Genomic DNA, 116,925 nt, shown 5'->3' on the forward strand with positions numbered 1-116,925 from the left:
TGCCCTAAAAACTGTCATAGTATAATAAGGCATCAAAATGCCCTAAAAACGGTCATAGTATAATAAGGCATCAAAATGCCCTAAAAATTGTCATAGTATAATAAGGCATCAAAACCTGATAAAAATGGTCATAGTATAGTAAGGCATCAAAACCTGATAAAAATGGTCATAGTATAATAAGGCATCAAAATGCCCTAAAAACTGTCATAGTATAATAAGGCATCAAAATGCCCTAAAAACTGTCATAGTATAATAAGGCATGAAAATGCCCTAAAAACAGTCATAGTATAATAAGGCATCAAAATGCCCTAAAAATTGTCATAGTATAATAAGGAATCAAAACCTGATAAAAACAGTCATAGTATAGTAAGGCATCAAAATGCCCTAAAAACGGTCATAGTATAATAAGGCATCAAAATGCCCTAAAAACAGTCATAGTATAATAAGGCATCAAAATGCCCTAAAAACGGTCATAGTATAATAAGGCATCAAAATGCCCTAAAAACGGTCATAGTATAATAAGGCATCAAAATGCCCTAAAAACTGTCATAGTATAATAAGGCATCAAAATGCCCTAAAAAACGGTCATAGTATAATAAGGCATCAAAATGCCCTAAAAACTGTCATAGTATAGTAAGGCATCAAAACCTGATAAAAATGGTCATAGTATAATAAGGCATCAAAACCTGATAAAAATGGTCATAGTATAATAAGGCATCAAAACCTGATAAAAATGGTCATACTATAGTAAGGCATCAAAACCTGATAAAAATGGTCATAGTATAATAAGGCATCAACATGCCCTAAAAACGGTCATAGTATAGTAAGGCATCAAAATGCCCTAAAAACGGTCATAGTATAGTAAGGCATCAAAATGCCCTAAAAACGGTCATAGTATAGTAAGGCATCAAAACCTGATAAAAATGGTCATAGTATAATAAGGCATCAAAATGCCCTAAAAACGGTCATAGTATAGTAAGGCATCAAAACCTGATAAAAATGGTCATAGTATAATAAGGCATCAAAATGCCCTAAAAACAGTCATAGTATAATAAGGCATCAACATGCCCTAAAAACGGTCATAGTATAATAAGGCATCAAAATACCCTAAAAACAGTCATAGTATAATAAGGCATGAAAATGCCCTAAAAACTGTCATAGTATAATAAGGCATCAACATGCCCTAAAAACGGTCATAGTATAATAAGGCATCAAAACCTGATAAAAATGGTCATAGTATAATAAGGCATCAAAATGCCCTAAAAACTGTCATAGTATAATAAGGCATCAAAACCTGATAAAAATGGTCATAGAATAATAAGGCATCAAAACCTGATAAAAATGGTCATAGTATAATAAGGCATCAAAATGCCCTAAAAACTGTCATAGTATAGTAAGGCATCAAAATGCCCTAAAAATGGTCATGGTATAATAAGGCATCAAAATGCCCTAAAAACGGTCATAGTATAGTAAGGCATCAAAATGCCCTAAAAACGGTCATAGTATAGTAAGGCATCAAAACCTGATAAAAATGGTCATAGTATAATAAGGCATCAAAATGCCCTAAAAACAGTCATAGTATAATAAGGCATCAACATGCCCTAAAAACGGTCATAGTATAATAAGGCATCAAAATACCCTAAAAACAGTCATAGTATAATAAGGCATGAAAATGCCCTAAAAACTGTCATAGTATAATAAGGCATGAAAATGCCCTAAAAACAGTCATAGTATAATAAGGCATGAAAATGCCCTAAAAACTGTCATAGAATAATAAGGCATCAACATGCCCTAAAAACGGTCATAGTATAATAAGGCATGAAAATACCCTAAAAACAGTCATAGTATAATAAGGCATGAAAATGCCCTAAAAACAGTCATAGTATAATAAGGCATGAAAATGCCCTAAAAACCATCATAGTATAATAAGGCATGAAAATGGTGTAAAAACTGTCATAGTATAATAAGGCATGAAAATGCCCTAAAAACTGTCATAGTATAATAAGGCATCAAAATGCCAAAAAACTGTCATAGTATAATAAGGCATGAAAATGCCCTAAAAACAGTCATAGTATAATAAGGCATCAAAACCTGATAAAAATGGTCATAGTATAATAAGGCATCAAAACCTGATAAAAATGGTCATAGTGTAATAAGGCATCAAAACCTGATAAAAATGGTCATAGTATAATAAGGCATCAAAACCTGATAAAAATGGTTATAGTATAATAAGGCATCAAAACCTGATAAAAATGGTCATAGTATAATAAGGCATCAAAACCTGATAAAAACAGTCATAGTATAGTAAGGCATCAAAACCTGATAAAAATGGTCATAGTATAATAAGGCATCAAAATGCCCTAAAAACTGTCATAGTATAATAAGGCATCAAAACCTGATAAAAATGGTCATAGAATAATAAGGCATCAAAACCTGATAAAAATGGTCATAGTATAATAAGGCATCAAAACCTGATAAAAACAGTCATAGTATAGTAAGGCATCAAAACCTGATAAAAATGGTCATAGTGTAATAAGGCATCAAAACCTGATAAAAATGGTCATAGTATAATAAGGCATCAAAACCTGATAAAAATGGTCATAGTGTAATAAGGCATCAAAACCTGATAAAAATGGTCATAGTATAATAAGGCATCAACATGCCCTAAAAACGGTCATAGTATAATAAGGCATCAAAATACCCTAAAAACAGTCATAGTATAATAAGGCATGAAAATGCCCTAAAAACTGTCATAGTATAATAAGGCATGAAAATGCCCTAAAAACAGTCCATAGTATAATAAGGCATCAAAATACCCTAAAAACAGTCATAGTATAATAAGGCATGAAAATGCCCTAAAAACTGTCATAGTATAATAAGGCATGAAAATGCCCTAAAAACGGTCATAGTATAGTAAGGCATCAAAACCTGATAAAAATGGTCATAGTATAATAAGGCATGAAAATGGTGTAAAAACTGTCATAGTATAATAAGGCATGAAAATGCCCTAAAAACTGTCATAGTATAATAAGGCATCAAAATGCCCTAAAAACGGTCATAGTATAATAAGGCATCAAAATGCCCTAAAAACAGTCATAGTATAATAAGGCATGAAAATGCCCCAAAAACAGTCATAGTATAATAAGGCATGAAAATGCCCTAAAAACAGTCATAGTATAATAAGGCATCAAAATGCCCTAAAAACTGTCATAGTATAATAAGGCATGAAAATGCCCTAAAAACAGTCATAGTATAATAAGGCATGAAAATGCCCTAAAAACAGTCATAGTATAGTAAGGCATCAAAATGCCCTAAAAACGGTCATAGTATAGTAAGGCATGAAAATGGTGTAAAAACTGTCATAGTATAATAAGGCATGAAAATGCCCTAAAAACAGTCATAGTATAGTAAGGCATCAAAATGCCCTAAAAACAGTCATAGTATAGTAAGGCATCAAAACCTGATAAAAATGGTCATACTATAGTAAGGCATCAAAACCTGATAAAAATGGTCATAGTATAATAAGGCATGAAAATGCCCTAAAAACTGTCATAGTATAATAAGGCATCAAAATGCCCTAAAAACGGTCATAGTATAATAAGGCATCAAAACCTGATAAAAATGGTCATAGTATAATAAGGCATCAAAACCTGATAAAAATGGTCATAGTATAATAAGGCATGAAAATGCCCTAAAAACTGTCATAGTATAATAAGGCATGAAAATGCCCTAAAAACTGTCATAGTATAATAAGGCATCAAAATGCCCTAAAAACAGTCATAGTATAATAAGGCATGAAAATGCCCCAAAAACAGTCATAGTATAATAAGGCATGAAAATGCCCTAAAAACTGTCATAGTATAATAAGGCATGAAAATGCCCTAAAAACTGTCATAGTATAATAAGGCATCAAAATGCCCTAAAAACAGTCATAGTATAATAAGGCATCAAAATGCCCTAAAAACAGTCATAGTATAATAAGGCATGAAAATGCCCCAAAAACAGTCATAGTATAATAAGGCATGAAAATGCCCTAAAAACAGTCATAGTATAATAAGGCATCAAAACCTGATAAAAATGGTCATAGTATAATAAGGCATCAAAACCTGATAAAAATGGTCATAGTATAATAAGGCATCAAAACCTGATAAAAACGGTCATAGTATAATAAGGCATGAAAATGGTGTAAAAACTGTCATAGTATAATAAGGCATCAAAATGCCCTAAAAACAGTCATAGTATAATAAGGCATCAAAATGCCCTAAAAAACAGTCATAGTATAATAAGGCATGAAAATGCCCCAAAAACAGTCATAGTATAATAAGGCATGAAAATGCCCTAAAAACTGTCATAGTATAATAAGGCATCAAAATGCCCTAAAAACAGTCATAGTATAATAAGGCATCAAAATGCCCTAAAAACAGTCATAGTATAATAAGGCATGAAAATGCCCCAAAAACAGTCATAGTATAATAAGGCATGAAAATGCCCTAAAAACAGTCATAGTATAATAAGGCATCAAAACCTGATAAAAATGGTCATAGTATAATAAGGCATCAAAACCTGATAAAAATGGTCATAGTATAATAAGGCATCAAAACCTGATAAAAACGGTCATAGTATAATAAGGCATGAAAATGGTTGTAAAAACTGTCATAGTATAATAAGGCATGAAAATGCCCTAAAAACAGTCATAGTATAGTAAGGCATCAAAATGCCCTAAAAACTGTCATAGTATAATAAGGCATGAAAATGCCCTAAAAACAGTCATAGTATAGTAAGGCATCAAAATGCCCTAAAAACGGTCATAGTATAGTAAGGCATGAAAATGGTGTAAAAACTGTCATAGTATAATAAGGCATGAAAATGCCCTAAAAACAGTCATAGTATAGTAAGGCATCAAAATGCCCTAAAAACAGTCATAGTATAGTAAGGCATCAAAATGCCCTAAAAACAGTCATAGTATAGTAAGGCATCAAAACCTGATAAAAATGGTCATACTATAGTAAGGCATCAAAACCTGATAAAAATGGTCATAGTATAATAAGGCATGAAAATGCCCTAAAAACTGTCATAGTATAATAAGGCATCAAAATGCCCTAAAAACGGTCATAGTATAATAAGGCATCAAAACCTGATAAAAATGGTCATAGTATAATAAGGCATGAAAATGCCCTAAAAACTGTCATAGTATAATAAGGCATGAAAATGCCCTAAAAACTGTCATAGTATAATAAGGCATCAAAATGCCCTAAAAACAGTCATAGTATAATAAGGCATCAAAATGCCCTAAAAAACAGTCATAGTATAATAAGGCATGAAAATGCCCCAAAAACAGTCATAGTATAATAAGGCATGAAAATGCCCTAAAAACAGTCATAGTATAATAAGGCATCAAAACCTGATAAAAATGGTCATAGTATAATAAGGCATCAAAACCTGATAAAAACGGTCATAGTATAATAAGGCATGAAAATGGTGTAAAAACTGTCATAGTATAATAAGGCATGAAAATGCCCTAAAAACAGTCATAGTATAGTAAGGCATCAAAATGCCCTAAAAACAGTCATAGTATAATAAGGCATGAAAATGCCCTAAAAACAGTCATAGTATAGTAAGGCATCAAAATGCCCTAAAAACAGTCATAGTATAATAAGGCATGAAAATGCCCTAAAAACAGTCATAGTATAGTAAGGCATCAAAACCTGATAAAATGGTCATACTATAGTAAGGCATCAAAACCTGATAAAAATGGTCATAGTATAATAAGGCATCAAAACCTGATAAAAATGGTCATAGTATAATAAGGCATCAAAATGCCCTAAAAACAGTCATAGTATAGTAAGGCATCAAAACCTGATAAAAATGGTCATACTATAGTAAGGCATCAAAACCTGATAAAAATGGTCATAGTATAATAAGGCATCAAAACCTGATAAAAATGGTCATAGTATAATAAGGCATCAAAATGCCCTAAAAACGGTCATAGTATAATAAGGCATCAAAATGCCCTAAAAACGGTCATAGTATAATAAGGCATCAAAATGCCCTAAAAACTGTCATAGTATAATAAGGCATCAAAATGCCCTAAAAACGGTCATAGTATAATAAGGCATCAAAATGCCCTAAAAATTGTCATAGTATAATAAGGCATCAAAACCTGATAAAAATGGTCATAGTATAGTAAGGCATCAAAACCTGATAAAAATGGTCATAGTATAATAAGGCATCAAAATGCCCTAAAAACTGTCATAGTATAATAAGGCATCAAATGCCCTAAAAACTGTCATAGTATAATAAGGCATGAAAATGCCCTAAAAACAGTCATAGTATAATAAGGCATCAAAATGCCCTAAAAATTGTCATAGTATAATAAGGAATCAAAACCTGATAAAAACAGTCATAGTATAGTAAGGCATCAAAATGCCCTAAAAACGGTCATAGTATAATAAGGCATCAAAATGCCCTAAAAACAGTCATAGTATAATAAGGCATCAAAATGCCCTAAAAACGGTCATAGTATAATAAGGCATCAAAATGCCCTAAAAACGGTCATAGTATAATAAGGCATCAAAATGCCCTAAAAACTGTCATAGTATAATAAGGCATCAAAACCTGATAAAAATGGTCATAGTATAATAAGGCATCAAAACCTGATAAAAATGGTCATAGTATAATAAGGCATCAAAACCTGATAAAAATGGTCATACTATAGTAAGGCATCAAAACCTGATAAAAATGGTCATAGTATAGTAAGGCATCAAAATGCCCTAAAAACTGTCATAGTATAATAAGGCATCAAAATGCCCTAAAAACGGTCATAGTATAATAAGGCATCAAAATGCCCTAAAAACTGTCATAGTATAGTAAGGCATCAAAACCTGATAAAAATGGTCATAGTATAATAAGGCATCAAAACCTGATAAAAATGGTCATAGTATAATAAGGCATCAAAACCTGATAAAAATGGTCATAGTATAGTAAGGCATCAAAACCTGATAAAAATGGTCATAGTATAATAAGGCATCAAAACCTGATAAAAATGGTCATACTATAGTAAGGCATCAAAACCTGATAAAAATGGTCATAGTATAGTAAGGCATCAAAATGCCCTAAAAACGGTCATAGTATAATAAGGCATCAAAATGCCCTAAAAATGGTCATAGTATAATAAGGCATGAAAATGCCCTAAAAACAGTCATAGTATAATAAGGCATCAAAATGCCCTAAAAATTGTCATAGTATAATAAGGAATCAAAACCTGATAAAAACAGTCATAGTATAGTAAGGCATCAAAATGCCCTAAAAACGGTCATAGTATAATAAGGCATCAAAATGCCCTAAAAACAGTCATAGTATAATAAGGCATCAAAATGCCCTAAAAACGGTCATAGTATAATAAGGCATCAAAACCTGATAAAAATGGTCATAGTATAATAAGGCATCAAAATGCCCTAAAAACGGTCATAGTATAATAAGGCATCAAAATGCCCTAAAAACTGTCATAGTATAATAAGGCATCAAAATGCCCTAAAAACGGTCATAGTATAATAAGGCATCAAAACCTGATAAAAATGGTCATAGTATAGTAAGGCATCAAAACCTGATAAAAATGGTCATACTATAGTAAGGCATCAAAACCTGATAAAAATGGTCATAGTATAGTAAGGCATCAAAACCTGATAAAAATGGTCATAGTATAATAAGGCATGAAAATGCCCTAAAAATTGTCATAGTATAATAAGGCATCAAAACCTGATAAAAATGGTCATAGTATAATAAGGCATCAAAATGCCCTAAAAACAGTCATAGTATAATAAGGCATGAAAATGCCCTAAAAACTGTCATAGTATAATAAGGCATCAAAATGCCCTAAAAACAGTCATAGTATAATAAGGCATCAAAATGCCCCAAAAGCAGTCATAGTATAGTAAGGCATGAAAATGCCCTAAAAACTGTCATAGTATAATAAGGCATCAAAATGCCCTAAAAACTGTCATAGTATAATAAGGCATGAAAATGCCCTAAAAACTGTCATACTATAGTAAGGCATCAAAATGCCCTAAAAATGGTCATAGTATAATAAGGCATCAAAACCTGATAAAAATGGTCATAGTGTAATAAGGCATCAAAACCTGATAAAAATGGTCATAGTATAATAAGGCATCAAAATGCCCTAAAAACGGTCATAGTATAATAAGGCATCAAAACCTGATAAAAATGGTCATAGTGTAATAAGGCATCAAAACCTGATAAAAACTGTCATAGTATAATAAGGCATCAAAATGCCCTAAAAACAGTCATAGTATAATAAGGCATCAAAATGCCCAAAAAACTGTCATAGTATAATAAGGCATGAAAATGGTGTAAAAACTGTCATAGTATAATAAGGCATCAAAATGCCCTAAAAACGGTCATAGTATAATAAGGCATGAAAATGGTGTAAAAACTGTCATAGTATAATAAGGCATCAAAATGCCCTAAAAACAGTCATAGTATAATAAGGCATGAAAATGCCGTAAAAACAGTCATAGTATAATAAGGCATCAAAATGCCCTAAAACAGTCATAGTATAATAAGGCATCAAAATGCCCAAAAAACTGTCATAGTATAATAAGGCATCAAAATGCCCTAAAAACAGTCATAGTATAGTAAGGCATGAAAATGCCCTAAAAACAGTCATAGTATAATAAGGCATGAAAATGCCGTAAAAACAGTCATAGTATAATAAGGCATGAAAATGGTGTAAAAACTGTCATAGTATAATAAGGCATCAAAATGCCCAAAAAACTGTCATAGTATAATAAGGCATGAAAATGCCCTAAAAACAGTCATAGTATAATAAGGCATGAAAATGCCCTAAAAACAGTCATAGTATAATAAGGCATGAAAATGCCGTAAAAACAGTCATAGTATAATAAGGCATCAAAATGCCCTAAAAACAGTCATAGTATAATAAGGCATCAAAATGCCCAAAAAACTGTCATAGTATAATAAGGCATCAAAATGCCCTAAAAACCAGTCATAGTATAATAAGGCATGAAAATGCCCTAAAAACTGTCATAGTATAATAAGGCATCAAAATGCCCAAAAAACTGTCATAGTATAATAAGGCATGAAAATGCCCTAAAAACAGTCATAGTATAATAAGGCATGAAAATGCCCTAAAAACTGTCATAGTATAATAAGGCATGAAAATGCCCTAAAAACAGTCATAGTATAATAAGGCATCAACATGCCCAAAAAACTGTCATAGTATAATAAGGCATGAAAAATGGTGTAAAAACTGTCATAGTATAATAAGGCATGAAAATGGTGTAAAAACTGTCATAGTATAATAAGGCATGAAAATGCCCTAAAAACTGTCATAGTATAATAAGGCATCAAAATGCCCTAAAAACAGTCATAGTATAATAAGGCATCAAAATACCCTAAAAACAGTCATAGTATAATAAGGCATGAACAATGCCCTAAAAACAGTCATAGTATAATAAGGCATGAAAATGGTGTAAAAACTGTCATAGTATAATAAGGCATGAAAATGCCCTAAAAACTGTCATAGTATAATAAGGCATCAAAATGCCCTAAAAACAGTCATAGTATAATAAGGCATCAAAATGCCCTAAAAACAGTCATAGTATAATAAGGCATGAAAAATGCCTAAAAACAGTCATAGTATAATAAGGCATGAAAATGCCCTAAAAACAGTCATAGTATAATAAGGCATCAAAACCTGATAAAAATGGTCATAGTATAATAAGGCATCAAAACCTGATAAAAATGGTCATAGTATAATAAGGCATCAAAACCTGATAAAAATGGCCATAGTATAATAAGGCATCAAAATGCCCTAAAAATGGTCATAGTATAGTAAGGCATCAAAATGCCCTAAAAACAGTCATAGTATAATAAGGCATGAAAATGGTGTAAAAACTGTCATAGTATAGTAAGGCATGAAAATGGTGTAAAAACTGTCATAGTATAATAAGGCATCAAAATGCCCTAAAAACGGTCATAGTATAGTAAGGCATCAAAACCTGATAAAAATGGTCATAGTATAATAAGGCATCAAAACCTGATAAAAATGGTCATAGTATAATAAGGCATCAAAACCTGATAAAAATGGTCATAGTATAGTAAGGCATCAAAATGCCCTAAAAACGGTCATAGTATAATAAGGCATGAAAATGGTGTAAAAACTGTCATAGTATAATAAGGCATCAAAATGCCCTAAAAACTGTCATAGTATAATAAGGCATGAAAATGCCCTAAAAACGGTCATAGTATAATAAGGCATCAAAATGCCCTAAAAACTGTCATAGTATAATAAGGCATGAAAGTGCCCTAAAAACAGTCATAGTATAATAAGGCATCAAAATGCCCTAAAAACTGTCATAGTATAATAAGGCATGAAAATGCCCCAAAAACAGTCATAGTATAATAAGGCATGAAAATGCCCTAAAAACAGTCATAGTATAATAAGGCATGAAAATGGTGTAAAAACAGTCATAGTATAATAAGGCATGAAAATGCCCCAAAAACAGTCATAGTATAATAAGGCATCAAAATGCCCTAAAAACAGTCATAGTATAATAAGGCATGAAAATGGTGTAAAAACAGTCATAGTATAATAAGGCATCAAAATGCCCTAAAAACAGTCATAGTATAATAAGGCATGAAAATGCCCCAAAAACAGTCATAGTATAATAAGGCATGAAAATGGTGTAAAAACTGTCATAGTATAATAAGGCATGAAAATGGTGTAAAAACTGTCATAGTATAATAAGGCATGAAAATGCCCCAAAAACAGTCATAGTATAATAAGGCATCAAAATGCCCTAAAAATGGTCATAGTATAATAAGGCATCAAAACCTGATAAAAATGGTCATAGTATAATAAGGCATCAACATGCCCTAAAAACGGTCATAGAATAATAAGGCATCAAAATGGTGTAAAAACTGTCATAGTATAATAAGGCATGAAAATGCCCTAAAAACAGTCATAGTATAATAAGGCATGAAAATGCCCCAAAAACAGTCATAGTATAATAAGGCATGAAAATGCCCTAAAAACGGTCATAGTATAATAAGGCATGAAAATGCCCCAAAAACAGTCATAGTATAATAAGGCATCAAAATGCCCTAAAAACGGTCATAGTATAATAAGGCATGAAAATGCCCTAAAAACTGTCATAGTATAATAAGGCATGAAAATGCCCTAAAAACTGTCATAGTATAATAAGGCATGAAAATGCCCTAAAAACTGTCATAGTATAATAAGGCATCAAAATGCCCTAAAAACGGTCATAGTATAATAAGGCATGAAAATGCCCTAAAAACTGTCATAGTATAATAAGGCATGAAAATGCCCTAAAAACTGTCATAGTATAATAAGGCATCAAAACCTGATAAAAATGGTCATAGTATAATAAGGCATCAAAATGCCCTAAAAACGGTCATAGTATAATAAGGCATCAAAATCTGTAATTCTTCATTGCCATTGCAAAGAGCGCACATGGTTTTACTCTCATTGGTCTGCGGGTCCTCAACCTTAGGTTTAATGCAAACAACAGCGCTGTGCAAACGTTTTATACGTATTTATATTTAACACTGAATCATAACAGGGCACTTTTCATATAGAGCAGGTCTGGACCATCGTTTTTATAATAATATTTACAGAGAGCCAACATTTCAACCATGAGCAGCGCTTTGCAGTGGCGGAGAGGAAAACAGGTCAGAGACCTTGAACCTGAAACCGGATTCATGGTGGACATCCACCATGAATCCGGTTCATGGTGAGCGGTCCTCTGCCTGGACTGTTGGTAGCATGTATTAATGAGATATGAATGAGTACAGATGGAAAGGGACAGGAGCTTGGTGCATCATGGGAGGTCCCCCACCTGCAGTCTAGGCCCATAGCAGCATTACAAGCATGAGCCAGCCATAAGTAAGAGCTATGAGCTACATCAGCTACAGCTACACTTTCAGCTAAGATCTATGCTAAATTTGATACCTGTTAACATTTAAATACCATTTTTATATTTTTATTCATAACTATTTTGTTAAAAGTTTAGATCACTGCTACTTTTTACTTAAAGCAAATCTCCAAACTCCCTTTATAGATGCTAGTGCTTAAAGGTTTATGCCTCTTTAGGCCTATACCTGTCCCATGTTACACTACAAAATAATCTACTGATGGGCACCTTATTGTTGAACCCTTTTCTCCAAAGCATATTATCAGTTTTATATTCATTTCCTTCTTTCCCCATAGACATTAGTTTCAGACCATTTTAGTTCGTAATAAAAACCAAATTTGAATTTGAAAGTTGTGGATTGTTTCTCTGTTAGAGTGAAGTGAACATTTCAGCACCTTTGTGTCAGCGGAATCTGTGTAGCTGCAAATGTTAATTTGAATTTGTTTAAACAGAGAAAAGGCTAAAGCTGTGTTCACATTATCTAATGGATCTTTAATCCAGAGTTGGAGGGAAACAAAGTTTTTCTGATTCCTGAAATGCTTTTGTAAGACAGTCTATTGATCTACTGAACTATTTGTCTAACCAATTTCATAGTATCCATGGTGCTGTATTGTATTGTATTATTTTCAGCAGTAATGTGAACACAGCTTAAGACTTGAACAGTTATAACAGTAGAAAAAGACGATAAAATGAAACCAGTACAAATCAGATCATTTGGCATAAATCACACATTTTATTCGATAATTCTTAAACATATATCAGGTTTGTCCCCTCATTGTAACATTGTGTACCAGTGTCCCATCAAGAATTTCAACGCAGCTTAGAGAGATAAGAACAAAGTGTGGTGTTTGTGGGGAAAAATGTGATTAAACAAAAGAATGCAGGCAGTTTCCTGAACAATTCAGTGATGTTATTACTTATATATCAAAGCAAAAAAAAAAAAAAAACCCTGAACACAAATCATCTGTGACTACATCTTTAAGTCTCCCAATTCAAACATTTCAGAAAATCCTAATCTAAAGTGTTTTAATATAAACCTGCACGTGATGCCGACAATCCCCTGTCCCTTAACTAAACAGTGACTCTACATTAACATAATTACAGTAACATGTTAATAACCATAGGAGAATGGTGATTTGACTGTGTTGTAATTTTGGCCAAAAATCTGATTTGTAATTACAAAACCATACGTTTCATTCTGAATTTGTTGTTCGTGTCCGTGTGAACATCGTGATTCTGCGTTAGTCCTGTCCAGTGTAAAACGACGACTACACAAGTTGAACATACTGTCCAGGTAAAGTGAAGGAATAATGGAATCACTGATGATGGTTAAAGGAAATCAGTAATAATGAGACGTGAAGGGACAAGCATCAATATCACAATATAAAAAGTAAACCCCCCAAAAAATAGAACAAATGATAAAATTCACATAATTAGCTCCTTACTGTATGAAAATAATGATTTAACTGGAAAGAGTCACAGAATGGCCTTTAAGAATAACATGTATCTCTGTTTACATTCTATCATTACAGACTCTTCTCGGATGCTGCTCTGTGATGACAGATGCTCAGACAGACAAAATAAAAAGGTAAGTTTCCACTGATTTTTTTTTTTTTTTTTTTGTCCCTTTTAAACGTGTAGTTAAAATTCCTAGTAAACATACTTAGTGCCAACGGCAAAACCAGAAAACAGATTAAAAAAAAAAAAAAAAAAAAAATTAGCTAACTCAGATCATGTGGATACTGCTAAAGGTTAAGCCAAGAGAGAGAGAGAGCAATTTACGTCAATTACCAAAACCTATACACCACCGAAACAAAGCAAGCATGGGTCTGAGCTTCAATAGATGGCAAGTCCCAAGAGATACGTAAGTAAAAAGCAGATATGTGATATACTGGTCATCGTGCCAAAAGGCGAAAACATCACAACAGCTCATGAGTCCTCAATATGTGCAATATTCAAATGGGAAAAAAAAAACCTCTCACTATATGATAACTGGAAGTTTCACATATTTGACCAGCCCATTAAAAACAAATCAACTGGAACGACTGGCTCCTCTGAAAGCCACTTCTATTTAAAACATACGGATCTAAAAAAAAAAAAAAAAAAAAACAAAAAAAAAACCTCAGTAATAAAACATGCTCCGTGATGAACATCACACACTCGCACTACAAAATAATATTGTCAAACCTGTGGTCTGTTTTTTTTTTTTTTGTCCCCTCCCCCCCCTAACATGTACAATAATCTTCAGTCCAGCAGCGACAATATGTAAACAACACACTGAGAGGGCGGCGCTCTAGCTATTATGGGCAGGGATTGGCTGAGGGACTGGATGGACACTTGGTAGGCGGGGTCTTGTCAGCTGACTGTTGTAGGCTGGAAGGTGTTGGTAGTCAAAGATCGTCTTCTCAGCTGTAAACACAGGTTACATGAGGTTGCTGTAGTACTTCCACTGTAGTTTACTGGTAACATGTAATGAAATGAAGGTGTCTGATGGTGTGTTTGTGTGTTTGCAGGTTTACTTGGTGGGCACGGTGGGCGAGCCGGAGCGGTGGAAGTGGATGTTCTGCCACTTGCTGTCGCGGCGGTGCCAGATGCGGGTCTCCTCCGACTGCATGGTGCGAGGCATGCCGTTGCCGTCGATGTACTGGGTGAGGCGGATGTAGGCGATGCAGGCGGCCTCGTCCCCGATCAGGTGGACGTGGGGGTTGAGCAGGATGGTGTGGATCGGCTGCTTCCCCTTCGACAGAGCTGCAGAGGGAGGAAGAGAGGAGACACGGAGGATGATGGCCTGTAATGACTTCATGTGACCAATGAAGATCACACAGTTAATATTACATGGTGATTCCATTCTGTGCAGCCCTGTAAAGATGTAATTCATATGTCTGCAAAATACACAGTGAAATAAAACAATACATTTCCAACTTTCTGTGACCCTGTGGCAACTGCTCTGTTCTCTCCTGCTTTCTATTTCCATAACTGTTATTTCTTTCTCTTCTCTTCCTGTCAAACATAGAGGTGTGAAGCTAAAACTTCTCAAACTGCAACTTTTGTTGGGTGTTTAAAGGATCAATTCACCCAAATTACGAAATAAAAGCAATCACCAGCACCAAGTGCTATCTAACTATGCAGCTAGATTTAGTTGGTCTTTTTGAATGTCAAAGTTTAGACACTGAGGACAACAAATGAAACTCCATTTCCCTCACTGCTTTGTTAAACTGTAAACTTTAAACTATACAGCTTCATCACAGCATCTGAGACAGAGTTCGTTCTTTACCGTTCTCGAAGTAGAAGCGGTGGAAGTCGGTTCCCTCCACCAAGTTGCCCAAGGCCTCAGGCTCAAAGGACGTGAGGCCAGGATCGCATATCTTCCTGAAAAAAAGTGAAACCAGAGAGCAGGTTTAAAGTATCTGGTATCACATGTTGAAGTCTGTCAGATATCTGAGGTGTGAGTAAAAGCAAAGCAGTCGAACTCACGTGTAGGCCTCAAAGTCTCCGTTGTTGATGGCTTCAATCAGCTGCTCGGTGACTTTAATGATCTCCTGCTTCCGAGCTGAGAGACACAGACGGCATGAGATTAGATTTGCGAACAATAAAACCCAGATAAATGTGAAAAGAAGCACAAAGTTAAGATTAAAAAAAAAAAAGAATGGACCAAAGTGGAACATGAAGACGACAACGACCCAACATCACAACATCAGGACGTTCAGGGACTGAGTCACATCATTTTCAAAAGCACAAATAAAACACGGCCGCATAAATACAAATGAAGACTGAGGAGGAAGTTAGTCAGCATGGTTCAACATAGGACGACATCAACGACATTACCTTTCATGCTAAGGAGGTAAGCTAGGAGACAACGAATGGAAAGAATAAGTGCTGTTGTTGTAGCTTGCTCAAAGTACACCCACTACTGACAGTGACACACACACACACACACACAGCAAACTAAACACTTTTTTTTTTTTTTTACCTCGCACAGCTTCAGGTCCACTGTTGTTCCCAGCGACCTGAACACTTACAGTCTGCTCCTGTCTGAGCTGTGCACTGATCCCCTCAACTGACACCAAAAGCAGAAAACTAACTGCTGAAAGGCAAAACATCTTTGTTCAGCAGCTCCAGCAGACTGTGGGTTGTACAGGAGCAGAAGAAGACGCTGTTCACATATACCCCAGAATACCCTTGCTCTGATTGGCTGGTTTTTGTAGAACAACACTGTTCATCTCCTGCACTCATGGTGGACTTTACTTTGCAAACAGCAGACAGACAGCAGAGATAAGTTTGTTTATATATACGCTATGGAGCATTCAGATGGTTTCGTTACTTCCACTGGATGCTAAGCCAGAAAACACGACGACAATCATTGGCTGACAAGTTACTCTAAATTTCCAGCTGGATCAATGTTATTTTTTTTTTAAAGGACGCAAAATAGGTGTTTGGCTGAAGAGACAGTTTGTAATGATCAGAGTCTCTTAAAGTGGACAGCTCTGCCAGCTGAACACTGTACTGCTGTCAGTGCCTGTGGAGTGGAAACAACACTCTCTTCCTCTTGAGATCTCTAATTAGAGCACGGACAGAAAGAGTGAGGCCCTGGCATACTTACACTCTAATGCATAGAAACATACACACACAAACACACACGCACGCACAGCAGATGGTGATAAGCACAAAGAAACTAAGCAGATAAAGTGATCCTTGGCAGTGGCAGAGCTGTCAGGCTAAAAAGACACAAAGCACAAAAGCAGTTACTGTAACTGCAGGAAGACGTGATGGGTCAGGTGAGGACACACACACACACACAATAATGATTATAAAATATATGTCTCATGTATTGTGCTGAGTTTCTGCACCAAAAAACTAAAACAATTCCTTCCATACTTCATGCTACAGCTCCCAGCTGTTCTGTGTTGTCTGAACGCAAGTAACCGTACGAGAACGTTGCCTCCATCAAAGTCAAAAACCGAACAGCAACACAAATATGGCCTCACATCCAATGTCAGCGCTCAGTGCCTGACACTTTTTCACACTGTGTGTTAGAGCGCTCCTTCTTTCCTTTCTGAACTTGAAAGAAATTCAAAATGTTACTCAACAAATCTCAAAAACGCTGCTCAATTAAATCACAAATCCCACAACGAAAAGAATAAACACGAGTAAATTCTAAAGCACAAAATACCCACAAGTCAGTGTAACAACTCGCCCCTCTTCGGGTCGCTTAAAATCCTTCACAGGAGACAATCTGAGACGGAAAAAAATCACTCCCATATCTAAACTAAGACCATAACCTGTGAGGAGGGCGAACAAAGACACACCACCTTCTGATAGTTTTGGTCACAAACCCAAAAAAAAGGTTGGAAAACCACGGACTTCATTCCACTGGAGAGAAGTCAGGGTGTCATGACAGCTTCTGACCAGTGAGGGGTGCTATCAGACAGCAGCTAGGGCAGACGGACATAGTTTGGATGAGGTGTGGTTCAGTTGATCTTTGATATCCTAGTCTCACTTAAAAAAAGTCTGTGTACTTTTGTAAAGAATTTACAATCTACTTCTTGTGAATATTGTTTGTATTTCAGAAGGAGCTGAAAGCTCTCAGCTTCCGCCTGGGAAATGGAACTTACACTGGGAGTCGATGGGGCCCATGCTGGGCAGGGGCACCCCATGCTGGGGGCCGGGCCCCTGCGTGGGGGTGTGATGGGGGCCGCAGTAGCATATGGAGGGATGGTCAGAGAAAAAAACCAGAAAGGAAGATGTGAAGAAGAGGAGCAGGTAGGCAGCCACCAGTGCCCACAGGATGTACTGGCAGCACTCCTCACCACTGGGCCAAATGCTTGGAGAGTACCAGCAGGACGAGGAGGTGGAGGAGGAAGAGGAGGAGGAGGAGGAGGAGGAGGAGTGGCAGTGAGGGGTGAAGTGGTCTAAGTGCTTCAGGTGGTAGATTTGGGGAATGGAGGAGGTAGAGTGTGCTGAGATGGAAGGATTGGAGGATGGAAGGAAATGTAGATCGGTAAACGGACAACAACAGGAATGACAGGAAGAACGAAATGGAGAAAAGGAAAACGTGAAATGAATGAACACATGAAAACAAGCAGGAAATGACAGTCATCGATTCTCTTCACCGGCTGAGAACAAATGAGTTTTAACAGAGTGAAAATGTTGAGGTGAACAGAGCGAACAGTGATGGGAGATGGTCCCTTTTCTCAGGTGACATCTGATGATGCATGAGCCTCATGGTTAAGAATTAAAGGAGCAGTGCAACATTTTAGGAAACAATAATTAAAAGATCCTTCTACCAATTTCAACCAAGTTCCCACAGAGAAGAAGCTGGCCACTACACCTAATCCATTTACCGTGCAGGGAAATCAGACACTCTAAACACATTGTCACCAACCGTCAATCATCAGATGTACAAATGAACCATCATTCAAGAAACAGGAAATAGTATTCGCCCCCATTGTAACTCCTGCACTTTTATCTTCCCACTTCCTGCCACAGATAGCTCCTCCACAAAGGGACCACTGTGAAAATCACAAAGGAAGTCATGATTAAAAAAAAAAAAACCTTCTCCTCTAATTTCATACAGATTTCTGAGCCTTGCCGAAGGCTGAGCGTCTGATTCATGAATAGCTGTGTTACAGTATGTTGTGTAAGTAATAATAGTGGGAAGAAATGATGAAGGGCAAATTGTCTCCTTCTGAAAAAAAAAAAAAAAAAAAAAAAAAAAAACACATGCTACTGAACACTATCACAAGTAGAGCAATTTCAGAGCTTCATTGAATAAGGTTACTGGAGCATTGAGGAATGACGACTCCATCTCACATGAATAACAATGGAGGCCATTGTAAAGGGCAGCGGCATGTCCCTTAATGGGCCTGTGTATGTACTGGAAGTATGGACACGCATACGCTGGCATGCACGCACACACTGCAGGAAATGCTATGAAAATGCTAAAATGACAAACAGCTTTTGTAAGTTGTTTTTTTTTTTTTTTTTTTTTTTCCGACGGAAAAATTCAAATCTAATCCGACTGACAAGATTCTCTGTTCTATCAAAGGTCACTGCTGTCGAAAGACACAATCACAAATCAATTACACGATCAGAACAGATGCTGAAAAGGTTCACTTCACTGACTTTGAAGTGGAAATGTCCGTCCCCCTCATTCTTTTCCACAGCCTGTGAGTCCAGGCTGTGGTTCAGCTCACACTTCTTCTTTCATTCTACATCATTCTTCCACTTTTTGTGGACATTTCCTGTAGGTCACTGAGACTCCAGCCGGCACAGGAGTCCTATAAACTCTGCCTGAAGTCAATCTGGGTGCATGTTTTAATGCCTTGCCATCAACCAAATGACCACAAACAGAGGGGCCGACAGGGGCCCACAGCAAGGGGCCCCAGGAGGTCAGTCCAGTCGAGGTGTAAGTTCATGGTACTTGCCATGACACGCAAAATGCAGCAATGTGGAAATGAAACATATTGAAACTTAAAGACGATAATACAACATGCAACACATTCATGCAATAAACACAACCAAAGGGTGGATGTCAAAATCATTAGACCAAACCTATTAAAAAATATGAGCCAGTCACCCAGAGGAAAGTGAGCTTCAAAGGTTTTAGAGGAAAGATTTTTAATGAGGTGCGTGGTCCTGCAAACAGAAGAGTGGTTTGTACTGGTTAGTCTGAGCCTCCCTACCTCTCACGTCCTCGTCCTCGATGGTAGTGTTGGCGCTCTCGCTGGACTCCTGCGAAAAACGACAAACACGAGGAGCTGTGATTAAAAAACCAGCCTGACGTGAAAGCCCAAACAAGCTGAGGAACACGGCGGACGTTTGAGTTCCACTGAGGTGAGCGTGCTCCGCGTTCATTCACTCATCTGCTTCAGCACCTCTGACACGCTAACTTGGGTTTAGACAGTCTTGGGTTTAGGTAATAATTTTGCCGTTTGACTGCTCAGACACCGCCATGTTCTCAGATGAACAGCATCTTTCTCAGGTACGTGATGAAGAGCCAATTAGGGTTTGAAACACTCTACTTTTACTCAATGTAATTAAGTTTAAAATGTTTAAAGGGAGCTTTTTATAGTGTTGACTGTCATTTCATCATTTTAAGGCATAAAAAAAAATATCTTATGGTGCAGGACACATTACTTGTACAATGGTCCTTGTAGATGAACAAATATCTGATTTAACAAACACAAAAAAAAAAAGTAGAACACTGCATCGGTACAAGTGATGGATCAAGCAAAACAGCTGCACACTCTCTTCATGTATGATTCTACAACACTCTACACTACGCTATGCACATAAACACCGTGTACTAGCTACAACACCATCATGTCACTGCACAAAGCAAAAAAAAATACAAGCATGCACGTATGTTTCTTCTTATGGATTTCACATTACGATGTAGATCCATACATTCGCACACAGCAGATGGACTCCAGGCTATTCTGTGAAGGATTTGGCTTGGAACAGCTTTAGTATCCATGGCATTGCATGGTCTTTCTTGTGTTCCAACAGCATGCATAATCCCTCTGTCACACCACGGTAAAGCGGACTGTGATGTTGGACTGACAATGACAAACACATGTTTGCCAAAGGTCTCAAACTCTGACACGTGAGATAACACAAACTCATTTGATGTTCTGAAATATCTGAAGATCTCACATGGCACTCGCGGAAATATCCAGAGCAGTAAGCACTACACAAAAACGGTAAACACAGATGACTGTTAAGTTCAAAATGACATGCAACAGTTAATGACATGCATGCAGTGTTTTTACAGAATCCATAGCCCCTTGCTTTCTCATGTAGAGTCAAGAACATCCACTGGCACGCAAACATTTTAGCAGCAACATGAAGGCTCTACTGTAAATGGCGCACACAGCAGCAGCAAACTACAGCCTCAGACTAGCATCTGATCCGCTGTATACCTTGTTTCCATCAGCTGGGTTGTGGATAACAGTGGTTTGAGGCTCCTGATTTGAGAGGACCAACGGTGGGAAGAGAGGTCGGTGCAGAACAAAACAAGTGAGTTAGGCAGAAAGTTTGACAGAGAAGTGTTTTTGCAAGAAAGAAAAAGGAGAAAAAAAAAAAAAAAGTGGTGAAGGAAGTACGGGAATGAGGTCAGTACTGAAAACACAATCACTACAGCATAACTGCAGCGCTCTTATACACAGACGGGATGTTATGGCAGTGGAAGATGCGACAAACCCCCCCCCCCGAAAGTCTTTCACCACAGATGATCGACTTTTACCGAGCACTGACGACAAGATGACAATAACTGACCCAGGAAAGGTTCAGGTGTAAGGCAGACACTTCACCAGTTACGCACAACCTCACACTTACATCAAACAGAAACCTGTATTATTCCAAAGAGGTTAAAGGAATCCAAAAGGGAACAGAAGTACACTGTCAGGATGCATGTCCCACTCACAAGTACAGTACATGCTATTGCAAAACGGTTTGCTGTACACTGGAGCTTTTTCACTGTGTCCCGGCGGACATGTCTAACATGACTGTGGTGGCTGTGACTTTTGCAGATGAACTCTCTTAGTGACGGGTCATGTTTTTTTGACAGACGTGCACGGTCCCTGGAGCAGGCATCCACAAGTAAAAGTCTTGTTTCAAGGTTTAGACGGGTCTGAAACTCTCTTGGTTGAATCAGCGCTACAGACCTAAAGGAGAAAACTGATATCAACCTCATGTCTTTATGTTAAGTCCAGAGCTGGAGTTTGGGATATGGTCTGTCCGTTCCAAAGTTCAAAAACACACCTGCCAACATCTGCTTTAACCTAATCTGTACACAAACAGAAATATATAAATAGCAATTTATAACATTAGGGGCAGTTGTCAGATGATGTTATGTCTTGACAAACAACAGTTCTATCTATTTATCAGCCCACCACAGATATTATATTTCCATTCGTGTACAGACTAAGCAAACAAAATATGTCAATTACTGAGCTGTAAAGATGTCAGTAGGCATTTTTTTTTTTTAAACTCTGAACAGAGCATGTCAGTTCTCCCCTTGCTTCCAGTCTTTATGCTAAGCTAGGCTAATTACTTCCAGTGACAAGCCTGTGTTGATTCCAGTTTGGCTGACAACAAAGGCTTTGACCCCTGGTAACAGTGCATTAGCCACAGCTAACGTGCAATGTGCCCCCCCCCAATATTGCCATTACCGGCATCATCAACAACAAAGGAGAATGTAACCCACGTACAGCAATGTGGCAATGCAACAAAGCGATCCAGAAGTGCGTGTGGACAGCTCATGTTACACAACCACTAAAGACATTTGTGGTTCTTAAGCTTTATGGGGGGGGTGGGGGGGGGGGGGGGGGGGGAGAAAAAAAAAAAACAACCACCATCAACAATAAAGTGAGAAAGGCGTGGAATTCATCAGGACAGATGTCACTGAAAATATGGACAGATGGATAGTTAAGACAGAGACGGACAGTCATGCAAACACACAGGCAGCAAGGCAGGCAGACAGTGTACCAGAGAAGGAGTGGGGACAGGCTCTTTGGGGCTGGTGACCACATTGGCCTTGTTGTTGATCTGGAGGGACAGAGTGGACAGACAGGTAGACAGACGGGACAGGGCAGAGGTGACAAGGCTTAGTGTCCAAAGGCTAATACAAGCAGCTGCTGTGGAGGGAAAAGAGGAACATTGTGCTCGAGAATTCCTGTCAGGGAGTCAAATCTGTGGCATCCATCCATCCATCCATCCATCCATCCATCCATCCATCCAGCACAGAACACTTGAGCTTTTAGTCCGAACAAAGAAAATCAACCACCACACTGTTATCAGAGGCCTGTTTACTGACAGAGCTGGACAATAAGAAAAAGACAGACATATCCATATATTAACCGTAGGCCTTTAACAGCAACAAATGCACCAAGAGTTCTAGCGCTTTAAGTTAAGTTTTAAACTTCCTTGCCTTTGCGTCATCGCAACATCCGGTTTCGGCCATGTTGTTTCGGTGATAAAAAGTCTTTAAATTTTCGGCGGCCGAAAATTTGGTGCATCCCTACTAAATACGCTGTGTAAACTCTCACTCTGGTTTCACAAACTTACAACATGCAAACTGTGCACTTGGATAGAAATGAAAAAAAAGTGGCAACACAATAAGAAAAGCACTGTGGCCGAATCCCGAATCCGGGAATATGAATAAGCAAATGAATATTTGTTCCATGATATCCAGTGATGAACACCAGGATAAGACTCACACCCTGTGCACAGAAACACAGTCAGTGACAAATACACGTCAGGTAAAAGACTCAACAGAGGAAAAGGAAATGAATCATTGGCTTCAAAACAACATGTTGGACTACTGGTCTGCTAAGACTCTACTCTGAATCTGCTATGACTGTAAAGTTTTAGTGCTATTTTACCTGTATTACTATAACAAGATAACAACTATAGCTCTGTTTTACAAGGAGATGGGGCAGATTTTGTTCTTCTCTATTTTGCACTATGTTGAAAAAAAAGGGGTCAATCCTGACTGAACAAAACTAGAACCTGAAGTTTCTCTAACAGTTTCTCAGGCTGGGGACACACTGTATGACTGTTAGACTGAGAAACAGTTTAATCCTAACAACTGACTTTCCAGATGAAAGTGTGAAAAGAGTGTGAGTTCTGGTTCTCCCACTTTTCACATCAATAAGCACCTGACTATGGCAAAAGTTGAATTTTAAACTGAGTACAGAACAGTCAGTTTAAAGGTTGTCCTGTCTCACTGATGTAACGGAGACACACGGCCCAAAAACATGTCCACACCTCCATCAGAAAATGTGGACCTGACACTTATTATTAATAGTTATCTGTTTCCAAAATAAAGCTCCAAACTCTTGCTTCCTTTCTTTTATTCTTTTGGTGTAAAAGCTGTGAAATTGAAATACATATTTGAAATATACTGAGTTTCAAAATCCTGGTATCAGCCCGTAAAATACTCAGCGTGTGATGTTTTCACTGTCTGCTCAGTCATGCAGTGCCTCCCCCCAGCCTTTATAACATGGTGCGGCACTGTGGTGGAATTTAAATACAAGGGGTTTTCTACTGCTAACTACCCACTGCAGGTGTCAGTCGGGCTAACAAGCAGGCAGCGAGCTCAGGCCTACCCTCAGAGGCTCTGTACCGTCCGTCTTCCTTTTCTGCATCGGGCAGCCACAACACAGTAAGACAGAAAATGAACCTTTGTCTCACTGTACAACCTCACAACAACTCACACAGGCACACACTCACCAAAACCTTCTCATGCATAATTCCATTCTTTCAAATAAGGTTTTATTGTGCAACAGCCGCAAGTGCGTTCACGCACTTTATGTCCAATAAATGTGCAGATGATGAGTCCGTAAGTCACGTGATCAGATTTTCTACATTTCAACTATTTTTTCTACAGCGCAAAGAGTCCCACTAAAAACTGTCCTCGCTGAGGACAGTGGATTATCTATTTCAACCAGGTAATTGTTTCTGGAAACTCATGTAGCTGCTGAGTGTGAACATGCTAAACAAGGGGGAAAGAGGAGAAGCACACAAACACACGCTCAAGCACACATCTATACACACACACACACTCCTTGGTGGTGTCAATTGAGGATTTTCATCTTCTGACAGCCAAGTGTGTAGAATGGCAGAGAGATGAAGCCTGTCTCCCACCCTCGAATCACGATTTAATCATCACTTATTAGTTTCCTACAGTTTCCTCAGCTCAGACAGCAGACGCTCCTCCTCCTCCTCCTCTCACACAGATTAACGACGAGAGGGGGATCATCATTGGGAAATACACTTTAAACACTGAGGCCGAACCTGCTGAGGTGCAGTGGGATACACTGAACCATAGCACAGTGTATAAAACAACAATACAGGTGAGTGAGTGAAATGGAAGCTGAACTTACTTTGACACCATCTGGCTTTTTGTTCAGCAGGCTCTTGGCTGCTGTTGAGAAAAAAAAAAGATAACAATGGAAGGAAATCAGTGGCCAGCTGGAATTAACACACACACACACACACACGTACACATGAACACACATGCATGCATTATGTCTATTCAAGGCTGGCCAATTACTAGCAACCTCAAAGTGGGCCCTGCTAGAATTGGAAGCAGAAGAGAGAAATGCAAATTAAGTCAGGAGATGAAATAAAACTAAATAAAATAAAAAATAAAAGAATCATTAGTCTGGAACATGGAGTTAGATTCATCTGACAAGACTATAGGAGACACTGGTAGCAGAGCTGAGCAGTCAGCACAGCAGTGTCCAGGAAACTGAGCTCTTTAGCTTCTCCTTATCCTTCTCTGCCCACTTTCCCCTCAGGAACTTGTGGGGTTTTTTTTTTAAATCTCAAACACACTTATGAAAACACCTTTGATTTATAAGGAGCGAGCTGAAATCACGTGAGAGGTGATCGTTTCCTCGGGTTTGTTGGCCGATGAATAACCACCAACTCTTCAGTCAACATGCAAGGACAGTCAGAGACACAGAGAAGATGACTGGTAGTTGCGGGTGGGGGGGGGGGGGGGGGGGGGGGGCAGAACGGAGGGGGGTGTCAGGGTTTTGTGCATCCTCTATGACAGTGAGGGGTTTTATTGGCAGGAGTGATTTGTCAGAGCGTCATGTGCATGTTTATTAACTGATAGCGGCTTTTCTGTGACATGGAATATCTTTTAGCAGCCATACTGGAGGAGAATGTTAAAAGGCACAGGTACAGTAATATGGTACTGTAACATCCACTCAGTCCAGCTCAAACTAAATGATCTGATCAGGTGGAGATGTTTCTAAACTGTGTTTCACTTCTAAAAAGAAACTACTTATATAGAGCTATTATATACGTAACTAACTCAACTGAAATATGTAAATCTAGGGTCTAAAATACATAGATATGAGAAATTACTATCCTAATATGATATAACACAGATTATATAGATAAATACCTGCATCTATAAACATAAAACAAATCATTTTACACATTACCAAGTATTAAAAAGCAAGATGTGATGTCTGTAGGTTGAAATATGTAAATGTCTGTCCTCTATTCAGAAACTGTATGGACTTGGATTTACAGTATCTTCATAAAAGCCATTGCAAAGGTTCATGTAGCAGCAGTGGCTGATTATGTCGCAGTAGTTTGAGTGCAAACAACACTTACTGATCATTTGCATTTCAGAAATGTTGGGAGTTTGACGAGAAATGAGAAATGTTCTCAGTTCTTGGTGCCTGAAGCCGTTTTTTTTTCCCCTCCAATATGGCCACCAACAGACGCACTGTGTCAGCTGAAAGCCCTATGCTGGTGCTTTAGTAGACACGACATGCCTCAGAACCAAACCTGACAAGTGTAGTTTGACACGGCGGAGAAGTGTCAGCTACACCAAGGACTCTTACCTTACACATGAGTTACCACCCAAGACGGGGAAGGAAGAAAAACAAAAGTAAACACGAAGGGCATGTTTACACTGATGACTAAGCACTGATATTTCTTTAAGACTGACAACTGATAGTTTAGAGATTACTATAAAGAAAATGAACATGAATGAAAAACGGAAACTTGCCTGTCGTTTGCCATTAAAACAAACAATCAATAACGTTAGACTCAGTTTGAATGTTTTGCCCTTTAAAGGGACCTGAGGATGGAACTTTATCGATCTACACAGTCACTCAGTGTCTGCTGAAAAGGGAGGACAGATGGAGCTTAATGGGCTCTAAAGGCCAGCACACTTGAAAAAACAGCTACACTCAAAAGAGCCGCCTCTAAAACAACAAGCAAATATATAATAAAGACGGAGTTAAGAAGGCGTCAAGGAAAAAAAAACAAAACTGGCATCAGTAATGGTATTTTTGTCAAGAAAGACAAAACATATGCAGCTGTCTATTAAGAGATCGATATTTGAGGCAGGACTGGGAAGAACTGTGACCATTAGCTGTCACTTGTCATTAGAACTGGTTCAGTCCTACCTGAGAAGTTGCGAGTGGCAAGCATAGTAGTCAGGATAGCACCCTACGGAGAGAGAGAGAAACGGACACAGAGACACAGACCACCGTGTTTACACAAGCTGAAAGGTTAATGATTAGACATTCTGGTGCCTGTAAATGGGTTTGACTGATTTTTGGAGCCTTTATCAGCTAAAAGGCTGAGTGCACCAGTGTTTAAGAAAACAAAAAAAAAACGTTCATCTCTTACTGCAGGAATTGAACAATAAAACAGGGGTTGCCCAGTCCTGTAAAGCAGCACCTGCTGTCACTTACCTTGAGTTTCCTTCTGGCATTGAACTTCTTCAGGCACTCCACAGTCTCCTGTCTGTGCATCATGGACGCCACAGTGGAGCGTTGCTGTAAACACAGAGATAAGTGTGTGGTGTTAGCTGAACTCATGAGTAAAATACATGTGAGCTGCATCAAAAAATACTGAGTAAAAGGTGTGTTCACAGGTAGACTTTACGTCCTCAGCTCTGTGTGTGTGTGTGTCTGAGACGTACACAGATCCAGGGGTGTTTGAGTGCGTCTGTGGCAGTCACTCTCTTGGCCGGATTAATGGTCAGCATCTTGTTGATCAGGTCTTTGGCCTCTGGAGTCACTGTGTCCCACTCTGGAGAAGGGAACTGTTCGAAGACACACGTCACAGAAACGACCGACCATCTACCGTATTATAATACATGCATATAATTCCTGTGTTTTGTCTATATATGACTTAGCAAGATTAATGGATATTAAATAGGTTTTTTGACCATCATACACACTGTTCCATCTCATGCTGAAAACTGAAAACAAGATGGATGAGAGAGAGAGAGAGAGAGAGAGAGAGAGAGAGAGAGAGAGAGAGAGAGAGAGAGAGAGAGAGAGAGAGAGAGTGTCACTGGAAAACTCACGTCATAAGCTCCAGCTTTAATCTGCTGGTAGAGTCTGTGCTGGTCCTCATCCCAGAACGGAGGATATCCCACCAGGAGAATGTAGAGGATCACACCTACACATACACACACACACACATTACAGTAATCAAAGTTAATCTTGACAGATAGCTCACTTCCTGATCAACACATACATCTTAAAGCAGACACTCCATCAATGATCCAATTATCAAAACCATAACTTTGCACCATAAAGACAGAGATAAAAAAACAGATATATGACGTCTAAATAAAGAACAGTGCGGCGACAGACAGAAACAAAGCGCCTGAGTTTGCTGGTGTGACCAGGGGATAGTCGGTTTTGATTGGCTGGGTAGGGTTCCAGGAAAAGATGAAAGGCCCTCTATCTGACAACGAGGCAGTCCGACCACAAACACAACACCGGCTATTGTTTCTGTGGACTCGGTGAGTCAGCACAGGTGTGTGTGTGTGTGTGTGGAAAGGAGTGCGAGAGCGTGTGTTTTTGAGACAGCGTCTCAGTGTCTTTGACATCTCAGGCCCAGGTGGCCTGGCCCATCACAAGTGTGTGTAATGAGCATCAGCAATGATTAATTCAAGAGGCTGGAGCCCTCTGTACTCCTCTGTGGTACATGAAGTAGAGAGCGCACGCACGCGCACACGCACACGCACACGCACGTGCCCAGTTGTCTTTTCTATTACAGCACTTGGCTGCAGGACAACAATGTTGATGAAGCATGAAAATAACTGACATTTCTCTATGTGACATTCAAAGTACTGTTGGAATGTGGAATAAAAAATATATGTATCTATATGCACATGCAACTTGTGATGATCTGTCCAAACGCAAAATTCAAAATCCTTGGCTCTGATACTGGGGATTCAAATGGCAATTCCTAACTGTGTTCCCATTGTTTTAGACTCTGGCCTGATTTGGATTCATCTATCACACACAGCAATGCCTCACTGGGCTTGATTTCCTGTTTACGTGAGATGTCACATGACGCCAATCACCTCGATCAGGCGGATGAAAAACTCGGATTGGATCGTTACAGCACTGACTTGGATTTCTTTGCTCTCTGCCGCATGTTAACCAGCATGTTTCTTTCAGCACCTCTAAAGAAATAAATAATCATGCTCCTTTCTGCAAAGTTAGAGTGAAAGTTATGTTATATATAAGTTGAAAAGTAATCTTGATTTGGGAATGCAACCACGAATGAGCTGCCAGCACTGTAAAATAGTCTAACGTGCTAAAATCTGTGCTAAATTTGGCTAAATACTGACATAAACAAGATACTACAGAACAACGAAATATAAAAAAAAAACACATCAAATAAGCTGTTATAGTTTTCTTTATGCAGAGCAGCACGGAGCAGTTCTGGTTCTGTGATTTAGAAATCTGACTTGGTATCAGCAGGTATGAAAGAACAGAGGAAAATGGAGAGAAAACATGATTTCACCAGTATCTCTGCCCTTGGTGCAGTGCGTTCTTTTGAAGTGGGGGGGGGAGGGGGGGCACTCCCTGTCAAACTCCCAAGGGAAAGGCCTCTGATTGGCTGTTTCAGACCATAGCATTTGTGTGCCGCTAATAATAAGCACCTGCTCCACTGGGCTTCCTTTGAAATGAAACTCTGGTGAGCAGAAAATCTTACCGCAGGCCCACATGTCCACCGGCTTGCCGTAGGGATCTTTCCTCAGCACCTCTGGAGACAGGTACCCTGGTGTCCCGGCAAAACCTGAAACACACACACACACACATAAACATTAAACCGGACCATCTCCTCTAAGTTGAGGTCTATCAAAAGCTTGTTAGGATCGTGCCCTATACGCCAAACACTTCACAGCAGCTAACTATCAGCAGTCTCATAAAGTAAAGTTTATGAGCTGAGGTTAACAAGCTCCACCAAAGGAAAACACCCCTCTGTGGGTCTGTAGTTTGACTCACCACCAGCAACACGCAGCCTACTTTTTAAAAAAAAAAACACCTCAAAGTACCAGCAGACCCTTTGGGCAATGAGACGTAGTACGAGTAGTAGTAAAGACAGAACACGATGTGAACTGGTTCCAGATGGAGGCCGGAGCTGGGGGAATAGACCAATTATTTCTCAGCTCTACTGGGAGCAGGGAGAGAGAAATAGGCCTGATATCCATCCAATCCAGACTTGATACAAGAGCCAAGAGCGGTGGCACACCTAGTCCCTTTAGGTGTGATGTAACGAGGGAGTTACTTGGGCTCTGAATGATAAAATGACACAATTGTAGATCTTCATTTGATTCTAGTGTTTAAAGAAATACAAAAGTGGGACAAAAATGTAATTGTTCCATTTCATATTTCTTTCATCAGCTCAGTGAGACGTTTCCTGAGAAGCGAGTGTGAGCAGAAAATGAGTGCGCAAGTGTTCCTTTGTCATCGGAGAGAAAAATGAAACATTTAGAGATGTTGCTGGATTCACGCATTCAGCAAGAGAGGATGCAAGGACACAATTCGAGGCACATTTTCATCACTGTACATTCTACAAAATGATGAATACTGTGAGTGTAAGTGGCACATTTGTGACTTTCCATAACTATACAATCACCCCTCGCATCGAAGTATAAATGGAGGAAAATCTGTCTGCATTTTGATTTTCTCGACATCTGCGGGTGCGTAGCTGAGGACTCAAGGAAGCGCATCAAGTGTATGTTAGACCTCACCTACTTTGTACAGAACTTGCCATGTTCTATGAGGTCAAACTTAATTCAGATCCTGAATTAAAATGAGAAAAAAAAAAGTTACTGATAACTGAATATCAAGAGGAAAAACCTACTTGGGAAAGTTGTGTATACTCACCGAACCATGCCTGCTGGTCTCCCTGCACTTCAATGGCCAGGCCAAAATCTGCCAGTTTAACCGCCGCCCCCTTCAACTTGCTGGCTAGGAGCAGATTCTCAGGCTTGGAGTAAAGGGACACAGAGGAAAATCTTTCAGTACCTTGCACTGATAAAACGATATCATTTTACAATGAAAATAAACATGACTGAGGTAAAGACTTAAAGATGTTCTAGTGTTTTGGTTACAGGCGGCTTAAGAGGCTTTAAAAACAGGGAGGGTTATTGTAGCTCACGGGGTAATAACATTAAAGGACTGATGTCATACAGTGTGTTTCAGCGTTTGGCAGTTTGGACTAATGGATGAGCTGGAGGCCAACTGGAGCAGCTGTCCAGTCTAACAGATAAGTGTGTAGTGGAGGAAGCCATGTCAGAGTCAGAGTCCAGCCTCTACACACACACACACAAAGTCACCACTGACTCAGACCCAGAGGCACAGGTTTGATGTCACTCAACAAGATTCCGGCGGGCTGCGGTCAAATTGGCCGTGCGAGCCCGGGCCGGTAGAGGAGGACTGGGTGAGAGAGGCCGGACGGTGACTCACGCCAAAACCCCTGCAGGAAGTAAAGGCGGGGGGGGGGGGGGCGTGGCCTCACAGAGGGTTGGAGAGGATGAATAATGGATTTGCTGACATTTTCCAAGCCGTTTGTGTGATGGAGCCAAATAGGAAATTATTCAGAAGGACTGAGCTGTAGTGGAACGACAACAAAAGGGAGGCGTGCTGCTGATTTGAAGGAAAGCAGCTTTTGTTCTGCAACAGTTAAACCCAGTTATCTTAAGGGCAGTGTGCACTGTGGCTTTATACGATAAGGGGCCTGTGCAAGCCATGATTCATTTTGAGCCTCTCACCTACATTCAGTCTATCACATGGGTCCTTTTACTTTATTTTAGACAAGTATAAGTTTTACTGACATACTGTATGTATATGATCATAATCCAGATTTGACCACTTTTGTCATACATTTGTCACCAAAAACACTTCACACATCATTTCATAAAACAACACAGCTTACACCTGAGAGGGCAGCGCAGCCACGTTAGGCTGCGTGTGATGATCGTCTGATCATTCAGTCTACATCTATCTACATCTACATCTCAAGACTCAAGAAGTAGGGAAACTGTCAACACATTGGAGTCCTTGTACAAATGTCTTCTTTTTTTTTACCGACTGCTTTTGAAACCACTTTTGAGGCATTTCTGAACATAAAGGCAAACCATGACACCGACCTGCTCCAGCTTCTCAGCCAATCAGATAAATATCCCCTCCACTACCCAGTCATAAATACATTCAAGCCTCTCTTTCATGCAGTATATATACTATATCCTCATCTACTGAAAATAAATCGAGAAAGGAGAAAAAAAGAAATGTGTGAATGGAAATAGAGGTATGTGAAAGGCCCAGAATGGATTATGGCTTATATGGGTCTTCAGACACTGCCTACATATCACCTACACTTCCTTCTTCATATTGTCTGTGCTATTCATTCCAGGAGGTATCAGTTCACTGAAATCAAATAAAACCCATTTCATCAGTCAATATGTGTGTGTGTTTCGAGGTTGCCTGAGCAGTTAGTAGAGCATGTGGGAACTCTGAGTCGTGCAAGTTCAGGAGGGCATGCTGTGGTCAGAGGAGGAGGAAGTGGAAGAAGGGGTGAAAGGGAAAGGAAGGAGGGAGGGAGGAGTGGGAGGGGTAAATGCATTCATCAGCATCATGCAGTCATTGCAAACGCTTCCCGACTCCACTATTCTCCACCACAGCGCTGTGCAATCTCCCAAAGCGACCATGTAACCCGGTGGACAGGTAAAAAAGGTCAAATGAAGGAAAAGAGGGAAGAAGGTAAAACATCTGTTTTTTGGATTTAAAAAAAAAAAAAAAGTTGAATGTTCAAGTCTGTGGACATAAAAACTTTCCAGGAGAAGTTTGGAACTGTGACTTCCAAGGTCCATTATGGTCAGAAAACTTTCAGTCACTGGGCTTCGAAATTCTTTTACAGTGAAAGCTGAGGATTACAATGCAGAGAAAACTGATCATACAATCTGCAAAAGCATTTTTGAATTTGCTGTTTATATTTAAGATGAAATCATTTACACTAGTGACGACAACATAAACCTATAATTATCTGGAAGAGTCTAGTTTTTCTATGTTGAATAACACTGAGGATTTTACTGAGTTGCACTGATAAGAATAGATTGCTTCTCTAAAAGATCTGATAATGTCCTTTACCTTCTACTTTATGATCTTAGAGATAGTATTATATGGGTGGAAGGTGCTCAGCGTGCTTTAACACCTGCTGATGCTTTTTTTTTGTTTCCCCCCTCAAATCTCTCAACCCTAAAAGTGATCCAGCAGCCATGAATTACAACCTAATGTGGCTTTCAGGCCTGCAGATAAGGTTACAGCAGCCACACACACACACATGCAAACACAGTCAAACCTACAGGGTGATGAATACAAATAAACACCCAGAAATCATTTGGCAAATGAGCAGGATGTGGCTGAGTTTACTGACAATTCATGTTATTGAGGCTGCCGTATCAGCATACTGTACACGTACACACACACACACACACAAGCGCACGCACATGACTGGGTTTCTGCACATGTGTACAAAGTACAGTTCATATCACTGATTAGGATTTATGCTCCCTCCTCGCTGCTAGTGTGTAATAGCTGTAATTGGATTCTATCTAATACAGCGAGCCATGAAATAGATAGAATTACTGGCCTACTACACCAGACAAGGAGTTCTGCTGAAGTCTGGACTGGGACTGTTACTGGCAAAAATGCACATACTACACTTGCTGCCAAAAAGTGTTGTACACAAACAACTTTTTCCCCAGGTTCTTTTCTCGACTCAGCACATTACTGGGATTTTTTCAGTAAAGAGAATAAGAAATGAAGAAAAATTAAGACTTAAGAAAAGACACTGAGCTGGGTGAAAAAATTAAAGTGCTGACATCTTGTGCCTTGACTCTTAATAGATGTTCTGAGAGCCCATCCCCAACAGGGAGTCCCATGTGTGATTCTTCTACTGGTCCACGTTGAGTTAGCAGAGTCCACCCTGGTCTTAGGGGTGGAATTCTCATCATCCACTCTTCGTGGCCTGGCTGTCTCTGAGACAGTTTTTCCTCTCTTCTCCTCAAACTCCCTAACAAGTTTCCAGGTATTGAGTGTGGAAAAAAACCCAGTATTAAGCCTCCAGTGTCTCCGGAGGGAGCTGTGTGAAGGCTGATAAATGTCCTCATGTGACGTCACTTGAGTCCGTGTCGGTTAAGTATAAGGACCACAAGTCTGAAAAGTAAAACGATGCAGGGGTGTGGTGTTAGAAAGAAGCGACCTCACAAGACCTCCGTGGCCCACCCGCCTCCTCAGCTGACACTTGCGTGACACACCCAGATCTCAGACTGAACTGTCAGCAGTCAAGTTGATTTGTGGGTAATGTTTTTGCAAGATTTCAACAAGGAAGAAGAAGAAGAAGAAAAAAAAAAAAAGATGATATCACCAATATGTTACAGAAATACAAAGCTAAACTGGTGGACTACTCTTTTCAGTTGAGACTATATTGTCACACATACTGATCCCGAGGTCAAAAAAATCTTAAAACTGTCGCGTTAAGAGAAAGTGCTGCTGGGATAGCCTTTCTCTGTGCTGCTGTAGCAGAAAGCAGAAACAGTAGCAGGTCAGAAGCAGTTCAGTGTGACATTACTGCTCCACAGAAAGCTACGACACCAGACGACAGCGTGATAAATCCATGTGTCTAGACTCTTCACATAAACTATAAAGCTTCCCACGAACTTAATAAAGGCAGCTATGTATTGCTTCCCTGTGTGCCTGTTTGTGCGTGTGTGAGTGTGAAGGTGTGTTTTCTGGAATCCCTGTACTACTCCGAATCATTAACTTGAGAAAAATGAAATCGTGAACACACACACATAAAGTGGCAAACAGTGCTTTTCCACAGTGCCTTCCGCTCTGCAGCTTGCTTGTTTGTTTTGGTTGTATTTGTTTTGTCTTTGTGTTTCTGCAGTGAGCCGTGGCAGCTGCCTGGCAACCGCCAATCAGAACGCACGGAGAGGAGCAGTCGGCGAATGCAAAATGCGAGCGTATTATTGCTGAAGGTAAACCAAACCTCAGACACACCCGGTTCATTTGATTGGCAAATCAGAGCCTTGGGAGCAAACCACAGTGAGAAAAAGCAGCATTAAGAGATGGAAACAAGACCGCAGTGGACATAATGTTTAGTAATGTCCAAACTCCAAAACCATTTAAGCATCATGAGGTTAACATCTGGCCTCACTTAAACAGATTCAAACAGCCCTTCTCCGTTTAATCTTAGTCTGAAATAGCTGACAGTTTTTACGTCGCAGCTACAAGATGGTGTTTCAGTGCATCTCTGTCCTCTGTCAAAACCGGCTTTTCCATTACTGGAAGGTGGGCGTCCTTCAGGGAGGTAAATAATTCACCAAATACCCAACAATGCTAAAGGAAACAGGGGAAGCTGGATTTGAAAGGGAAAAAAAGAAATCCAGCTGGATACTTGGACTAAAATATGCAAACAAACTATTCAAAGGAAGTCAGTGCCAGCAATCAAACCATGCTATTAAGACCTAAAGAATAATAAAAGTCAATTTACTTGAGCAAAATCAACCATCATCCCACCTCGGCGGGTCCTCTAGACTTTCTAGATCTAGCATCAGCTAACGCCAGGATCAGAGAGGGATGGCAGTAAAAACGCTGGACCACAACCAATCATAACCTGCCATCTCTCATGACTTGAGTATGTAGATAACATCGTTCCCCTTTCGCCTTTTTAACGTTTTATTTTTCATTCTAACTTTTTCTTTGTTGTTTGTGAATTGAATGCATTTAATGTCCATCATTAACGATTTATTCATTTATTTATTGATATAAAGCATGGTCAATGTCGTTCCAGACATATGTGCCTTTTTAACAAGGTCCATATACAGTATGTGCTGCCGTTTATAGCAGCAGAGTGACGCAGAGCCCATTCACACTTCTCTGTAGCCATTACAGGGGTAAGTGTACTGACTGTCTGCTCAGTGGAAGTGTGAAGATGATATTTTATCCAAACATGACGCTGGAAGGTGTAAACTAACATTTCCAAGTGAAGTTGGGAGAATGTGATATGATTTAAGAGCTGACAGAGGTACGTCAGTGTGGAAAAGGAAGTTCAGAAAAAAATGGATAAAGAAATACAGAGAATAGTGTGGAGACTCAGAGCTTGAGCTCACTCCTTTAGTGTGTGTGTGTACTTACCTTGAGGTCGCGGTGGACCACGCCCATCTGGTGGCAGTGGAGAACAGCCTCTAGGATCTGCTGAATGCAATGACTGCATGCAAACACCAGGGGGCCATGGGTTAGTGACAAGCTACCACTCACTGTCTGTGGCTGTGAGCTCGCTTTGACACTCGGGGAGCCGCCGGCCGTGTTAGTGGAGAGACTGCACAGCTATGTGGCAACTGACCCACCCACAGGCCATAATGATGGGCAATTTGGTAAAAAAAAAAAAAAAAATTTTTTGTGTACGTGTGTGTGTGTGTGTTACCACAGTCACACACTGATGTTTTTGCTGTAACAGATCCAGGAAAGAAGAAAAAAAAATGGCTGTAATTATGTCATCACCTACCACTCACACAACACGGCCAATTCTCTGCCCGAGTCTCAAAACAGAAGTGGTGTTAGCTCCAGGGCCAACTGGAGGCCGGACCCTGAGAGACTGAGGAGGAAGGTGCAGGAGCTGAAGGAAGTCCAAAATATAATTGTTTCTAAGTATTCAAGCAGCTAAAAATCTGTGGTTACCATGCTTTTCAAACACTTTCTGACTGTTGGAATTACTTCAAACTTTGATGTCTGTCTGAAACCAAAAACTCTGGTATCAGATTTCAAATTGTTGCATATTTCTAAAGACGGTCTCTAAAGCCACAAAGGGTCTTTTGACTACTCTTTCCCCCCTCCTCCTCCTCCTCCTCTCCCAGGTCTCAGCCTCTCAGTGGTTGGTTCACAGCATGGTTTTGGACAGATGCTACATGCACTTTGTGCCCTGGCATACAGGAGAGGCAGGCCATGATGAGATCCACCAGCCCCCCCACCCCCCCAGTCCCACCCCGGCACTGCACGACCTACCGCCTCCTCTCCAGCCAACCTGCCCACAATGCCCTGCAGTAGGTGGGTGTTAAAATACTCCTGCCAGATGGCGGTGTGTGAGGGTGCCTGGTGGAGGAGGAGGGGGTGTGGTTTTGGAGGAGGCGGCACTCTGTGAGAGGTTAATTGGTCGACTGATCAGGCAAGTGGAGGAGCGAGGCGAGATGCCGCAGGTGGGCAGGCCTGTGTCTTTTTTTTTTTGCTGTTACTGTCGCCACTTACTAACCTTCAGATCCCTGTGCACTATGCCATTTATGTGGCAATGATTTACACTTTCTAGAATCTGCTGTATGCAGTGACTGTGGAGAGAAACCAGGCCAGAAGCAAAAAGGAGAGGAAGAGGGAGAACAGGTAAATGTCAGGAAACAAACGGAACAAGAACAGGCAGACAGAACACACCACAACACATGAAGTAATAACACTTGATTTTTTTTTTTTTTAAAGGAACAGCCCAACATTTTGCGAACTATGATTAATCGCGTTCCTTTTCGAGGGTGAGATCAGAGGATCGAGATCAGTCTCATGTCTGTGTGCGAAGTACAGAGCTGGAGTCATGAGGCCGTTAACCTAGCTTAGCATAAGTTGTATTTAACTCTGGACAGAACCAGGCTGACTGGTTCTCTGTGTCCAATACTGAAGCTAAACTAGGCTAAGCTAGGCTAACCACATCCATACTCAACACACACAGACATGTGATTGATATCAAAGATCACACATGACTCTTGGAAAGAAAGCTCATTGTCGAGCTGTTCCTTCAAGCTATTTCACATAGAGAAATATACAAAGGACACATGCATGTTGTTTTCATCAATAAAGCTCTTACAGATGTCAACTTTGAAAATAATTTTTACTAATCGGTAAAATCCACTGCAAAATAGAATCCAGAACCGTATTAATATAAATCTCAATCTGCATAAATGAACTCTCTCATTAAATGAACATCAAAAGGGCTGGAGCTGCTCTATCCACTCAAAGACAAACTTGACCCAGATGGATGGAGAAAAGGAAAAAAAAAAGACTGAAAACCGAGTATTAAATGAAGACTTTAAAGGAAATGCTTTGAGAGGAAGCTGCTTTTTTTTTTTTTTTTTTTTTTTTTTTTAAATCAGGTCCATTTTTAAGTGGATTTTTAATAAACAGGACAGAAGGTGAAACTGGGAAAGAAGATCCATAATCAGAGGACAATTTCAGGTAGAACAAGAAATATAGAAAGAGAGGATTTGGGGCATAAAATGCATATCAAAGGCAGCACAACAGAAGACATTTGGCATTGCTGTGTCCACTGCATAATGAATCGTCATTGTATTTATATATATATAAATATAAAAAACATTCATTTTCCTACTGATAGGTAGGTAGATTCAATGTCAGAATTTGTATTGGTATAATTTTGTTAATTGTTCTGTCGTGTGTATCTGCTCCAATATGCCTTTATGGTGCCAAAAATGGGTTTCACATCACATTTACAAAGCAATTCAGAAATACCGACACCACAGAGCACGATACTGACCTGGCATCAGCTTCGCTGTAGTACTCCCTAGCAACAATGTCCTCAAAGAGCTCACCACCGGTAACTCTGGAGGAGGAACAAACAGAGCGAGAGACAAAAACTGAATGGGAAAGTTGCAGAGGAAAAAAAAAAAAAAAAAAAACCCCAAAAAACAAAACAACAACTCTGTATTGACCTGGAAAAAAAAACTGAAAGGCTTGACAATTTTGTATGATAATAAATTTCACCCAAAAGAGATTTGTGATTCAGAGCAGCTGGGTCAAAAGAACAATGTTATGAAATGAAATCTGTTGATAGAGATGGAAGTACTATCTGCAACACAGTGGCACAGTGGCAGTAAATCACTCTATAGTGTGATGTGATTCAGCTGCAAACTGATGACTGATCAGTCAGGGCGAGTATTTCTCAGCAGCTTTCTGAAGTCTGGGGAAAATAACCCCCGATGTGTGTCATCACCACCCTGATGATGACGTCGTTATCAGGGTTATTTTGGCTCCGGCTCTGAGACCACAGGTTTGCAGAAAGCATGTGCTGCAAATTTTTCGGGGTGTGAAGTTTGAAAGACTTGGGTGTTTACCCGGCGGGGAAGGGTCGACGTGCTGTGTCTAAGGAAAGCCTGACAAGAGGATGTAGTTTGTGGTGCAGCTGAACTGTGCTGCTTCGTACAGAGAGGTGCTTCTGTTATTTAAATTAGCCTCACTGATATAAATGTGGTGGATAAAAAACACTTAGAAACATAATACAACTCAACAAACATGTTTTTTTACCACAGTTTCAACACAACCTGAAAGGCATAACCCTCACAAAGGAGGATTTATTAAATATTATCATATTTTGTATTAGTTTTAGTGTATAGTCTGCCCTTCTGTTACAATATTTGCGGCAGGAAGCAGGTTTGTAGTGTTGTGTTTTGTTTTCTGTGCTCCTTAGGTCTGTGGGATTTTAGGCAAATTGAAACTGGGTCAATACAACCAAACAGACACACACAAACAAACTTTTCACACATGGTTTCACACAATGTGCTGTTAAATATGTACGCAAGCAATTTAATATTGCACCTCCATAAAGCTGGACGAAACTCAGGAGGGACAAAACAGAAAGATGAAGGAGAGAAACGATGTTCAAAATCAAAGCAGCAGAGGCTGAGATATCCTGGCAAGTGCCCACGTCTTTCTCCTGAAACCCTGTAGTCTCCAAGCTCAGAAGGCCACACAAATTTCTGAGCAGCGCAGCCCATAATGAGTAAACTGACCTTCATCCGTGTCAGATGATTTTAAAAGTGGGTCAGTGGACCAGTTTCCCCAAAACACGGAGAATGACGAGAAGGATATTTTAAGGCAAAACCTTTTCCATGGCCTGTGGAAAACATTATAAAGCTGAGACTTCTGGGGTTTTCATATTAAAGTTTCATGCAACTTTTAATGACTTTGGTGTTGAGACAAATTCAGCTGTTAAAAAAAAAAAAAAAAAAAAAAAAAAAAAGGCCTGGAGAGCTCCAGTGTTATTGTTGGCATGAATTCAGCAGCTAGGAAGTGACCCAAACATGAAGTGTCTTATAATTTTCTCTGGCCCAGCTCTGCTTTTCACTTCACTCTATAAATATAAGGTTAAAATCAGGGTCCCTTGTCAAATTAAAACGCAACATTTAAAATAAATGTTAAAGCAATTTTCCTTTCTAGCTGCCAGATTAGTCTGCAAACAACAGCTGACAATACACAGGAGGGGGAGGAGGAACGAAGAAGATGGGGGGGGGGGTTATGGAGTTAGGTGAAGTGAAGGGGGGAGATGGAGAGATTTGAAGGAGGGAAAGAAGATTAAATGAAGTGAAAGCCCAGGATATAAGGTTTACAATGAGGAAAGGATATTGACTGCTTTATTAACAAATTGGGAAAGAGAGGTAACAGATGTAACAGAGGACGATGACTGACTATGGTAAAGGACTTTGGTGGATTGAACAAAGAGCAAGCTGACTTATGGGACTTGCAGGTGTACACTGCAAGAGATAAGCACCTGATGGCACAAAAAAAAGAAGAAAATATCTGTGGTCACAGCAACATGCCAATAGTATGCTTCATACTTAAGTTAAAGCCACTGTAACGCTTCACGCTGCAGGAAATGAGGCAGACAGACCTCATTTTACGCTTCATAAGGGAGGAAAAACAAAGCATCAAGCTCATGTTGACTAACAGGCTTGAAATTTGTCACACTGGGTCTTATACTGCTGAAATACTGGAGTAGACAATGTAAATTTCACCTTCATTTCAAACAGCAAATGTCAGGTTTCAGAGTTCCATAGGATTTAAGTGCACTGTAGTAGGCCTGGAAACCAAATGAACAAGAACTCCAGGGAAGTGACCGTGCCCGGCCAAGAAATAGCCCGGCACACAACTCTCGTAAAGAAGACATAATATTTTAAACTAATGGCTACAGAATGATTGAGATAACAGGAGTAAAAGACGAGATATTCATGACGTATTTGTCGGTTACACAATTAAGCCCATTTTACGCTTAAATTATTCAACTTTTCAGCAATATTTGGCGATAACATCTTCAAATGACACTTTATTAGTGGTTTCTAATGTAACAGGCTACTCACAGAAACACGGGCAGCAGATGGCTGATGAACAGATACGAGTGAATAAAAGTCATCTACCTGCCATCTGTGTAAGCAGGAACAATATTTCTCATTTAGAGACGTACGCGGTCTGTATATGATCGTACAGGATGCAACACGGCTCAAGTGTGTTTTGTGCATGTGTGCAGTCATATATCATGAGCTTCAGTATCTATGTGATGTTTCTCAGCGGTGTGTAAACACGGTGAACGTGTGCGATGACTGAGAACACGGCGTGGCTGCGACAGATGGAGCAAAGAGGAGGCGAACACGCCACGTCTAATTTCCCATGATGCCTCAGTGACAGGACATCTGACTGGCAGCTGGCAGGTTTTCGACAGTATCTCTCCTGAGCGCGAGTTTGGCACATTCTAAACCATGCACAGTGTCCTGTGCATGAGTGTCTCAAAGGTGATGTGCAAAATGAAAACGCTGCACTTACAAGTCAAAGACCAGGTAGTGGAATCCTTCCTCTGATATGCTGTCGTGGAGCCGCACTGTGAGAAAGGGAAGAGAAGAGAAGAAAAGAGAAGTGAAAGTTATTTCATTATGTAAAATACTCCTCCACTGCACCAGGCATCCTGCCATACTGGCAGCAGTAGGTAAGTGTGTGAATTAGGAACACTTCACTGAACGACAGGTGAGCACTGAACACCAGAGTGCTGCTGTCTTCTCTCAGCGTGAAGTGTGGTTAAGAGTTTTGGACAACACAAAGCATTTTCTCACATATTTGGGTCCACTTTGCTCTGTACAAGCTTCTCAGAGTCTTGTAAGTCACAGTAAAGTTGCCAGGTTTGGTGCCTTTGAGCCAGATCTTAACTGGCACTGAACTGGAGTATTTATTCCACCAGTGCCTTCTGGCACAGAGGAGCCTGTTGTCATATTTTCACAGACAGAAACTTTCAAATGCACCATTCATCTTACTGTCACTGGCTAAATGAAGCTAAACCACGTGTTAAAATGCACACTGTCACTGCTTCAAATAACAAGTACATACAGACACAGAGTCTGGATCAATAAAAGCACTACTGTCTCGTTCCATTTGTACGGACCCCTACAGTATACACAGTTTTACTGATTTGCCAATATGCATGTCCGATACCAGTCTTTAAAAACGGATATACATCACGCTGTTTCAACGACTGCACATTTATTCAGAACACATCTGTAAAAAATTCAGTCTTGATTGGCTTTACTGATGTCGCACCACTGTCAGTATTTTTAGACGGAAGTTGCCAAGGAACAGCGTTTACACTCCCACATTACCCAGATGAACGCAAATGAATTACAAGTGTCCTTCTGCAGAACTTTGGTCAGGTATTTGTCATAATAAAATATTATTTTCTGCAATCCATCTATATGTGTCCTCAGAGCCAATTCATGAAAATAAATGATTAATATTATGCATGTGGAGATCCATGAGTGGACAGTAAAGTATGCTGTTGAAATAACAATGAAGCTTTGAGTATCTAAAGCCAAAAGCGCACATCTAGTTAATGGAGCTCTGCCGTTTCTTACAACCAGGTGTATCCAGAGCCTCTCACATGTTAGCAAGAAACAGCAAAGCCAATCCTATTAGCAATGCTGGGTTAGGAAGGCAGGACTCGTCATAGAGAGGGAGATCTGTTAACCGTTTGGGTACCAAAGGCATTGACTAGACACTGACAGACAATGTTTTCATCAAAAGTAATTCAGTAATTGCTGCATATTGGGAGGGTTAAGTCCCTACCAAACTCTATACCCTTGGTTGTCTCCGCATGAGAAACACATTGCTACATATCATTTGTAAACTCACTTAACATGCTGCTGCATTTGGATCTGTTGGCAGACTGAACGTGGCTCCTGAGGCTCTATTTTTAGTGCTCAGGTTCTTCTGAACGAGAACGGGTGTCAGAGAAAGCGAGGCTGTCTCTTTCACTTTGCGGAACAAGAAGAGGATGAAGGCAGCTCAGAGGGAAGATCTCTGCCAGCAGCGAGGTTTCACTGGGCCAATTAGCCGCACTGCCTAATGGACATGAAACGACATGCTGCGAGGTGACGAAGACGGCCAAACTAAGACTAGTGTGATGTCTCTGGCAAGGACTGGAGAACCTACTGTAGCAGCAGCAGCTCAGGGGTTTCACATATGGATTTGAGCCAAGGCAACATTTTTATGGAAATATATACCCAATTTATTAGTGACTTAGTAACTTATAAATGTTTGAAAGCTGAACCTAAATGGATTTGATAAGGGATTCGAAAGGCTTCAGATTTAACAGGTAGCGCAACAGAAAGCTCGGCTACAATTGATTTTGGCTCTATGATTCAATAACACACTAGATTTGTGTGTGGCCTCTTATGAGGTCAGCTGGGAATACCTCATCTGCTAGTTTCAATATTTTCCCTGAGTAAAACGGGCTCTGCTCGGGCAATACAATCAACAGTGAGAGACTGATTGCACTGTGAATGTGTGAGACTGTATGAATGTGAAATAGGGCGCTTCGGGAAAAAAGCTCATTCCAATTTCAGTGCTCAAGAGAGGTTAAAGACAGACATGCCAGAGCAGGAGATGATAGATGGGAAAGATTAAGAAAGGGGAAGAGCTCCCTGTGGGGATTCTCCGACGGCTTCGTTAGCTCGTCTCCTGATTGACATCTGAGAGATCTATCGCTGCGGCGACCTTAAAGGAACAAGGGCTTTCCCCGAGCTGGAAGCCGTGTGAATGGAATCGTAATGAGAACGGCACCACCTGCTACCAGCCGATCGCTACGCGCTCAAAAGCAGAGGGAGCGTGCACACGTGTGTGAGCAGGTGAGTAATGACAATCTCTAGTGTTCACACTATGTGATTAACAAAACTGTAAGAAGCTCTGAGGGTTCACACATTTTTATTTATGTAAAAGTCTCTTCTGTTACTGTTCTATTACTCATCAAAAAACACTCATCACAGTAATCGACCATGTGCTAAACCCCTCCCTTGAGCACTGACGGTCCAATCTCTGCTTAGCAGCCATAACTGGGCGTGGCATAACATAGACTCTCAGCGGATCTCTCCACATCTACTTACCGTGTCAAGCAACTGAAGCCCATGTGAAACAGTTAATATCTATTTAAAGAGCTCTTTTATGTAGGCTGTTAACTAACCACCTATTAACTCTGTCAAAAATGAAATTACTATGTTGCACTGACATTAAGCCTTGGTTTAGGTTCTAGTATTAGACAGTGGAACCCAAACCTCTGTGAAATAACCCTTCGCTTAACTTAACCCTACACGGTGATGTGTCGGTTAGTCGATCTCTGACAACAGGACAATGGACCGGCGAACCAAATAGCCACCTATCATCCATTCGTTTGCCCGTGCCACCCACTCATCTCTCATTTTCACTAAAGGAAAAGAAAAGGGACCAAACAACAAATAAATGCCAGTTTTCAGTGTGCCGAGGAGTCGTTACTGAGGTGCTAATTACAGTTGTTTGGCCTCTGTGGCTCCCAAAGCAAGAGGGGGAGGAGAGTGTGTGTTGTGTGTGTGTGTGCTGGGGGAAGGGGAAGGAAGCCATGCATGTAGATGTGCTCTATTTGTAGATATAGTTAGCGCACAAGCCAGAGTATAGGATAATTCAAACATACTAACCACAACAACATGGCTTCAGGCAGAACTTCTTGTTTTCATTTGCAGTTACAGCAACATAAAACCTTCCACCATTGGTTTCTATGTTTAGGCTATATTTGAATACGGCACAGAAAATATTTACTGATTGCATGTTATTAAAGGAGAAAGTGGAGGCCACATAGCAGAAACCCTATGAAAGCTAGAATTATATGATGTCAATAATTTGCCAGGTGAAGGGCAGTGTTTTTCCGGTGCGCTCTCCCTCTATCCCTCTCTCCTTTTGAACGAGGGTAAACAAAAATCACACGACTGCTTCCTGTTTACTACTCTTCACATGGCGGGCTGCTCATCAATGATGGATGACACCGACCTCATTGTGGATGTAGAAAATCACAAAGAGCTCTATGACCCACAATCTTTTTCACCCTTGCGTTGGCCCCCCTCCCTCTTAAATCATGTTTGTCAGCCAAGGAAAAATAACTTTGATCATGTATGACAAAGACATAGATGTTATGTCGACCCACTTGGCACTGTTGTTGTTTGTTTGAAGCCGAGAGATACAGCAAAGAGAACGGAAGGACTGGTTACCTATGTTAGGATGCTTGAGCAGGCGGCAGATCCTGGCCTCTCGCTCCAGCTTCTGGTGATCTGTGGAGGCAAAAAGACGACACATCTGTCACATCTGTCTGCTGAGCCCTCCTGCAGTTCCTCAGACCTTTTCGACAGAGTTTCCACATATTAAAACACCGCCCACCTCTCCCTCCTGCAGGGAACAAATGAGCAGTAAAACCAACAGTCATAAGTCATTACTGCGCACTGAAGCCAAGAGATGAATTTCGAGGAAAACTCTGGCACGTCTCCAGTATTTCTGCTAATACAGTGCGTGTTAGCTGTCCAGACCTGTTAGGCTGGGTTGCAATATAAAGCCAATCACTTCAACAGAGGCAAACACATCTGTGTTTCAACATCTGGGAGAATCAGATACAAAAGGACAGAGACAGAAAGAGCGGGAGAGACAGAGTATATGAAAATGAAAATCGCTTGAATGGAGTTGGCAAAAAATAAACAGGTAAAAAAAACCAGATGTCTCTGCTTTTAGCACCACAGTTACTTGCTGCAGCTCACAGCAGGTCTTTCGTTGCATGGTTGCAGAAGCAACCAGTGCACAATTTTTTTTTTTTTTTTCTGGAGCTTTCAACTGTAACACATGGTTTTCATCAAGTCAAGTTGGGACTGTCAGGTCAAAATACTAATTCTCGAGGTCACAAATGAATGTTCGTGCTTAAGATGCACTGATGAAATCATAGCAGTGCCTGAGCTTGCACGTCAACAGGTCCGTCTCCGTGGCAACTGAGAAAATTCCATCTGCTGTCATTCATATATTAGTGGTCCCTTTCCACTGATAAACCGAGACATCCAAGTCTGATTACGTGTTGTGCCTAAGCCGCTGTCTGTGTTTATCTTTGCGAAAGAATTCCCAGAGGGCAACGAACCGACACAACACTCATTAACCACTTAATATTAATATACAATAAGGTCTTCATGTTGTTTAATCCAGGTCCTGTATTTGATCACTGTGGACTGGCCTTGTTATGCCCACCTAGAAAGGATGTGAATTATATAAATGTTAACATCCACTTATGGGAATCTGCTCTTCAGAGAAGTACACTTACACACTGAGTGGTTTGCATCCCGGGTTCAAGCTTCTGCCAACACTGAATCACAGTTTTTCTCCTGCCACAGAGATGAGTCTGTGATTCATGGTGAGGGAATCCGCCCGTGGTTTTTAGCAAACAGGGATAGTTAATAATAGTTTTTCTGAGACTGAGACTTATACTGCGTAGTAGTTGTCGGGTCCTTTGATCGACGCAGACAGTTATGTAATTAAACTCTAAAACAAGGATGACAACCTTTCCTTATGTGTCCTTGAGACCAAATCTAATCAAATGTTTTACAGCACCACTTTGACTTTACTGTTGCTTTTCAAAGCATCAAGGTTACAGCGACATCTGTTAGTGAAAAGGCTGATGGAAATAAGTAATTACTACATTTAAAAAAAAAAAAGAATAATTACTTAGAAATAAATGGAGCAGGCAGGTCGATCAAAATCAAAAATCACCTCTATGCTGTATCAATAATAACAGGAAAGAAGAGGATACAATAGAGAACTAAACTGTGAGCAGCTCAGATATTTAAGAGGTGTCACTGGGGTCATCTCCAATTCAGCTGATTTGCTATTCAGATGAAGAGGCTCTGAGGATGTTGAATTAATGGAGACTAAACTACGCAAAAGACTGAATATTTAATAAACAGCTCTTGTTAAAGTATGTATTATTCACCACTGTGGATCATAAGTGGGCTCGACACAGTCATATTAAAGGGGACTTTCTATGTAGATGGAGCTAAGTTGTCAGGTGGAGCTCGTGTACACACAGCATGCGCAACAGTAGGAAACGAATCATACTGCCTGGAAATAATGTCATGATGCTGAAGGGTATTTGAGCAATAATGATACTTGTGAAGAAGAAAGCCGAAAATATATAGTAAGCATTACAGTGGTTAGATGTAGGTGTGATCGTTCATAACCAAACCACCTCCACATTAGGAAAGGCCCTCCCTGTTATAGATCTAACCCAGTCACAACATTTCACGTACAGTTTTATTGTTATTACAGCCATCCTACTGTCGATGTAGGTCTGCAGTGATGCAGTGTGCCTACAAGGGGGGGCTGTGTGAGTGACAGATGCAGGGAGGACTGAAGAAGAAAGAGGAGGAACGAGGGAGAAAGACAGTGTGAGTTGGAGGGGAGGAGGGGTGAGACAGAGGCTAAACATCACTTCACTTGACGCTGTATCTGTTAAAACGGGCGTGGTTCCTGTTGCTTAAAGTCTCTAAACTAACCCTAACCCAACATTATAACTGTCAGTGAACTGTAAATGGAGCACACGTCCATATGACGTCCATCCTCAGCACCAAACAGGAAATGGTCAACTCATAAACTGGACTAACAGAACACATCAAAACGCTGCTTTGTAAATGTCAGCATGGCTCTCCAATAAGTAGTGAGCGCAGCCTCAACCAGCGCCAATGCGACGTGTTTCTACCCGTTTAAGATCCGGTTCCAACAACATATGATGATACCATCTCCCGTCACACCTGGCTTTACAAGTCTGTGATCCTAATCGGACCGATGCGCTTTTTACAGGGGGCTGTAATCCTCATGGTCACCAGGTGAACGTGGCCTTCTCTGCCTCTCTCCTCATCACCCCTTCCATGTGCTGCACGGCACGCTGCATGCTAATCTGTGACATGACAGGATTTACAGCATGAGTGGTGCTCGCTCACCATCTCCAACCACAGGCAACTGGTCTTTTCTTGCCATTCTCTCTGTCATTTCCTTCCGCCGCTGCTCTGTCCTCATTATCAGTCCGAGATCAGATATATGCTTTAATATTTTAAGTGACAGTGTGCAGTTCCTCTTACATGAATTCTTACATAAGACAAGTAATATGGGTTGAAAGTTAACTTAAGGCTTGACACTATTTTAGTGCAGCCATAGCACAGAGTATTAAAAACTGCCAAGTACTGAAAGCTGACACTGAATAACAGATTCATTATCATGTTTATTTGTCGCTCAGAAAGTTCCTGATTGAAATGAACATTTTGCCAGTTTGAGACCAGTGTTTTTCCTTACTTGACGTGTATAGCTAAAAAACATTTGTATATTGGTTAAATATAGTATTAGAAGTATTAGTATTAAGTAAAGTATTTCAATAAACGTATGCAGTACTCAGTCCTAGATTTGCAATGAGAGAAAATGGATATTTATCTACAATACAGAGGCATTGTATTCAAGGAGCGAACAAACAAACAAACAAAGCTGCTGTTTCTATTCATGAACCTGTCTGGGCACCATCTTCTTCATGTCAAAAGAGTCAAAGCAATCACCCACAAATGCAAGTAGATACTGGGCCCTTATATACATCTCGTGATAGTGCTGAGTGTGCTTCTTTGCTCATATGAAAGTATTCACTTTCTGTTAGGATTGCAGCACGATGAGTCAAAAAGAAAGCAGACTTAAAAAAATAAGTCTGAGAAACAGAACTTGGAATTGTTTCACTTTTCTTGGTACTTATTTGACTCAGACTTGTGTTGTTCTCTATTTTCACTTAATGTTCTTCCTCTAGCACGACCAAATGACTAACGCTCTTACAGCTATGTATTATATGTAATGGCCTTCAGTGGTCAGAAGTTTTTAGACATTTGCACACATTTGCACTGTTGATTGCTTATATTTAGTCTCAGTTTCCAAAACACCAGGCAAAAGCTAAGCTCCTAAGGCCACTCCTCTTCACCACAGCACAAAAAGCGTTTTGACCCCTAGATGTTTCTCCATCACGAATCCAAGTTCCTTGGCGTGATTCACTCTGGAGCTGGCCCCATTTCGAAAACCCAGATGAGCTCCCGAACACCGTCATCAGGCCGCGGGAAACGAGGACAGCAGCTATTTTCAATGCAGCCGACTGATCAAATGAGCCGCCGCCACAGTCCTGTAAAGCAGCACATCTGGCTCCTCATCCAGAGCCTGCAGGTTCAGCCACTTTAAAAAAACAAAACAACAAAAAAAAAAATCCCTCAAAGTGCCCACACACTCATTACTGTCACATATACATCTCAGAGCAAACAAATTATCAGGCCATCTGAACATTGTTTCATTTAAACCAAGGGGCAAAAAAAAAAAAAAAAAAAACATTCTTTGAAGCTTCTAAACCTTTGACCGCTCAGTAAGTGTAAGAAAAAGATCTGTCATTCCACACTATTTTCACCTGCTGTTATTAAAGTAATAGGTGAGTAATGGAGTTTGGTGCCAAGAGACCGAGAGAGTGAATGTGATACAGAAACGAAAGAAAAACAGAAGGATTAAAAAAAAAAAAAAACACCCCTGGCACACCACACTGCCTACGTACACATCCTAATGTTTTTTTTCTTTCAGTGTCTTGTGGAGTGCCCCGGGAAGCCATGCTTGCTCCTCTCCTATATTTTGTTTTTTTTATTCTATTTATATGTTACCCTTGGGTTACATCATTGTCAGCCAGCACAATATTTCCAACCACTCAAGTGGCTGTAACTGACACTTAAAATCATAACACACTGACAGACTGAAGCAGCGGGGCAGCATCGCTGGTTAAAGGGTCCATTGTGATTGACTATACTCCTCGGCTCCATTTTTGGTCCTATACAGTTCTCTATTAATAAGTTAACTCTGAGGTCACATCACCAGATGGCAAAACGGTAACAGCTGAAATGAGTAGTGGATCAATCAATTAGTGGACTGACATTAAAAAAAAAAAAAAAAAATTATCTGCTACTTTGATAAATGATTAACTGTTGGTGACTGTTAATCTTAAATGCCAAAACTAGTTACCGGATCTGCTGATCCTCGTTTCCTCTAAGACTGGCACAGAGTCCAAACACACATGCTTAGAGAAACCCGAGCACACCGGCTCATGAATAAGGTAATAACTTGAGGGATGTAAACAAGCTTTCCACAGACGATGTGCCGATCCTCATTGTGCAGCCCCGCAGAGGTGTAGCCGGTCTGCCTCACAGGTCCATTCTGATGCTTGAGCTGACAATCATCATCAGCAATCATAATCATCATGTTTTTATTCACCACTGGAGCTGCAGATGCACTGGAGACTCTTGGGTGTAGGTGTAATTGGAGGAATTGTAATAAGAGGGCCCTGTCAAAATGCAATTAGCTGCAGCTAGGATTCTCCATGTGTGTCTTTGTGTGTGTGGTCTGTGCATAAGCTGATAGAGAGCGGGACGGACGGAGTCAAGCTGAGGTCAAAACGGAGAGAACATGCTTACCAGATGCCTCAACTGTACGTACATAACATGGAGAGTGGCTGACACAAGGGTGTGTGTCCTGCTTTTAGCTGGAAACACATTAAATCCCTGCTATGTTTATCCTCACTGAAAGCTTTGAGGCAGCCATGATGTTGATGTCACTCCTTCTTTCTTTTCATTTATCCTCTTTTTCCTCTTATTAGGTTTGTGTCTCACTCATGCCAGATGCTCTTGTGCCATATTCTGAATGATGTAACTGCTGTAACTGTTAATGAAACCCTGGCAAATACTACCTTTCTTACCCTGACATAGAAGCTCGGCATCTGGAACATCTGGAATCTGACAACGGCACAAAACGCCCCAGAGTGATTCAAGCGAAAAAGCTTGTTGGATCACCTCTTTCAAAATGGCCGAATTCAGAGGCAATCACGCTCCCACTTCACCCGAGAACCGGCCAAGTGTGTGGAGCCGTGGTAGGCGGGTTTTAAACCTCTCTTGCTTACTTCCTTCACTTCCTTTGGTGGAAATGGGGGCAACACTGATAACGCCTCCGAAGAGAGACAATCTTAAAGTGTGCGCTGTTATCATAGGCTACAAAAACACGCAAAAGACAATTCTTGGAGAAAGGCTGGAGAAGCGCTTGGATGCAAACAGGATGAGGCAATGACGACAGGCCCTTCGCACAGGCCGAAGCTAAGCTTTGCCTCTGCGCTCTGCTCAGTGCACCACTTTGAAATGAGCATATCTTATACCACTGATGATGTGCAGAGAGCCTTAAGAAAAGCAGCAGATTTTTCATACTAAATATCCACCTCTTAAGTCTGCAACAAACCAGAGTGTAATCAAGGAATATAAAGGAATATATAATGAAATGATTTGGCTGTAATGTCCTGTTGTTAGCTGTCTATCTACACTGATTACTGTCTAGGTCTTTATCCACACTGAAGCTCACTGTCAGTCTCAAGTGTGTCTGTCTGTCGTGCTTCGAATTCAGATCATGTGCCGCTCCACTGTCTCAGGCTCAGTTGTTGCCCAGTCTCTCTGGCCCACTTTAAGCCACAGAGGATATTCCAGCCAGAGCCTGGACTTTAGCCACCGCATCAGAGCTCAGAGACCACACAAAAAAAGTCCAATCCACACACTGACATCATCAGATCAGACAGCTGATGTTGCCATTATGGTAACATGGGATTAAAAAAAAAAGGGAAGGAAAATTAATGCAATAAAGAGTGACTCAAGATCTAAAAACCACGGATTCAAACGCAGTGGTAAGTGTTCTCTGAATGGCAACTGCCTGCTTCCTTGCGGCTGGTTGGTCCAGGCAGAGAAGAAGGAAAGCTGGGTCATTAGAACTGTATGTTTGTGTGGGAGAGAGCATCTATCCAAGCTTCATTAATCACATTAAGATTCCATGTCTGCCTGTTAAGACTAAAGTTATCTTGAAAAAAAAAAAAAAAAAAAAAAAAAGAACATCAGTGCATCAGTGGTGAAAAAAAAAAACAAAAACAGATGACGTGACGTTTAAGGGGCTAAAAATAACCCATGCCAGGAAACCACTGCACATGCCCACGCACAAACACACAGAGAGGTGGACTGATGCCGCCACGGGCAAGAGCAAAGAGCAGGTGTGACAAACATTCAAAGTGTGTGTGTGTGTGCTTGGATCGAGAGAGGGAAGTGAAGAGGGGAGAGGGTGGTGAGAATCAGGAAAGAGGGTGACAGAGCTGAGAGGCTGGACAGATTACAGATTAGAAATAAACTAAAAATAAACACACGCACGCACACACACACACTTACACACTTGCAAGTCGTGAGTGTATATAAAGTGTCATAAAATTTCTGTCCACTGAAACGCTATATGGCTTTTAATATGAAACAGTTACAGGAAGTGTTGACTTTTATCAAATAGTTGATAAAAAAAAAAAAAACACAGTTGCTATCTTAGTATGCAACGCTAACACGCTAACATCTCCTAATTAGCACGAACTGCACAGTACAGCTGAGGGAGATGGGATTGTTGTTCATTTTGCAGGTATTTGGTCATAAACCAAAGAATTGCACAAAAATTTGACCTGACATGATGGCGCTGGAGGAAAAGTTAGAATCACTGGTCCCAAAACCACAAATATTCATACAATATTCAAAGACAATCCGTTCCAAATATTTGCTGAAATAATTTAGTACGGACTGAGAAAGCGACCCTCTGACTTTGCCAGCCTGAGGTTCAAACTGGGACTGGATATAATGAAAATCTTAAGAAGTCTGTAAATTAAAGTCTGCAAGTTAGGAAGTTATGAAGTTAAGAGCCAGTCACAAAAGTAAAGAGAAGGAGCGTCTCCATTCTGGCTCTGCCAAGCAACAAGAGGCCTTGTCAGGGGGACATCAAGCCCTAGCCTGCACGAATGTGCTGTCAGCCCACTGTTAGTCTACAGTATGCTAACCTCTCTGTTCTCTGTCCAAGCAGCTTTCACTTTATAACACCCCAGACACACTTTCCGCCCCGGCCATTCAAGCTGCGGTGGTAGGCTGATATGACAAGTCAGTGTGTGTGTGTGTGTGTGTGTGTGTGGGTGTGTGTGGGTAGGTAGGTGGCACCACCGAGGAGACCGCTGTCAGCGTGCTGCCCGCTATCACCAGCAGCCAGACATTCAGACTCCGTCATGAGCAGCCACCCCGACATCCATCATAATCCCACATCTGACAGGCCAGCCTCCTGACACGCGTTACACACTCAGTCCCTCTTAACAGTCATCTCTCAGCGTTGATGAACTGGAGTCTAGGAGGATCTGCCTCTGATGAAAAGGCACTCGAGAGGTTAAGTAATGACTGAGAGGGAATGATTAAGAGCAGAGATTAACACTAGAAATTCCTGGCAGGCATAGGAGTAATATCTTTAAATTGATATTCAGAGGACTGGTGATAAGAGGACGGACTTGTACCAGGATTCCTAAAACACACGGGTTTAATATCGACTAAGGTGATGTACCAAAACCCCACCGGTTCCTGTAGGCCTTCATCTGCTTTCAGAAAGCTTTTTAATACTAATAGCCAGATAGCAGTGACACCATGTGTGCTGATGGCTTAGGCTGTTCATGTGATGAAGCTGATGTAGTGTAAACAGGAAGGGGACAGGCCCAGCTGTTAGATAGAGAGAGAGAGAGAGGAGGAGGGGGAGGCTGGATGGACCAGCTGGGTTTCCGTGCTGACTTTTTTTTTTTTTTTTTCAGGGGGCAGTGAACTGCACAGCGAGGGATGCTCTTTTTCTTTCTTTTTCTTTTTTTGTGTGTTTTAAAGTGGTGTCTTGGTCAACTGTGCATTCCTTTAACATGTCATTAACATGTGTGATTTGCTAAGAAATAATAAAACTATAAACTAAACATGAATCTATTTTGAATTCTCTTCCAGGCTGAAGTTATTTTTTTATTAAATGAAAAGACATTTTACTCTATGTAGAGTAAAATATGTTTCATGTAACTGTCAAACAGTTAGTGTGCTCGTCTTAATCTTTAATACTGCTGTCTCGCGCCAAAGATGAAATAACAGGATGTCTTTTTGAACAAACAGTCCACTACGCTGAGAGACAAATGTGCATATAATCACATTGACATCTTACAGTATGAATTATGGAGGTAAATCACTGTCTGGGAGGTCATTTCTAACACGGCTGAGAAAAACTAAAATTAGTTGGACTTGCAGTGTTGCATTAAACTCCATTACAGTGTGAAAATACCCACAGCTCATAAAGAGTTGCACTGACAGTCCACAGTGTTAACCCATACAGTCTTGATGGTGTTGTTTTGTGTTTTCTTTCTCACCTGTTTTTTGTTTTTTTTAGCTGCAGAGGCTACTGCCTTTGACTGAGCCTCAACCCAAGAAGCAGGCAGATTGAGACGAGGTGTTAAACTGTTTTAACAGCTCTTCAACTGTCTTTCAATGCCAGCTCAGCTCAGTCATCTCTGCACAGAGAAGTGGAGCTTCACACAAGACACACACCAAAAGCTCTGATACAGCAACGTGTGTTTCTGTGTAAGGAACTGGGATTTGTGTTTGTTGTGAAACACAATTGTTTAATCAAAGTTTGGTCCTCTTCTCATTTTTACATCTCACAGGTTCATATACTGCAACTTAATCGACTGTCACTGCAAACAAGAGATTGTTCAGATAATTCGGATTATTTCACAGCTCAAGAATTCACTGCTTCCTGGAACTTTTTTCGCAGGAAAACACTGTCCGGCAAGGCTCCCCTTTGGTTTCCTGCCAGCACTGAGCAAAGCGAGAAAATACATTTTCTTTCTTTTGTTAAATGACCTCTCCCTGTCCCTCGAGTTTTCTCTGTCCAACACATTTAAAAAAAAAAAAAAACTCTCAAGTGGAAAGTTGCTATGGCCTTCACACTCAGACTTCACAAGACTAGGTCACAGAAACTCAACTTGTGCATTAAGTTGAGATTTTACTTTAACCGTTAAAATGCCACAGTGCAGAGATTTAACCAGCACTTGTACTTGTGGAAACGACACTTTCTCACACATCTGAAGATATTTAAAGATCAGGGTAACTGATGTAAACGTACTCTCCTCTCTGAAGAGCAGCCTGCCGCCTTTAGCTTAGCTGCACTGTATCACATTCTTCCAAAAGCCCTCATCATTTATCCAGCTTCGCCTTCGTCCATACTGGACGCTCACTGCATTGATTTCCCATTTGTCCCATGAGAGCAAGGCTACAGTAGGTTAATGACTGAATTGATCCTTTCTGACAAGAAATCTCAACAATAACACAGAGTGATGAATGTGAGGGGTTTAGAGCTGGGAGTTCTGAAATTATTTACCTTGGAGGATTAAGTGCTATTAACTTCAATTGTGTCATTAAGTCAGATTTGTCTGGGGAAAAAAAAAAAAACACTGCTTTATGGCACAAAACAGGAAGAGGGCACTCTTTCTCCTGCACAAAAAGACCTTAAGCTTTTAGAGTTTCAGAAAAAAAGATCCTGAAATGAACGAGAATCCAGGGATGTCAGCTAGAGAGGAAGAAGAGGGCAGGCATGGCAACGGAGAGAGGGATGGAAGGGAATATACCGAGTTGGTAGAGAAGCATATCATGTGAGGAAAGGGACAGAAGGGACTGTGAGCTGAATCACAATAAAAAGACACAGGTAGTGATGGAAAAAGGTGTATGCAGAAAAAAAAAAGAAGCAGGAAGAGGAGTCAGGAGTCAGAAAGATGAGTAGCAGAGAAGCTTTCAGATTTCTGGTGTTTCTCTCAGGTTTATTTATTTATTATTTTTTTATGCCACCATTCAAAACATGAATAAAAACAGGCGGAAGGAAGCATGCTTACTGGTATTTAAGAGTCCCCACACACCCTTTCCGTCTCTACCTGTTTACAGTGTGTTCCTTCCAGGCTACAAAATATTTATAGAAAATGTTCCTACTGTGTTGCACCTCAGCAAACCCCCCCCCCCCATTCACCACCGGTCTCTCACCACACTTCTTTGCTTTTCTGCTCTCAAGGGAGTGGAGATGGGAGGGGCGGATGGAGCTGAAATCTGGGGAAGAGCTACGAGTTCCTCTGTCTGTCTATGGAATGGATATGTACAGTATTATCTGCTGTTCTGCCTGGCTGCCTACCACTTCTGTCTGCCTGTCAATCTGCCAGTCTGACTGCGAGAGTCTGTAATGGATGCTGGCCTTAGAAAATCATCTTGTCAAGGACTATATTTACATATACCCAAGTACTGGGATAGTCTGCTTACAGCAACATTTCAAATGAAGCCTGGGATGTCTCTATACCCTCATCTTAATTTCAGATTTTCTTATTGATACTGAACATTGACTTTAGCTTTCAAACATTAGCCAGCAAAAAAAAAAATGGAGCCAACTAGCCTGATGTGGGTACTATAAACACATCTACCTTCTTTCAACAACATCTAAAAGATCCTTTGAATCATGCAAAAATCAAATGCATGGCAACATTCAGTCATTCAAAATGCTACGCCAGACCACCTTACCTTCCTTGTTAGCTTAGCTGCAAACAGACAGTCGTCTCCTCTGTCACTGCAGGCTTGTAAAAACAACCTAAACAACACTGAGTTTGTGTGCATGTTGTTTGTTTGTTATACTATAATATTTGTTTTGTGTCAGCTACGAGAAAGAGTATCCACTTCCACATCATAAAAGATGGTCTAGATTCTGCCAGTTTTTAAGTCTCGTTGCCTTGGCAATGCTCGTTCATCAATTTGTTGGTGGTGACTTAAGGACACAGATACTTCCCCTCACCCGTTTAGACAAAACAGAGAGTTTTGAAAATGCAGCAAGTCATTCTGGAGAATATAATCACCCTAAGTGCAAAACAACACCACCACACTAATTCTGCATTTCTGCACTTCTGCTGCTTCTTTACACATCTGACGAATGTGTTACAGACCATATGGCGGCTTTGGTTTATAACAACGTCTATTTTTAGTCGTCTCCCTCGCCCTCGTCTGCTCATGCAAATTGGTCTGGATGCCAGGCTCATTCAAATGGGAGCCAGGGTTCAAGGCTTAGCATTGTTCGTACCATCAATGATGAGATTCAGAAATGCTTTAAATATGTGTAAATGTGAACGTGAGGGGATGCGTGGATGGTTAGGAGAGACAAAAAGAGGGGAGAGAGAGTAATATGTCTGGAAAGAAGCAGGTGGAGTCAGAAGTAGCTCCGCGGATGTATGTGCAGCAGCTTAGCCTTTCAATCAATCAATTGATCTATTATCGTTAAGTTGGCAGGAAGTGATGCGAGGGGCTGAACCGGGCAATCTCCAGAAAAACTAGTGGACAGGAGAAGCATGTCAGACTCTCATGGGACATGCTCAGTAAAGTGAAACGCTCTTTAATTTCTTGGAAACGGTTGGAGAAGAACTCAGAGCAGAGGGCGGAGGAGATGACTGAGCAGCTTCTGCAGTGAAGACATAAAAAAAAGAAATCGAGAAAGAAAGAACAAAAGAGGGAGCAGAAAAGTGGCAGGGCAGGAGGATGAACAAGAGAACAATTTTGCACTAAAAATGGCCATTAAATATATTTAGTGCGCTTCCGCTCTTCTGTCACTGACTGCTGGGGCTGAGTCGTTCTCAGCTGCACCACTTAGTGAGACAATTCTCTTCTAAGGAAGCGACAGCAGCTGATTAGGGAAAATCACACTCTTTATATTATGAAAAGTCAGCAGGAAGTTTACAGATCTTATCTGATGTCTATCGTCGGATTTTAGCCTTAAAATCAGTAGCAGCACTGTAACGGATAAAATGGGCCTCATTACAGATACAGAGCAGACCACTGACAAGTGTATTTCTCAGCTGACTGATCAGTGCATACCCTACCTTGGCCACAACGCCACACAAGTATAGTTAAACACATCATTTTACTTATAAGTCATTTATCCATGAGGCAGACACCCTGTCTGCAGTTTTGTGTTGTGATGACAGAGGCGCATAAAGATGGAGGGAGCTCGGAAAATCCCTCTCTCCTTCCTCTCAGGCTGAGTGCCCACTGAAAGGCCCCCGACCCTTTAAATCCCCTCTCCTTTCCTCTAATCTGGGACTGGAAGAGAGCGAGCGGCCCCGGCTCTGACATAAAACAGATAAGAGGACAATTTTAAAGATCCTACTCCTGACACCTGAACTGCACGACGAAAAACCTGGCATGTGGTCGAATCATCAGAGAACAAAGTGCAGCTATTAAGCTTATTGACGATGACACTGAGACTGAATTTAATGTAATCACACAAAGCTCATTTTTTAAAATAGTACTTCCTGGGAACATATCACTCTTTTCCCCCATACTGAAAATAATCACTCAGTATCAGTAATACCATGACACCAACAGCAGATGCACAGCAGCTTTAATGTTGTTAGAAGAGCCAGTGTTTGTTTCAGTGTGTCTGATCTTCAGACAAACACACAAGCGCACACATGCCAAAAATCCTGGGTTCCCACAGCCACTGTTCCCGGTAAGAGAGGAGCACATCTTGGCACGAATTCTTGGGAAATCTTTGTAGATCTCAGTTCTCAGTATCAGCACACACTCAGTTCCCAATTTACAAGAACACCTTCCAGGTGGGACGCCTTGTTACACAGTGTACACCATGTTCTGCCGGAAACACAGCCACGATAATGTTCTACGTCCTGCAGGGTTCTGGCACCTAGTGAACCTCCAAAGTCAACGATGCATGACTGAAAAGCTGGACTTCCTGGTTCAGTATTTCAGCTTATCTCTCATAACTGCAACATCAAGCTCACAATCAACGCAGCTCTTGTTTTTTTTTTTTAAAGTGGAGCTATTTTCGGTCTGAGCACAGTCAACAGCAGACACCAGGGGGACAATCAGTGTGAGGCTGAAAAATGCCACAGTGGAGTGGTGAGGAGCACCACTTACCAAGATTTCAACAAAACTGGGACACCAAGCATAAAATAAAATATTATGCTAGTTCCAGATACACGACTGTGACAACTGTCAGTCACATGTGATCATAAACACGGGTTAGACAAAGCTTTAGGGAATTGTGATGTTGCGTTGTGACCAGATAACTGATCAAGCATTTTTTTTTTTTCCAGTTACTGGAGTACAGTAAATGTAAATGTTTTTACACTATGGCAGCAATCTATGCCAAAATCTGTTCTGAAGTCCTGCCAACCTGTCAAAGAATGACACACACACACACACACATTCCTAAAATGGCACACACACACACCTCTGCAAGCCTATACCTGCTTTAACAACAGCTTTAAGACTATAACTGCCCTGAAATAAGGACAGGGTGTGACACCACATTCCAAATCAGCTCTTCAGGAAGTCTTGCAAAAACAGAAAAACACATCTATGCATATTTAGGCTCACAAACATACAGGGGGATAAGACTCGCAGGCAGATAGTTAGTGTCGCAGTCATCCAGGGTTTAAGGGATTAAGGTTAGCACCAAAAGCCTAGAAAGAACAAGAGTTCGCCCTCTAATGGAGCTCTCTAAGCTTTAGCACTTAATTTAGCATTTGCATGTGTAGTGAAAGCACCATATTCAACCTTATGGTGGGAGATATACTGTCAGTCCCTCCTGGATTTGGATTATTAATTCTGCCAAAAAAATGTTCACAGAAGAAGAATGCTGCAAAAAAAAAATGTTTAATTACTTGAAAACTGCGCAAATCCTGCTTGATCTCCAAGTGGAATATAGCGTCTTCTAGGCCAAACACACGCCAGCACATGACCTGCCTATCAAACCCCAGGCACATATGGCTCTGAGAACATCCCCCGCCGGCGACCTTTATTTACCGCCACCCACGCAGACTCACATCTCTCGCTTTCATCTTTTCGCTCCATCTTTTTTTTTTTTTTTGCTTTCATCATTTCAGGCTTTCGTCACCTTTTTCTGTTTTCTCCCCTTCTCTCCCTGTATCCATCATCTCCCAAATTACATCTAATAACATTTATCTCACCACAAATATGTTACTGATAACTGACTGTAACATTATGGTTTTTATTATGGTTATATTTTATTTATCTTCACCTGACTTTTAAACCGTCTGCTTTGGTGTCACTTATGTTCAGCTCCATATGGAGAATCACAAACATGAACAGACAGAACCTTGTGCACGAGCTCTGTGAAGGGGGACAAAGACAGATCAATGCACACTACTCCTGTGGCGCCAGGGAAGGGGGAAGTAGTGCTTCGTAGAGCATCTACATGCAGCATTTCATTTGCTTAGTTTTATTATGCATGAAGGAACTGTCATTTTTTTTTTTTTTTTTGTTACACTGACTAGAAGACATGATGATAGTTAGGCTTGCCAAAACAGGCCGATGAAGCCACGAGGCTCAGACTGTGCAGTCACCGGGAAAACCAGACCGCGTTTGGATCCTGGCAGGTGCACAATGTCAGGTGCATCAGCTGCACTCTTTTTCAATTCATCAGTCTATCCAGTACAAGAATGTGGTATCTTATCAGGCCTCTAACCGATGGAATGGAATCTATTCCCGGGACACAGCAGATTCACCATTAAAGATACCATTCATCCACGGGAGCACACAGGTTCAAGTGCCCCCGCCCCCCCGCAGGACCGGTTGGCAATAATCCACCAGAACTGTGATATAAGGTTTAGAGTTATTGAGCAGTTCAGCTGCTGCTGTGAAGACCACATAGTTTTCACACCTCCATTTTGCAACACAGGCTCTCTGTTAGAAACAACAGGCTATTCAACCAGAGAGTGAACCAACACAGCAAACCTGTGATGCTCTGTGGGCTCATCAGTACAAAGGAAAACTTAAACATTACACCTTATCATTTGATCCCTTGTTGATATACAAACATTGATAAATGAAGCTTTAATTCACAGAAAAGATTCTGCTGCCAACAAGGGCAACTTCAACAGTCAACTTCCTCATGAAGCAAAATGAATAGCTGACAATATACTGCAGATACAAACAGGGACAGCAGGGTTTAGAGAATGGGGTGTGATATGCAGCAAAGGGGGCCCAGCTGAAATTAAACCGACGACATCATTTTCACGAACTGTGTGTACACTACAAAATCCAGTAAATGTAGCTTTTGTGAACTCAAAATAATCCTGGTTTGCATTGCCATGCCAAATGATTATATTTATACAGAATTTACAAACACATGACCAGGACCAACAAGTTCCAGGGATGTTAATCTGCTAATCAGTAGCTGAGCCAGACTGTGGCCAAAAATACCTCATCAGAATCCATGCCTCACATCCTCTCCTGACCCGCCTCTGATGAAAACTCCACGGTGGTCAAAGGTGCATCACACGCACTCCATCGACACATCGCTAAACGCTGGTGATTTGGTTTTCTGATGAAAAGTTCCAATCTCTTGTCAACGCTGGTGGTCACATTTCCAAGACCATCGCTTATTGGCTGCTACGCCAAAGAGACGCAGACAGTTCTGCTGCTATTTTTCATGTGTCCAGTGCTGTGGTGCTGCAGTGGCTACACAATTCAGCGTTTACCACATGCTGGAAAAAAAAAAAAAATCATCAGATCTTATCCAGGATCCTGAACATCCTGTCTCCCAGTCTTGATTTTACAGAAGGGCTGAAGCGTGACATTAAGCTTGTATCTGTCCAGCATTGGCTTAGACATACTGAAAAAAAAAAACACTTGGAATGAGGCTGGTGACTGAGCCAAAACAGCAAAGTTGCAGGCTCTAAATGTTAAACAATGAGCTAGAAGATGCTAAAATACTCAGGAGAGCAGAGAGGAAGTACAGAGTTGGTGATAACAAGAGTTTATCATTTTTAGAGGCACTTAGCAGTACCATTTGATCCATTAACAATATTGATGAGTTCAGCTTTAAAATATATGTAATTCTTTTACACTGAATTAAACCCCCACAAACCCTATTTAATCATTTTTCTGCACCATTGCGTACTTGCAGCTCCATACGGTAAAAAAAATGCACATCAACAGAACTATATGTAGTTTGTGGAGTTTAACTGATATTTAAATTTCTACTAATTGCAGCTATTTCGTTATGTCTGGATGACAATGAAGTGCCCCCGCTCCTGTGGCACTGATTTCTCTTCTGAGAGCAGTCGCTCTCTTTATTCCCCCCTAGGTCAAACCATTAGTTCTTCATCTCTGCCACAGAATTTGTCACCTGCTCCAGGTTTTAACGTTTCATATCCTCTCATTTGGACAAGTCTCTGATTTAAATTCTGTGTTTCTCTGAACCTCAGTCTCTCTCTTCATGATTAGTGTCGTCTTTTTATTTTCCTTTGCTGCCTTTTCTCCACAAAAAAACATCGTCCCACACTCAGGCTACTGACCCTTTAAAAGGAATGTTGTTTACTGTATTGTATGCAGCTATTTGAAAGTGTCTTCTTTATATAAAAGAGCCAGTTCATAAATGAGCACATGGATGAAGCACAGGCGAGATTTAAATCTGATTGTTACATCTGCAGATACACAACTTTTTCCACACGCTTTGATAAAAGAGGCTTTTGGTTCAGAGGGTCAGACTGAATCTCTTGCCCCAAAATCAAGTCCTCCACTGGACACGGCCTGCCACATGTTTCCACCAACCCCTCTCCTCTTTCTCATCAGCTTCAGAGGTTGAGCTTCACGCGTGAGTCACCGTTGGCCAGGAAAACAGTTTGTTTAATGAGTCAACTTGTTGGCTTGCACACGGTCCTGCACAGAATGGGGACTCTGTTACAAATTTCCATGGAGTTTAACCCCTGTACAACCTGCCCTAATTGTCCAAGGCTTATGAGTCATTACTGAGTAGTTAAGGACATGAGAGGTGTCTATTAACTGGGCAGTTTTCTTCCACGCTGCAAAGAAATCACACGTAGGGATTTGGGGGGGGGGGGTTTTCAAATAAACCCTTGCAGTGTTTGCACTTCTTCTCAACAAATGGATTAAGTTAAGCTTTCAAGAAGGCATATAGAGTCAAAAAGATTAACTTCTGACACTGTCCTCCAAGTGTGTGTTCACGTTTGACACGGGCTGTAGAGCACACACACACACACACCCACACACAGACACACACAGCAGGAAGTGCGGTCTGATGCCAAACTTACATTAGAGCAGCACGCTAATCTGATTCTGTCTATGGGATTAAAGGGGAAAGTGATCACACTATCAGCCTGAAGCAAAGTGTATGCGTGTGTGTGTGTGAGTGTGTGTGTGTGTGTCACAGACATATGTGTGAGAAAAATCCTGGAAATGTCTTTTTATTTTTTGGGGGGAACTGTGGGCTTGAATAAACAATGAGTCAGGAACATATGTGCAGCGAGGTCGTGCTCGCTGAACTGGGACCGTGCTGTTATGTTTACCCAGTACACTCTGAGCTCAGCGGACTGAGTTTGGCACCCACGGGAACCTCGAGATTTCTATTTCTTCTTTCATTAATACTGAGCTGAAATTCTATCCCTCATGAGGAAAATCTGCTTGGGACCTGAGCAAAAACCAGCGCTGATGCTCGTCCGCGCTCCATGTCCACGAACGGATGGAAAAACCTGCAGCCTCGTACAGGACCTTTAGTGATGGCACAAAGTTTGAAATGTGATTTAAACGAGGCACTGAGAGACTACCAACTTCCTCCCCTTAACTCCCAGCTGTCATTTCTCCAAAACCACTCTTGCCCTGGAGGGTTTTTTGACAGATGTGTGACCGTGAGAGAAAACAAAGGCAGGACGGGACATAATCCAGAGTGGCTGAGAGCGAGGAGGAGGTGTGTGTGTGTGTGAGTCTCTGGCTGCAATGCAGAGACAGCAGCACGAGACTCAGATTATACACCCTGGATTACACACGCAAGCACACAAAAACACAAATCCACAGTTGGATTTGACCCAGGGTCTGCTTTCACTCAATTTGTCCTGAGACATCCTGTGTTTAGAGGCTCAGCATAACATCATTTCATGTCATTGTCATGCACCGTACATGATGACAACTAGGGCTGGCTGAAAGGATAATACTGCACAGTACACGGGACGGCCAGCGTTGGACAACTTGAGTGTTATGGCTGACAATAATTCTTTTTTTGACTATCATGGCCAGAAATATCACTTTCTCTGCTATTCCTCAGAATCACACTATAAAACTGTTGGGACTCACAATGGAGCAGCAGAAGCAGAGATAAAGAAAACCTGGTGCCTACATTACCAACAATGCAACTCTACCACTGACAGCCTGGTCAGAGGTTTGTGGTGTGTGTGTTATGCTTGTAATGGCTAATGTAGCCTGCAGCAGAGATGATGGGCAGGCTACAGAGGTCTGGTGCTGACATAAGAGATTTTGCTACAGGCAGGAGGCTGAAGATGACCCATGAAGAAGATTAGTCACTCATGAGATTTAGTAGGTCAACTAGCTAATGTGAGCACAGCAATAGCCTAGCATAAACAGAAGAGAGGTCATCTTTGCTGGCATTGCTCTCCCTCTCTGCTTGACTGGTTGAAGGGTGCTAAGCCTTGAAGCTAACCAAAAAAAAAAAAAAACGAGAATGGCTGCATGAGCCGATACTGAGGGGGGGTCAGAACCTGAACCTGTTTCATTTCTCCAGATCTGAGCTGCAGAATCGAGCAGCGGTACCGTGTAGGAATAAGTAGAGGCCTTCACCCCCGCACAAATGCGTGTCACGTAAATTAGAAAAAGAAGGAAAAGCCTGATATCATATCACGGCCAATGTATTTTAGTTCTAATGTATGAGGAAATAGGTGGCACACTATCGCTGCCATCTTGCCATTAGCTGACCTAAGATAAGAGCACATCACACATTTTTTGGCCAGGGATATGTTTGACTAGCGCACATGTATACTTATATTAATGATAATTTCATTTTGCTTTAAATTTTGTGCCACCAGCAGATTGAAATAAGCAGCTGCAGGTTTTCAAACAAAACAAAATCTTCATATTTCATATGTAGTCTCAGAGTGACGAGTATGTTTTAATGGGGTTGTTCGATTCACTGCTGCCTCTGTAATAGCTCTTCTTTTGTCTCATTTGTTGAACAGGTTGTCACCTGTGGCACTGATTTACATTTGATGAACGGCAACTTCGACTCAAACTTGGAAAAAAAATAAAGGGAGATAACCAAGACTCAAACATAATGTACCGACACACAGAACCATTAAACTCAAGCAAACAGACACACAACACACACGAGAGAACGAGGCCGCACTGAGCAGGTTTTCTCCCTCTCTTTGTAGCTCATTGAGTCAATTTATAGAAGTGAGTCACCCTCAAGTGGAGGCGTTAAATCTCAACAGCGGTGTGACACAACCTCAATTATCTTTCTCTGCAGCCACTGTGATCACTCCCCGACTCAAATCTGACAGAAAGAAAAGAAACTTGCTGTATTTTCAATGAGAACACGACCACTGGCATTTTTGGAATAATGAGCTTTTACTTTTACTTCATGTTGGAGTAACGTAGGTACAGTTACTGGTATATCACAGTCCTAAAAGGCTTACATTCAAATCAAGAACTGACGCTTTGATTTCTTTCTAAACTAAATATCCTTAAATATCCTTCATAAGTCAGTGAGGACATATTCATTTCCTAGTCTTCTTTTGCTCCAATCATTTCCAAACTGAAAGGAATGCCACTAGCCAACTGGGATGACAGGTTGGAGACAGCTTTGAGGAGCTTGACCCAAATTACCTGGTGCCACAGTCACAACACAGAGGGTCACAGCAAGAGGGCAGCTACAAGAAAATTGGAAAGTCTGTAACGTAAAAAAAAAAAAAAAGAAAGAAACTATGTCGAATGTCAGCAGACGTAACCTGACTAACCTGATTTGAAAGTGAAGTCTGAAGTGAAACAACTCCAACTCACATTCAGGTGGATGACATACTGTTCTTTGTTCTTACAAGGAACAGGATTGGGAAGAGGACTATTGGAGCGCATAACTGAAACACTCAGCTGTGATTGGCAGTTATTCTCTCACCCTATTCCCACGTGTCCTGTTTCTTGTCGAGTCCTGGCTGCTTGTCAAGTTTATATCACCGACCACAACAACAATCAGCAATCAGCTAGCTTCACTCAGTCAGCTCGACATTATGCTCATGCTAAGTTCTTTCAGTTTCTGAGGAGTGTTTTGGTATGGTTTAAAATCCATATCCATGTGTTCCAGTTTTCGCTGTGTGTTCCTGTGTTAGCACAGTGGATCTGCCAGTGGAATCCCTGAATTTAACTGGAACTACAGAGTCGGCCTGCTGTTCCTCTGCCCAGTTCAGCACCATCGAGCAAAGTGACCATCTGTTTGGGGAGATTTCCACTGGTCTCCAAACACAGCCCACGGCGACAATATTTATTAGACTGAAATAAAAAAAGAAAGCCGAGAATGTTCCGGAGCCAAGATTTAAAAAAAAAAAAAAATTGGAGGCAAACGTCAGCGGTGCAGCCAGAGGAGAAAAGAGAAAGATAAATAAGGTGGGATGAAAGAGTGATTATTGTTGTTTCAAATCATGCCACATTCAGCATGACAGTAAATGAAGTCAAATTTAACGGCTCTGTGTGTGACGTGTGAGTGAGAGCTGACAGAGACGGCATTCACAGCAAATGAGGCTGGAATATAGCTAGTTAACAGCTTCACTGCTGATCGGAACAGTCAGTATTCGAGTGTCCGTGGGTCAGGTCATGCAGGAAAGCTAACAAGGTGAAGCACATATTTAGAAACTCTACACTCATGATAAGAAATGTTGACTTCACGTGTTATCTGGCTTCAAATTGGGCAGAACACCAGCTCAAACACAAGGTTTAAATGGACAAATACCCTTCAGGGTGTTTCTGTTCCCACAGCGACATGTTTACCTCACAACCAAACATTACATTAAAATGTAAATTATGACGTGGAAAAAGAAGAAAATCAATATCAGTCATGGTCGAAAGAAGAAACGATGACAGGAAACGAACAGCAGCCTCATGTGTCAACGTCCCGCTTTTTTTTTTTTTTTTTTTGGACCCATCCAAAAAACTGTAAAAATTCCAGTACATACACTGAACATCAACTGCAAAACCACTCATAAAGACTATGGATTGTTTTTTTTAGCTTTATTGTTTTTGGCTGAAGAGAGAAAATAACACTGTCAGAACAGTCCGGGGATCACCAATGTAGGAATATTTAGTCTGGAACAAAGCAGTGGCTGAACCAATATCCGTCAGGCTCTAAATGGGACAAGACATACAATGATTCCTTCCTGTACAGCACAATCAGCAGAACTTTACTTCCATTAGCTCTCGCCCACACACTGATCATTTTTCCTTGGCTGACATCGTCGCTGCCTCTCTCCACAAGGCAGAAACGCTTCGCAATTTCACACGCTAACCTTGCACTCGCTCCGTATTTCCTCACCTTCTTTGCGTGCTTTTAACCCCTCACACCTTCGCTGCACACATACACAAAACATCATTAAACTCTGTCTCTGACCCGTTCTTTTCACTTCTTAATTCCTCTTTCCCCTCTGCATGCCGTCATTGTGCCTCCATCTCTACTTTAAATTCACTCCTTTGAAAGGAGACCTTGTTCCGATCGAAGCGTAACATCTGAGTGCTAAGGACGTCTTTGTTCCACAGAAAGCCGGTGGAGGCAGGTTTTGGCTCCTCTCTTTTGGATCACAGACTTTACAGACTTTCCACCCACGTGGATGTGTTTTCTGCATTACATTTCCATTTTCTGATTTTGTTTATCCCAGTCCTTCAGCATTCGTTGACCTTGCTGTCAACCTTTTCCATTTCTGAGCTCCCTTAAGGACATGATTGTTGAATAGATTATTTTGGCCACGATGGCCATGGCCTGCCCAGGTTAGATTCAAGCTCTGGTGCTAATCTGAACTTATGTTATGGCAACATCACACACTGTGGTTGGTGACACGTTGGTGCATATTGAGCTAAAAACTGAGGAAAAAGTGGACGAAGGCTACCTGTTGCTTTAGCTGTCAACAGAGACTGGAGACTGTTCTTAGAAATACAGTTTAACACTAAAAATGCAAGCTGTCCTTAGGAACACCTGCTTATTCATGCAGTTATGCAATCAGCCAATTATTGTGACAGCTGTGTAATGCATACAAACATACACATACAGGTCAGGAGCTGCAGTTAATGCTAACATCAAACATCAGAATGGGAGACAAATGTGATCTCAGTGACCGTGATGAAAACACATCAAGCGAGCAGCGGTTCTTTGGACAGAAATGTCCTGTTGATGAGGGAGGTCAGAGGAGAAAGGTCGGACTGGCTGGAGATTTATAACTGTGCTGAGCAGAGACACATGTCAGAATGACAGACCAACATGTCCAAACTTGAGGTGGATGGCAGAAAGACCACGTCTCGTTCCTCTCCTGTCAGCCAAAAACAGAAATCTGAAGACTGATCACTTCACAACTGAAAACAATAACAGATTGTTATTGGAACACTTGAGAAAGCAACTGCAGTCGATTTTTGGACAAACTGAACAAGATCTCAGCCACATAAACATCTTTGTTGGAAACAAATCAAGAGATGAACGACAAACAAACAAACTGATCTTCTCCTCCATGCTGACATAAATACAACTGGATACACAGAGCTCATGAACGGCTGCAGTGTGACAGTGTAGAGAGGTTCCACTTTTTCCGGGATGGCAGATCCACACTGTCGGCCCTGATGCACCACCTAAGCCTCTTTCTGAGCCAGGAAAAATAAAAAATAAAAAAATAGAAAAGCTTTTTCTGTGTCTGCCCTTAAAGGCATGACTCAAATCAGCCCTGGTGAGTGATGCAATCCCTGATTTCATCCACTGAGCACGAGAGAGGGAAAACATACTTGGAGAGAGGGACTGCGAGGAAGCAGAGAGCCAAAACAAGAATTTTTTGCCAAGAGTGCCCCTGGAGGGCTCGGCGCCTTTTGCGTGGTTCTGGCAGCTTTCCACCTCTGCTGTTGGTGCACAATAATGCGTGGGCTGTCCCAGCATTAGGGAAGCCGTATTGCTTACACAGTCCAGATAGTGTCCCTTTGAGACATGGGGAAACTTTAGCAAACTCCATTAGTGATGGAGTTAATTACTACAGGAGAAACCCCAGGGCATCTTTTAACAACACAGGGTCACCATTAAGGAAAAAGCTCTGTGGACATTATTAACGCTGTTACCCATCTTGTTAGCAGAGTGTTTAAATGCTCTAAATAAATTATTTTGGTAGCGTGGCTTAGTGCATTTCACACATTTAATGAGTGGTAATGACCGGTCTCCTGGTGCCTGTCATATAACGTGGATGCCAGTTATGTATAATGTATATTTCTACAGAATTAATGTAATAAATTCAACAATATAATGGTGCTATTTTCAACAAGTTGCTGTTCTGGATTACTCATCTAAATGATCTGATTCATTCAGTCTGATCCATGCTGCATTGTCGTCCTATCTGGCTGCTGTTGCATATGTTATGCCTGCAAATGTTTCACAGTTTATAAATTAGGTCCTCAACAGTTCGCCTGTCTCCAGCGCTTCACTCAGCAATGAAAAAACAGCTGTACAAGTCAGGGACGGTGTTTTGAAGGAGTATGTGAAGAGGTCTGGGACTACATGTCCCACGGGTCATTGACACATTCCCACTCTGGCCCTACCTCCTCAAAGAGCAAGCGATGAGCACAAAGATTCACAGTTCACAGGTCAGTTCCATGAAGAATAATGACCTCCCTCTTCCCATTCACGGAAAGTGCAGAGATAAGAAAGAGACAGAGCATGAAGGAAAAGATTGCATTTCCAAGCAGCCTCAAAGCTTCAGAGGGACAGAGAGGGACTGACCTTGTACTCTCAGAGCCGGCAGAGTGGTTTATTAAGGCAGAAGAGAGCACCACTGGAAGATGCTGTCTCGAGATTGGAGCACCCGGTCTCTGTCTGACAGACAAAGAAGCCCTAATTAAAGCAGGCAGCCTGTCCCTCAAGTGGCTGGCCTACTTGGCTAAATGAGGATTAAGAATAAAGCCCAGAGGGAATACTCCAATTTACCCTACGCTTCACAGAGACGACACCTGAGTGGATGACACCAATGAAAGACAAGTAAGGAAGGGTCCTCGGGCTTAACTAAAGTAGGTATGACAAATGATACAAAAAAGGCAAACAGACTAAGCAGTACAATCACAAATGCATGTAGACATATTACTCTCACCTGTGGGGCACCGACTCTTCCCACCCAGAGGAGAGCAACACACATTCCTGCCTCTTCCACCTCCAATCCTGAGGCCACCATACCAGACCACACCTCAGCTGCATTGTGAGACTCTGACCGCGAAAATCCCCAAACAAAAACAGGTGCTAGAATAGGTGCCATGTTTGAATTCTAAAATTTCATTACCAGCCTTCAAACACCCCCCTTTGCCCTCAAGCTGATTCTAGCCGAAAGAAAGACAGAGAGTAGGACAGAAAAGTGACCCTTTCGCTTCCTTATCTCCTTCCAGGTTGATTCATCAAACAAAGGCTTGACTTCATGAGAGACTGAGCCACTAATCCACAGAAATCCATCCTGCATTATTATTATTATTCCACCACAGAAGAGACAATGCAGCTTATCAGTATTGACGAGGTGCCTCCTGTGGGCTTTGATTGAGAGGCTGATAGCAGACAAATCAGCTTAGCACCCGCCAATGTATTTCATCATCACACAGTCGATACCTGCCATCTGCCGCCTGCCAGCCGAGCGTTCAAAGAGAACTCTCAAGAACTGTTTCCCAATAAATCTCGAAACTGTGAGTAACATGCCGCAAACTGCCGTTGTATCAGATTAAGCGATTCCACACCACACATTTTCTTGGGTCTGTTTTTTTTTTTTTTTTGCCATCTGATGCATGTGTTTATCTTATCATGCATATTTCATGCTGTTGATTATCCCTGGCTTGTTGTCCTCCATTCCTTCACTCATTCATCCTCTCTTTATCTGAAATCCAGGTAGCTAGAATCTGAGATGAAATAACTTTGATAGCTATTTGGAAAAAAAAAAAAAAAAGAAAGAAAAGGAAAGAAAGACTGGAATAATAAGCTCTTCTCTTGCCAGATGATTGATGGGGAAATTAGACGGGCAAAGATGAAAATACCTTTTGCCAAGGACTAGGGAGTCCTCCGCTCCCGCTGACAGTTGCTCTATTACATGGCAGCCTGATTTCTGTTTTTCATGCTCCCTCGCGTCATTCTAATGAGATATTTTTAGCATACCAAGAGCAGCTGTGCATCACTTACAAGAAGAGGGAGTCTGGGGTGAATGATTACAAGTATACAAACATATACAAACTCTTCGACAGTCAATCTTCACTGTTGCATTTCAGCTCCTAATGTCTCCCACTATGTTTTCTTTCTTTGGAATAAACGAACATAGCCACAAAATCCAATACAGTTCAAAGTAAAAAGGTAAGAAAGCTCTAAAGCTTTCGGCCTCAGCTGAATCATTCACAGGGTTTAAACACACTGAGGTTTTGTGCTCATGCAAAAATCAATCCATACTTACAGAGCCTTGGTGAGGAAGGGGAAAAAAAAAAAAGAAACATGAGGAGATAAAATAAAACTCCACCTGCTTCGGGCTGTGAAACAGAGTCAGAGCAGACGGAGAAATGAAAGGCTTTTAGCAAAGTGTCTGAATTTTGAGTGGAATCAACCAGATTAAAGGAACAGCTTGATATTTAAGGAAAGCTTATTCACTTTCTAGCTAAAAGTTCAATGAGAAGATTGATCTGCTCTCATGTCTGTCCAGTAAATATGAAGCTACATCCAGCAGCTGGTTAGCTTAGCTTAGCATAAAGACTGCAAACAGAGGGAAACAGCTAGCCTGGCTCTGTCCAAAGGTAACAAATCTGCCTAGCAACACGTGCAAATACCGAAATGTAAAAAGTTTATGCTATTTAATTTTTAATATCTCTGCTGCTATGGATACATACATGCCTTCAACATCAGTGTTAAGATTATGAAACAGCTAAAGTGACAGACAGACAAACTTCATAAAATCTGGTGTGGCTCCAACTTAATGATCTGCACCCTCTGCAGAAAACTGCATGGAGGCATTTCTTAATGAATAAACGATGCTCAAATGGTGTAAAATATTAAGAGCAATTAGCCCGGGGTCTTTGACAAAAGCAATTAGGGTCAGTGGACACACTTGTGGCGAGACAGACTATTTAAGTGGGGACAGAGACACAAGGACATTCTCCTAGGGTTTACCGAGTCATCACTTATGCTTGACGTGTAAGGCCTGTGTGAACAGCTCACTGGTCATCCAAGTCATAGGCCGTACGAGTCAGTCAGGACCTGAGGGATAAGCTATGGATACAATGACAAGACACACTCAAACACCAAGTACACTGTACACACATGGCTGCTTTGTGTTACGTTTCTTTTACCCTTTATATACACACACACACACAATACAGCTCCCTTGATCCATCTCTTTCATGTATAGTCTTAACACTGGATACTGTGTAAATGGCGTGTTGAGCCCCTGACATTAGCTGCTAAGTCAACCACTGGCACTACACACATGCTTCTGATGGGACACTTTATTTAGACACACTCTACATTTGGGTGTGTGTGTGTATGTATGTGTACAGGAGGGATTTAGGTATCGCTGACCAATTCTCAATATAAACCACAGGGTCGAGGGGTCGGGTCATCACCCCTGTTGCTGCTCTTACGGCTGACATACAAAACAGTTGGCACCGGCATGTTATGTTGTGGTTTGTGTGTATCTAAATGTGTGTGTGTCTGAACATGACTTAAGTACTTACAGGGCTCGCTGCTGTTAAATGAAGCCAGATCAAAAATGGCCTGTTTCAAATTCAGTAAATGATCTTAGACATTAAAGCTCATTGTTTAGCTAGACTGTAAAATACTTCGCCTATATTACCCCACAGACTATATTTAGTCCTCCAACTCTTTTTGTTTCCATGGGAATGAAGAGTTCACTGTGAGCGGCTGGGGCCTCAGGTATTTTCCAGAAGCAAAAGCAACAGAATGGCTGGCTCCTGAACCATAGCTAGCTTTTCCACAGCCTGGTGGGTTTGTCAAGTGATCATTTCCACTCCGCCGAGTCCAAGCATCACTAGGTCTGTGTTTAACCACTGTCCTAGTTTTCCCTTCACACAGGCCTGTGCTGTCAGTGAAGACACGCTTTCAGTTCAGTACATCTGGGTAATGTTTTTAGCTGCATGTTCTGGCATTGTCTCACTATTGGGGGCTTTTATTTTGAAAGGAGGGGTTTAGGAAAGGCAAGACACATGAACGTCTTCCAGTTTTCTATTATTGTTTTTAATTCATTTAGAAAAATGTAGATAACTGAATTGAGCAGCTACTGAACACTGTTTCAACTCACAGTAGCTGACATGCTTTACATCCAGTATCCAGCCGGAGTGGAGGCTGCGCCCTAAGGAGTTGCACCCACGCTGCTCTCAATCCAAGCTGTGTCCTATCTACTTACCATCGGCCCACTTATCGATTCCCCTAGGTGGAGGGGTGACCTTGCACTGCGCTTTCTCTGTAATATATTCTTACACTATCCTTCAAGTGATGGCACAAATGCTCTCTCACAGGATGCTACAGTTAAATGCTAAAGACAGAGGTTCAATAATAAATACCCAAATCACAATGCTGATATACTCAACTGTGCAAACACAGACAAATTCAGACAATATAACATACAACAAATATGTACTTCCACTGTCAAAAGTAAATCCTGCTGTTGTACTTTGAGGTTCAGCGGTAGCAGTCACATCAATATTCCTTAGAAGTGCACGACACCACAAAGCGCTGCCTTTGGTGTGATGCCAAGTTTTACAGCCACATTACGGTTCTCCAATGAGATGGAGTTTCCTGTTTGGGATTTCTCATCACGCAGCAGCAGCAGTGGCAGCGGCGTTGGCAGAGACTCTGGGGCTTCCCCTCATTGAACGTGACCTTCGCTTCAGCCTGCCTGCTTCAATATCTGTCAGCCAGTCTCACAGTACGCTACTGTATCTGCTACTGTCTTTGCTTGAAGACACAATGCGTCCCCAGTGCTGTCTTCCCTCTGTCTCTTCTGAAAACCCCTGCTGTCATGTGAAACCCCTGTAAGCTGGATTATGGCGGTTTACACAATATTAGCAATTATATTACAGCTTTATATTTTAGCATTAAAGGAATCATAAGAAATAGATATGCATGTTGTATGTTATCAGGCTGTGACCCATGTGTTTGCCTGAATTTTGTTTATTCAATGACAGCGATGCTGAGGTCCCTTTAACCATATTGTGGCTTCTCAACGTGACCAGTGGTGAGCTGAGGTGTGGCCATGTGGCTATCAAGGTGAAGGCAGCAGCCACAGAGAAGTCATGACTGTAACAACACTGACAGAGAGGAGTGAGAAAAATACAGACTCATAACCACCAGCAAGAGGATATAAACATGATGGTTATCTCAGCCACAGACACGATACCACTTCACGGCAGAGAGCTCAACAAAACTACTGACAACTGGGGTGAGAGCTTGTCCAAGTAGGAAGTTGGAGTTTGTTTTTTTCAACTTTTTTCCCCCCAGTATTTCAGACTTGTTCTTAGCCACAGGTCTTGCCAATTACAGTCTTTGGTCTCATAGTAGCGAGCAAGTCAGTAAGTTAGTTTCCCTTTTCTGCTCTGTTATTTACATGTAATGCTAATTTTCTACAGTATATCTTTGCCATTTAACAAATCAAGCAGCTTCATTTCGTCATGCAAAAACTTTCATTTTGAGCTTGTAACACAGTGTACGAACACGCCAGGTTATTGACACCAAACTGAAATGGTAAAACTGAAAGTGAAGGGAAACCATGTGTATGTATGTGTGATAACTACAGTAAGTACTGTAGGTCAAAGGTGAAACAGGAAGTTGGTGTGTAAACTGGGGTTGGATTTCTTTTTTCTGAATAACAATTTTACAGATCACTTTCACACAAACACAAAATTTGTTTGGCTAAACTGGGAGCTTTGACTGTGTTCCCATCTCTCAGCATTAAACCTGGAGAGTACAATGTTAATTTTACTGACAGGACTGACAGCCGAAACTATACAAAATAAGAGCCCATTTGTAATAAACCAGAGTTCCTCTCTGAATGTACCTCTGGACTAAGAAACTCCCTCTGGGCAAACTCAAAAATAACAAAGTACTAATTAGATTTTTTTTTTTCTTGCTTCCTGAAAAGTTGGCTTTCACCTCGTTATAAACACCAGAGCAGTGATGCTCTCCACACACACACACACACACACACAGACACACACCTCATCTCTTTCCATTCAACTCTCATTTTCTCCTTCAGGTGAGGGAGGCTCGGGCTCGGTGAAGGCATTCGGCCAAAGCAATCTGAGTATGGAATCAATCATGGACTCCTGCTCTATAAACATCTGCCCTCTCCTCTTTCTGCACTCCTGCCTTTCATCGCTCATGTTCTCTCCTCACCTCTGGAGCTACAGCAACAATAATTAGACCTGGGAATCACAAACTTTCGAATTCAGGCTTCCATGTTTTTTCACCATTTGGGAGGACTGAATAAAGATACTATGGCAGTGAGCCATCGCGAATAGCAAAATGAAAATTCTCTTTTTAGTTTTTGTTTCATTGTTAGTACTGTCTCTTTTCTCTCGTCTTTTTAAACCACACACACTCCCCCATTTTGCTTTTCTTGCAGCTGTTAAGGCTGTGAGGAAACCCCCTGCATCTCCCACGAGACGCTGCATCTGCTGCTGCTGTGCGATCGCTCACCATCGCGGTGTGCTTTTTCAAGCCTATCTCCTTGTGTTTGCGTGTTGTGCACTCTCCCATCAGCCCATTAGGGTCTTATGCAGGGATCAATCAGCGGTGCAAAATCCAGACAGCGGGAGCCTCAGCCCACGCTGCAGAGATAATGAAGGAGAGGATAAAAAAAAAAAGAGAAAAAAAAAAGGTGAGGAGAGGAAAAAAATAAAAGAATCCATGCCTCTGCTGCCTGAACATACGCTCCATTACAGAAAGACGCAGAAAAAAACAAGGCACCAGGAGGAGAGAAAAAGAACAGAACAGTTCCTCTCAATTCTGCCACCATGAAGCCTTCGCTGGCTCGTGTGTGCATGTGAAAGCCGGGCTCTGTGAGTCATGTGCAGCTCGTCAGAGATCAGAGGCCGTGGCTGATATCGGAGAATGAATCACAAACGGAGCCGTTGGCCACCTTCGTGTTTGGTGCCACTTATGATGAGCGGAGTCACCAAAATGGAAAGCAACAAACAGCGCGAAAGAGAAAATGAGTTTAAAGCTGGAGGAGTGAGATGTGGTTAGGGTGGATGCTACCATCTGAAACCTGACTGCCACCTGGTAACTACAGACATGACTCAAGAGAAAAATGGTGAAGGCGTGAGAGAACATGTACTGTCCAAAAAAAAAAAGAGGAAGTTGGTTTACAGGGTGACATGGCTAAAAACAAAAGGGAACCATTTTAGGCAAATATACTGTCCCACAGTGACCTGCTGCCACAGCCTCATGTCACTGGCCAACAGAGTTAACACAGCAACAACAAAAAGTGTGACAACAGCTTTTCATGAGCTTCAAGCCACAGTTCAGGGAAGGTACTCACCCCTGGCAGACAGCTTCTTGGTATTGATTATTTTGGCAGCGTATTCCTGCCCTGTGGAAATCTTCATGCACCTCCTCACCACAGAGAAAGCTCCCCTACACAACATAAAACATAAGGGATCAGTCACCGTATGGCAAGATTTTCTAAAATATACAAGGACAACCAGGAGCAATGAAAAGTGAATCCTTCAACACACAGCTGTCATCTTACCCATTATCGCACCTCCTGAGACTCATTTTGTCAACATCTTATCGTTGCTTACCTGGATATATTTGCATTTTAGTCTGTCTCCCTACATTTTGTTGCAGATGTTTCTTTATTTGACACAAGGTGTGCACACAAAACAAAACAACCAAAATAATTCTGATGATGACAAAGACAAAGGTCTAATCATAAATTAAAGTTTTGGTAAATATACTGTTTCTATGGATTTTATACTCTTAACACAAGTGAGCAAGAGTTCCAAAACTTTACACACAGAGGTGAACTGTTAAAGGTGTGAGCTGTTCCTCCACCAACAGGTGCAACTAAGCTGTCAGAGGAGCGAGGGAGATGTCAGTGGCTGCACAGTTTGTGCACAGTGCTGAAAAGAAGAATGAAGTGAAACCAGATGAATCTGCCAGGAACTGAATTCACTGCATTTACCATAAACAGACATTCCCACCAATTCATTCATTCAAAAAAAACAATCCTGATATAAAAAAAAGGTCTCTATTTAATAAAACTGCCACCACAGAAAGACATTCTTCATTAATTAAAAAGGCTTGTGAATGGAAGGATGCATTAAAAGGATGCCAACAAGCATTAACACAACATCCATGGAAGGCCCGGGTCTTGTTGTGGGCTGTGTAAAGCACCGCTCTGCAAACTCAAGAGAACAGAACTGATTTGTCCAGTCAGTGTGACTCTGCTCTCTGCTTTAATGCAGCCTCGCCTCCTTTAATCGGGAGCATTTCAGTGATGATCCTACACTCCCACATTCCCCTAACAAAGACTTAAAGACGGTGCTCATTCTAAAAAATATGCAGCTGGAATACCAGGAATCATGCTGCCATTATAGGAACTTTCCTTTGAGATACACATTCAATTCAATAGCTGATGCATGCAAGTCACTGTGATAGATGATGAATGACAGAAATTGGCAGGTCCGTGTATCTGAGTACTTCACTGTGATTCATCCGTCTGTAACAGTTAGGTATCTGATCGATTTGTGATTGATCTTTGCTAATTAAGAACAACAATCTAAGAACAAACTACATGACTTCAGCTAAATCCAGGCAAAACAGGAGAGAGCCACGCCTCATCAAACCCAAACCTGTGTAGGTGCACATTTTAGTCGTGCTTAGAAATAAGAGAAAACCTAAAGTCGCTGATAATCTCGAAGAAGCAAACAGTGAATATGAAGGCACTGCTGCTGAGTGCGTGACCCAAGAGGCTCCACTGAGGAATTTCAACCCTCCGCATTTTGCTCAAAGGGGCGGAAACTTCTACAAACACAAGCAAGAATAACTGAGAAGCACATCCAGTGTGTCATATAAACATAAGGTTTACATACATTTCAAGTGAGCTTCACTTCACTACAGCTGACTGACAGCGACACAGGTAACAGGTTGGCTGCTCTGCTCTGAACAATAGCACCAAATTCCACGCAAATTTCTGCTTGTTTTTACTTGCCTGGCATGTCTCCAGAGCTACATGCCCCCTAGAGCTCAACTTAAACCCAGTGACAAATCATAATGGACCACTTTTATTTTCGGTGTCCGTTCCAGTGCGTTCACCGGTGATTTGAAACGCAATTTTAACTTTTTTCAGTCGGCCCACCGGGTGTAATTAAAACACCCTTCCCCCAAAACATAAGCTAATGCGCGGAGAACCGATTCTAATAGTTGCAAACAACATGAGAGGAGAGAATTCAACTCCCTCTTCGACTTTAAATTAACAGCCGTTAATTTTTTTTTTTTAATGTTTGAGCTCCTCGGTGATAAAACCAAGGTAAACGTAGATTTTTGAATGGGAATGCGCGTGGCGTTCCCCCACCCGCCGCCACAGCACGCGCTAAATTAACCTACCAAGGTAGGACCAGGTGGGCGGCGGTTTCGGTGAATGTACACAGCGTTAGCAAAACCTCAGGACACTTTTAGCCTCACTTTAACGATGAATTTCGAATGGACGCGTTTGGTAAATGAGGAGAACTTACTTTCCCAGCTCCTCGTACAGCTGGTACTCATCAGTAAACCTGGTGCAAGTCGTTGAAGCCATGTTAAGGTGGTCAGGGGAGACCGACTCGGAAACCTGGACGCCTCAGTTGCTTTAATACTCTCCACAAATCCTTTCCCCTTCTGTGTCCCAAAGTGCCACTTGACGCCTTTCGAAAAAAAAAAATAAAATAAAATAAAATAAAAGCAAACTTGGGAATTCTTTCGAAATGATTTCTGGATACGGTAAAAGCTCGGCGTCGCTCCTCCCGGCACCTGTTCGCAGACCCCGGTTACTCCTGGAGTTGACAGGGACGTCGCGACCTGCTGTTGTGCTTGTCTCTACACTGACACTTGGATTAGTTGACCGCAGTCAAGACAGACCTAACATACAACATTACATATCCGGTGGTCATATTTCACAATAAAACCCTCTTATTGCATTGCCCTCATTTAGACCAAATAAATCTGTACTTGAGACATAATTGGAGGGACTTCTTGAGTTATCGAACTCCATTCTTAGTCCTCCTTTAAACTTAAGTCCAGTTTAAACATTTCAATGCAATACTTGCTGTTTCATGTATCTTATTGTTTCAGTTGCAGTTCGCAACAGTTTTTTGAAGTAACTCAAAGTGGAGCAAAACTACAAATAATCAGACTGACAAATAATTAAGAAAATATAATAAGAGGATTTTTATAAGTCAGAATTTTGCATTGATCTATATCACTATAGTTTTCTTTATAGTTCTGTACCTCTGTTTTATCATTGCGAGAAACAACTCCGCCACCCTTTAGTGGATGAATGTTGTACCCCAAACGCCTTGTGACCTGGAAAAAAAAAACTTTCCTCTTTTATTTTATTTTGAAGGTAAAATACCGTGGCATCCGATTGTTTCTCGATCTGCTGTGTCAAGCTTGATGAAGCTGAATTTCTCCTGAACGCTTCCTCGTTAGAAAAGCTGCACAAGGGCTCCATCTAGAGGCAGCAGGCTGAGCAGCTACCAGGCCTCTGCTCTGCTCTGCTCTGCTGTGGGAAGAGGAAACTGAGAATCGCGCACTGCACGAACCTCTAAAACCCTCCAGACCACATTTCCATGCACACAATTCTCAACCACAGACTTCTATCTTTAGTTTTGCTGACTTGAGCTACACCATACAGTAAAGTTAAAAAAAAAAAAAAAAGCAGTATTTAATTGAAAAAGAAACTGTGTCACTGAGATTTTCCTTCACTGGCAATGAGGAAACAGACACACTGTTCTAACTACTCGTGTCAGGGCAGTGGTTTTTATACTCCCCCCCCACCCCCCACCCTTTGACTGCTACAGTATGTTGACAGCAAACCCACAAGCAAGATTGTCTTTCTCACATCTTCCATTTCATTCTTGTGATTTACATGAGTGCAGCAACACCCAGTCAGTTTTCAGCCTAAATGTCTCAGTGAAACAAGGGGACAACCACCTTCAGGTACTTGATAAAAACTTTTCATTAAAATTTGAACCTTTTCAGAGTCGTGTGAATGTTTCAGATGCTGTTTGTGTGTGTGTTCGTGTGTGTCACTGATTGTGTCTTTAATGCGTTTCTGTTTGTTCTGCCATACTCGAGTCTGTCTTGCAAAAGAGATCTTGGTCTCGATAAGACCACATGATTACGTAAAGGTTATAATAATGTTGTTTTGGTGTCTGAATAAATCTTTGCCTGGATCTTGACAGTGTCGTTGCATTTTTCATATTTATATATATACTCAAATAAACATTCAGTCCCTGCCCTGAAATGACTCTCCACCCCCACTCACCACTATGTGTGCTCTGTTTGAGAGCCACCATGATGTGGACTCCAGATTACATCTCTGAGCAGAGGGTGACGTGACAGAAATGAAGAAGAAAAAAAAAACCTCAATCAAGTTTCATTTCCTAACTTTTTCCTGCACTTTCACTTTTTATAGAGTCAGATCAATGCTACACACTGGTGTCAATACTGTTGATTCTATGTATTGTATTATTTTATTGATTATTGATTCACGTATAAGCAGGATTTTAATATTGGCAAGGCAGAGCTAATTTGAACCACTTTAAATACTGCCATGAGACTGAATCTGTCTATGAAAACGCATCATAGCTTTTTAAACTGATCGTATGTTTTGAAATGGGAATACTCAAGTACCTCCAAACTGTGCTAAAGTACACTTCATCAGTACATGCACTTAGTTACTTTCCACCACTGCTGCTCAGAAACTGTCTCTTGGCGCCAGAAGTGAATGTCCTTGATCTGACAAGACTAGTTTCTGGGGACACACTTACTGTATCAGTACTGGGTCAGTCATTAGCAGGAAGCTCCTGGCTAATCAAAGTAATTAGGTCGTGTTATTTTCCAAAACCGTCTTGGGGGCAAACACTAACTAAAGCAGCTCCACTCAGCAAACAAACCTCTTCTAAAATACAATTAAAAAAAAAAAAAGAAAAAGAAACCCAAGAGAAGTCCCAAATCTTCCCGGCACAGACCCACTTCAAAATGATATCAGGGCCTGATCAGGTTCACCTTGCATACTTGCTCGTAACTGGATCTCCATTAATCCCCATTCATCCTATAATCTGATCTAATCCACCAGTGAGGAAGTGGTGTTGTTAAACAAACTATTGGCTGCTTCCTGTGGATGCATGTGTGTGTGTGTTCATTATCATCATCATCACCATCTTCAGTTCACACACTGACATGCCAGCTGAGTGTGTGCCGCTGCTCAGCAGCATCAGAACATTTCAGTGAGGACTGACTGGAAGGGGGCTGCATGTTGTTAGAGAGCAAGAAACAAAGCTGTCTATATCTATCTGCATCAGTACCATCACCATGACGATGAGCTATTTTTAGACTGAAAAAGCAGCGGCTCCTGAGTGTGGAGCCTCTCTGCTGCCCTCTAGCGACCAGACATCATCATGGACACCCCACAGGTGCTTCCCTCCTGTTGTTTCAACACGAAGGGGTTTCCTCCTGACAGATCTAGGACCCAGGTTCAGGGTCCAGGGTTTCTCACATGAAAACATTTCTGACATGTTTGAATTTAGAGCTGTTTAAACCGAGTGAGGGGAGATAGACTCTGCTTAACATACCTGCTCTTCACTGAGTGTTTTATGGAAATGAGTTTTTATCACAATGGTGTTCATCAAAACGTGGAGCTGTGAACTTGTTTTCAGTGTCTGAAGTGCTCTCAAACTGACACATAAACTTTCATGAACTCTGCTTTCAGTTCTGTGAGCTAAATGGACAGATTTGACAAAAATCAGCTGGAGTGCTTCATGGCACACAACAGGTAGAGGGCACTGTTTGTCCAGTTCAGGCTCAGTGGTCCTCAGCAGACGATCCATGCAGAGAAATCCTGGTGAAAAAACAACAATACAAACACTTTGAATATGTCTGTTTTGCTGAGAAAAGCTAACTATGCCAAGGACAGAGACAAATCATGATCTTACACTGACGTGAGGTCATGAACTGTCTTCACCATCATGATGTTGTTGACTATGGTTTCCCCTGCAAGGACACACTGATTTTGTCCTCCGGGCAAGTGGGAAATAGGTTCAAATACATTTAACTAATTAGAAAATATGGAGATTTTTTGCAGTGTAAAAGTCAAATAACATCACGGTGTATAATCACTTTAAAATGTAACAATCATCGAAGTGATGTATATTAAATACTGCGAGTTATACGTACATTATAACGACCCTAACATCCTGATTTACATTGTTTTGAACCATAAACATCTCTGTGTGGTACCTATTTACTGCATGGTATCCATCAACACAAAACACCAGCAGTACACACAGTAGGATGAGTGACACTTTGGCAACACAAACGTCCCCCCTTCCCCTCGGCCCTCCCTAGCTCACAGGTGGTCTCACGTTACTCGGCGTCATTAAGGACACAGTGGAATCAGATTCGGGAGACAGAGATTTATATTGTTACATACAGAGGTACATTTTTCCTCACTTAGTCTTGGCGTGAGGCGCAGACAGCATGTGGAGTTCATATAAAGAGACCATCCAACGTTCCCATCTGGCTGTGGGAGCGGCGTGGAGAGGAAGGTCAGCGCGAAGACCCAGGAGGCTGCAGGAGAGTGAGCTTTCACTGCTGCAGTAAAAAAAAAAAAAAACTCTTCTCACACATACTGTAGTTATATAAGACACAGCTAGACTTTGACACATATGGGGTTTGAAGGCCAATAACGACGGGATGTTTTTCCACAGTAAAATGAATGTATATGTGAATGACTGTGTGCCAAGTGGATTGTATGTATCTGTGTGTTTCTAGACATGATAATGTGCAGGCTGAGAGATTTCACTGACGCCAGATGGGAGGAATCGGGAGGAGGCGATCCCTCTTCCCTTACCCCGCCCAACCTTTCCTCATATTTCTGTCAGTTTAAAAAAAAACAAAAAACAAAAAACAGAATTTCTCTTCATAGTTATATGTCTGTAGTGATAAAATGAACCAATAATCCAACAGCCAACGGTTTAGTCACATTATTTAAAGTATTTAAAAAACAAACCAGTATCAAACCAGTATGGGTCTTATCATGCACTCACACACCTTCCACATTCCTCTGGGAGGAAATCAATGGAAAGGTCACCCTGAGGCTGAAGTCATGACATCATGAAAGCAGTCCAGCATCGTCCAACCTTCCACTGCCTCTGATTTCCCTCACACACCCTGGCATGTGACAGGTGGAGGGGTTTGAAGTCTGGTAGCTGAAATGGATCCAGTCTTTTTTCTCCATTACTGGCAGAGAAGAAGAAGGAGGAGGAGGAGGAGGTGGAGGTCTGTGGAGGTCTGTGGAGGACTGGGTTTCTGCCAGTACAGTGAACAGCTGAGTTGGCCTGTGTGACGCCAGATGGGAGGAATCGGGAGGAGGCGATCCCTCTTCTCTTACCCAGCCCAACCTTTCCTGAACGTACAGTGAGGATCTCTGGAGGGCTGCTCTGTCGTTTCCTGTTCTTCATACTTCACTTTTCATCCTCTTGTCTTCAGCCTCTTCTTTGCATTTTTAAGCTCAACTTCTCTTTGTTCAAATTGGATTAGAAACTTGTATTATAGTACTTTTAAGTGCATTTAATACAAATATTTCTGAGCAACTGAGAAAGGAAGAAGGATTCAAGGATTCACAGGTCACAATCAGCTGTTTGAATTTGGCTTTGCAGCATGAGTAAGAGTGAGGGGGAGTGAGAAATGAAACCTGGGGGAGGAGAGGGTGGGGGTTGGGGGGGGGTGTCTCGGAGGCCTGTGTGTCAGATCCAGTTGGAGCTGACACACCACAGCTGGACCTTCACCTCCTCTTCAACCTGGTTTAAACCGTGGGTCACGTCAGCGGAGCGTGATTGATGGCTGTATAAACTGTAGTGCTTTTTCAATACACAAAACACAATTAAAGAAACACACATAGCTCAGGGCAGACGTGCAGGAACAACGCACACTACACTCAGACATGCATTCGAATAGCAATTATAATCAGGTTTATTTACATAGCAAGTTATCCACAAATCTGAGTTTATGAAATGCTTTGAAAGCCACAGAGAAAAGGCTTTCATGCAGAAATATCATGATAAATATTATATTAGAGGGAAATGTGAAAGTCACAGCTGGTACACACAGGTAGGTCTGAAGACCACATAAGGCCAAAAAACTGGTCCAGGTGACTGATGAACAGTGGGCAGACAAGGAACAGGCGGAATCTGGAAACGAGAGAAAAAACCCTGAGACCAAAGAGAGAGAGAGAGAGAGAGAGAGAGAGAGAGAGAGAGAGAGAGAGAGAGAGAGAGACTCTGAAGACTGATTGTACACAACCTGATTCTGGAAGTCATTTCAAACATCAGCTTATCATTAATACCAGTCGTGTTCAACACCTCGTCCGGAGCAAAGCATCAATTAAATCAGAGTAATAGAGCGAAACAGAGAGTTTGGACATTCGATACAATCCAGTCCGCTCATCAGGTGGTGTATGATCTCATGTTCCCGCCCTGTATAAACATTAATCAAACACGAATGCGAGTGTGTGTATTTGAATAATGAGGAAGAGATGAGCTGAGCATTACATCAGCCGTCAATTAGTGCAAGAGAACGATGTTCTCTCTGAACTGAACTTAAACTCATGGGAAACTCATGTTGTTTCTGATGTGACGGATCTTTCGTTGCCACAGATGTTGCTGTAATCCTGAGTCTGATTTACACAGAGATGCGCACTGGGTGGTTTTATCTGAGGCGACATGAAAATGTCAAAATGGCGACTGCTTAGTTCCTTCTTCACCTTGGAAAAGAGGCAGTCGTCTGAGGGAGCCAGATCAGTTCAAATCAGGCCAAGGACCTCCTTTCGTGATAATCCGTGTCGACAAGTTGCGTGGCAGCACGTTTTGGCTGGATTACAGCACTGATTGTTCTCTGCAGCAGACTGATTCCAAATGAGAGTGGGGGGAATATTGCCTCGACACGCTTTGCAGGAGAGATCAGGAGGAAGAGTGAGGGATGGCAGAGGAGTTCTCAGAGGAGGAGGAGGTGGTGGTGGCAAGCGGACGACAGGCCTGGGGGCTGAATACCACTGAGAGATGGACAACAGGGTGTTTGTGTGAAAGATCCAGACCTTCCTTGCGACACAGCTGGTGCACCAACCAAACCTCACAGGCCTGGACTTGAGCAAAACCTTTCGGAGGACCTCCGCTGAGCAAAGGGGGGAAGAGAGGGAAGAGAAACAGAGGATGAAAAGAGAATAAATAAAGTATTACAAGAATAATGACAGGAGTCAAAAGAAAAGGAAACCGTCTCAAAGGCTGCAAGGGAAAAGGAGAAGAGAGGATGAATACAGGCAAGTACCAAACAAGATTAATGAGAAGAAGAAAAAAAAAAGTGAGATATTAAGGGAGTGGTTGAAGGGAAGATCAAAATGGGGCCATATGCCATAAACTGGGAGTGCTTGACCTCTGCTGAAGGCCAAGAGAAGTTCCAGTTGTGCATGGGTGAAATTGTTCATTACAGGAAATCCCCATGTCTGCAGAGAGAGACGACCAGCCAAGAGAGACTGTCCATCAAGTTAATTCACCGGTCTGTCTTCTCTCAGACACCTAAAGTCTTCTCATGGGCTTCAATAAATGTCAAAGTCGCTCTAAATCAAATAGGTGGACCTGTAATTATAATTGTACAGTATGGAATTTCCAGCAAGTACTGCCTTTACTGTGTGCGGGTGAATGCGTAATGATTCATTCAGGAGGAAGGATGTGTCATCGTTATCATTTTGGCACATTTTTGCTGACTTTTGAGGCCATTTCCCAGGCAGGACTTCCTATGACGTCACTAACAAACAACGACAGCAGCCGTTTCACATGCTCTTACAATCACTTGAAAAAAAAAAATAAAAATCTCAGCTACATCTTACGAATGGAATGTCTCCCTTCTGCCAAGTTGCTGGAGTGCACAGCCCTGCAGAGTGTAATACTGTGAGTGGATGCTTTGCAAGCGTTAAATGTGTTTTGGCATTTTGGGGTGGTGTTCACAAGATATTTCATGGGTTCTGTATTAATTCTGATTCCTTTTGGACAACAGCTGCTTGATATTTGTCTGGTTTTTCATCGCTTTACTTTGGGAGAGATACTTTAAAGCTCCGGTCTAGCTGAGTCATGGTATTTCCAACGTAGTTCTTGGCCACGAGGAGGTCGGCTCTTTCCAGTTGGCTACACACAATTTGGCTGATTTGCACCCTTGATCATATGAGAACCTAAACTATATGTTTCACACGGTGCCACAGCTGAAAGAAAACCAACACAATCTGGCAAAATGGTATTCCCGCACTTCACTTTGATCAAAGCCCTCTTGCTCTGCCATCCATCAGGTTTATTTTCTCCTATCATTCCCAATGAGCTCTAATGGGCGTTCTTAATGTGAGGCGGCAGGATGAGGGAGCTTGATGTATTGCCTCACAGCTCAGTTACACGGAAAAAAAAAAGCCTTTGGTTTTTCCCATAAGAGGGATGCTAATGCCCATAACTGAAAGCAAATGTGAATTCCCAAAGAATCCGGGGTTTAACTGTTCCTATGGCCCATGGGAGAGGAAATTCGGCACGACACAGCAAAATAAGAATCTGATCTTCTATAATTCTCAGCTGTATTTTGTAATTTCCAGAGGGCATCGCTTGTGTTTTATGGTCAAGAGTTGGGCTGAGCTTACCCAGGTAAATTCTGGTTCCCATGGGTACAATTTGGCCTGTAGACTTAAATCAACTTGAGGGAGCTGAGGAAAACCAGTACAATTAACCCAACTAGACGCCACCTGCTTTGGATTTACAGGGGTTAAGGATGGAAAGACTCATCTCCATATCAGCATAAGCTGTTAACACAAATGCTGCTGTGAAAGTTGAGTCAGTGCCTGAATGGTCTTAGGTCATAACTTGGCTCTAAGTACAGTGCTGAGGCAGGGGGATCCAAGTTATCATGGATGGGAGGGATGTGCAGCGCAGCCTGGATCCCTTTCCACAGGAAAGCCCCTCTCTCTCTCTCTGGAGCTCCTGTTGTTTCATGTGTTCTTAACAAATTTCGAGCTTTCAGGCTGTGGAGGAGCCACAGAGTTGAATTGCTCTTGAAAGCTGCTCAGTTAGCCAATTAAAAAGACAAATAGAGGGACTCAAATAAAAACAAAACAGAACATGTTCCATTTTTAGGCAACTATAAATCTTTTACTCTACAGTACATTTAGAAATCATTTAGTGTCATTAAATAGTTAATTGGCCTGTAAAGTACAACAAACCATCTACTAGCAAAGCTCATGAACACTTCAAGTCAGTGAGTTTGAGGACTGTTTAGGTGGATGCCGAGCAACAGACGCATTAAAAATATAGTTTTACAGATTGTTCACTCAGTGTGAATAGTTCCATGTCTCTCTTTTTTTTCTTGTACTTCCTGTACAGTCCACCATGACTGATGAGGAAGGCGTTTTTTAAGGACTGCAAGAAAAGCAATTAGGTCTCTATCACCGGTCAGATCCCAGTTTATTGTATTTTTCCATGAATAAATGTACTCAGTGGCTACTTCTAAAAATGTTAAAACTTTTCCAGTACTTATTGTCATCAGAATAAAGGAAATCTGGCTGTAATAAAATGCAAACCAGACAGAGCTTGAGAGATTGACAAAGACAAAGAGCTTTGTGTCTGGGGCTTTTATTTTGTTAGTTTGTCTTACATTCGGGTTGGCCTGGTGCCGGACCAGACATCAATCTAAGAGAGGGATCAAAATCTATTATTCTTAAGTTCAGACAGAGTGTGCTTACAAAACCAACGTACATCAGCTCACACATCACATAAATCCTACATCTGTTTCCAAGATAGTGTATTGCTGCAATCAACAACATAATAGAACTATGTCCTACTTTGTTTCTGTCACCAAAATTTATGGCAACTGTCTAGGGAAATTTATTTTCTACTCTAAGTGAAACATGAATCTACAGAACAATCCAAAGGTGACAACAGTTCAAGCATGCAACACAATCTAGAAAAATAAACATTCTTTAAATGCCCCTAACATTAATGAGGTCTTAGCTGTGTCTGGGCATGACAGTAGTGTTTGAACGAGTGGATCTTTTCCTTAGTCTCTTGAGGCATTTCAAAAGGTCCATCCGTGTTGTTTTTCATACAGTATAAAGTTAGAACTAACTGGAGTTCGACAGTCTGAAGAGGACAATCCTGAAACAGGAAGTGTCAATCCCTGAGAAAAGGCAACTGAAGTCTTTCACAAATGGGGTACGCTATTCCTCTACCTTCCTTTTCAGCTTTCTGTTCTTTGATTTCTTTTTCCACCTTCTTTTTCCAAGATGGTTGGTGAACAAATTATTGTATCTCTCATCCTCCTCCTGCTCCTCCCTCTCATCTTTGAACCAGGGTCCCCATACGCCCCCGTTGTACTGAGGGTTAGAACGCAGGTCTTTGGATGGGTAACGTACAGGCACTGCAGTCTTGTTGTACTGCGCCAGTCGTATTAGCATCTTCTTCACTATGTGTGGGTAGCGCTGAGACAAGTCCACTCTCTCATAAGGGTCAGCTGTGATATTGAAAAGCCAGATGGATTTACCCCGGTCCCAACGGACGCGCTCATTATGCCAACGATTGGTTAGCCGCTGGTTGGAAAAGGTCTGTGGGGGCACCCAGTCGCTGTAGCCGGGAACCCCCGTCAGGAGTTTCCAGTGGCCCACCCGGAGAGCAGCCTGGATGGCTGTGTTCCATAAGCCGTACCCAGCTTTCCATGAACCGTTCTTGGCTTTGATGTAGATTGGGTCGATGTTATGAAGAATGTCCTGTCGAGGCGACGGCCGGCCTTCACTGATAGCCTCCCAGACATCATAACCATCTAGATTGAGATCTTCATCTAAAGTCCCTTCACCCAGGGTCACCAGTGTGGGGAACCAGTCAGTGATGTGGACCAAAGATCGACATTTTCTCCCTTTGTTCACCAACAGGGGACTGTGAACAAAGCCCACCGCCCTTATACCCCCCTCCCAGTAGGTGGCCTTACTCCCTCTCAAAGGCCAGTTGCTTCCACCAGCTAACGGCTGACCTCCATTATCTGAGGAGTACACTATAACTGTGTTGTCGTAATAACCGTAGCGTTTTAAGGCCAACGTGAGGTTGTGGATGGCTTCGTCCAAGCATGACACCATGGCGGCATATTTACGTCGATGCAAGTTTGGAATTCCCTTGTATCGCTCGAGGTAGCGGGCGGGAACCTGCAGTGGGGAATGAACAGCCTGATAGGCTAAATAGAGAAACAGAGGCTGTCTGCGAGGGTCATGATTGGCTAAGATGCTGATAGCCTTTCGAGTAAACATCACAGTAGAGTACAAGCCACGGTCCTGTTCCCAAGCTGCCTCTTCCCCTTCATACAAATCATAACCACACATACCGGGACCTTCACATTTATAGTGACTGTAGTAGTCTCCACTTCCCAGCAAGGAACCAAAGAAAGTGTCAAAGCCACGCTGGGTGGGCAGACAGCCACGCTTGTAGAAGCCCAGGTGCCACTTGCCCACCATGTGAGTGGAGTATCCTGCTTGCTTGAGCTTCTGGGGCAGGGTGACATTTTCCAGGGGCAGGCAGTTGGGCTGGGTAGCTCGGATGATGGAGTGCTGAAGGCCTGTATGGATCTGATACCTAGAAAATAAAAACAGATATCACCCCGTCAGAGAAAAATGCCTGAAAAAAATGTAATAATTGTAGGGACACTTTTCCCCCTGCTTTGACATTATAGCTGATAGTATTATGCCTTTCCTTTTCTTTCTACCACTGAGTGACATTTACAACTTGGCTATATCCATCCAAAAATACTGAAAAGCCTTCCTCTACATTCTTTGCTCAAACTGTCAAGATCTGCGCAAGCAATTCACAGACTGGTCCAGAAAGGATAACAGGACTTGCTGCATGAGTTTATTTCTAAAATGTTCACAAGCTACTGTATGAAATTTCAATAAAATAATCTAAACAATGAAAACACTGCCAATGTAAGTTTATAAAACTGAAGACTACATTTCCCCTCCCCCCACACAAAAGAATCATTGTATTGGGAATTACACACTGATACATTATTCAATCTAATTGTAATTACAATGGACCGTGTCCAAAGCAAACTCATTTTAGCTGACAGAAAAGTGTAAGCAATTGTGTTCAACTAATGTCTAACGGTGAAGAAAAGGAGGTGGCTGGCTAATGGTAGATTGAGGCGAGAGGCCCAGAGCAAAAACAGAAGACCTGTCAATCAAAGCCAGACAGGAAGCAGAGCTGTGACCTGGAGCTAATGATGCTGCGATAGCCATCTTGACAGCAAACTATAGCAGCACTATTGGTTAGTGAAGGACAAACACTACACTTTGTATTAAGGAACTTCGACATAAAGTTCAAATACAAACTTGTAAGTCCTTTTGGCAGTGAAGAATGGATTAAGTCAGACCACAATCTGGGGTAATTTATGTGACTTTTATTGTCACTTAGCACAAAATGACCATATGACAGTACATCCACAGACATTTAATAGAACTGTTGAAAATGAATTCCAACTCAACACCCCCCCCCCCCCCCCCCCCCCCCCCACTGGATATTTGAAGACTCTCCCTTTCCCACACCACCATATCATCGGTTACTCAGCGACTGAGAATGTCACCAATGGCGCGCAGTGTTTCCTCAATAAGCCTGACAAAAGCAAATGGAAAACAATGCTAAGTACTCTATATTGTAAAATATTACCTCTGAAGTGCATACCTTCAGATAGCTGCCCCCCCCCCCCCCCGCTTCTGGTCTTTCAGTCTAACGGAGTCTGGGTAGGGTTCAGTTTTACTGCGATCCCAAGTGGATCTAAGCTTTCTCAGCTGTGATCATGTGATAAAACAGAATCCTCAGTCAGAGTGTGAACTGTGAAGTGCAGGGAAAAATTCTGCTTGCTACTCTTTTTGAATGCAAATGCTCCGTAATTGGAGGTCCACGATGCTGCTGCCAGAGTTGGTGTTCTCCTTCTATTTGAGTCTACCACATTTTGGATCAGGTCTAATTATACTCAGGTCTGAGTGTCCCCACAATCAAAACTGTGAGCAGTGGGATCAGTGGTCTGACTTTAAAGTGGCCAAGCCAAACTTTATCACTACTGAGACTGTGTTTTTGGCCCACAGTGAGGAAGCTCAGCTGGGACTTTGGAAGACGAACACTGTCTTCATTTCTGTCTGACTCCTCACGCCTGCTTTGAGCGAATTAAAGACACTCAGGAGACAGGGAACTGATGCAGCCAGATGCCTCTTCACCGTCGTCCCTCCTTTGACGCTCCCCCCAGCTCTGTTCTGAGGTTAGTGGTGTGCAGTCAAACTGTCACCAGGCAAAGGGAGTGAAAATAAGTGTCTGGTTTAGGTTTCAAGAGAGGAGGACTCAGCTGGCGGAGAACCAGAGGGTTGGTTAGGCTTCTACTCCCCTTAGAGAATGCAAAAGTCCTTCAAGGTTTACACCACCATGTGGTGTGTGCAAAGTTCCAAACACAGCAATAAACTCATAGATTTAGAACTCGAGTCCTACACTCAACTAAAACAATAAGCTAAGAACATGTCCCCATAAAATCACAGACTGCAACTGGAAGCAAACACACACACACTCCCCTGCACAGCTGGCCAGACCATCATTATGTATCTCAGCTAGTTCATAAGAGCTTCTGTTTAAGTTTGGTGAAGTTTACTTAACCTCAGCATGATGTAAGGAGGTCTGTGACAAAATAATTCATTAGTCTTTATTAGATAGTTTAGGTAAATAGTTCAGTGCCTGCTGCTGTTGAACTGTACTGGGGTACACTAGGTGGTATCTAAGAGTAGAGACAAATGACCTATATGGTCATATATGTAGGAGGACTTGTGTAAACTGGAGTTATATGATTGCTACCATTCAGACATTTGATGATGATAATGGTGGTTAAGAGATCTCCATCTATGGCTATTTAAATGTGTGATGAGTTAATGAAATGTTATTAACTGACACAAGTTATTAAGAAGCCAATGTACTGACTCTACAGATGTTAGCTGCAGAGCTTGGTAGCAATATACACCGTGTGTATGGAGTGTGTCTGTGTCTCAAACCCTGACCACTGACCCACCTCATCACCCGTGGTGTTTTAATGCCAGCTGCAGTTAGTGGAGACATTCTGGACAAACTTTGGGACACAGCTGTTTGTTCTCTGCAGAGAATTACACTGTACTGCGCTGTGCTTTGCTAAAACAAAACGCCATCTGGGTGTGATGCCTTCAAAACTTTTGGAAATAAAGTTAGGAAACTGCAATGTTTACAGCTTTGCAAAACCGATTCCCACGGACTCAATTTGGGTTCCCAGGACCTTGAAAATGTTTATCTCCTCAGTATAATAATACGGCACAATTCCGAATTTGATACCTCTATTCGTTGCACGTCTTTGAGGTCAGGTCAGTGAATTCAAAAGGAGACCACACTGGCCCTGGTGGGAGCCAACAGAGTGTCTTGGTTTCATATGGCGATGAGAAGAATTTCTTGTCACTTGGTGGTCCAGGCAGGGAGAGCTCTGAAACCCAACTACAAACATGCACACTGGGGGATAGAGGAGGTATTGTTGGTCTGTCATTAGTCAATGAGAATGCAATGAACTAAGAAAGGGATGGGAATGAAGGGAACAAGTAAAGCCAACATGTGTTTGTGGGTAAGGCAACAACATCAACAACGAGAAGTCAACCAGGCCTGGTATGGGAATGTGTTTCTTTAGAAAAAAAAAAAAAAAAGACATAAAGAAGCTTGTTTACTCCACTATTTTGTCGAAAACTCCACATAATACATAATTAACTGCAAGATGAGTGAGCACTTGTAAAACTTGATTCTCCATAATCTCTCCAGACTTTCCACATGTAAAGTATATGGTGAATTTAGCCTTCTTGCTTGCCCATAAACGTCCATAAAATGACTTTTGGATGTAATACTCTCCATTATCTTCAATCTTCTTTTGTATTCATTCCGTTATATAAGGATCGTTTTTTCCACTTCTGCCCTTCACTCCATTTATTTTTATTTGTCAAGCACTTTAACATCAATGCCAGGATAGCACTGAGGCCGAGAGAAAAAGCTGAGAACTTAAAAGTGAAAAAAAAAATGGTGATACGACCCAGAAAGTGAAAAGAAAGAATGGAGGCCAGATACATGTGCAAATTTATTAAGACATGTATGTGTACGCATAAGATTCGACCCCTTAAGAGCCCCAACCCGTGCTCTCACAACTCCTGCAGGTTTTTGTGGTACTCACATACCAAAAGGTTACAGCCGTGTAATGAGAATGTCATGCTAAGCGCAGCCTGTGATCCCTCCACAAATCAGTCAAACCAGCCCGAGGCCTTGACGGAGAACGGTACGAGGTGGAGCGCAAAGACTTTCAAAGTAACCCTGTGTTCTTGCTCTTTGACATACGAGGGGGTTCACAAGGAAACTAGGTCTCGACTTTGCAGGTTTTGGGGCATGTGAGGAACAGTTTTAGGTCTTTAGTATTTATGAAGCCTTGAAATAATGACTGCAGTACCTACGGCCCTCTGGAGATCTTCCCAGCTTGCCTGCAGTCCCACCACATGTCTAATGTGACTGATTTATAGGTTCCTTTAAAACCAAGCAGGGCATGAATGGGCAGTCACAGCACAGGGGTCAAAGATCTGGTGTCAGGAATCTCTCCATCCTTTATCCAGCATGGATCCAAGCCACACACAGTCAGCGAAATATTTCAAACAGACAGTGGCTCAGTTCCATATCTTATCACGCCAAAGGGCGCTGCTGCATTCCTCAAGTTAAAAAAAAAAAAAAAAAAAAAAAAAGCAGAGTAATGGTCTTAAACGCTGTTGTAATCACACTATATCTCTGGTTTATTTACACAACTGCTGAGCCACAAGGCCAACAAATCACACACGCCATTAAGTTCGAATCACCAAGCCCCGGCAATCGCTCATGTCCCACAAGACAAGTGCACTGGCCACTGGTTCAGCCGCTGAAGTTGCGGAGGGTTCCCGAGCAGATCGGCTGCCTGGGCCGGGGCCTTCCCTTTGAATACCGGCTCCACGTCTTCCTCACATATGGTTCAAATAAGCAGCCTCAACCCAGCACTCTGCATTTAATCAAAGTCATCCCAGGAGCAGTTCCTCTTACTTAGCTCTTCGTTTCGACAAGCTCTTCATTTACTTTCCTTGCTATCTGTGAATATCTCCCTTCAGCTTGGCTTCTTTAATGGCCTTTGTGCTTTCATGTTCTCTTATTTTACACGTCTCTCACATGTGATGAACAAGTTGTCTCCTGTAAGGACTTCCTTTTCCACAATTTTGAAACAGCAGCTTCTGTTGAAACTTTCCTTATCCATCACCTCTAACGTCCATTTGTTTTTCGCACAAGCGAGAGAGTGACAGATCGCTGAAATGACAAGAAAAGGGTGACTGAGAGGGTAAGACGGGTTTGAGATAAGTGTGGACAGATGGGAGGTGTGTGGATAAGTTGGAGTTGCGGCAGGCGAGGAGCAGAGTGAAAAAGAGCTGCTTTAAGCAAACAAACAACCTAACTCTCCTCGTGGTTTAGACCAGATTCAAATCCAGAGGTCTATAATATAAGAGCGCAGTGTTCAAGGATGACAGCGGCCCAGATGCTAACGTTGCTGTAGATCTGCTCCTCACTGCCCACGAGACCCCAGAGCACATTCTTCCTCTTTTGTTTGTTGATGGATGGTAGCTCTCATTCAGCGATGGAAGAGACTGATAATGAAATTTAATTCAATCAGGTTTTTCTTTGCTTGAAAAGACTGACCGAGGGTTAAACACCTGCGGGCCCATGGAATAAGTGGGTGGGGGACGACAATGAAGACAAGATTAAGACCAGCTGTATGGTACATTTAGCCTTGTCTGAGATGGAAATGGAAACAATAAAGCAGCTACAGTTTGCTGGTATTTATCACAGTCTTTCCTGCAGCCTGACGCTGACCAACAGTCGAGAAAAGAAGTAGAAAGGGTTACAGAGTAAGCTACGGATACAAAGGCCATTACGATATACTGAACTTGCCAGGAAGTCCACCTGCAGGATTTGTCCAGACAGGTAAGTTGACATGGCTCACAACCTCTGGAATATCCATCTCTGACACTCCAGAAGCATGTTTACTTAATTACGAAGGAACCAAAACAAGTGAAAAAGGTTTCACAAGTATTTTGTCTGCCATGTCATGTGTGTGCATTCCTCAAACACATCCACCATTTTTCAATTTTGCCCATGGAGCAACCTCTGTGAGCAGTGAGGAGGGTGAGGGGGCCGAAGAATACAACAACTCCAAACTTGAAGGAAAGCTCCGACTTTAAGCCTCTAATCTCTTCAGTGCGGCTTAAAGAAAACCAGACAGGTTGAAATTTTTTCTGATGCCATGTGTTTCCCAGGGGGCGAAACAGTGTGGAAATCTTTTTTTCAAGCTCCTGTTAGTGAAGTTAGATCTCTTTGTTACGCGTCCAACAGCAGCTGTACACAGCTACTGCCAGGTCCCTTTTTTTTTTTTATCTTCGCTCTCTTTGTTTTGGTAACCTTATTGATTCGTAAAGGTCATATTTGAACAAGTTTTCCAAAAACTGAAGGAACTCTATCCGTTTTTTAATACGCTCTTTCATACTAGAGCTGTGCCAAACATGGTGTAAAAGGCTGGTCAAATTACCCATGCAAGACACTAATCTGTCTTTCAAGGATTTTGGACAAATCCTGGTTTCTTCAAAACTATTAAAAAAACAATGATAGAATTATTCACAATCAGTGACTGGACCAGTTACGTGAGGGCCATATCATGTGGTCCCTTCAGTGCTTACTCATTTGTGAGGCCGGACAATCTGTCCATCAGTTGAGGAAAAACGCAGAGTGAGAGAGCACAGAAAAAGAAATAAAGTCATAATAAAATCTGATTATATACAGCCAGCATGCAGCTGGGTTCAGAAGCAGGTGGTTGCCGAGGTAACCCGTCTAAACAGCCTGTAAAAACTTAATCAGGCTCTTACGAAGCGCTTATGTTTCGGGACTTAGTCCTTTACTGAGTCTGATATTTGCCTTGACAAGCCTCTGTGAGTGTGCCAAAAGGACTTGAGAGAGCTGTTCTTGGGAGCTTTCGTGAGCGTCCAGCTGACACAGACTGCTGATGTTTTAATGTTGACACACGGATGGATGGTGTTCTTTCACTCAAACTCAACCCCACACACATATATACACACACACACACACACACACACTCCTCTGCAGCCATCCGTTCAGGAATACAAGTCTGGAAACATAATTGAATCTACACCTACATTTCCACATGGATGTTAGCTGAGTTTGCTCCTGCAGTTTAGAGATCGGACAGCTCAAACAGGGCAGAGGGACGAGGAGGCGGCTGCACTTTTCTCATTATTCTCTCGGACGCCTGCCAAAAAAACATTGGTGCCCCAGCAAGCCGCCTCCTTTTTTTTTTTTTTCTCGCTAAGGAGCAGAGCAGATGGTGGAGGCTGTGGAGGAGAAGCCCCGCAGAGCTACATGTACAAAGAAGGAAACTGCTGATGTGAAACATTTTAGACACAAACTACAAAGCCAGACCACAGGTGACCCCCCCTGTGATACTGTACAAGTTAACCAGCCTCGCCCTCTAATATCTCTTTATCACTTCCTGCTGCCCTCTAAAACACTAAGTGGTTGCTAAGGTAACACTGCTACTCCCTAATTTGGAAACACTTAAGAATTAGTTAGACAAAAATCTTAACTCAAAGCCCACGTACAAGCTTTTTCTGGAACAGGGGGTTTTCAAAGTGTGACACTCCTACATTTATGCTCTAAGTTTTGGAACTACAGTTCCCATAATTTGCCAGCTATGTGTTGCTGTGTTATGTTTTGTTTTTTAAATTAGCACCATATTTAATGAACTGGCAATTAGCATTTTCCGGGTTTTCCTGTGTGCAGTGCACCCATCGATGTACAGACAACTATCACTGGACGACTCTGACACTGAAGAAAATGCAAAAACCTGATGATTCTCAGACAAGTTCTGGGATTTAATGGAACATCATTTCTCAGTTATGCCTCCAAAAAGGAGCATGATGTTTGATGGAAATTGCAAAAATCGAGCTGTTATGGTTTCAAAGTCCCTTAACTACCTGTGTCAACTGTGCGTCACAGCCTCTGCTGCTGCTGACCATCGTGCTGTAAACAGGCCGATCAACGGCCAAACTACAACTAACTAACAACTAACATCTGCACGCACCTGTCTCTTTCACCTCATGCAGTATCTTTGTCTCAAAGCTTTTGATCACATGATCTTCATCAGCAGGTGAAGTGGAATTACAGATGGAGTATTTTTAAGGTACTTTCCTGACATGAAGGTCTGACCTGCTGATGAAGACCATGTCACAGGACTGAAAGCTCCACTATAGATACTAAATAGACCCAGTGGTGAAACTGGTTTCTCAGCTACTGTATCAAAGGTGGCGCCTGCTCCCAGGAAACATCCATCCATCAACTTTACTCTTTACTGTGCTTCACTTTGGAAAGGTGTGATGAAACCATGTCTTTCATTAGAAAATAAATTACATGTCAGGGTTTTATTAACCCTGATTATCGCGAGACAACGTGAAATTTTAGCTTTGATGATGATGATGATCACCTGTGCTTTTTCAGGTGGTAACAGGTTTCCAAGCTTTTGTTTTCATGTCAAAGACCCCTGGACATTCTATACCCTAAACTCCCTACACTCTATGAAGACGGGCCGTTGAAGGATGGGGGGGGGGGGGGCGGGGGTTGTACACTGTACCTGCCGGTCATGAGTTGGCTCCTGGAGGGACTGCACAGCGGCTGCACATAATAATTCTCCAGTTTGACTCCCTGCGCTGCCAGCCGGTCCAGTGTCGGGGTTTTGATCTCGGAGCCGTGGTACCCAACGTCCCGGAAGCCTTGATCATCCACCAGGATAAAAATGATGTGCGGCTGAGAGCTCGGTTTATCAAATTCATTTCCTCGGTTGCGCAGCTCGGCGTTCCAGTTTTCCCACGACATCTGAACGCTCCACGTCCGCGAAATGATGAAGCTGAGGAACAAACTCACCGGGACCCCACAAGAGAAACATGTTTCAGCGGATTCCGAGCCACGGCGGCGGTTACTGTGGGTCGGTGGGACGGGGTGTGCGGGCAGCAGCAGTAGCGGCGGCGGCGTGTTGCTCATGTTCAGGGGGAGCAGCAACACTTGGAAATCGGGTTCGCATCGTGTCCGGTCCTTTTTCCAAACGCACAGTCTCACTGACACGGTCCACTGACTGGTAGAGGAAAATCAGAGGCTGTGACACTGTCGGGGAATCCACGTGGAAACTAAGCCCATCTCCTGAGCAGCTGTTTTGACTTTTAAAGCTTTAATGTTCAGAAAACCACGGCCGAGGCTTGTCAGTGCGCTCAGCCGGTCTCTCAGTCCTGCGACTGGGTGGGTTTTGTCAAAAGACGCGGAGAACCTCCAGAGTCCGAAGAGACACTAGAGCAGCTGGATCAGCGTGTCCACAGCACATGTCCTCCATCCTGCAGACTGAGAGCACACTGAGGACGGATTGCAAACACTGGGTGTCCTCTTGAGGAGGCAGGTCCATGTGTACGTCCCTCACTCAGCTGCAGCTATACACTGAACCAGGGTGCGTTCACGATCAGCTCGACAGCTTTTACTCTGAAGGTCTAAGTGGGAGGGAAAGCGTGTGCTGATCAGCAGACCCCCCCCCCCCCCCCCCCCCCCCCCCCCCCCCCCCCCCAAGCCCCTTTACATTACAACTGAAAGTTTTATCATTCCTGACTAAACTGTCTGCAAGTTCATGCATTTCTTTAATGATGCAATTAGATAACAGGTGAGAATTTTTTTCCCACAGGGAATGATGTGTAACATAATCAAAAAAGTATCTTACAGTGTGCACGTGGGGCTACATGGAGGCCAGAGATGTGTGCAACAACACTATCACTGACTGGGTGAAATGTGGAGACACGGCCTTAGCCAGGATTTTAGAAATACTGAAGTCATGAGCCCAAGTCCACCACAACACAATCTTCTCAAATCTGTTAAAAAAAAAAAAGGATTTATTTAAATAAAATACTTTTGTTGAATGAACGTCAGGAAAACCCCATAGATTTCACTGAATATCTTGGTCACCCACCTGAAGCGTGTCAGCTCTTGATGAGGCTGAACCTTGTGCCGGCCATCTTGCATCCGCACTGATCTGTTTCCATCGTGGCTCCTTGGTGAGCAGTGTAATTTGTTTTTCTTTTCTGGATTTACACTCCTGAAACCGGGCATTTGATTTATGTGTCACCCCCCAACCCCCCACCCCCGGCTGGAGAAAAGGAGCATAAATTACAAAAACAGAGCTGGAGAGATATATTTCACATCCCCCGCGTTGAAATAGAAGTAGGTACAGTAGGAGATGAGTGAGAGATGAACTGTTTGCGTGGACGACCATTCAGCGAATAACGGTTTTGAGACAGTTGTTACCAGCTGTTTGTATAAAAAACTGCACTGAGCAAAGAAGTTCGGAAACAGAGCAAATCAAATAAGGATTTGAAGGCCGACTGCAACTTTCCTCTTTCATTCATTTTCTTAATGACCTACACACCAAATATACAGCTGCTGAGTTCTGGAAAAATCCACTGAAGCCTCCTCAGTTTTACTTTTTTTTTTAATACTTTATTAATCCCTCCGATCTCTGGGCGGTCCAAAGTCCAAAGCCGCACGCTTAACTTGCTGCACACTTGTGTGTATACATACTGTATATATGTATATGTGTGTAGCACCGCCCCAGAGTGTGCAAAGCTGTCATCCAAGCAAAAGGAATCTACAATGTAGGAATAAAAATAAAGAAAACCCACTGAATGAGAAGGTGTGTCGAAACGTTTGACTTGTACTGTACATTATATTGTAGAAATAGGATAGCTATACATTTATAACCTACTGCTAGGTTACATGCATGCACTATGCATGTAGCCTGTGCACAAATATTGAGAAATCTTTAAAGGTAAATTTAGCCCAAAAACTAACCTGGTCATGAACAGACCCATAAAACCTAAATATCGGGCGTTTATCTCATTCAGGGTGTTTGTTGGCTCACAGGTGATGGAGCAGCAGCAGCAGCTTCTACCTGGTGCTGCTACATAAAGAGGTGTGCTGTGAGCTACTGAATTGGGCAGGAGGTGTTTGGGGAATTTGGGGGGGGGGGGGGGGGGGGGGGCGTCTGTACAGTGTGCCTGTGAAAGACCCTCAAATGCTGTAACTTTCGAGGTTCTGGAAATGAGCATGCATACACAAACACACCCAGCAACCCAGTGGCGGTGAAACATGAACACTTTTTTTTTTTTTTTTTTTTTTTTTTGCTGGCCGAAAATCAAAGTTTGACAGTTTGGAGAGTCCAGAGCAAACAGTGAGCAGAGGGGTGTCTCCAGCATGTCCACACATGTTACCAGAATGAGCATAAATGTATGAATCACCGCAGCGCGTGTTGGAATGAAACGTAATGTGTTCCTCCTGCTTTTATGGGACAGTAATCGAAGTCAAACCCAATTCATAAAATGAGTCCTCAGCAATGTAGGAGAGGTACGATTCCTTAGTCATGCTATTACAAGGCGCAAGGACATCACTCAGAAACAATTCAGCCCACTCCAAGACGTGACCTCAAGCTTTCTGAGATCCACAAGGAGCTGGGTGACCTCATCCTAAGTCACCACTCATCGCCACGGGCCCACTGTTGCACTGCAGTGGCACAGGATGTGAAGAGCTGGGAGCCGGGATTTTGTGTGAGCGCACGCCACCGAGCGCGTCCCTGAGGCGCTCCAGGGGCCCCGATGAATGCCAGGCCCCCCCCCCCCCGCGTTTTGCCAGGAAAACCTTTGTTTTTTTGGGATGGTTGCATAAAACAGCGGGTGCCCACGCCGATTCCTGCCAAACCCCCTCTTCCCCTTCTACCCACACACTCAACACACATGAACACTGGCAAGTTACTGGTGAGAGGTAATACTCTCTCTACATACCTGAGATCAGTCCTCCACTGTAAATGCTTTGTTGCTGGAAAGTATTGAGGTGGGGGCTCAGATTGCTTATGGATAGTCTAATTAAATTCCAGACATAATTGTTTAGAAGGAATCTTTTTTTTTTTTTTTAATGCAATGTGAAGCCGTCTCTGGTTAACTGCAGTGGTACTGAGTCTTCAGGAGCTTTTCTAATTGTTGTGTTTCCTTGAACAAGTCATACAATTGTCTGAGATATATTCAAATTGAAGTGCATTTGAAAGGACTGGCAATCGTCATTGAATGACGTTGCCACTAACGATGGATCTTTGAACGCTGTTTCCACAAATGTGCCCAGAAATGTTTTATCCTAAATTTGATGTTATCTGTGTTTCATCAAGAGCTGCTGGCTTCCTTCTGTTTAAGTACGAACAGCAGCAACATTTCCACTCATACAATAGACTTCCTGCCAGTGTAAAAGCTGTTACACCCCCCCCCCTCTTTTTTTTTTGGCTGCTTTAGCATGAGTATGTCAACATTTCCATGCACTTAAAGCAAAGTTTAAACCAATACAGTGGAATGAGCCCAGAGTGTAAGAGGAGTCGGTGGCGGAGTGTTGACATGGAGATTATAGATTATCCACATGATGTGTAGCGCTCACCCAAACTCTGTTATTGTGTCAAACATTCCAGAGGGAGTCGATGGTGGGGCAGGTGGAGTCCGCCTAGCTGCAGTACAGGACGGAGTCCCTCAGTGCAGGTAACCCCTGATCAGCAGATAGGAAAAGGAATGTTAGCTATGCTGAGATTTGATTGTTGAGATGCATTAGCCCTGTTTTTTTTTTTTTTTTTTTAAGCCTATTTAGATCTATGGTAGACATTGGTACCAACTTTCCTTGCAGGTTGTCCCTGCCCCTGAGTTTTATGAGCCTAAGTCAGACATTAGTAAAGCTTTATCTCCCTGAACAAACTCAACTCAAACCTCAGGATTTTCTTTTCCCCAGAACTTGAGAACAAACACTGTTTGCACAGCACAGGAGATACATGGTGTTGCCGCTAGTCGCACATAGGAAAAGTGATGGAAGTAGACATGTGACGACGGCACAAAGAGAGCTGAGAACTGAGGTTCACACTCACATTTCACCAGTTGTAGCATGAAGTGGTTCTGATTGTTGTAACACTTGCTGCTTTCTAAGCAAACTAAGGAGGGGGGGGGGGGGGGGGCTGTAATTAGGGAAGTGGAGACAGGTGTGTGATGAGGTGGAGGGTCTGAAATGACAACCCCCAAGAACAGGTTTGGAAACACACACAGTGCTTGTTGGTAGGACGGGTTCATTGCTGTTTGGTTTTTGATTTCAATTCATACAATGGTCAAACTAGTCAATTAGGCAAGATAGATTCAGACCTGACAGTGTTTAGTCTACCTTTTGACACAGTTTTGGTTCTCTTAACGTCTTCGTCGGCTCCTGAAGCAGACCATCTGGAAACAGCTTATTTCCACCCTTATACCAATCGAATGAGTCAGCTGATCTCCCCAAATGAAGGCGGTGCGATCTTTTGACCTTTCAGCAGATCCACTCCAAGTAAAATGTCTGGTGGGTGTTAAAACGTCTAATGAGCTGCAGACTCTCCCAACGAGGAGCGATTAGGAAAAACAACAGCAGAGCGCTTCACAACAAATTAGCAGTGAGCTCCAGCTCCTGGGTTTTATAGGCCTGACGGGGCAGAAACAAGCTCCTTAGCTAACATTTCATGTCTACCAGCCATTTTGGTTCGACAACAACTCGCCACACTTTGACACAAAGGAAGGCATTGTTTAGAGGATTACCTATTTCATCATGCCTTGCATAATATTTTCATTAACTTAAAGCGAGTGGTGTCAGGGAGGCAGAGGCCGATGCTCGATGTGGGCAGTTTGTAACACGATCGCAAAAAGATCTTCGCTTTATCATCTTCATCGCTGGCCCTTCCACCCCCAGACCGGCTGCCGGCTGCTTTGTCTGCATGTCAGACAGGCCCCAGCACAGGAAAGCTCACTGGGCTGAGTAAAAAAAAGAAAGAAGAAAAAAAAGAAAAAGAAAAAAGGCCCTGTTTGTTCCTGCTCGGCTGAGTTCGAGCATGCTGTTCTCTCCAGATAGAATCACTGTCTGTTTGGCTTCGATCGCGCCGCTGAGGTGAATGAGAACAAGCATTCTCACCTGTCACCACATAGCTGATGTTAAACAAAAAAAAAAAAACGGGGTTTGGACAGATTCAGTGTGTGCAGACACAGTGTAAAGGCTTTTATAGAGCATGCTGGAAGAATAAGGGACTGTGTGAAAATGATTAGAAGGGATAGGGAGGGCTAGAATAGTGTATAATTTTTGCTAAAGGAAGAGCAGTCATTCTTTTTGGGAGAGCTGGGGGGGGAGGATCTTAAAAGGTTTACTCTCTTTCTCCTCATTTCTAACCCAGATTTATATTTATATTAGATTTATTTATATTTCTATAAGGACTTTTAGACATTACTGGCAAAAACACATTTAAGAATTCAGTATTGTTTTATTGTTTTGAGATATTGAGAGAAGGACAAAAAAGTTTTTCGAAGTCAAGGGGAGGGTCTGAAGATAACATTAATAAACCTTGCTTTTTTCTTTGTTTTTGGAACCGATAGAAAAGGTTCTGGACTCCTTCCCGTGCCAACCATTTTCACACAGTCCCTAAGTCAAATCATAGCCATCAAAACCAAGAAGAAAGGTCTGTGGCCTCGACTGCCTGCGCCCACATGATGAGAGTGGTGATGTGTTTGACACCCTCAGTGAGCGCAGATGACAGGAAGATAAGGACAAACCGGCGAGAGCAGCAAAATCCTCCAGACAAACAGGTTACCCTGCCCCCCCCCCCGCCACCCCGCCCCCCCCCACCACCCCCCCAGGCAGCAAGCGCTGAAGCAAAGGTATGCGCACTAAGTGGACAGCGTTGTTTCATCCTTGACTTGCCAATGCAACAACGACAGCTGGAGCGAGGCAACCTGCAACACATTGAGGCCACCGAGGCCAAAGGCAGAGCAGACAAAACAGATTGTGAGTTAGATAGAGCACAAAAAAAAAAAAAGGGCATAGCTGAGGTTCATCCAAACATGGGATGTTACCAGATCATAAGGCTGATGTCTGGGCTTTTGCCACATATTTACAGAAATATAAAGCTGTGATGGTGTAAGAAGAGAAAGACCATTATTACATGGCACGAAGTGCAAACAAACGGATTCCGGTGCCATAATTTAGATTTTGAATTTGGCAGCTACATTTCCCTGTTGTTCACTAAGCTCGCATTCCTACATTCAAACTAAATCTGATCCTCGGCTCCCTGGCGATTATCATTACAAAGATTACAGGGCCTCTGGTTCCTCTCCAGGCTTTTATATCTTCCAGTGACCTTAGGGAGTCTGGTGTCACTAACCCTGAAGTTACAAATAGCCAATCTGGGATTTCGCTTTCCAATTTAAACTCCTCAACGTGAAGATTAACTGGTCAACCAGTGCAAGAGTTAGTTTCCCCCAGAGATGAGCCAAACCACAGTCATCTAGTATCTGCTTAACTTGCAAAATCAACGGTGCTGCACACACCGCAGATACACAAGTTAAGCATACATTCACTGACTTGAGGTAGTGGGTATCTTTGCAGCTCCCCATGCACTGTAGCATAAGCCTTAGGATATACTTGATCTTGTCTTGTAGGATATATCCTTGTCTTCCTCTCAAAGGCAGATAACTAATAAAAATAAATAAACTTGAGTAAGGGAGTGATGAGCAGAGGAAGAAAGCTAGACAGCGAGATTGCCAAGGCTTTGTGAGGGAGACGTCAACAGGGGTGTGATTCAGTAGCCCCAACCTGAAATCTAACCTTTGACCCCCCAATATGTCTGGCCAGACATTCACACAGAATACTGCTCTTGTGTCGAAGAAAAACACAGGTGAGCTAACACTGGTACCAAACACCTTTTCACGGCTACATGATGTCATAACCGAGCAGCTGTAACTCAACACCACTGACCCAGCAGCACAGCACGAATAATTTTAAACTAAGACGAGTGGATAATGAATAAGTTAGTACCTCAGGTAAATCACTTCCACGCGGCAGTGTAATATCTATTAGTGTTAGCTTCTGTTGTTATTCCTCTGTGGTTTCTGTTGGCCACGTGCACAGCTGCGCCCCCCCCCCCCCCCCCCCGGTGCAGCCCCCAGCTTGCGTAGCCGCTTGCTTAATGTGTTATCCAGTTGGCTCAGATAACTGAATCAACAAGAGCTGTTTTTGCTCTGCGCACTTTCAGTTTAGCGTGAGCCCCGCGTTCACCTCAACAGGTCCCTCCAGCACACGGGAAAGCCATCTGAGAGGGCCCCCGAGTCAGGGGCCAAAGTGTACCTCGATGCCCTCGTGGCATTATAACATTTTAACGTCCATCAGAGGAATGAAAAGATAAATTGTCAGGTGAAATGTTCACTCTTGGGGCTTGAGTGATGATTCTGGCATCAGGTCAGTGTTTTTCCTCAGTTCTGGTGGCCTCTTTGTAAGGTCGTAAAACTTTGTCTGTCTTTTTATCCCGACCTCCCTGCTGCCATTAAAGCCCAAATCAACATAAGACCGAGTGGCTGCTAAAGGACAAAACAGAAGCAGGATGTGGGGCTGCAGCTCCAGGTGGGTCTGCAGGGTCCCAGTTTAACTCCTAACTCGTGGTTTTGTGTCAAAATTCGGAGCCAGCGCTGCAACATTTTGAGGACAGAAAAATATTTTTTTGAATTCACATACGTTGTAGAGAAATAGTTGTAACTTGACAGAATCTGCAGCTCATGATTTTTGTACCACGTGGTGCCACCATACCAAAACCATAACCACAGTCCTTCTGCTTTAGGAATACTGCTTTAGAGATAAAAAACCCGAAGAAACAAGTAGCAGAAGCGAAATGGAATAGCATCCAGAAGTGAGTCGAGTTTTCAGGAAGTGCTGGAACGCACAAGAAGTGTGTGAATAATTGTGGAGAGACAATGATAAAAAGGAAAGAAGGGGGATGATCAGAAAAACCGCTGTGACGTCGACTTTCATCACCCTTTAACCTCCCTCGCTGAGGAACAATCCATCTACTGTCCTTGTTGCTAATCCTTTTCATTCTCTGAACACACACACACCCATACACATGTCCTCCACTGTCCTCACTTACATATTGATCTTATTTGCTGGGTGTAGCAGTGGTTAGGAGCGTGTGTATGTGTATGTGTGTGTGTGTGTGTGTGTGTGTGTGTGTGTGTTGGGGGGAGGTCTGTCTCTGCCAAGCTGGCGATCCAAAGCCGGCACACGGAGCTTGGCGCTTCCTACCAGCCCGTAAGGCCATTACAGCACATCTGAACTATGTGAACTTACAGCTCTGTAGGTGTGTGGCGGTGCAGTCTTTGACCGCAGCGTTAGCTATCCGACATGCAGAGCGTGTGTGGCGGAGAGGTTCTGCAAGCGTTTAGCTAACGGACCAAATATCATCAGACATCAAACAAAGAACTGTGGTCGGTCTGTAATAATAATGATAATGATGTGTTTTTAGTCCATGCATGTCCACAGTAATCAGTATGTTCACTGCCTTGACAGGCCTTTGTGGTGGTTACATATGTTGGAAATGAACTGCCCATAAAGTGCTTATGGTTCTTTGTTTAGCTCAACTTAAGAAGGAGCCAGACCTTTGTTTCTTATTCAACCTGCCCTGTTTTATTATATTTTAGCAACAAGCCCTTCTGTTTTCCGGTCTGCTCGCGTGCGAAGTTGCCGATGCTGCCTTTTTGTCATTCATGCGCACACAATGCTAACACAACACATCCCACAGTACGTTTATATTAAAAAAAGTTTTCCAGTGGTTCAGGGGAATTAAAGTCTCCCCTTCTCTGAAAGGCTTTTATTGTGGAAAAATGTGCAGGCATTGTTTAGTGGCAGAACATGAAGAATTGGTTTTACATCTGAAGAATTTCATTGTTAAAAAAAAAAAAAAAAAATCATGACAGAATAAGCAACAATTATTATCATAGACTGGAAGCATCTTAGACAAGTACACTGCTGTAACACCATGAAGTGCTTTAACCTGTCTTACACTAATGTGTCCTCTCCTTCTAGGTTCTGGTTCTGGTCTGGTCGGACTTCTGAATCAGTTCTAACTTACTTCTGGAGGAGGAGAGCATCGCAGTCGTCTGTCCTGCGGGATATCAAAACGTGTATTAGCCTGTTCCTGTTGCTTAGAGACTTAAACTGCAAACAATCAGCTATATGTTTGAGATGATAAAATGCAGACACCAAGGTTTTCCGGCCTGTTGGCTCGGGTTGGTGTCGAGAGAATTTGAATTTTGTGGCCGGTTGCTTTCAGCCCGAATTACAATAAACTACATTATTAATCATATCGTATTTGGTCATGCTGCTGTATGATTATATTGGCTTCTGTTGAAGGGGGGGAGGAGGAACCTTCCGAATCCTCTTGGCCTCTGAGCTTTTACTCAGCCCATGAGATTATTTCTGCCCCAGAGAAACGCTTGTAGAACTACAGCTCCGATCTTGCCAGCGGGGCCCAACCTTGCAAAAATAGAGGCCCGTTGGTGTCGGTTTGTGTAAACGCTGTTACCACATTATAGATTTTGATCATTCCTGTGGCCCAGCATGAAGCTGCTAAGCTGAGCAGCTCTAGTGTGATGCATGGCTGCACACGGTCCTTTTAGGCTGTCATCAGATGTCACTCTTGTTGATGGCTGTTGAGATGTGGGGGCTGTGCAGGCAACTTTTTTACCTTCCTTTTTTTTTTTTTTAACAACTCCTCCTTTCCTCTGAAATTCCACTCAATTTCTTATCCCATGATTTTTGGATTTTAAAACGACTGTCGAACCTGTGGAAAACACAAATACACACAGGTAGCTACACATGTGTTGCAGTTTCCACCAGTCACTCCACATTGTTGACCTGCACGCACTTCCTGTCAGTGACCCGCGGTTCCCTCGGCAGGTCAGAGGTCACACCCCTGGACAGATGTCGATCAGTTAGCCTCTTTCACACACACACATACACACACACATTCTTTCTGCACCTCTTCATACAGTTCATCCAGGTCTTGGTCTCACACTGGGGGACTGGATCAGGCTGCAGATGGAAAACAAAGGTGGAAGGAAGAAAATTAAAAGTCCATGCCAGTGTTTACTACAAGAACCTAGGAGTATACATCATAATCACATTATTCCACTACCCACAAGGCCATGCTCCTGTAGCTTAGCCTCCCTTCAGTATCATATTTTGTCAACCAGAAGAAACTTCGCTGACTCCGTTGCTCTTGAGGGGAAAATACAGCTTTGCTTGCTCAATCTACTTGTAACTAAAATATTTACCAATGAAAATATAGTTTGCCGAACCACAGTTTGGACCACAAATTGCAGTGTAAACATTGTAGGGGTGTATTCTGTCATGTGCAGACTTTAAACATCTGTAAACATCGGATAGATTAGCTTATAGAGTTGCAAAACAATGCCTGCCACAGGGGGAGTGAGAACCAGCGGGCGTAAAATGAGCGAGCGAACCTTTTCTGTGCCTCTGTAGTTTATTTCAGTTAACAGTTAAAAGAAGGAGGCATCCACACACTGAACCGAAAGATTTAATCTAGTCAGTGGAGAGCGGCAGTTTTCAGTCTTACTGCCTGTAGAAGAAGTGGATGCTGTCTCAGTGTCTATAGTAAACTGCGTGTCTCCTTTTAACATCAGCTGATCTGATCTGTCTTCACGGATGTGTGATGTTTTTGTATGCAACAGATTTATGTCATTGTTGTCCCAGTATGGGCTCAGCCACATGGACATCTAATGACATTTACCACATCTCATGCTGCCACTTAATCACAGCCTGGATTTGGAGCATGTGGGTGATGGATTGTCTCGCAGCAATTAGTGTAAATACAGTTAAAGTATATTGTTAGCAACAAAACAATAGAGTCTGGCTCTCTACTTATATCTTTAGTCGTTAATTTGGCCTAAAATGGCCAGCTGGTATGGGTACTGTCAGTGGAAGGCGTGTGCAGGGAGTTCACTTTAAAATTCATCATTTTTTTATTTGTTTATAAGTCAATTCAATGCTATTTATATTTTGCTGAATCAGAGACAGAAGTTACCTCAATACACTTTGCCTCTAGAGCAGGTCTAGACTGTACTCTTTATAATATTATGAATATTATAAATATAATGTGAAGCCATTAATAATCTTTGGGCCAAGCCATTGTCTCACTCACATTTGACTTTATTTGTACCAATTGGACCACAGCAGTGTTTCTGCAGACGACCTTAATTAGCCAGTGGAGTTCCCCTGTGAGTGTCTATATGTGTATGTGTGTGTGTGTCTGTGTACCGCAGCTAACAGCTTCAGTTGCTTCACTCATTTTCCAAGTGACGTGCAATGACTCGGAACAACTGCAAAGCCTGACTCACTGCTGGATATTTCTTGCCAAAGCTAAAACATCTTTAATCCAAACAGATGCTTCTTTGCCTAAATCCGTGCTGCTGAGAGCAAACGTGTGTGGTTTTTTTTTTTTGTCGGCTTTCGAACTTCTCTGGATTTTCTCTGAACGCTGAGAGAGTTTGTTTTTGTCTTGAATGTAAGACTTGGACATTTACAAAGCCCGAAATACCATAAATACCAACTGCTCTGTGCCTGTAGCTGCAGTTTGTGCAATCATTCAAATGACCGTTTGCAGCAATAATATCACACTCTACTGCACAGACAACAGATTAGAAAGGTTTAAAGGTTAAAATCTTATCTTAATCACATATACTTCACTGCATCTGTATCAGAAACTTTATCAGTGCTTCATTCAGCCCGATGAGTCTCACCACTGGCACGCCAGAGATCACGGTGTCCACAGCTGTGGCTGGTTCCCTCGGGAAGAGTCCGTTTTCACCTCCTCCTCTCCAACCAGAGCTGCACAGAGACTCTGTTGTGTCGCACCAAAACAAGGCCTGCTGCTCCAGCTCCAGCTGTGGAGAGAGGTGAGAGGACAGACACACACACACAGGAAGCTGAGATTGGGTTTAGAGAGTCCACTAAAGACCAGTCTGCTGTTCATGCAAACTTCAATTCAGAAACCAGCAACTTTAGAAAGAACATGTAAATGAAAAGTTGATGTTGAAGTCTTGGCATGTTATACTGAAATATGCCAGCTGACAGTATATATAAATTCTACTGTGCATCAGTGTTCTGTGCTCCTGCTCCTTCATATACTCACTGTACTTTATATACTGCAAATACCCGTGTGTATGTTTTTCTGGGTGAAACAGTGAAGAGAAGTGGGTCAGTAAAGCCCTGGTGCTGCAGTCGCGTGGCTGACTGACAGTCTTGGGGTAAGGGAGTAATTACCCCCCCCCCCCCCTCTCTCTTTTTTTAATAACGTCCCAACAAACTACACAAAGGAAGCCCACAGTGGACCCAACGAGCTATTTTTAGCCACCCCGGTGCATGCTGGTCCAGGTTGGAGGTTTGTGAGATGGGCTTAGGGCTGCAGTCAGTGTGTGTATATATAAATGTGTGTGTGTGTCAGTCAGGTTGCGCTGACACAAATAAATGAGCAGTGTTTCTGCGCGGCACACTGACTTTCATTCACCATACATGAACTGTGTTGAAAAGAGCTTTTTCACGGCAGCACTCCTGCTCTCACTGGATACACAACCCCGCAATGATAACATGACTCTGTGTGTGTGTGTGTGTACCTCAGATTATGATGGATCTATGGACATGTGGCTCAGACGTTGGTCAGACATTAGGCTGACATATCAGTGAAAACACATGGAGCATTGGATGTAAACACACACACACCTTTTCCTGTACTACATTTAGACCAGTTCATTTCATTTACTAAGTTATATATTATTTCTTATGTCTCGTGTTTCTGTGAAGAGCCTTAGTGTCTCCAAAATGTTACTTCTGGTGATTTATTTGCCAAGAATGAATTTTATTTTTATCTGTTTTCTTGACAAATAAGTTTCTGTACACAACTCAAACAGATCTGAAAATAACTGATGTAAAATTGACTTGTCCAGTGATGTAACTGGAGGCAGACAAGCAAACAACATTAAATAACAATCAGTGTAGCACCAATATAATTTGACATATACTGGTGTTTTGTTTAAGCTTCATACTTTGTAAAAAATGATGGTGGATAAACAAGCTTTGGAAAACAGCATCCAATGAATGGCACGCATTATTCTATTAAAGTATTTTTCTTAAGGCGTGATTTCATTGGTTGCTTTCGGTTGTCTGAAGCTCGGCCATATAAACATCGCTCCGTGTTGCACCAAAAGCTGCTGTTAAATAACGCAGCAGCACAATGGGAGCTCCAGTAATCCGCATGCAGGCAGCGTGGCTAAACAGAGCCAGCTGAATGTGTTTTTCGTGAGTGTGCGTTTGTGTGCCCCTTCACGATTGCGTCAGCGCTGCAGGGACGGAAGAAGGACAGATGTGCCAGAAGTGCTCAGAAACTCCACTCTCCAAAACTCTGCCTCTTGCTTAAGCTCCCCCCTCCTCCTCCTCCTCCTTCTATCCCTCTTTTGTGCATCCATCCTTCCTCCGTCAGTCCATCCATGCCCTCAGAGCTCAACAGATGTGTTTGTCATGAAACCTTTGTCGGGGCCGTCGACACGACCCAGGGCTGCATGCATAAATCAGCTATGTTAGCCTCAGGAAGCGCGCAGATATATAAAAGTATGAGCATGCTTGGGAAATATGACGACCAGGGCTGGTGGAAAAGTCTTCGAAGGCCAAGATGAACAAATTAATAGCACCGTTTGAACAGGGAGAAAGACAGAGAGGAGAGAAATAGGAAAAAAAATATATTTATCAAAAGAGTCTCTTCTGCAAATTAAGTGGGAAAAACATTCTAGGAGACCCTGTAAAAGAGATAAGCAAGTAAAGAGAAAGTAAGTGAAATATCACCGTCTCCACAAGGCTCCTGATAACACACCTATTGGAAACTCCTAGAAAGTATAAAACCATTTCAGTGCTGCTGGCTCGAAGACATGTCACAGCTGCCAGGGGTAAAAATGCATAAGGCCTAAATACTGCTGCACTGCACTGCTGCAGGAATACACCCGGAGATTCATGCAGTAATACTGGCATGTCCTCAAAATTAGGAGGGCTGCGTCTGAAACTGTTTTTAACTTTCCAACACCATGAATACTTTTGAGGAGACTGGCACTGTAAACCTTTTATCTGTTTGCTCATATGACGTCGTAAAACCTAATTCCTTTTAAGCACAGAGACCCCTTAACCCCCTAACCCCAATGCTAACCCTTACTGCTAAATTCCTAACCTTAACCTTTAACCTTATCTAAAGCCATTTCTGTGTCTAATCTTAATTCTAAAGAACTAAATACTTTGTCCTTGTTTGGGCTCCTTAGATGCATTAAAATGCTCATCTGGATCCCAGAACTAGCTCTTTGATTAAGTGAGAAGCAACAAAACATCTTCATTTCGGAGTTTTCTCGTCTTTCAATGGGCTCATTTTGGTCCTCGGAATGAAGAAGAGCACACACACAAATGCACACACACACACACACGTATGCACGTATAGAATGAAAGACAGCTGTCCAATGAATCTGCATGGACTCGACTTTCTGTTGCCAAAAGAGAAGAGCGCAGGGGGACAAAAAAGGCAAGGTCAAGACACGACGTGGCTGAGGACGAGTCTGACCTGGAACCTTGCAGCGGAGGGATCAGGTTGCCGGATGGGGGGTGGGGGGGCTGAGATGGTTTGAGGCCAAGCCAAAGGTGGAGGAGAAAATGGTGAAGGGTGGACAGAGAAGAATTGATGCATATGTTGAATAGACAAACAGAATAAAAGCTGCACTCTAACACGGGCAGTATTATGTAACCTCAGCCTTTTTAGATGCTTTCCAGCCTTTTTTTCTTTCCACTTCATCAAACTCTCCTATTTCTGGATAAGTCTGTAGGTCACAGATGAGTCCTGCTGAACTTCCTGGTTGAAAACAATACTTTTCTTTACTTTACATTTAATCATAACTACTTTCGTCACTACATACTGAATGTCTTAGCAGAAACGCTGTCAGGTTTCCAAATGTATTCCCTTAGACATGTTTGGATGGCACCAACTACTTTCTCTAATGCACAGTGGAGCTTTAAGATTGCATCAGCGCTATTGTAGAAAGCAATAAAACCATTTTTCCCTTCCCATCTGGTGTGTGTGTGTGTGTGTATTGTTTGTTAATGTTTGCTTTCAGACATTTCTGGACTCCAGCAATCCTTGGAGAGATCTGTACATGTGCAAGGAGGAGTTATAGCATGTGGATGTAGTGCAGGTGGCTTGACAGTGACTGAGTAAGTGTATAGGTTATGCTCTCATCCCACCCACCATCAGCTAGACCTTGTTTACTCTAGAGGGCTATCTGTCTGTGGTTGGGGGCCTGCATGTTTAGATAGACTCTAATGGGGCCGTAGGCAGTCATATAAACCAACTAGTAAAAGGAAGGAACTCTGGGTCTTTATGAGACAAACACAATCCGGGACTTTACAAGGAAATAAATACTTTTCATAGATTGAAACTGATGAACTTGGCCTCGGCTCCACTTTGCCAGAGAGCTGCTTTTTTTTTTTTTTTTTATGCAAAAGACATCTAAGAATTTGTTCATCATGATGACACAAAGTAGTCTATTTGTCACAAGGCTGTAGACGGACAAAGAAATGGTCTTAAACAACAACATCCTCTGTACAGTTTGCGTGTATATACCATATGTTCAGATTTGGTTTGTGTATCTACAAGAATGCAGGAACTTGTGTGCACTTGCGTGTGAATGAGACACATTTGCACAGCTGCTGTTGCAGACGGAGAGCCAGGGAACACGAGGCGCGGGTCCAGCCGGCTGAGAGCTGCACACCCATCACTGCAGCCAGTCAGCTCCAAGTAGGACGAACGCAGCACCTACAGGGCAGGAATGTACGGCAAACACCTCATTACAATGTACAGGGACGGCACTTAATCATATTTCCGAGCTGCTGATCTGTAATTAGCAGTGCAGCAGACGCGCAGCCGGTGAGCGAGGACTGACAGTGTTTTGCACGTGGTAGTGCGAGTTAAGCCAAATATGCGCATGAGGCAAATGTCAGTCTGCGAAACTGCTTGGACCAGCAGACAAGTCTGCACACATGTTGCACACTGGGATATTAACGAAGGCGATTCCCAGAACAAGTGAACTGTTTTACTGCTACAGTTAGAAGATTTAGGAAAAAAAAAAAAGTATTCAGTACCCTCAAACAGAAAAGTGTCTGGTTGTATGCAGTTTTCACTATTGTGTATTGTCATTGTGCAGATTTTGTATGTGCATATTAAGCTAAGCTAAGCTAAGGTGATTGCTTGAGATAGTCTGAGTCTAACTCTCGGCAAGAAAGTGGATAAACAGATAATAATAATAGATTTTAATTACTTCTCTGCTACTTTCTTTGCTAATTACATTTGTTTAAAGATTGAAAAAATAATTTTAAGATTTATAAGTAGAATTTCTAAATAAAAGAACATTTTGTTGAAGGTTTACCACAATAACTTTTCATGGCCGTGAGCAGGGAGCAGCCGCCATCATATCCAAGGTGGACAACTGAGTGGCTGATCAGGTTGTCTGAGGTTTAATGAGAGGCCAATATCTGGTGGCCCGTCTCCGAAATTCCACACCACGGCTTTGCAGTTGAATAGCTAGACTTTTGTTTTGTTCCCTGAAGAAAAAAAATAACTTGCCAGATCATTTATAAGCATGGATAAAAAGGAGATTTCATTTTCATGATGCCAGACAGAGGAGAGAGAGAGAGAGAGGCTTTTCTTTGACAGGGCCTGATGCCAGGACCCACAGTCTCTGTTATGAAACATGACTGTGGTGCTGGGGTCTTTCGATATAAAACCATAGAGCTGTTAGTTTAGACCAGCAGAGACTTGTTAAAGTGACACCAGTTGGATTTCACACTGGGAGCAGAGTCTGTGTTGTAACACTTGGCTCTCAAAGCTACAGGCAGAGCTACAGTTAAAAATGACCACAAACCATCCAACACTGTTTGAGGGATTACAGCTTGCATGACTTTCTGTACATTTATTAGATTAGTGTTTGCACATCTGTAAATGTATTGGCTGTTTGTGCTGTTAACCATTACAGTCTAAGCGTGTATGATTCAAAGCAGACATACAAAGATGTAAATAGTCATAAAACATTAACCATGAAATAGTATTCCCAAAGCACACAGGCTCATGGGATTTAGATTAATTACTCATATTCCAGCTTTTATCTTTTTTTTTTAAGAACTAGAACCCCCTGCACCCACTGCAGCAGATCTAAGTTAGTTTGTGAGATATTGTAGTTGTAAATTTTGGACTGGACAAGGTTGTCCTGCAACCCCCACCCCTGTTATTGAAGAGTGTAGTATAATTTATAACTGTACTGAAGCCAGGTAATCTCTGCTAATGCAACAGAGAGATATAGAGGCTGTTCCATTGTATTGGGCAGCTTATGCAGAGAAAAACCTCACATCTGTGCCTTCTGGATTCCCACGAGGGGGGCTTCAGTGTTTCCTTTTAGTCAGTGCTTGTGGGCCTTTTGGAGAGGTTGGTGATGAATGGCAGAATGGCTGTGGTCGGGGAAAAAAGAGCTGTCAATGAGCAAGAAGCAGGCTGTGAAATATGTTCTGTATGATGACTTCACTGCAGTGGGGTTTTTTATGACATTTTGAGGTCATACTAAGGTATGACTTTTTTTGGCCGATTTTGATGCCATACTATACTATGTTGTTTTTCAAAATCGGGTGAAAAACGACATAGTATAGTAAGGCATCAAAATGCCCTAAAAACTGTCATAGTATAATAAGGCATCAAAATGCCCTAAAAACTGTCATAGTATAATAAGGCATCAAAATGCCCTAAAAACAGTCATAGTATAATAAGGCATCAAAATGCCCTAAAAACTGTCATAGTATAATAAGGCATGAAAATGCCCAAAAAACAGTCATAGTATAATAAGGCATCAAAATGCCCTAAAAACAGTCATAGTATAATAAGGCATCAAAATGCCCTAAAAACTGTCATAGTATAGTAAGGCATGAAAATGCCCAAAAAACAGTCATAGTATAATAAGGCATCAAAATGCCCAAAAAACTGTCATAGTATAATAAGGCATCAAAATGCCCAAAAAACAGTCATAGTATAATAAGGCATGAAAATGGTCTAAAAACAGTCATAGTATAATAAGGCATGAAAATGGTCTAAAAACAGTCATAGTATAATAAGGCATCAAAATGCCCAAAAAACTGTCATAGTATAATAAGGCATGAAAATGCCCTAAAAACTGTCATAGTATAGTAAGGCATGAAAATGCCCTAAAAACTGTCATAGTATAATAAGGCATCAAAATGCCCAAAAAACTGTCATAGTATAATAAGGCATGAAAATGCCCTAAAAACTGTCATAGTATAGTAAGGCATGAAAATGCCCTAAAAACAGTCATAGTATAGTAAGGCATGAAAATGCCCTAAAAACAGTCATAGTATAGTAAGGCATGAAAATGCCCTAAAAACTGTCATAGTATAATAAGGCATGAAAATGCCCAAAAAACTGTCATAGTATAATAAGGCATCAAAATGCCCTAAAAACAGTCATAGTATAGTAAGGCATGAAAATGCCCTAAAAACAGTCATAGTATAGTAAGGCATGAAAAT

The 116,925-nt window shown here is 41.9% G+C and overlaps 2 protein-coding genes across 10 annotated transcripts; both read right to left on the reverse strand.

Moving 5' to 3' along the window:
• Nucleotides 1-13,509: 13,509 nt before the first annotated feature.
• Nucleotides 13,510-78,996, reverse strand: LOC121176973 (calcium/calmodulin-dependent protein kinase type II delta chain). Of its 9 annotated transcripts, XM_041031141.1 has the most exons (20): nt 78,664-78,996; nt 76,467-76,561; nt 45,151-45,210; nt 41,417-41,471; nt 38,361-38,426; nt 37,077-37,149; nt 30,653-30,755; nt 29,475-29,558; nt 27,826-27,920; nt 27,436-27,558; nt 27,206-27,289; nt 26,915-26,957; nt 24,863-24,903; nt 23,487-23,495; nt 22,464-22,523; nt 20,897-20,941; nt 19,658-19,706; nt 15,450-15,525; nt 15,250-15,344; nt 14,491-14,723 (listed from the first exon to the last, which is right to left on the reverse strand). In XM_041031141.1, exons 1-20 carry the CDS (start codon nt 78,723-78,725, stop codon nt 14,491-14,493), a joined length of 1,551 nt encoding a protein of 516 aa, XP_040887075.1. In that variant the 5' UTR covers nt 78,726-78,996. The 9 variants fall into 9 exon arrangements, with proteins under 9 accessions (XP_040887070.1, XP_040887072.1, XP_040887068.1 ...); XM_041031136.1 differs by lacking the exons at nt 20,897-20,941; nt 22,464-22,523; nt 23,487-23,495; nt 37,077-37,149 and adding exons at nt 13,510-14,384; nt 35,966-36,038 and having other exon boundaries at nt 14,495-14,723; nt 78,664-78,831; nt 78,938-78,966; XM_041031142.1 differs by lacking the exons at nt 23,487-23,495; nt 37,077-37,149 and adding an exon at nt 35,966-36,038.
• An 8,495-nt stretch (nt 78,997-87,491) lies between these two features.
• On the reverse strand, nt 87,492-98,804 carry arsj (arylsulfatase family, member J). Its single transcript, XM_041030706.1, has 2 exons — nt 97,988-98,804; nt 87,492-89,826 (listed from the first exon to the last, which is right to left on the reverse strand). Exons 1-2 carry the CDS (start codon nt 98,392-98,394, stop codon nt 88,428-88,430), a joined length of 1,806 nt encoding a protein of 601 aa, XP_040886640.1. The 5' UTR covers nt 98,395-98,804; the 3' UTR covers nt 87,492-88,427.
• Nucleotides 98,805-116,925: the final 18,121 nt, after the last annotated feature.

The sequence above is a fragment of the Toxotes jaculatrix genome, chromosome 23 (genome assembly GCF_017976425.1).
Source record: "Toxotes jaculatrix isolate fToxJac2 chromosome 23, fToxJac2.pri, whole genome shotgun sequence".
In the NCBI taxonomy this organism is placed as follows: domain Eukaryota; kingdom Metazoa; phylum Chordata; class Actinopteri; family Toxotidae; genus Toxotes; species Toxotes jaculatrix.

Coding starts and splice junctions, on each gene's coding strand:
- LOC121176973 (XM_041031141.1), bottom strand. CDS start 78,725: ATGGCTTCAACGACTTGCACCAGGTTTACTGATGAGTACCAGCTGTAC. Junction 38,427..41,416: donor CACTACCTGGTCTTTGACTT/GTAAGTGCAGCG, acceptor TTCCTCCTCCAG/AGTTACCGGTGGTGAGCTCT. Junction 24,904..26,914: donor TGCCACTCGCAACTTCTCAG/GTAGGACTGAAC, acceptor TTTTCTCAACAG/CAGCCAAGAGCCTGCTGAAC.
- arsj (XM_041030706.1), bottom strand. CDS start 98,394: ATGAGCAACACGCCGCCGCCGCTACTGCTGCTGCCCGCACACCCCGTC. Junction 89,827..97,987: donor AGCCAACTCATGACCGGCAG/GTACAGTGTACA, acceptor TTTATTTTCTAG/GTATCAGATCCATACAGGCC.